The sequence below is a fragment of the Mobula hypostoma genome, chromosome 26, assembly GCF_963921235.1.
Source record: "Mobula hypostoma chromosome 26, sMobHyp1.1, whole genome shotgun sequence".
In the NCBI taxonomy this organism is placed as follows: Eukaryota; Metazoa; Chordata; class Chondrichthyes; order Myliobatiformes; family Myliobatidae; genus Mobula; species Mobula hypostoma.
Genome location: NC_086122.1, coordinates 7,101,670 through 7,245,848, shown reverse-complemented (window position 1 = coordinate 7,245,848; position 144,179 = coordinate 7,101,670). Strand labels below are relative to the sequence as shown.

General features: G+C 48.3%; 1 protein-coding gene across 1 annotated transcript; it reads right to left on the bottom strand.

The window, feature by feature from the left end:
• Window positions 1–29,083: 29,083 nt before the first annotated feature.
• tinagl1 (tubulointerstitial nephritis antigen-like 1) lies at window positions 29,084–88,357 on the bottom strand. Its single transcript, XM_063033894.1, has 12 exons — window positions 88,206–88,357; window positions 87,476–87,830; window positions 81,184–81,247; window positions 64,965–65,054; window positions 61,650–61,764; window positions 58,875–58,998; window positions 51,951–52,101; window positions 48,529–48,712; window positions 47,369–47,414; window positions 42,894–43,017; window positions 38,016–38,061; window positions 29,084–31,022 (listed from the first exon to the last, which is right to left on the bottom strand). Exons 2-12 carry the CDS (start codon window positions 87,777–87,779, stop codon window positions 30,882–30,884), a joined length of 1,389 nt encoding a protein of 462 aa, XP_062889964.1. The 5' UTR covers window positions 87,780–87,830; window positions 88,206–88,357; the 3' UTR covers window positions 29,084–30,881.
• Window positions 88,358–144,179: the final 55,822 nt, after the last annotated feature.

The following is a 144,179-nucleotide window of genomic DNA, read 5'->3' as shown; positions in this document are numbered from 1 at the left end:
AGCTGCATTAGAGACACGTAAGAGACTCATAGACAGGCACATGGATGATAGAAAAATGGAGGGAAGGGTTAGATTGGTCTTAGAGCAGATTAAAAGGTTGGCACAACATAGTGGGCTGAAGGGCCTGTACCATTCTATAATGTTCTATGAAACATCAACCATCCATTTCCCTCCACGGACGCTGATTTCATCCTGCTTCTTGTTCCTTTAAACGTTTGGTGTCACTGCAAGGGGCGGCCGTGTAGACCAGTGATTTCAGGGCGGGGGGCGGGTGTGACAGTGGGACAGGCAGCATGCTGGCGTTTACGGGAGTTTAGCCAGCAGGGGATGGAATAGTGGACTTTAGGAATATATTCCTCAGTGCTGGGGAAAAGCTCCATTCAATGCAGGTTGGTACTTGCATTGTATCCAGGATAATGGGCTACCTGACTGACAGACCACAGTTTGTGCAGCTTCAGCGCTCTGTGTCAGTCATGGCTATAAGCAGGGGACGGTACTGGCTCCCCTGCTGTTTACCCTGTATACCTCGGACTGTAGATACAACATTGAGTCATGTCACCTACAGAGGACCTCTGATGGCTCAGCATTAGTTACACACAGACACAGCTACAGGCAATTAAAGGAAGGGATTCTGTAACTGCTGGAAATTCTGAACGACACACACAAAATTCTGGAGGAGCTAAGAAAGTCGGGCTACATCTCTGGAGAAGAATAAACAGTTGACATCTTGGGTTGATGGCGGAGCTTATGGTGCCTAACGGCGACTCCTTTGCTGGCCTCTTCGGAAACAGCTCTATTTCCATCTTTAATGTCTCTATTTTTCCCTTTCAGGGTTCTTTTGAAGACCCTGACCTGGAGTTATACACTGACTACGGTTCTTTGCGGGAATGGGACCTGCTCTCGGGGTTTCACGACTGGCCATTGTTTGGCACGCCAAGGGTTCGGCCTAAGAGCTCCGCTTGTCTTCGGAGGGCGGAGATCTCGTGGCTCTGGGGACGGTGGGGATAGGAGGTCGGTGTGTCATTGGTGATGGAAGAGCTCTGGCTTTGTGTTCTGAGACCTGGGATCTTTGGACACAGAGCTTGGCAAAAGCGAAGCGACGGTGTAAACCAGCGAGTTGTTTGTTATGTCTCCCGTCTCGCTGTGAAATGGAGACATCTCTTTCTCCCTTGTTAGGGAGAGAGAGAGAGAGAGAGCCGGCGGTGTGTCGAATGCCAGGTGACAATGTAGTCTTTGGAGTACTGCAAGTCTGTGTCTTTGCTGTTGGCCTGCTGACGCTTGAGAGCTCGGTGGTGGGTGCCGATGATATTGTCCTGCCCGTGGGGGTAGGGGGGATCGTGCTTGCTGCCGCTAACGCGCGGGATGGAGGGGAGCTGGGGGGGGGCGGACTCTGGGGTTCTAACATTTAACTGTTGTCCATTCTTTGCGGCACTCCTCTGTTTTCGTGGATGGTTGCGAAGAAAAAGCATTTCAGGATGTATATTGTATACATTTCTCCGACATTAAACGTACCTTTGAAACCCTTCATCAGGACTGGGAAGAAAGGGTGGAAGTGCGCGTGCATATGGATTAGACGTGCTTGGTCAGTGCTCCTCTCCGAGGCCTCGATCAAGTTACTATTACACCGTGTTTTATTTATTCATTGGCCAACAGTGTATGTCTAAACTAAGTGTCTGGAAAAGTTTGACAATGCCGAACGCAAATAAAGCCAAGCCTGCCGACTGCCAAACTACTGAAGTTAGTGCTAACAACGGGTCTGCGAAGAACTTCTCCGCATCTGTGACACCGCCGGATAAAACTTACGCCATGTGCAAGGAATTAGGTCAGGAGATTTCTGAGTCAGTTCTGCGCAGCATTAACGACCGCTTTGATGTTTTTGAGACCAAGTTTCAGACGCTTGTGAACTCACAGGCTGACTTACGAGCCCGTGTGGCGAATCAAGAACTAACCACCAGTGACCTTGAAACACGCGTGCAAGAGCTTGAAGCTAAGTGCCCAGAGCTAATGAGACAAACAGCCAGCTTGAAGCTAAAGTGCATGACTTAGAGGCTCGTTCCCGGAGACACAACATTAAGATTGTCGGGATACAAGAGGGCGAGGAGGATGGTAAACCTACCGAATTTGTTTCCAGACTGATTCCCAAGTTGCTCAGGGAAGAGCATTTCCCGTACCCGGTTAAGGTCGATCGTGCGCATCGCTCTCTCCAGCCGAAGCCAGTTGCCGGCGGTAAACCGCGCACCATCTTGGCCCGTATCCATCACTTTCAAGTGGAGGAGCTGATCCTGCGCCGCAGCAGACTACAACCCACGGAGTACAAGAGAAACAAGGTCTTGATCTTCCCGGACCATACTAAAGAGGTGATGACTCAAGGTTGTGCCTTTCGTGATGTACTGCAAACTCTGCGTGATGGAGGAATCAAGCACGCCCTACGGTATCTGGCCAGGCTCTATATTTATCATCAAGATGGAAGAGCGCTTAAAGTATATGACGACCCGATAGAAGCAGCACAATTCTTGGAAAGGAATAATGCACGAAAAAGGGAGTAGATATAGTGACACTGTTTATTCGGCTTATATTTGTGCCGGTTTCCATGTTGGGATAAGGCGATATTATATGTTCGTTATATGTAGTTTTACAATGCTGTATGCCGCACTGGGATTTAATTGCAGAGAATTCTCTAAATATTTCTGTTATTATAAGGGTTAAATTTGAGCTGGTGTCAAGAATGTTCAGCTTCAGGTGCGGACACTGGATAACTCTCCCCAGCCCTAATAGCATTTGTTTAATGGTGGTATATCGCTTGTGTTATCAATTTTCTCGGAGAGGGGTTTATGATAATTGAATAATGTTAGTTACCTGCCCAGCAGCTCCTTTTGGGTTGGAAATGGGGAACTATGTGTCTGGTCTAGGGTGACACGAAGGGGGGTGGGTTAGGGTGTGTGTTGTTCCTCAGACATGTTTTTATTTGTGTATGTTGTGTTCTTATGAGGCTGCCAGTTATTTTGCATTGTTTACTATGTTTGTGCTCAACTCTAATAATCTATTTTTTATTCTCATATGCAGAGGCCTTGCGGTAGAACACAGCTGGGGGGTAAACATAGAAACATAGAAAATACGTGCAGGAGTAGGCCATTCGGCCCTTCGAGCCTGCACCGCCATTCAGTATGATCATGGCTGATCATCCAACTCAGAACCCTGTACCAGCCTTCCCTCCATACCCCCTGATCCCTTTAGCCACAAGGGCCATATCTAACTCCCTCTTAAATATAGCCAATGAACTGGCCTCAACTGTTTCCTGTAGCAGAAAATTCCACAGATTCACCACTCTCTGTGTGAAGAAGTTTTTCCTAATCTCGGTCCTAAAAGGTTTCCCCTTTATCCTCAAACTGTGACCCCTCGTTCTGGACTTCCCCAACATCGGGAACAATCTTCCTGCATCTAGCCTGTCCAATCCCTTTGGGATTTTATACGTTTCAATCAGACCCCCCCTCAATCTTCTAAATTCCAACGAGTATAAGCCTAGTTCATCCAGTCTTTCATCGTATGAAAGTCCTGCCATCCCAGGAATCAATCTGGTGAACCTTCTTTGTACTCCCTCTATGGCAAGGATGTCTTTCCTCAGATTAGGGGACCAAAACTGCACACAATACTCCAGGTGTGGTCTCACCAAGGCCTTGTACAACTTCAGTAGTTCCTCCCTGCTCCTGTACTCGAATCCTCTTGCTATAAATGCCAGCATACCATCCGCCTTTTTCACCGCCTGCTGTACCTGCATGCCCACTTTCAATGACTGGTGTATAATGACACCCAGGTCTCATTGCACCTCCCCTTTTCCTAATCGGCCACCATTTAGATAATAATCTGTTTTCCTTTTTTTGCCACCAAAGTGGATAACTTCACATTTATCCATATTAAATTGCATCTGCCACGAATTTGCACACTCACCTAACCTATCCAAGTCACCCTGCATCCTCTTAGCATCCTCCTCACAGCTAACACTGCCGCCCAGCTTCGTGTCATCCGCAATCTTGGAGATGCTGCATTTAATTCCCTCATCCAAGTCATTAATATATATTGTAAACAACTGGGGTCCCAGCACTGAGCCTTGCGGTACCCCACTAGTCACTGCCTGCCATTCTGAAAAGGTCCCGTTTATTTCCACTCTTTGCTTCCTGTCTGCCAACCAATTCTCTATCCACATCAATGGCTTACCCCCAATACCGTGTGCTTTAAGTTTGCACACTAATCTCCTGTGTGGGACCTTGTCAAAAGCCTTTTGAAAATCCAAATATACCACATCCGCTGGTTCTCCCCTATCCACTCTACTAGTTACATCCTCAAAGAATTCTATGAGATTCGTCAGACATGATTTTCCTTTCACAAAAAGATATTACAATGGTCTCGTGGAATGTTAAGGGCCTTGGTCATGTTAAGAGGGATAAAGTTTTTAGACATCTCAAATCTCTATCTGCAGATGTGATTTTTCTACAGGAAACCCATATTGAAGTAACTGAGCAACGCAGATTGAGGTCTAGCTGGATGTTGCAGGTTTACCAGTCACCATTTACTTCTCATGCCCGTGGTGTGGCTATCCTCTTTAGGAAAAATATTCCATTTCAACTCACTTCCATGACCACAGATCCTCTCAGCAGGTTTACTATGAACTCTGGCACCAGTAATTCGTTTCCGCTAACCTTCCTTAATATGTATGGTCCAAACACAGGCGAGCCAAATTTTTTTAGGAAAGTTTTTGATTTACTTCCGGATGCCAGCAATTCAAATATAATACTTGGCGGTGACTTGAATTGCTTCCTAGATCCATATTTAGATAGATTGTCCTCCCGCCTGCCCTCAAATATCGTGTCAGTGCAGGTCCTAAATAATTTGATTAAATCTAGGAATTTAGTAGATATTTGGCGAGTTCAACATGCCACCGACAAGGACTATTCTTATTATTCTCATGTTCACAAATCTTATAGTAGAATAGACTATTTTTTGATTGACTCTCATTTAATATCTTGTGTTACCAATACAAAATATCATAATAGATTAATTTCTGACCAAAGCCCCTTGACAATGACCCTAAATCTCTCCCTTTCCAAATGAATCTATTCCTGGCATTTTAACCCCTCCCTACTCGCCGGTAAGAAATTTATAGAATATATCACCACCAGATTAAAAGATTTTATAGAAATTAACGATAACGGCGAGGTGTCAGATTCCACACTCTGGGAGACATTAAAAGTTGTAATTCGTGGGTATATAATTTCATATGAATCCGCTGCTAAGAGGGAGAGAGAAGGGCGATTACTAGAGATTGAGAATACTCTCCCAACCCTCAAAGCAACATACCAGGCTTCGAAATCCTCTGAAGATTATAATAAAATAATGAAGCTTAAATATGAGTACAATTGTATCTTGGGTAGTCAAATAAATAACTTCCTCTTAAAATTAAGACAAAAGCATTTTGAAACGGGGGACAAGCCTGTGGGGCTCCTGGCACGGCAGCTCAGGGGCGCCCAGGCCCTAAGGTCAATTCATTGCATTAGATCGAGGGCGGGTACCCTGTTAACTAACCCCAAGGAGATAAATGACTGTTTTAAAGAATTTTACAGCGAACTCTACACTTCAGTGCACATGCGCCGGTTGTGCATGCAGCCTGTTACAGCCGTTCCGACTAGCTTTCTTACTTTATTCTTCTTACTTTTTTAACTTACGTTATTTGTTGTATTTTTTTTCATGGCAACACGTTGAAGCTGCACCCTCTCTAACATGCTGGTAGGGAGTGTTTTATTTAGGTTTTTAGCGCTGGAAATAGTTACATTCGGACACGTCTCATTAGTGGGGCAGCAGTATGGTCGCATTGTTTATTCCAGGGGCCAGCTGATTGCGCTTATGCCGGCCGGTTTAGCGAGCTGAGTGGTGGACACCCCTGCTGAAATCTGGAGGAAAACACACAGAGGATGCAGAGGGGGATCACAAAGGCGAGGAAAGAGGACCGGGTCGAGACAACAGAGACTTATGGAGAAGAGGAGTTCGGTGGATAATAAAATGGATGAGTTGATGGCGCTAGCCAGAAGTCAGAGAACATTTCGGGAGAGCAGTGTTATGCGTTTTACTGAAACGGGGCTGCATGAGAACATATCCGACCAAAACTTTTTCATGGACGGCTTCCAGACCGTTCGGGCTGACCGGAAGTGCACTGAGAGTGGTAAGCGTAAAGGAGTTGGGGGCTTGCTGTTCTGGTTAACAACGGATGGTGCAATCCTGGTCATATTACGATCGAGGAACGTGTTTGTAGACCGGATATTGAACTTTTTGCTGTTGGACTCCGGCCATGTTCCACCGAGATACAACACTGGGCGTCATGGGAGGTTGTTCCTGCCTGTGGCCATCGAACTTTGCAGCTCCTCCCGTGGAGGGTCAGACACCCTGAGCCAATAGGCTGGTCCTGGACTTATTTCCATCTGGCATAGTTTGCATATTGTTGTTTGATTGTTTGTGGTTTTTGTATTGCTATATTTATGCTTCATTCTTGGTTAGTGCGGCTGTAACGAAACCCAATTTCCCTTGGGATCAATAAAATATATCTATCTATCTATCTAAATGCAACGCCATTCAATCTGATTTGAATGACTTCTTTTGTAATGCTGAAACTTAGTGATGCTGCTAGGGAGGACCTAGATTCTAACTTCACATTGGAAGAAATAACTTCTGCCATTAAGTCATTTCCTTCCGGCAAGGCTGCTGGGCCAGATGGATTTGGCTGTGAATTTTATAAGAAATTCTGTGATATCCTTGCCCCACTTCTCCTCAGAATGAAATCTTGTTCTAAGAGAGATGAAGCCTTGCCAAGAACATTGTACGAGGCTAACCTTTCCTTCATTTTAAAGAAAGGTAAAGAGGAAACAGACCCAGCCAGCTATAGGCCTATTGCACTCCAGAATTTCGATAGAAAGGTAATTACTAAAATGCTGGCTAACTGACTAAATAAGCATTTGTCATCTATCATTCATCCTGATCAGACAGGATTTGTCCCGGGTAGGTTCTCTTTTTCCAATGTCAGATGCCTCCTTAATACTATATATGCTGATCATGGGAAAGCTAATGGGGCAGCAATTTTGTCCCTTGTTGCACAAAAGGCTTTTGGCCAGATTGAGTGGCCTTACATGTTTGAGTCACTGTACAGGTTTGAGTTCGGCGAGTCGTTTGTATCTTGGGTAAAACTGATATACGCTAGCCCAATGTGCTCTATTATAACTAATGGTGACAATTCAACTCTGTTTTCCCAACACTGTTCAGTCCAGCAGGGGTGCCCTCTCTCACCGGCCCTTTTTGCCATTGCAGTAGAACCCCTTGCCCTAAAAATAAGAAGTCACCCAAATATTCTGGGTTTGAAAGTGGGAGGTATTGGAACACTTATTAGTTTATATGCTGACGATGTGATGCTCTACTTACAAAACTCAGAATAGTCAGTCCCTCTTCTTCTAGATTTAATCACCTCTCTTGGCAGACTATCAGGATACTCAATCAATTGGACAAAAAGTGACTGTGCCCCTCTCCAATGACTACATGCGGGGTTTTTTGGAAAGTGTCGCCTTCAAAGTAGTTAAAGATCACTTTACTTATCCTGGCTTGATAATCCCCAAAGATCCTAAATTAATATTTAAATTAAACTTTGCAGAGTTTATTTCAAAACTTAAACAGAACATAGAAAGTTGGAAAACCCTACCTCTGTCCAAGATTGGTTGTATAAATTCAATTAAAATGGTTTCCCTTCCCAGGTTTCTCTATCTTTGTCAAAATCTCCCCATTTTTCTTACATCAGCCTTCCTTAAAGAATTGGACTCCATAATATTGTCTTATATCTGGAATTATAAGAATCACAGGATTTTGAAAATTCATTTACAGAAGCCCAAGTCTGAAGGAGGGCTGGGATTACCTGTATTTAGACACTATTATTGGGCTGTCAACGCTAGGGCTTTAATGTTTTGGCAACAGGGGGCTCAGGATAACCTAGCCCCTGGGGCTCCCTTGTGGCTATGTATGGAGTCCAAATCTGTTGTCAATTCCTCCTTGCCAGCCATGCTGTTCTGTAAGTTAGAGAAGCTTGGGACTTCAAAAAGTTTGAGTTTTGTTTTGAAAAATTCCGTCAGAATTCTAAATCAGATTAGGAGCGTTCTGAATTTACCAGAGACCTCTGTACAATCACCAATCTGTTTCAATCACTCCTTTCTACCTACCATGCTTGGAGGGAGAAGGGTCTAGTGTCTATTGAAGACCTGTACATAGAGGGACAGTTTGCTGAAAGAGAAATTTGAGCTGCCTCATTCGCACTTTTTCATTACTTACGAATTAGACACTACATCCAACCTAAGATTTGTAATTTTGAAATCCTTCCAGGGAAACATGTATTTTTTGATATTTTAAAGAACCTTCTTGACTCCAGGCATCTCGTTTCTAAGTTTGTACGTTTGTTTGATGATTGCACTGTAGCGTCTACTGTGAAGGACAGAGACGCCTGGAGAGAGGAGTTGGGTATTGAATTATCAGAAGCTGCCTGGGATAAGTGCTTGTCTATGATACAGGCTTGCTCTGTTAACAGCAGACACCAACTGATCCAGTTTAAAGTTGTCCATAAGACCATAAGACCATAAGACAAAGGAGCAGAAATAGGCCATTCGGCCCATCGAGTCTGCTCCGCCATTTTACCATGAGCTGATCCATTCTCCTATTTAGTCCCACTCCCCTGCCTTCTCACCATAACCTTTGATGCCCTGGCTACTCAGATACCTATCAATCTCTGCCTTAAATACACCCAATGACTTGGCCTCCACTGCCGCCCGTGGCAACAAATTCCATAGATTCACCACCCTCTGACTGTCCACCATCTCCACTACTCTAAACATAGATTGCACAGGATTTACGCTTCTGTCTTGCCAATGTGTGATAGATGCCAAGGGACGGAGGCCTCGTTATCACACACCTTTTGGTTTTGCCCATTACTGACTGGATTTTGGTCCAAAATGTTCGACTGGTACTCAAAGGCCTGTAAAAGATCCTTCCCCTTGGTAGCTGGTCTTGCTATATTTGGCTGCTCGCAATCTACTATTTGTTTCCCTGCAGCCATACAACAGTCTCTGATGCCGGGGATGATTGTTGCCAAAAGACTTATCTTGAGGGAATGGAAATCACCCTCCCCCCCACTTCCTTTCAGAGATGGATGGCTGATACGATCTCAATCATACAGATGGAGAAACTTAGGTTCTTGAGAACCAATTCAATTAAAACATTTTCAGCTACCTGGGATCCGTTTCTTGCCTACCTGGACGAGGCCGGGGGCGGATGAACAATTTCCTCCCAGCTGATTTCTCACGGCCCTCATTTGAGATATAATGTTCAGTACTTTTGACCACTTTGTACAATAAGCATCCGTCTAATGATATGTCCCCCTTTTTTTTTCTTATTTCATTTTTACACATGTCTGAGCTGGTATGTTCTTGTTGATTTCATTGATTTTTTCCTGAAAATTTTGAAAATAAAGTATTAAAAAGAAAAGAGTGGGGTGGAAGTCAGAATAAGGAGGTGTGGGAGGGGAGGGAGTGTAAACTGATGGGTGGGAGGTGAGACTGGGTGAAGGGGAAGGTGGGTCGCTAGGAGAGAAACTGAGAAGCTGCTTGATAGGCGGAAGAGAAAAGGGTTGAAGAAGGAACCGTAATAGGAGAAGACAGTGGACCACGGAAGAAAGGGAAAGAGGAGGCACACCAGAAGGATGTGATTGGCAGGTAACCAGAATAGGGAATGGGAAAAAGAGTGGAGGGAGAGGGGAGAACTAACTGGAAGTTAGAGAAATCGATGTTCGTGCTACACACAGAGAATATGAGACACTGCTGCTTCAGTCTGAGTATGGCCTCACCACAGCAGTAGAGGAGGCCTTGGACAGACATATCAGAACAGGAATGGGAAGACAAATTAAAATGGATAGCCACTGGGAAATCCAGCCTTTCGCAATGGGCAGAGGAAAGGTGCTTGACAAAATAATCCCCATTGCATTGGTGTTTGTTCAGAATTTACTACAGTTACAATTCCTTTGTTACTTCTCTCCGTTCCGTGCTGGAGCGGGGCTGACCCATTCCGTGCTGGAGCAGGGCCGACCCTGTCTGACCTGTTCCATGCTGGTGTAGGACTGACCCTGTCTGATCTGTTCCATGTTGGAGTGGGTTTGACCCTGTCTGACCTGTTCCATGTTGGTGTAGGACTGACCCTATCTGACCTGTTCCATGTTGGTGTAGGACTGATCCTGTCTGACCTGTTCCATGTTGGAGTAGGACTGACCCTGTCTGACCTGTTCCATGTTGGAGTGGGTCTGACCCTGTCTGACCTGTTCCATGTTGGTGTAGGACTGACCCTGTCTGACCTGTTCCATGTTGGAGTTGGTCTGACGCTGTCTAACCTGTTCCATGTTGGTGCTGGTCTGACGCTGTCTGACCTGTTCCATGTTGGAGTTTCTCTGACCCTGTCTGACCTGTTCCATGTTGGTGTAGGACTGACCCTCTCTGACCTGTTCCATGTTGGAGAACGTCTGACCCTGTCTAACCTGTTCCATGTTGGAGTGGGACTGACCCTGTCTGACCTGTTCCATGTTGGAGTGGGACTGGCCCTGTCTGACCTGTCCCATGTTGGAGTGGGTCTGACCCTGTCTGACCTGTTCCATGTTGGAGTAGGACTGACCCTGTCTGACCTGTTCCATGTTGATGTAGGACTGACCCTGTCTGACCTGTTCCATGTTGGTGTAGGACTGACCCTATCTGACCTGTTCCATGTTGGTGTAGGACAGACCCTATCTGACCTGTTCCATGTTGGAGTGGGTCTGACCCTGTCTGACCTGTTCCATGTTGGAGTGGGTCTGACCCTGTCTGACCTGTTCCATGTTGGAGTGGGTCTGACCCTGTCTGACCTGTTCCATGTTGGAGTGGGTCTGACCCTGTCTGACCTGTTCCATGTTGGAGTGGGTCTGACCCTGTCTGAACTGTTCCATGTTGGAGAACGTCTGACCCTGTCTGACCTGTTCCATGTTGGAGTTGGACTGACCCTGTCTGACCTGTTCCATGTTGGAGTGGGTCTGACCCTGTCTGACCTGTTCCATGTTGGAGAACGTCTGACCCTGTGTGACCTGTTCCATGTTGGAGTTGGACTGACCCTGTCTGACCTGTTCCATGTTGGTGTAGGACTGACCCTGTCTGACCCATCCCATGTTGGAGAACGTCTGACCCTGTGTGACCTGTTCCATGTTGTTGTAGGACTGACCCTGTCTGACCTGTTCCATGTTGTTGTAGGTCTGACCCTGTCTGACCTGTTCCATGTTGGAGTAGGACTGACCCTGTCTGATCTGTTCCATGTTGGTGTAGGACTGACCCTGTCTGACCTGTTCTATGTTGGTGTAGGACTGACCCTGTCTGACCTGTTCCATGCTGGTGTTGGTCTGACCCCGTCTGAACTGTTCCATGTTGGTGTAGGACTGACCCCATCTGACCTGTTCCGTGTTGGTGTACGACTGACCCCATCTGACCTGTTCCATGTTGGTGTAGGACTGACCCTGTCTGGCCTGTTCCATGTTGGTGTAGGACTGACCCTGTCTGACCTGTTCCATGTTGGAGAATGTCTGACCCTGTGTGACCTGTTCCATGTTGGAGTGGGACTGACCCTGTCTGGCCTGTTCCATGTTGGAGTGGGACTGACCCTGTCTGGCCTGTTCCATGTTGGAGTGGGTCTGACCCTGTCTGGCCTGTTCCATGTTGGAGTGGGACTGACCCTGTCTGGCCTGTTCCTTGTTGGTGTAGGACTGACCCTGTCTGACCTGTTCCACGTTGGAGTTGGACTGACCCTGTCTGACCTGTTCCATGTTGGTGTAGCACTGACCCTGTCTGACCTGTTCCATGTTGGAGTAGGACTGACCTTGTCTGACCCGTTCCATGTTGGAGAACATCTGACCCTGTCTGACCTGTTCCATGTTGGAGTAGGACTGACCCTGTCTGACCTGTTCCATGTTGGAGTAGGTCTGACCCTGTCTGACCTGTTCCATGTTGGAGTAGGTCTGACCCTGTCTGACCTGTTCCGTGTTGGAGTGGGTCTGACCCTGTCTGACCTGTCCCATGTTGGAGTGGGTCTGACCCTGTCTGACTTGTTCCATGTTGGTTTAGGTCTGATCCTGTCTGACCTGTTCCATGTTGGAGTGGGTCTGACCCTGTCTGACCTGTTCCATGTTGATGTAGGACTGACCCTGTCTGACCTGTTCCATGTTGGTGTAGGACTGACCCTATCTGACCTGTTCCATGTTGGTGTAGGACAGACCCTATCTGACCTGTTCCATGTTGATGTAGGACTGACCCTGTCTGACCTGTTCCATGTTGGTGTAGGACTGACCCTATCTGACCTGTTCCATGTTGGTGTAGGACAGACCCTATCTGGCCTGTTCCATGTTGGTGTAGGACTGACCCCATCTGACCTGTTCCACGTTGGAGTAGGACTGCCCTGTCTGACCTGTTCCATGTTGGTGTAGGACTGACCCTGTCTGACCTGTTCCATGTTGGAGTAGGACTGACCCTGTCTGACCTGTTCCATGTTGGAGTAGGACTGACCCTGTCTGACCTGTTCCATGTTGGAGTGGGTCTGACCCTGTCTGACCTGTTCCATGTTGGAGTGGGTCTGACCCTGTCTGACCTGTTCCATGTTGGAGTGGGTCTGACCCTGTCTGACCTATTCCATATTGGAGTGGGTCTGACCCTGTCTGAACTGTTCCATGTTGGAGAACGTCTGACCCTGTCTGACCTGTTCCATGTTGGAGTTGGACTGACCCTGTCTGACCTGTTCCATGTTGGAGTGGGTCTGACCCTGTCTGACCTGTTCCATGTTGGAGAACGTCTGACCCTGTGTGACCTGTTCCATGTTGGAGTTGGACTGACCCTGTCTGACCTGTTCCATGTTGGTGTAGGACTGACCCTGTCTGACCCGTCCCATGTTGGAGAACGTCTGACCCTGTGTGACCTGTTCCATGTTGGTGTAGGACTGACCCTGTCTGACCTGTTCCATGTTTTTGTAGGTCTGACCCTGTCTGACCTGCTCCATGTTGGAGTAGGACTGACCCTGTCTGATCTGTTCCATGTTGGTGTAGGACTGACCCTGTCTGACCTGTTCAATTTGGTGTAGGACTGACCCTGTCTGACCTGTTCCATGCTGGTGTTGGTCTGACCCCGTCTGACCTGTTCCATGTTGGTGTAGGACTGACCCCATCTGACCTGTTCCGTGTTGGTGTACGACTGACCCCATCTGACCTGTTCCATGTTGGTGTAGGACTGACCCTGTCTGGCCTGTTCCATGTTGGTGTAGGACTGACCCTGTCTGACCTGTTCCATGTTGGAGAATGTCTGACCCTGTGTGACCTGTTCCATGTTGGAGTGGGACTGACCCTGTCTGGCCTGTTCCATGTTGGAGTGGGACTGACCCTGTCTGGCCTGTTCCATGTTGGAGTGGGACTGACCCTGTCTGGCCTGTTCCATGTTGGAGTGGGTCTGACCCTGTCTGTCCTGTTCCATGTTGGAGTGGGACTGACCCTGTCTGGCCTGTTCCATGTTGGTGTAGGACTGACCCTCTCTGACCTGTTCCATGTTGGTGTAGGACAGACCCTATCTGACCTGTTCCATGTTGATGTAGGACTGACCCTGTCTGACCTGTTCCATGTTGGTGTAGGACTGACCCTATCTGACCTGTTCCATGTTGGTGTAGGACAGACCCTATCTGACCTGTTCCATGTTGGTGTAGGACTGACCCCATCTGACCTGTTCCACGTTGGAGTAGGACTGCCCTGTCTGACCTGTTCCATGTTGGTGTAGGACTGACCCTGTCTGACCTGTTCCATGTTGGAGTAGGACTGACCCTGTCTGACCTTTTCCATGTTGGAGTAGGACTGACCCTGTCTGACCTGTTCCATGTTGGAGTGGGTCTGACCCTGTCTGACCTGTTCCATGTTGGAGTGGGTCTGACCCTGTCTGACCTGTTCCATGTTGGAGTGGGTCTGACCCTGTCTGACCTGTTCCATGTTGGAGTGGGTCTGACCCTGTCTGACCTGTTCCATGTTGGAGTGGGTCTGACCCTGTCTGAACTGTTCCATGTTGGAGAACGTCTGACCCTGTCTGACCTGTTCCATGTTGGAGTTGGACTGACCCTGTCTGACCTGTTCCATGTTGGAGTGGGTCTGACCCTGTCTGACCTGTTCCATGTTGGAGAACGTCTGACCCTGTGTGACCTGTTCCATGTTGGAGTTGGTCTGACCCTGTGTGACCTGTTCCATGTTGGTGTAGGACTGACCCTGTCTGACCTGTTCCATGTTGTTGTAGGTCTGACCCTGTCTGACCTGCTCCATGTTGGAGTAGGACTGACCCTGTCTGATCTGTTCCATGTTGGTGTAGGACTGACCCTGTCTGACCTGTTCAATTTGGTGTAGGACTGACCCTGTCTGACCTGTTCCATGCTGGTGTTGGTCTGACCCCGTCTGACCTGTTCCATGTTGGTGTAGGACTGACCCCATCTGACCTGTTCCGTGTTGGTGTACGACTGACCCCATCTGACCTGTTCCATGTTGGTGTAGGACTGACCCTGTCTGGCCTGTTCCATGTTGGTGTAGGACTGACCCTGTCTGACCTGTTCCATGTTGGAGAATGTCAGACCCTGTGTGACCTGTTCCATGTTGGAGTGGGACTGACCCTGTCTGGCCTGTTCCATGTTGGAGTGGGACTGACCCTGTCTGGCCTGTTCCATGTTGGAGTGGGACTGACCCTGTCTGGCCTGTTCCATGTTGGAGTGGGTCTGACCCTGTCTGGCCTGTTCCATGTTGGAGTGGGACTGACCCTGTCTGGCCTGTTCCTTGTTGGTGTAGGACTGACCCTGTCTGACCTGTTCCATGTTGGAGTTGGACTGACCCTGTCTGACCTGTTCCATGTTGGTGTAGCACTGACCCTGTCTGACCTGTTCCATGTTGGAGTAGGACTGACCTTGTCTGACCCGTTCCATGTTGGAGAACATCTGACCCTGTCTGACCTGTTCCATGTTGTAGTAGGACTGACCCTGTCTGACCTGTTCCATGTTGGAGTGGGTCTGACCCTGTCTGACCTGTTCCATGTTGGTGTAGGACTGACCCTGTCTGACCTGTTCCATGTTGGAGTTGGACTGACCCTGTCTGACCTGTTCCATGTTGGAGTGGGACTGACCCTGTCTGGCCTGTTCCATGTTGGTGTAGGACTGACCCTATCTGACCTGTTCCATGTTGGTGTAGGACAGACCCTATCTGACCTGTTCCATGTTGATGTAGGACTGACCCTGTCTGACCTGTTCCATGTTGGTGTAGGACTGACCCTATCTGACCTGTTCCATGTTGGTGTAGGACAGACCATATCTGACCTGTTCCATGTTGGTGTAGGACTGACCCCATCTGACCTGTTCCACGTTGGAGTAGGACTGCCCTGTCTGACCTGTTCCATGTTGGTGTAGGACTGACCCTGTCTGACCTGTTCCATGTTGGAGTAGGACTGACCCTGTCTGACCTTTTCCATGTTGGAGTAGGACTGACCCTGTCTGACCTGTTCCATGTTGGAGTGGGTCTGACCCTGTCTGACCTGTTCCATGTTGGAGTGGGTCTGACCCTGTCTGACCTGTTCCATGTTGGAGTGGGTCTGACCCTGTCTGACCTGTTCCATGTTGGAGTGGGTCTGACCCTGTCTGAACTGTTCCATGTTGGAGAACGTCTGACCCTGTCTGACCTGTTCCATGTTGGAGTTGGACTGACCCTGTCTGACCTGTTCCATGTTGGAGTGGGTCTGACCCTGTCTGACCTGTTCCATGTTGGAGAACGTCTGACCCTGTGTGACCTGTTCCATGTTGGAGTTGGTCTGACCCTGTGTGACCTGTTCCATGTTGGTGTAGGACTGACCCTGTCTGACCTGTTCCATGTTGTTGTAGGTCTGACCCTGTCTGACCTGTTCCATGTTGGTGTAGCACTGACCCTGTCTGACCTGTTCCATGTTGGAGTAGGACTGACCTTGTCTGACCCGTTCCATGTTGGAGAACATCTGACCCTGTCTGACCTGTTCCATGTTGGAGTAGGACTGACCCTGTCTGACCTGTTCCATGTTGGAGTGGGTCTGACCCTGTCTGACCTGTTCCATGTTGGAGAACGTCTGACCCTGTGTGACCTGTTCCATGTTGGAGTTGGACTGACCCTGTCTGACCTGTTCCATGTTGGAGAACATCTGACCCTGTCTGACCCGTCCCATGTTGGAGAACGTCTGACCCTGTGTGACCTGTTCCATGTTGGTGTAGGACTGACCCTGTCTGACCTGTTCCATGTTGGAGTGGGTCTGACCCTGTCTGACCTGTTCCGTGTTGGAGTGGGTCTGACCCTGTCTGACCTGTCCCATGTTGGAGTGGGTCTGACCCTGTCTGACTTGTTCCATGTTGGTTTAGGTCTGATCCTGTCTGACCTGTTCCATGTTGGAGTGGGTCTGACCCTGTCTGACCTGTTGCATGTTGGAGTGGGTCTGACCCTGTCTGACCTGTTCCATGTTGATGTAGGACTGACCCTGTCTGACCTGTTCCATGTTGGTGTAGGACTGACCCTATCTGACCTGTTCCATGTTGGTGTAGGACAGACCCTATCTGACCTGTTCCATGTTGATGTAGGACTGACCCTGTCTGACCTGTTCCATGTTGGTGTAGGACTGACCCTATCTGACCTGTTCCATGTTGGTGTAGGACAGACCCTATCTGACCTGTTCCATGTTGGTGTAGGACTGACCCCATCTGACCTGTTCCACGTTGGAGTAGGACTGCCCTGTCTGACCTGTTCCATGTTGGTGTAGGACTGACCCTGTCTGACCTGTTCCATGTTGGAGTAGGACTGACCCTGTCTGACCTTTTCCATGTTGGAGTAGGACTGACCCTGTCTGACCTGTTCCATGTTGGAGTGGGTCTGACCCTGTCTGACCTGTTGCATGTTGGAGTGGGTCTGACCCTGTCTGACCTGTTCCATGTTGATGTAGGACTGACCCTGTCTGACCTGTTCCATGTTGGTGTAGGACTGACCCTATCTGACCTGTTCCATGTTGGTGTAGGACAGACCCTATCTGACCTGTTCCATGTTGATGTAGGACTGACCCTGTCTGACCTGTTCCATGTTGGTGTAGGACTGACCCTATCTGACCTGTTCCATGTTGGTGTAGGACAGACCCTATCTGGCCTGTTCCATGTTGGTGTAGGACTGACCCCATCTGACCTGTTCCACGTTGGAGTAGGACTGCCCTGTCTGACCTGTTCCATGTTGGTGTAGGACTGACCCTGTCTGACCTGTTCCATGTTGGAGTAGGACTGACCCTGTCTGACCTTTTCCATGTTGGAGTAGGACTGACCCTGTCTGACCTGTTCCATGTTGGAGTGGGTCTGACCCTGTCTGACCTGTTCCATGTTGGAGTGGGTCTGACCCTGTCTGACCTGTTCCATGTTGGAGTGGGTCTGACCCTGTCTGACCTATTCCATATTGGAGTGGGTCTGACCCTGTCTGAACTGTTCCATGTTGGAGAACGTCTGACCCTGTCTGACCTGTTCCATGTTGGAGTTGGACTGACCCTGTCTGACCTGTTCCATGTTGGAGTGGGTCTGACCCTGTCTGACCTGTTCCATGTTGGAGAACGTCTGACCCTGTGTGACCTGTTCCATGTTGGAGTTGGACTGACCCTGTCTGACCTGTTCCATGTTGGTGTAGGACTGACCCTGTCTGACCCGTCCCATGTTGGAGAACGTCTGACCCTGTGTGACCTGTTCCATGTTGGTGTAGGACTGACCCTGTCTGACCTGTTCCATGTTGTTGTAGGTCTGACCCTGTCTGACCTGCTCCATGTTGGAGTAGGACTGACCCTGTCTGATCTGTTCCATGTTGGTGTAGGACTGACCCTGTCTGACCTGTTCAATTTGGTGTAGGACTGACCCTGTCTGACCTGTTCCATGCTGGTGTTGGTCTGACCCCGTCTGACCTGTTCCATGTTGGTGTAGGACTGACCCCATCTGACCTGTTCCGTGTTGGTGTACGACTGACCCCATCTGACCTGTTCCATGTTGGTGTAGGACTGACCCTGTCTGGCCTGTTCCATGTTGGTGTAGGACTGACCCTGTCTGACCTGTTCCATGTTGGAGAATGTCTGACCCTGTGTGACCTGTTCCATGTTGGAGTGGGACTGACCCTGTCTGGCCTGTTCCATGTTGGAGTGGGACTGACCCTGTCTGGCCTGTTCCATGTTGGAGTGGGACTGACCCTGTCTGGCCTGTTCCATGTTGGAGTGGGTCTGACCCTGTCTGGCCTGTTCCATGTTGGAGTGGGACTGACCCTGTCTGGCCTGTTCCATGTTGGTGTAGGACTGACCCTATCTGACCTGTTCCATGTTGGTGTAGGACAGACCCTATCTGACCTGTTCCATGTTGATGTAGGACTGACCCTGTCTGACCTGTTCCATGTTGGTGTAGGACTGACCCTATCTGACCTGTTCCATGTTGGTGTAGGACAGACCCTATCTGACCTGTTCCATGTTGGTGTAGGACTGACCCCATCTGACCTGTTCCACGTTGGAGTAGGACTGCCCTGTCTGACCTGTTCCATGTTGGTGTAGGACTGACCCTGTCTGACCTGTTCCATGTTGGAGTAGGACTGACCCTGTCTGACCTTTTCCATGTTGGAGTAGGACTGACCCTGTCTGACCTGTTCCATGTTGGAGTGGGTCTGACCCTGTCTGACCTGTTCCATGTTGGAGTGGGTCTGACCCTGTCTGACCTGTTCCATGTTGGAGTGGGTCTGACCCTGTCTGACCTGTTCCATGTTGGAGTGGGTCTGACCCTGTCTGACCTGTTCCATGTTGGAGTGGGTCTGACCCTGTCTGAACTGTTCCATGTTGGAGAACGTCTGACCCTGTCTGACCTGTTCCATGTTGGAGTTGGACTGACCCTGTCTGACCTGTTCCATGTTGGAGTGGGTCTGACCCTGTCTGACCTGTTCCATGTTGGAGAACGTCTGACCCTGTGTGACCTGTTCCATGTTGGAGTTGGTCTGACCCTGTGTGACCTGTTCCATGTTGGTGTAGGACTGACCCTGTCTGACCTGTTCCATGTTGTTGTAGGTCTGACCCTGTCTGACCTGCTCCATGTTGGAGTAGGACTGACCCTGTCTGATCTGTTCCATGTTGGTGTAGGACTGACCCTGTCTGACCTGTTCAATTTGGTGTAGGACTGACCCTGTCTGACCTGTTCCATGCTGGTGTTGGTCTGACCCCGTCTGACCTGTTCCATGTTGGTGTAGGACTGACCCCATCTGACCTGTTCCGTGTTGGTGTACGACTGACCCCATCTGACCTGTTCCATGTTGGTGTAGGACTGACCCTGTCTGGCCTGTTCCATGTTGGTGTAGGACTGACCCTGTCTGACCTGTTCCATGTTGGAGAATGTCAGACCCTGTGTGACCTGTTCCATGTTGGAGTGGGACTGACCCTGTCTGGCCTGTTCCATGTTGGAGTGGGACTGACCCTGTCTGGCCTGTTCCATGTTGGAGTGGGACTGACCCTGTCTGGCCTGTTCCATGTTGGAGTGGGTCTGACCCTGTCTGGCCTGTTCCATGTTGGAGTGGGACTGACCCTGTCTGGCCTGTTCCTTGTTGGTGTAGGACTGACCCTGTCTGACCTGTTCCATGTTGGAGTTGGACTGACCCTGTCTGACCTGTTCCATGTTGGTGTAGCACTGACCCTGTCTGACCTGTTCCATGTTGGAGTAGGACTGACCTTGTCTGACCCGTTCCATGTTGGAGAACATCTGACCCTGTCTGACCTGTTCCATGTTGTAGTAGGACTGACCCTGTCTGACCTGTTCCATGTTGGAGTGGGTCTGACCCTGTCTGACCTGTTCCATGTTGGTGTAGGACTGACCCTGTCTGACCTGTTCCATGTTGGAGTTGGACTGACCCTGTCTGACCTGTTCCATGTTGGAGTGGGACTGACCCTGTCTGGCCTGTTCCATGTTGGTGTAGGACTGACCCTATCTGACCTGTTCCATGTTGATGTAGGACTGACCCTGTCTGACCTGTTCCATGTTGGTGTAGGACTGACCCTATCTGACCTGTTCCATGTTGGTGTAGGACAGACCATATCTGACCTGTTCCATGTTGGTGTAGGACTGACCCCATCTGACCTGTTCCACGTTGGAGTAGGACTGCCCTGTCTGACCTGTTCCATGTTGGTGTAGGACTGACCCTGTCTGACCTGTTCCATGTTGGAGTAGGACTGACCCTGTCTGACCTTTTCCATGTTGGAGTAGGACTGACCCTGTCTGACCTGTTCCATGTTGGAGTGGGTCTGACCCTGTCTGACCTGTTCCATGTTGGAGTGGGTCTGACCCTGTCTGACCTGTTCCATGTTGGAGTGGGTCTGACCCTGTCTGACCTGTTCCATGTTGGAGTGGGTCTGACCCTGTCTGAACTGTTCCATGTTGGAGAACGTCTGACCCTGTCTGACCTGTTCCATGTTGGAGTTGGACTGACCCTGTCTGACCTGTTCCATGTTGGAGTGGGTCTGACCCTGTCTGACCTGTTCCATGTTGGAGAACGTCTGACCCTGTGTGACCTGTTCCATGTTGGAGTTGGTCTGACCCTGTGTGACCTGTTCCATGTTGGTGTAGGACTGACCCTGTCTGACCTGTTCCATGTTGTTGTAGGTCTGACCCTGTCTGACCTGTTCCATGTTGGTGTAGCACTGACCCTGTCTGACCTGTTCCATGTTGGAGTAGGACTGACCTTGTCTGACCCGTTCCATGTTGGAGAACATCTGACCCTGTCTGACCTGTTCCATGTTGGAGTAGGACTGACCCTGTCTGACCTGTTCCATGTTGGAGTGGGTCTGACCCTGTCTGACCTGTTCCATGTTGGAGAACGTCTGACCCTGTGTGACCTGTTCCATGTTGGAGTTGGACTGACCCTGTCTGACCTGTTCCATGTTGGAGAACATCTGACCCTGTCTGACCCGTCCCATGTTGGAGAACGTCTGACCCTGTGTGACCTGTTCCATGTTGGTGTAGGACTGACCCTGTCTGACCTGTTCCATGTTGGAGTGGGTCTGACCCTGTCTGACCTGTTCCGTGTTGGAGTGGGTCTGACCCTGTCTGACCTGTCCCATGTTGGAGTGGGTCTGACCCTGTCTGACTTGTTCCATGTTGGTTTAGGTCTGATCCTGTCTGACCTGTTCCATGTTGGAGTGGGTCTGACCCTGTCTGACCTGTTGCATGTTGGAGTGGGTCTGACCCTGTCTGACCTGTTCCATGTTGATGTAGGACTGACCCTGTCTGACCTGTTCCATGTTGGTGTAGGACTGACCCTATCTGACCTGTTCCATGTTGGTGTAGGACAGACCCTATCTGACCTGTTCCATGTTGATGTAGGACTGACCCTGTCTGACCTGTTCCATGTTGGTGTAGGACTGACCCTATCTGACCTGTTCCATGTTGGTGTAGGACAGACCCTATCTGACCTGTTCCATGTTGGTGTAGGACTGACCCCATCTGACCTGTTCCACGTTGGAGTAGGACTGCCCTGTCTGGCCTGTTCCATGTTGGTGTAGGTCTGACCCTGTCTGACCTGTTCCATGTTGGAGTAGGACTGACCCTGTCTGACCTTTTCCATGTTGGAGTAGGACTGACCCTGTCTGACCTGTTCCATGTTGGAGTGGGTCTGACCCTGTCTGACCTGTTCCATGTTGGAGTGGGTCTGACCCTGTCTGACCTGTTCCATGTTGGAGTGGGTCTGACCCTGTCTGACCTGTTCCATGTTGGAGTGGGTCTGACCCTGTCTGAACTGTTCCATGTTGGAGAACGTCTGACCCTGTCTGACCTGTTCCATGTTGGAGTTGGACTGACCCTGTCTGACCTGTTCCATGTTGGAGTGGGTCTGACCCTGTCTGACCTGTTCCATGTTGGAGAACGTCTGACCCTGTGTGACCTGTTCCATGTTGGAGTTGGACTGACCCTGTCTGACCTGTTCCATGTTGGTGTAGGACTGACCCTGTCTGACCCGTCCCATGTTGGAGAACGTCTGACCCTGTCTGACCTGTTCCATGTTGGAGTTGGACTGACCCTGTCTGACCTGTTCCATGTTGGAGTGGGTCTGACCCTGTCTGACCTGTTCCATGTTGGAGAACGTCTGACCCTGTGTGACCTGTTCCATGTTGGAGTTGGACTGACCCTGTCTGACCTGTTCCATGTTGGTGTAGCACTGACCCTGTCTGACCTGTTCCATGTTGGAGTAGGACTGACCTTGTCTGACCCGTTCCATGTTGGAGAACATCTGACCCTGTCTGACCTGTACTATGTTGGAGTAGGACTGACCCTGTCTGACCTGTTCCATGTTGGAGTGGGTCTGACCCTGTCTGACCTGTTCCATGTTGGTGTAGGACTGACCCTGTCTGACCTGTTCCATGTTGGAGTTGGACTGACCCTGTCTGACCTGTTCCATCTTGGAGTGGGACTGACCCTGTCTGGCCTGTTCCATGTTGGTGTAGGACTGACCCTATCTGACCTGTTCCATGTTGGTGTAGGACAGACCCTATCTGACCTGTTCCATGTTGATGTAGGACTGACCCTGTCTGACCTGTTCCATGTTGGTGTAGGACTGACCCTATCTGACCTGTTCCATGTTGGTGTAGGACAGACCCTATCTGACCTGTTCCATGTTGGTGTAGGACTGACCCCATCTGACCTGTTCCACGTTGGAGTAGGACTGCCCTGTCTGACCTGTTCCATGTTGGTGTAGGACTGACCCTGTCTGACCTGTTCCATGTTGGAGTAGGACTGACCCTGTCTGACCTTTTCCATGTTGGAGTAGGACTGACCCTGTCTGACCTGTTCCATGTTGGAGTGGGTCTGACCCTGTCTGACCTGTTCCATGTTGGAGTGGGTCTGACCCTGTCTGACCTGTTCCATGTTGGAGTGGGTCTGACCCTGTCTGACCTGTTCCATGTTGGAGTGGGTCTGACCCTGTCTGAACTGTTCCATGTTGGAGAACGATGACCCTGTCTGACCTGTTCCATGTTGGAGTTGGACTGACCCTGTCTGACCTGTTCCATGTTGGAGTGGGTCTGACCCTGTCTGACCTGTTCCATGTTGGAGAACGTCTGACCCTGTGTGACCTGTTCCATGTTGGAGTTGGTCTGACCCTGTGTGACCTGTTCCATGTTGGTGTAGGACTGACCCTGTCTGACCTGTTCCATGTTGTTGTAGGTCTGACCCTGTCTGACCTGCTCCATGTTGGAGTAGGACTGACCCTGTCTGATCTGTTCCATGTTGGTGTAGGACTGACCCTGTCTGACCTGTTCAATTTGGTGTAGGACTGACCCTGTCTGACCTGTTCCATGCTGGTGTTGGTCTGACCCCGTCTGACCTGTTCCATGTTGGTGTAGGACTGACCCTGTCTGGCCTGTTCCATGTTGGTGTAGGACTGACCCTGTCTGACCTGTTCCATGTTGGAGAATGTGAGACCCTGTGTGACCTGTTCCATGTTGGAGTGGGACTGACCCTGTCTGGCCTGTTCCATGTTGGAGTGGGACTGACCCTGTCTGGCCTGTTCCATGTTGGAGTGGGACTGACCCTGTCTGGCCTGTTCCATGTTGGAGTGGGACTGACCCTGTCTGGCCTGTTCCATGTTGGAATGGGTCTGACCCTGTCTGGCCTGTTCCATGTTGGAGTGGGACTGACCCTGTCTGGCCTGTTCCTTGTTGGTGTAGGACTGACCCTGTCTGACCTGTTCCATGTTGGAGTTGGACTGACCCTGTCTGACCTGTTCCATGTTGGTGTAGCACTGACCCTGTCTGACCTGTTCCATGTTGGAGTAGGACTGACCTTGTCTGACCCGTTCCATGTTGGAGAACATCTGACCCTGTCTGACCTGTTCCATGTTGGAGTAGGACTGACCCTGTCTGACCTGTTCCATGTTGGAGTGGGTCTGACCCTGTCTGACCTGTTCCATGTTGGAGAACGTCTGAGCCTGTGTGACCTGTTCCATGTTGGAGTTGGACTGACCCTGTCTGACCTGTTCCATGTTGGAGAACATCTGACCCTGTCTGACCCGTCCCATGTTGGAGAACGTCTGACCCTGTGTGACCTGTTCCATGTTGGTGTAGGACTGACCCTGTCTGACCTGTTCCATGTTGGAGTGGGTCTGACCCTGTCTGACCTGTTCCGTGTTGGAGTGGGTCTGACCCTGTCTGACCTGTCCCATGTTGGGGTGGGTCTGACCCTGTCTGACTTGTTCCATGTTGGTTTAGGTCTGATCCTGTCTGACCTGTTCCATGTTGGAGTGGGTCTGACCCTGTCTGACCTGTTGCATGTTGGAGTGGGTTTGACCCTGTCTGACCTGTTCCATGTTGATGTAGTACTGACCCTGTCTGACCTGTTCCATGTTGGTGTAGGACTGACCCTATCTGACCTGTTCCATGTTGGTGTAGGACAGACCCTATCTGACCTGTTCCATGTTGGAGTTGGACTGACCCTGTCTGACCTGTTCCATGTTGGTGTAGGACTGACCCTATCTGACCTGTTCCATGTTGGTGTAGGACAGACCCTATCTGACCTGTTCCATGTTGGTGTAGGACTGACCCCATCTGACCTGTTCCACGTTGGAGTAGGACTGCCCTGTCTGACCTGTTCCATGTTGGTGTAGGACTGACCCTGTCTGACCTGTTCCATGTTGGAGTAGGACTGACCCTGTCTGACCTTTTCCATGTTGGAGTAGGACTGACCCTGTCTGACCTGTTCCATGTTGGAGTGGGTCTGACCCTGTCTGACATGTTCCATGTTGGAGTGGGTCTGACCCTGTCTGAACTGTTCCATGTTGGAGAACGTCTGACCCTGTCTGACCTGTTCCATGTTGGAGTTGGACTGACCCTGTCTGACCTGTTCCATGTTGGAGTGGGTCTGACCCTGTCTGACCTGTTCCATGTTGGAGAACGTCTGACCCTGTGTGACCTGTTCCATGTTGTTGTAGGACTGACCCTGTCTGACCTGTTCCATGCTGGTGTTGGTCTGACCCCGTCTGACCTGTTCCATGTTGGTGTAGGACTGACCCCATCTGACCTGTTCCGTGTTGGTGTACGACTGACCCCATCTGACCTGTTCCATGTTGGTGTAGGACTGACCCTGTCTGGCCTGTTCCATGTTGGTGTAGGACTGACCCTGTCTGACCTGTTCCATGTTGGAGAATGTGAGACCCTGTGTGACATGTTCCATGTTGGAGTGGGACTGACCCTGTCTGGCCTGTTCCATGTTGGAGTGGGACTGACCCTGTCTGGCCTGTTCCATGTTGGAGTGGGACTGACCCTGTCTGGCCTGTTCCATGTTGGAATGGGTCTGACCCTGTCTGGCCTGTTCCATGTTGGAGTGGGACTGACCCTGTCTGGCCTGTTCCTTGTTGGTGTAGGACTGACCCTGTCTGACCTGTTCCATGTTGGAGTTGGACTGACCCTGTCTGACCTGTTCCATGTTGGTGTAGCACTGACCCTGTCTGACCTGTTCCATGTTGGAGTAGGACTGACCTTGTCTGACCCGTTCCATGTTGGAGAACATCTGACCCTGTCTGACCTGTTCCATGTTGGAGTAGGACTGACCCTGTCTGACCTGTTCCATGTTGGAGTGGGTCTGACCCTGTCTGACCTGTTCCATGTTGGAGAACGTCTGAGCCTGTGTGACCTGTTCCATGTTGGAGTTGGACTGACCCTGTCTGACCTGTTCCATGTTGGAGAACATCTGACCCTGTCTGACCCGTCCCATGTTGGAGAACGTCTGACCCTGTGTGACCTGTTCCATGTTGGTGTAGGACTGACCCTGTCTGACCTGTTCCATGTTGGAGTGGGTCTGACCCTGTCTGACCTGTTCCGTGTTGGAGTGGGTCTGACCCTGTCTGACCTGTCCCATGTTGGGGTGGGTCTGACCCTGTCTGACTTGTTCCATGTTGGTTTAGGTCTGATCCTGTCTGACCTGTTCCATGTTGGAGTGGGTCTGACCCTGTCTGACCTGTTGCATGTTGGAGTGGGTTTGACCCTGTCTGACCTGTTCCATGTTGATGTAGGACTGACCCTGTCTGACCTGTTCCATGTTGGTGTAGGACTGACCCTATCTGACCTGTTCCATGTTGGTGTAGGACAGACCCTATCTGACCTGTTCCATGTTGATGTAGGACTGACCCTGTCTGACCTGTTCCATGTTGGTGTAGGACTGACCCTATCTGACCTGTTCCATGTTGGTGTAGGACAGACCCTATCTGACCTGTTCCATGTTGGTGTAGGACTGACCCCATCTGACCTGTTCCACGTTGGAGTAGGACTGCCCTGTCTGACCTGTTCCATGTTGGTGTAGGACTGACCCTGTCTGACCTGTTCCATGTTGGAGTAGGACTGACCCTGTCTGACCTTTTCCATGTTGGAGTAGGACTGACCCTGTCTGACCTGTTCCATGTTGGAGTGGGTCTGACCCTGTCTGACCTGTTCCATGTTGGAGTGGGTCTGACCCTGTCTGAACTGTTCCATGTTGGAGAACGTCTGACCCTGTCTGACCTGTTCCATGTTGGAGTTGGACTGACCCTGTCTGACCTGTTCCATGTTGGAGTGGGTCTGACCCAGTCTGACCTGTTCCATGTTGGAGAACGTCTGACCCTGTGTGACCTGTTCCATGTTGGAGTTGGACTGACCCTGTCTGACCTGTTCCATGTTGGTGTAGGACTGACCCTATCTGACCCGTCCAATGTTGGAGAACGTCTGACCCTGTGTGACCTGTTCCATGTTGGAGTGGGTCTGACCCTGTGTGACCTGTTCCATGTTGGTGTAGGACTGACCCTGTCTGACCTGTTCCATGTTGTTGTAGGTTTGACCCTGTCTGACCTGCTCCATGTTGGAGTAGGACTGACCCTGTCTGATCTGTTCCATGTTGGTGTAGGACTGACCCTGTCTGACCTGTTCAATTTGGTGTAGGACTGACCCTGTCTGACCTGTTCCATGCTGGTGTTGGTCTGACCCCGTCTGACCTGTTCCATGTTGGTGTAGGACTGACCCCATCTGACCTGTTCCGTGTTGGTGTACGACTGACCCCATCTGACCTGTTCCATGTTGGTGTAGGACTGACCCTGTCTGGCCTGTTCCATGTTGGTGTAGGACTGACCCTGTCTGACCTGTTCCATGTTGGAGAATGTCTGACCCTGTGTGACCTGTTCCATGTTGGAGTGGGACTGACCCTGTCTGGCCTGTTCCATGTTGGAGTGGGACTGACCCTGTCTGGCCTGTTCCATGTTGGAGTGGGACTGACCCTGTCTGGCCTGTTCCATGTTGGAGTGGGACTGACCCTGTCTGGCCTGTTCCATGTTGGATTGGGTCTGACCCTGTCTGGCCTGTTCCATGTTGGAGTGGGACTGACCCTGTCTGGCCTGTTCCTTGTTGGTGTAGGACTGACCCTGTCTGACCTGTTCCATGTTGGAGTTGGACTGACCCTGTCTGACCTGTTCCATGTTGGTGTAGCACTGACCCTGTCTGACCTGTTCCATGTTGGAGTAGGACTGACCTTGTCTGACCCGTTCCATGTTGGAGAACATCTGACCCTGTCTGACCTGTTCCATGTTGGAGTAGGACTGACCCTGTCTGACCTGTTCCATGTTGGAGTGGGTCTGACCCTGTCTGACCTGTTCCATGTTGGAGTGGGTCTGACCCTGTCTGACTTGTTCCATGTTGGTTTAGGTCTGATCCTGTCTGACCTGTTCCATGTTGGAGTGGGTCTGACCCCGTATGCCTGTTCCATGTTGGAGTGGGTCTGACCCTGTCTGACCTGTTGCATGTTGGAGTGGGTCTGACCCTGTCTGACCTGTTCCATGTTGGAGTGGGTCTGACCCTGTCTGACCTGTTCCATGTTGGAGTGGGTCTGACCCTGTCTGACCTGTTGCATGTTGGAGTGGGTCTGACCCTGTCTGACCTGTTCCATGTTGGAGTACGTCTGACCCTGTCTGATCTGTTCCACGTTGGAGTAGGTCTGACCCTGTCTGGCCTGTTCCATGTTGGAGTGGGTCTGACCCTGTCTGACCTGTTGCATGTTGGAGTGGGTCTGACCCTGTCTGGCCTGTTCCATGTTGGTGTAGGACTGATCCTGTCCGACCTGTGCTTTGATGAGTATGTATTCAAATGATTGTACAATAAGATTTTCACCTCTATCTTTACTTCTGAAGAACCTTTTTGGCTCCCTCATCTCCAGATCCAGCAGAACCACCTTGGCTAAGTTGTCAGTCTCTCTGGTCAGTGCTCAAAGTGAAGAGAAAGTGAGTGAAACCCTAGTCAGAGAACTACTGACTCCCCAGCGTGATTTTGATTCTTACTTCTCAAAATGCAGAAATCCTTGACAGCTGACCTGTGTTCTTTTTGTTGGGACTTTTTCTGGGCCTTAAAGTTTTTTTCAGTTTCTGATTTTATTCTCTGCAACTTTAATGTAATTTCTGCCTCCATTACATTGGCTCTGCAAATGATTTTCCCTCTCCTTGTGTGATTCTTTTATAGCATCATATATTTGCACAGCACAGAAACAGGTCTTTCAGTGGAACTGGTCCATACTGACCAAGAGGCCTCAACCAAGCCTCTCCCATTTGCCTGGGTTTGGCCAATAACCGTCTAAACCTTTCCAATCCATGTAACCATGCAACTGTTTAAAATGTTGTTATCCGACCTGCCTCCATCACTTTCTCTGGTAGTTTATTCCACACACGGTCTATATAACCCTTTGTTTAAATAAAAATGCCCCTCAAGTTCCCATTAAAACCTAAGCCCTCTTGTTCTTGACTTCTTAACCCTGGGAAAAGACTTTCTCTCACCCTATGTATGCTCCCATGATTTTATTCACCTCAAGATCACCACCGATTCTCTAAATTGCACAAAATAGCCAGGTCAATATCTTCCTATAACTCTCTCTCAAATGCTGGTGACGTCCTTGTAAATCTTTTCTGCACTTTATTGAGTTTAAACATACAAACAAGAGGTCACACAAACATATTGACAATCGGCTACATTTGAACTATATTTTTATTTTGACATTTATAATAGATATTTTCATTCAGCAAAGCACAAAACTTATGGAAAATGCCATAAATACACAAACCTGATTGTCTAGAAACCAAGCAAGAGCGGACGAGATCCACTGGGCGTAGTTTTGGAATAGTCAAAATTAGATGTTACTCCATCCGCCATCATGCTCTGTCCCAAATCACATTGGCCTGTCATGACATCTTGCAGAACAGGAGGGTGCAGTTTGAACCCGTGTGTCTTTGAAAGTGCCATCCAATTAGCCCAAATCCCCTGCAAGAGCTTCCTTTTTGGAGTGTTTATCTAATTTTTTGAAAGCTTTGTTGAATTTTCCCTCAGACAGTGCTTTTTCTTACTATTTGCAAATTTCCCCTCATTGCTCTGCATTGCCATTTACTTTAATCCTGGACCCAGACATCAGAAAACCTTCCTAGTGCCGGACCATTTCATCAACACCTCCCCATACCATCTCTGCACGGAGTACAAACAAAGTTCCTTCTCCTTGGCGGCTTTCCGTAAGTCTCGTCTCCTCTGTTGTCAGTTGCTGACGCCCCTGGCTGTTATCAGCCAGGTTGTGCAGAAGCCCCTGGAATGGTGAAGGGATATCACATCCTGAAGATCATTCCCCTTTTCATTAGATCATTCCCGATTTGTACTCCAAACCTCTGCTCCTGACATTGCTCCACATTCCTTGCCTTCCTGCTTTCCTGCCAAATTTTTTACCCTGACTGGTTTATAAATCACAGCCTGTCCTGAGCCTGCAATTCATTGTGTTTGCAGGCGTTTACGCTGCTGCAGGTTTTAGGCTTTAAAGGAGTGTATAAAAATGGCAATTATTCACAAGCGCAAAGTCCGGATTTGAATCAGAATCACGACCGGCGGCTGTGAGACTCCTGTCTGCGGGAGCGACAGTTCAGAGACACTCTCTGCGGCATGGTAGTGTAGTGGTTAGCGTAACAACGCCAGCAATTCTCCCACTGTCCGTAAGGAGTTTGTACGTTCACCCTGGGATCTGTGTCGTTTCCCTCTGGCTCCTCCGATTTCCTCCCACATTCCAAAGATACGCTTTGTTAATAAGGGTTAGTACGCTGTGGGCATGCTATGTTGGCGCTGGAAGAACGGCGACACTTGCGGGCTGCGCCCTTCCCTCGCACAACCTTGGATTGTGTTAGTCATTGACGCGTGTCTATGTACACGAGACACAGTTAGTCATCTAATCCCTATCACCACCCTCCGGGGCACTTTCTGAACACCACTCCCACAGCACTGCGTCACATCGCCAAACCGAACCATCAGGGAGAGTCTCCCACTGTTCCCAAGTTCAGCCGTTAGCTAGACCAGGGAGGCAGGAGGGTCTGAATATGTGACACTTCCAGTCGCCATGGATACTGGGGCTGTAATGGCTGAAGGCACTCCCACTCAGATACTCTCCCACAGCACTGTCACTCACACCATCTAAGTGCAGCACAACATCTTGTGGCTCATTATTGCTGGAAAGAACAGATTCACATACATGTGTCTCTTTCTGGGTAATGCATGAGCTCTGTCCTGACATGTACTGACGTACATGACCTGCTGATTATGGTCCGTTTGTCACTGTTGTTGGATACCGAAGATTGCAGATTGAGGAAAAGGGGTTAGCTTGGTGAAGGGGTCTTTTCCAAACTGGAGACAGTTCAGCGTCCTTGGGCCACAGACAGGAAGTCTGGGTTCTCACTTGCGATGTACATCCTCCATGGTCACTCGTCCCCAGCTACTGAGGATGAAGGTCTCAATGTCGCACTCGTTCTCACCCCGGGCGATCTTGAAGTATCCGTTCTCCCCCCAGTTCATCCCCCAGGAGTTGGCAGCAATCTGACAGGGGCAAGAAAGAGGACAGGGTGAGGGGTGAAGGAAGGAACCGTTCTCTAACACATACTGTACCCAGCTTAACCCGGCAAGTGCTGCCCCTCCCTCACAAAATCATACAGCCCAGAAACCGGCCCCTTGGCTTAACTGGTCCCTGCTGAGCGAGGTGTCCACCTAAGCTTGTTCCATTTGCCCATGTTTGGCCCATACCCACCTGAACCTTTCTCATCCGCGTACTTGTCCAAGTGTCGATCAGATGTTAATGTACCAGCCTTAGCCGTTTCCTCCGGCAGTTCATTCCACATACTGATCACGTTCTGTGCGCAAAAATTTGCTCTTTGGGTTTGTATTAAATCTCTCCCCTCTCACTGTGAATCTATACCCTTGAGCTCTAGATTTCCCAGCCCAGGGAGAAACGACTGCTCATCCATTCTAAGCCCCTCATGTTTTACACACCTCTGTAGTATCAGGACAATTAATGTCTCATTGCCCTGTGCTGCAGTGAATGAAGTCCAACCTAGAGTCAGAGTCATAGAACACTACAGCACAGAAACAGGTCCTTCAGCCCATCTAGTCTGTGCTGAACCATTAATCCACCTTGTCTCATTGACCTGCACCCAGCCCATAGCCCTCCATATCCCTCCCATCCATCCAAATCCCTCTTAAGTGTTGAAACTGACCCCACTTGTGCTGCAGTTCATTCCACACACACTACCCTGATTGAAGTTCTCTCTCATGTTCCCCTGCAACATTTCACCTTTCACCCTTTACCCATGACCTCACCCAACCACAGAGGAACATGCCTGCTTGCAATTACCCCATCTATGCCTCTCATAACTTTGTATCATCATCACTAGGTGCTGTGTCATATGATGTGGGTGATCATTGTCTATGACCATGATGGTCCTTGGCAAATTTTCCAAAGAAGTGGCTTGGCCTTGCCTTTTTCTGGGCAGTGTCTTTACAAGATGCGTGACCCCGGCCATTATCAATACTCTTCAGAAATTGTCTGCCTGGTGTCAGTGGTCGCATGACCAGGATTTGTGATGTGCACCGGCTGCTCATATGACCTGCTCCCATGGCTTCACGTGACCCTGATTGGGGGTGTGGTGCTAAGCAAGTGCTACACCTTGCCCAAAGTTACCTGCAGACTAGCAGAGGGAAAGCGTGCCTTGTATCCCCTGTGGTACAGACGCATCTCCACCCCACGACACATTTTGTATACCTCTATCAAATTTCTCCTCAAACTTTTATGTTCTAGGTAATAACGTCCTAACCTATTCAAACTTTCTCTGGAACTCAGATCCTCAAGTCGCAGTAACATCCTTTTAAATTTTCTCTGCACTTTTTTGATAGGTGACCAGAATTGCATACAATACTCCAAATTAGGCCTCACCAATGTCTTATATAATTTCATCATATCAACTCCTGTACTCAATACATTCACTTATGAAAGCCAAAGTTGGAAAAGCTTTCTTTACGAGCCTATCTACTGGTGACTCCACTTTCAAGGAATTTTGGATCTGTATTCCCAGATCCTCCTATTCTATCGTGCTCCTCGGTGCCTTACCATTCACCATGTAAGACCTATTCCTCATTGGCCCTCACACTTATCTCCATTAAATTCCATCTGCCATTTTCAGCCTAATTTTCCAGCTGGTCCAGATCCCACTGCAAACATTGACAGCCTTCATCACTGTCCATTATGTCTACAATCTTGGTATCATCCCAAAGTCTGTTGATGCAGTTTACCACATTATCATCCAGAACATTGATAAGGACGACAAATAACAACGGACCCACCACCAGTCCCTGGGGCACTCTACCAGTCACGTGCCTCCAGTCAAAGAGGCAACCAGCTACAACCACTCTGGCTTCTTTTGTCAAAGCCAATGTTTAATCCAATTTACTATCTCATTTTGAATGCCAAGTGAATGAATCTTCTTGACCAACCTCCCATGCAGGGCCTTTTCAATGGCTGTGCTAAAGTCCATGAAGATAACATCGACTGCATTGCCTTCATTAGCTTTCCTGGTAACTTCCTCAAAAAACTCTTTTAAGATTGGTTAGACATGACCTACCATGCACAAAGCCATGTTGACTATCTCTAATCAGTCCATGTCTATCCAAATAGTTATATATGTGATCCCTTAAAATACCTTGCAATAACTTTCCCACTACTGATGTCGGGTTCACTGGTTTATAATTTCCCGGCTTATTTTCGGAGCCTTTTAAAAAATAATCGAACAACATTAGCTATCCCCCAATCCTCCAGCACCACACCCATGGCTAAGGATATTTTAAATATCTCCGTTAGCGCCCCAGCAGTTTCTGCACTTGCCTCCCACAGCGTCCAAGGGAACATATTGTCAGGCCCTGGGAATTTATCCACCCTAATTTGCCTCAAGACAGCAAACGCCTCCTCCTCTGTAGGTTCATGGTCTCTCTGCTACATTACCTCACATCTATAGGCTCTGTGTCCATCTCCCTAATAAATGCAGATACAAAAAATCCATTTCAGATCTGCGCCATCTCTTTTGGCTCCATTCTGATCTTCCAGAGGACCAATTGTGTCCCTTGCATTAGGGTTAGGGATTCTCCTTCAACTTGTCTGCTCGAGCAAACTTGTGCCTTCTTTTAGCCCTCCTAGTTCCATTCTCAAGTGTTCTCTCACATTTCTTGTTCTCCTCAAGTACCTCATTTGTTCCTACCTGCCTCCACCTGTTATGCACCCCCTTCTTCTTAACCAAGGCCTCAATATTTCTTGTAAACCACGATTCTCCAAACCTGTTATCTTTGCCTTTTATTCTGACAGGAACATAAAATCTCTGTAGTCTCAAAATTTCACTTTTGAAGGCCTTCAAGTAAACGTTTGCTAGAAAACTACCTGTCCTATTACACACTAACCAGATCCTTTCTGATACCATAAAAACTGGCCTTTCTCCAATTTAGAATCTCTACGCATGGACCAGTCCTATCCTTTCCCTAATTACCTTGAAACTAATGGCATTATGATCACTAGATGCAAAGTGTTCCCCTACACAAACTTCTGCCACCTGCCCTGTCTCACTCCCTAACAGGAAATCTAGTATTGCGCTCTCTCTAGTTAGGACTTCTATGTACTGATTAAGGAAACTCTTTGACAAACTCTTTCCCATCCAGCCCTTTTATAATATTGAGTGCCAGTCATTATGTGGAAAGTTAAAAATCACCTTCTATCACAAACTTATGCTTCTTGCAACAGTCTGTGATTGCTCTACAAATTTGCTCCTCTAAATCCTGTTGGGAGGTCTTTAACATAATCCCATTAATGTCAAGGTCAAAGTCTGTCACGAGCCTTGTGGCCCATCAGGCCAGTGCTTATGCCGGTTTCTGTGGTGTGAAGCGACTGAGAGTACGAGACTCCCCCCCCCCCACCCCCCGGATAGGACACCAGTCTATGGCGAGGTTAACCCCCAGCATTTGCCGGTACTTGTTCTCAGCTGGGCGGACTGGAGCAGTGTGTGGCGAAGTGCCTTGCTCAAAGACACAACACGCTGCCCTGGCCAAGACTCAAGCCCACGACCTTCAGACACCCTAACCAGTTGGCCACGTGCCACACAATCCCATTAATGTGGTCATACCTTATTCCTCAGTTCTACCCATAAAGGCTTAATAAATGAGCTCTCTAGCCTCTGACTGGGGACTGCTGTGTCATTTCCCTGACAAGTTATACCACCTCTCCCACTCTATCACGTCTAAAACAACAGAACCCTGGAACACTGAGCTGCCAGTCCTGCCCCTCCTGCAACCAGGTCTCGCTACTGGCTACAATGTCAGAATTCCAAATGCTGAACCATGCCCTAAGCTCAGTCTTTTCTACGATACTCCTTGCATTGAAATATACGCAGCTCAGAACATAAGTCCCACCAAACTCGACCTTTTGATTCCCGACTTTGTGTGTAGGATTAACAACATCTTTATCAACAACCTCTCCACTATCTGTTCTGGCCATTCCCCTCCAGCTCTAGTTTAAATTCCACACCCCCACCCCCCCCCGTGCAGCACCAGCAAACCTTCTCTGCTAGAATATTAGTCCCCCTCCAGTTCAGGTGTGAACTATCCCTTCCGTACAGGTGACAGCCTCCCTGAATCTCTTGACCCAACATCTCATAGAACATTACAGCCCATGATGTTGTGCTGACCCCTTAACCTACTCCAAGATCAATCTAACCGTCTTTCCTACCTAACTCTCCATTTTTCTATTATTCATGTGTCTAAGAGTTTCATATATGCCCCTTGAAGAATTTGCCTCTATGCAGCCATACTGTCTGACATTGTCCCTATACTTTCATACAATCACCTTAAAATTCTGTCCCCTCGTATTAGCCATTTTTGTCCTGGAAAAAAGTCTCTGGCTATCCCCTCGATCTGTGCCTCTTATAATCTAGTACACTTCTATCAAGTCACCCCTCATGCCTCTTTGCTCCAGAGAGAAAAGCCCTAGTTTACAACCTATCCTCATAAGGCATTCTCTCTTGTGTAAGCCACATCCTGGAAGATCCCCTCTGCACCCTCCCTGCATCCTAGAACTGAACTCAAAGCTCCAAGTTTGGTCTAAGCAGGGTTTTATAGATCTGCAACATTACCTTGTAACCTTTGAACACAGTCCCCAGACTAACGAAGGCCAACACACTGTATGCCTACTTAACCACCCTATCAACTTGCAGGGCAACTTCCCATCACCACCTGCGGGGTCACCAAGTGAAGGCAAAACCCAGATGAGCTCTCACAACCAGCTAATGCCCGCACTGGCATGGGGCCAGGGGTAAAAGTATTAAATGATGTGGAGAGGTGGCAGCGCTTGGACTTGGACTCCCATTAGGAGATTGCAGGGTGATCCAATTGAGATAGCAAAGATGGTTAAAGAATATTTCTGGGCGGAATAAGGAGACATGATCTTAAAATTAGGGGAGTTTTACCCACACCAAGTGTAGAAGAAATCTCGAGTCCTACAACACCTGTAGGCACCAGAGATTTATTGGTTCTGAGAAGACTACGGTTGGACTGTTGTTGTGCATGGTCAGTAGACACTTGAGATTGCTGGGTTGTCACCATTGACAGCCGATATTGACATAAGCTGGATCACCCCTACATTTGGTGCACTAACTAATCACTGAGCATTGAATCAGCAGAATAAAAGTTGTGGGACTAGTCAAGAGAAAGGGGGTGAGAGTTCAAAGGAGCAGCAAACATCACTGCAAGATTCCTGATGGAACAGTCGACAGTTTCCACACCCCATCTCCCACTGTTGGCCCACAAGGTAGACTCGCCAATGCAGCAGACACAAAGGACATAATTTGTGCACAGGATCTAATAGAACAGGGAGTATATCACAGCACAGTACAGGTCATTCGACCCACAATGTTGTGTCATCTTTGTAGCCTACACTAAGATCAATCTAACCCTTCCCTGTTGCATAACCCTACAGTTTTCCATCGTCCATGTGCCTCTTAAATGCCCCTCATGTATTTGCCTGTTAGGGCATTGCTCCACCTTTTGTGTAAAGACTGACCTCTGACTCTCCTCCATTCACCTTAAAATGATGCCCCCTGAATTAGTTATTTCCACCCTGGGGAAAATAAATCTCTGGCTATCCACTCGATCTATGCCTTTATCATCTTGTACACATCTATCAAGTCACCTCTCATCCTCCTTCGCTCCAGAGAGAAAAGTCATAGCTCGCTCAACCTCTGTCCTCTGGTCCAGGCAGGATCCTGGTATCTACTCTCCTCACAAATGAGCTCCTAAGACTGGGAGGTATGAATTACATATTAAAGATGTGGTGGTTAAAGATGGCAGGATTCCTTCTCTGGAGCGCAGAGGTGAACCAAACAGGTTTTTATAACAATCCTGATAGTTTCACAGTTACTATTTCTGAACAAGCTTTATTTTCTAAGTTCTCTAATTTTTTTTAGTTGATTATTTGAATTTAGTTCTCCGTCTGCCATGGTAAGTTTAGAACATAGGTCAGTGGGCTGGTGGTCAGGTTCCACAGCTGATCCGGGACGCTGACGACAGGAGGCTTGGTAATGGTAAGTCGGACACTTCAACAAGGTAAGGATTAAGATGATGTCCAGCAAGGGTGGTTTACGGTTAGTGTGAAGTCAGTTAGTAGAAGACGGCAAATGGAATTTAACCCAGGGAAGTGTGATGCACTACCCTTGTGCTGTGCAAGAGGCAACAGAATATGCAGGGTGGCGTGGAGAAACAGAGGGTCCACAGGTGGTGAAACGCAGCAGGAGAGATTGATTACAGGTAGGTGGGATGCTTGATCTTGTTAGCCATGGCAAGGGGGCTTTGCTAGTATAATGTACAAGTTGGGCACAACTTGAGTACTGGGTACAGTTTGGGTCACAACGCCAAGGAGACATTATGATTACAGTGAGCCGCATGTGGAGGAGATCTGCAGAGATGCTTCCAGGATTGGAATGGTTTGGTGTTAAGAAAGGACTGGAGCGACTGGGACTGTTATCCTTGGAGCAGAAGTGGTGGAAGGAAGACTTCATCGAGGTGGATAAAATTATCAGGGTCCTCAATGAAACAAAAGGACTTCTTTTCCTGAACGGAGGCCAAGTGTTGTCAAAAGGGCACCGCTTTGTAGAAGAACGAAGGAGTTGAAATCTTTCCTTCTCTGGAGGGTGGCAGGTCTGGAACTCGCAATTGGGAAGGGGGCAGGAATGATCTGCACACTGAAACTGTGACCGGCAGGGTACAGACCCTGTGCGGGGTGTAATTAGGTTAGGGAGCTCTTGCAAGCAGGATTGACATGATGGGCCGGTGCTGTAAAATTTCTATGATTCTGTGCACGCGGTAGTGGATCTTATCGAACTGCCAAGATTGCCTAGTGCATTTATGACTCATTTTCTGTGGTGAGGTACTCCGCCATTCTCCAACAAGCCACTTGCGTGCCATCTGTGTTGGCAGTGTGCTGTGCCATGCCATGTGGTATCAACATACCCAGTACTGATGGATCTGTCCATTGGGTCCATGCTCTTCACCCCATCTACAAAACACCAAGGACAACGAAACCTCTGGTTAGAACATCCTATGAACGTTCAGAAGCTCACTGTTACATAATCATTGCTCAGGATCGGAAGGGAGACGCGTGAGAGGTGAACCGCAGCTACACGTGGGCAGCGCCGCGGCCTAGTGGGTAGAACTGCTGCCTCGAGCTCCATGGATGCAGGTTTGATCCTGACCTCTGGTGATGCTCGTGTGAAGCGTACATGTTCTCCCCGTGATCAAGGAAAGTTTCCTCAGACGCCCCAGCTGGTATGTTAACGGGCCCCAGGTGCCTAGATGGGTGGTAGAATCTGGGCGCAGGGTGCTGAAGGGAAAGTAGAGAATGAAGAGGGGTGAGTGTAGGATTGATAGTCGACAGACTCCGTGGTTATGTACAACTGCTGTATGACTCCATGTTGCTTCCACAGCCCCATCCGTGACGAATGTCAATCTATATCTCATTCCAGGAGGCTGTCATGCATTAGGGGAAGGGTGGCAGGTTACGGATGTCAAACCCCGACCTCCAGGTGGGATCTGTGCTGATGCCTTGGTAATTCGTGTGGAGATGGAAGGACCCCATTTCCCAGTGGGGACGGGGCTGGGCTGCCATACTTTCACACTTGGGGTTCTACAGTCAGGGTTACTGATGGCTGAAGCCTGGAGCTTGGAGGCCTGCAGGCCTGTCCTGGAGACTGGAGGCCTGCAGGCCTGTCCTGGAGACTGGAGGCCTGCAGGCCTGTCCTGGAGTTGGAAGCCTACAGGCCTGTCCTAGAGTTGGAGGCCTACAGGCCTATTTGTATGTGTGTGGGGGGTGGGAAGAAAGGTCCTAATGAAGGGTCTTGTCCCAAAACATTGACTGTTTATTCCTTTCCATCGATGCTGCGTGACCTGCTGAGTTGTTCCAGCACTTTATGCGTGTGACTCTGGATTTCTAGCCTCTTGTGCTGGTGAAAGGGGCTCATTTTCCTGTTGTTGTTTTAATGCTTGTTGTGTTCCGTGTTGTCCTGCCGGGCAGTGTGGGTGTGCTACACTGCCTCTGGAAATCTGTGGAGACACTTGTGAGCCGTCCCCATCACAACCTTGGCTGTTATTGCAAACAACGAATTTCACTGTATGTTTTGATGTACACATGATAAATAAATCTGAATCTGGGAGATCAGGGGAGGGAGGGAACGTCGACTCAGACCATGAGAGGCCAGCATCGGGCATCTTCATGCCTTACAAGGCGCAGATCGGAAGTCTGAGGGGCACCACTCCTCGCACAGGACACAAACACGCTGCCACAGCTGAGGCTCGAACTAGCAACCTTCAGATCACTAGATGAATGTCTTAACCACTTGGCCACGTGCCCAACACAAAGAGATGTTGTATCTGAGAGATACAACATGGAAACCAGGCCCTTCAGCCCACTAAATCAAAGCTGACCATCAACCACGCACTTTCACTGATCCTAGATTAATCTGCCATTTTGTTCTCACCCCACTTCCCGTCAACTCCCCCCAGAATCCACCACAAATCCTGTCAACTCTCCCCATATCTCACCACTTCCTACACTCATATTTACACCAGCCAGCTAACCTGACAATCTTTATGTCTTTCAAAGCTGGGGAGAGAGGTGGGAAAAAGCTAGAACACCTGGAAGAAACCCAGGAGGTCCCAGGTAGAGCATGCAACTTCACACAGGCCAGGGTTAAACCTGGGGCGGATGTGCACTCTGTTGCCCCAAAGGTATTTCGGGAAGATCGGGAATTGGGTGGAAAGGAATCCTACACACAGATCCTTTCTGCAATGGATCCCTGAATGATTGAAGAACACACCAGTGCAGTTGAATAGAGACACACTGGTGTTGGTAAAAGTCAGAGGCAGGCTCCTTTGCCCAGCTCCCAAAAATCACTAAAGCCTCGGAGTTTTTACAAATGAAGAGAGCGGCTGGACTCGTCTTCCTTCGTTCCCCAAGTTCGCACCGGTTCCCAGCGAGAAACAAGTGGAAGAGGGTGATACCCAGCCAAAGTCGCAGTGCAGACTCCATCCAGGACTGCAAACAATATGGGCTCCAGCTGAGCTAAGAGTACATCCTGTCCAGAAAGGACAGGAATCCATCCCAATGCTGATTAGATCAGATGTGAGAGGACAGCCAAACAATGGTTCACCCAAGCAGGATGGAGACTTCCCTTCGTGTGGAGAATGCCCAAATATTTATCAAGTTCCGCACCAGGACGGAAAGGCCTTTCTATTCTTGTCACTTCCCTTTGTGAAACCCTGAGCTCCAGGATAGGACACCCTCATGAAAATAGAACATTCTGGAAAACATCCACTCTGCCCAGGAGCATGTAGTGTGGTAGTCCTGGAGTGTGGTGCGTGGCCAAGTGGTTAAGGCGTCGGTCTAGTGATCTGAAGGTCGCTAGTTCGAGCCTCAGCCGAGGCAGTGTGTTGTGTCCTTGAGCAAGGCACTTAACCACACGTTGCTCTGTGACGACACCGGTGCCAAGCTGTATCGGTCTTAGTGCCCTTCCCTTGGACAACATCGGTGGCGTGGAGAGGGGAGACTTGCAGCATGGGCAACTGCCGGTCTTCCATACGACCTTTCCCAGGCCTCAGTCAACATCGAAAATCGATGGACAGCTGAAGAAGAAGGTAGTCCCTGGAGTAATGGAGACAGAAAGAGGCCCATTTACTGGGGCCCCATCTCAGATTCTGTTTGTGTACAGCCCCGGTCCCGGGAACCCGTTTCCATTCCAGCAACAACTGCCCCCTGCCTGGGCCTGGAACCTCAATGCCAGCTCGCAGGGGGAAGCCGGTGGCCTATCTTCCCTGAATGGGCGGGCAGGGTCCCTGCTGGTAGCCTCGCAGCAGAACGCGGCGTTCGGAGGTTTCTCACTCTGCCTTGCCAATCCCGTGCAAGAGGTTCGGCTGCACCATCTACTGAGACTCAGGAGCTGCCTGCCCCGAGTGATGGCAGACACTGCAGAGGGTCCTCAGGATACAGTTTGAATCATTTTAACACCAGGGCCATTCCTGTGTCCTCTGGCTTTGTCCCCAGTAGAATATAAAGTGTGTTGGTGTGTGGCCAAGTGGTTAAGGCGTTGGACTAGTGATCTGAAGGTCGCGAGTTCGAGCCTCAGCTGAGGTGTGTTGTGTCCTTGAGCAAGGTACTTAACCACATATTGCTCCTGCACGTTTATAGCCCAGCGGTGGCGGTTGGTGCAGTATGGACAGGACATAACTGAGGGACTATTGCCGTGAGAGTGCAAGAGAGCATCTCACACACACACACACACACACACACACATCTCTTTCTTCCTTGCTACTTATCTCCTGCACTATCCCTTTGCCTTCATGTGCCAAATCTTAGTTCCCTGCCCTTTCTCTTGGTGCTAATCAAAAAGGTAGTCGGCATGTGCATCATAACTTCACCACAATTCTCAGTGCGAGCCTTGGCTCCAGAGTTGGGCGGGGCGGTCCGCTCATTTCTAGTGGACGGGACGGGCTCGAGTGCAGCCCGCAGACCACGCTCAGTGGAAGGAGAGGGGAGCCTGGATGCTCAGCCATCGGTTTCTGGAGCTGAGCAGATCTTGCCCCTCCAGAAGCGACGAGCAGGGGTCCTGGCCGGCTTCTGGAATGGAAGCCTGCTCTTCTGCTGCAGTGCTGCTGGTACCAGCCGGAGAAGACAGCTGGCACCTCACACGCCTCAGCCTGAGGCTCACCGCGGTGGGAACTGGATAAGTACTCGGAAAGGTAGAGGCTGCATATCTGTGTGTAAAGAGGCAGGATCACTGAGTGCCTGAACAAAACACGGAGAGACCAAAGACTGGAATTCCAGAGACCAGTGCAGAGTGTTTAACAACGTGTGGCGCCAGGGAGCCTGGGAAAACTGAAGTTAATGGCATGAAGGGGGAACACTCGGATGGTTGGAGTCGTACGTCGCTCAAAGGAAAGTGGAAAGCTGAGTCCTCCCAGCATAACAGATCACTCTTCATGCCCACTGACCGATGCCAAGTGAACGCTATCCCTTGCAAACTTTAAAAACTTTCTTGAGCAGGAACCCTGGGATCAGCCTGTGAGCAAAAGCAGCTGGAGCTTCACAATCAATAACACACCCCGCAACAATCCTCAGGCCTACCCTGTGACGCAAAAACTCACGACGAGTCAAGCAAGGGCCAACCACTCTACCGTTGTACCACTGAACCACACATCCCTTCATCCCTCCTCCCACGGCAAAGTCTGCCTCTGAAAATCACTCACACTCTTAAATTCAATTGGCCCGCCTGGCTGGACTTTTGTACATAAGCACTAAGGCAGCCCTCCTGCGAGAGGCTCATTCCACGTGGGTCACCCCACTACGTCACACCTCATGCCCGGATACCCAGGGATATCTGACCAGAAGTGGCACTAACCTCAGGTTGCACAAAGCACTCGTAAAGATTCTGATCATGTTGTTTTGATCGCTTTCCATTCCCATGGCTCTGAGCTTTAACTTCATTTCAATCAACCATTCCTCAAGATAAGATTAGCTCTTATTTGTCACAAGTACATCGAAACACAGTGAAATGCGTTGTTTGTGTCAAGTCGAATCAGCAAGGATTGTGTTGGGCGGCCTGCAAGAGTTGCCACTCTTCCGGCTCCAATGTAGCATGAACACAACTTATTAATTCCAACCGTACATCTTTGGAATATGGGAGGAAACTGGAGCACCTGGAGGAAACCCACACAGTCACGGGGAGGACGTACAAACTCGTTGCAGACAGCGAGAGGAACGGAACCCCGATCAGGGATTGCTGGAGCTTAAAGCTACTCATTAACTGTTATGTTACCATGCCCGCCCCAGGTTCTTACCCCATAATCTTAACGGAGTGTGTCCCATGTCTACGAAACTTCTCCGGTTTTTCTGCCATCACCGGGGTGTGCCTGTAAACGCCACTTCTGTACACAAAAAAATCCTCATGTACCTCCATCAAGGCTGGGAAAGGAAAGAGACATGTCAGCATTTCTCCACAGTTTACTGTAATCCCACTTTAGCCTGACCATTGTCCTGTCACGACCTCAGTACAAACTCACAGAAACAGCTGAAACACAAAGTCAGGCCAACATCTGCATGTTCCTAGCACCTGTACGTTTGGGAATTTTTATGAGGAATTCCACCATGTTCTCAGTTTTACCCCATTTACAATTGGAAGTTTGGAATGATGCAGCAATTGGACTCTTGTGTGCTGATTCACAAATTCTGCTGTAATTCCCGACTGGGAATTCCGTAATTGCAACAGGCCATTCAAACGTTCCCTCTCCAACACAACATTGTCAACGAAGGAGATTGCCTAATTATCCATTCAATTCCAACATTGCCCCCAACCACGAACACCAGACAGCAGAACATTGTCAACTGGACTGCCATTATCCGACACTGGTCTTGCCGATCACCTGGAGATACAAGAGACTGAAGATAGAGCAACAGGCAATCTGCCGGAGGAACTCAATGGGTCGAGCAGCATTTGTACGAGGAAAGGAATCACTGACGTTTTGAGTCGAAACCCTGAATCAGCTCTCAGGCTGCTGAGTTATTCCAACAGACTGTTCATTGATCATCTCGTACCCCAATCTGTACATGGACATCTCAGTTGTGTGAAGTGACCGTGTGATGAAGCAGTAGTTTGTGCAGCAAATGCACGAGGGCAACACTGCTTCTTAACCTTCGGGTGAAGATTATTGCCACACAGGATTCCTCTCAGTTTGGGCGGACGGATTAATTGAGGGTCAGACTCAACTGATGTATTGAAGAGTGAACACTGCACTCAGAGATTATGTGGAAACTATGTGCACATGTGTTAAAGCTTACCTCAAAGAAATCCTCTCCTAATTCTCATTTGTCCAGCTGGCTCTGACAGAACAACTTGCCTGGAGCCATTCAGTCACTGAATGGGGGGCTTAACCAAGTCACTAGTGGGTAAATGTTTTGATTTCTTGGATCAACTACATCTACCAGATGGTACAGGAGGCGTTAACCTCCAACAGTTGAAACACCCCATCCTCCCACGAGAATAATTCCAGGAATGAAAGGGTTGCCCTATGAGGACTGATTGATGGCTCTGGGCCTGAACTGACTGGATTTCAGATGAATGAGGGAGGTATCTCAGTCAAACCTATCGAATGTTGAAAGGCCTTGATAGAGTATATGTGGACAGGATGTTTCCCATGGTGGGGGAATCTAGGACAGGATGGCACTGCCTCAGAGTAGAGGGACGTCCATTTAGAATGGAGATGAGGAGGAATTTCTTTAGCCAGGGTGGTGGAGGCCAGGTCATTGCGTCTACTTAAGGAAGATTCTTAATTGGGCATGAAGGGTTATGGGGAAAAGACAGGAGACTGGGGCTGAGAGAGAAATAGATTGGCTATGATGCAAGGGGGGGGAGAGGACTCACTGGCCTAATTCTGCTCCTATATCTTGTGGGCCCATGGTCTTGACACTGCCTCACAACAGCAGGGGAAGGTTCCCAAAGTTATGAATTTTGATCCCTGAAGGCCTGCAGCCTTTGGAACTTACGTGCCCCTCCCCAGACCCCTATCTATTGGCAGTGCTCTCCGCTGTGATTCAAGAGTGGGTCGTGGGGAGGGGGGTGGGTCTGGTGTAACCAGCAGAGCTGCTGCTTCACGGCACCAGAGTCCCCAGTTCAATGCCAACCTCCGGTGGAGTTTCTAAGTTCTCCCTGCGGCCACGTGGGTTTCCTTCATCCGTTTTCCAAAGGCAGGTGGGTTGGTAGTGTAACTGGACGCAGTAAGTTTCCCCTGGTGTGTAGGCAAGTGGTGGAATCTGGGGGGGTGGGGAAATGACAGGAATGTGGGGAGGACAGAATGTGGAATTAGTTTAAAATGGTGGATAATGGCCAGCAGGGATCCAGTGGGCTGAAGGGCCTGTTCCCATGGTGTATGAAGAGCAATTGGGAGATCCTCAGTATTGCCATGTGGGGCTACAGGGTCGATCAGTGTTAATTCAAGATGGAGCTGGAGCATGGCAGTGTGCTGTAAGCTGTTCTACACAGATCGATTTGTTACTTTCACAATCGCTCTACTCTTTTAAATGTAAATTCTATGACTCTAAGAATTATTAATAATGTTCTTTCCTCACTCTGCTATTGTTAATACAGTAGTATTATTAATATTATTAGTATTACTAATACAGTAGGGTTCTTTCCTCATTCTGCTATTGGTTTCCCTTGTACCACCTCAACACACTGATGTGGTGAAATGATCTGTATGGATGGCTGGCAAAGTTTTTCACTGGACCTCAGTACTTGTGACCGTACTAAACCAATTTACCAGTTGGTTATTGTGAGCAGTTGTGGGGTGTATCAGTGTTGCTGTTTTGGTGGACGCATCACAGTTATTCAGATCCCCTGCAGTTGACATTCCTTTCCATAGTCAATTTATTAAAGGCCTCAGGAGTGTAAGACATTATACTTCAGTCGGTGAGGACCGGTAACAACGTCTCTTCCTTACCGACCATCTACACACGTGCACCTCAAGGCTGCATACCTGGACCTCCGCTCTACTCCTTACACACGTGGCTGGGTGGCTAAGCCCAGCTCCACTACTTTATCCCAATTTGTTGGCAACACCCCTGTTATTGGGTGAATCACAGGTTGGTGATAGGTCAGCGTACAGGACAGCTAATTGGGTGACATCACGACAACCAACTCATCAATCACTCAATGTCAGTAAAACTAAAGAGGCGATTGTTGGCTTCAGGAAGGGGAAGGAGCAAGAGGATGAGCCAGTCTACACTGGGGGATCAAAGTTGGAGGGAGTCAACAGCTTTAAATCCCAAGACACAAGACATTGAATGACCTGTCCGAGGCCCAGCATGTAGATGTAATCGAAAAGAAGGTATACCACTATCTTTACATTCTTCAGAGAGTTTAGCTTGTCACCGAAACTCTAACAAATTTCCATAGATAAACTGTTGAAAGTACCTTGGCTGGTTGCGTCATGGTCTGGCATGGCAATTCAATTGCACAGGAATGCAAGGAACTCGAGAGAGTAGTGATCTCTGCTCATTGTATCACAGGCACACCCCTCCCACCGTCGGTAGCATTTACAAGGGGCTCTGCCTCGGGCAGGCAACATCCATTGTTAAAGGTCCCCGCCGTTCCGGCCATGGCTTCAGAAACCTGACTTTCTTTACCATCAGATTCAGGAGCAGTCGCTTCCACTCAACCATTCGATTCTTGAACCTCCTGCCTCAACCCTAAACACTGCAAACACGAGGAAATCTGCAGATGCTGGAATTTCAAGCAACACACATAAAAGTTGCTGGTGAACGCAGCAGGCCAGGCAGCATCTCTAGGAAGAGGTACAGTCGATGTTTTGGGACGTTTCGTCAGGATGAACTGAAAGAAGAGCTAGTAAGAGATTTGAAAGTGGGAGGGGGAAGAGGAGATCCGAAATGATAGGAGAAGACAGGAGGGGGAGGGATGGAGCCAAGAGCTGGACAGGTGATTGGCAAAAGGGATATGAGAGGATCATGGGACAGGAGGTCCGGGGAGAAGGAAAAGGGGGAGAGGGGAATCCCAGAGGATGGGCAAGGGGTATAGTGAGAGGGACAGAGGGAGAAGAAGGAGAGAGAGAAAAAGAATGTGTGTATATAAATAAATAACAGGTGGGGTATGAGGGGAAGGTGGGGCATTAGCCGAAGTTAGAGAAGTCAATGTTCATGCCATCAGGTTGGAGGCTACCCAGACAGTATAGAAGGTGTTGTTCCTCCAACCCGAGTCCAACCTAAACACTACAGTTCAGCAACACCATGACCACTTTCCACTACCATCTTTTATTTTGCTCTAATTAAATGCTCTCTTGCAAAAATTGTGCATAATTGATATCTGATTTGCATTTTTCTTGTGAAAATGGCGAGTATTAAAAGTTGGATTAATGCGACTGTGTGCCTGTGATGCTGTTGGAAGTGAGTTTTTCATTGCACCTGTACATAGATGTATTTGTGTGTGTGATAATAAGCTCAACATAAGAAACAGGAATGGTGGGGGATGGACAGGATATGTCATTATCCAGTAGTTAGTAATTGGTCCTTTACTGCAGGTCCTCATCAACCCTCCCCTCCCAGTCCCCATGGTCCCCAACTCAGTACGTGTCCAATTGACAACTGACCCTGCAGGCCCCCCAAATTTAGTGACTATCTGGGCGCCCTGGGGAAGGGAATTCCATCGATTCACAGCCTCCTGAGAGAAGAAATCTCGCATTGAGGCCCTCGGTGCCCCAGCTGCGACTAAGCTGTCGCCGTGGCGATAAAGCAGTTTGTCTCTTACCTTGGACAGGCCCGTTCTCCATCAGTTCCTTCATCACTTCCTTCTCCTGTTGATCAAAGAGGAAGATTCAGTGACAACTAGGCCGAGCAGAACCCCTTTCTAAGTGAACAAAATGGGTGAAATATTTAAGGGGAACTTCTTCACTCAGAGGCTGGTGAGAGAGTAGAATGAGCTGCCTGTGGAAGTAGGTCCAGTTTCAACATTTAAGAGCAGTTTGCCCAAGTACGTGGATGGGAGGCAGATGGAGGGCTATGGTCCAGGTGTGGGTTGATGGGAATGGGCAGAGTAATAGTTTAGCATGGACTAGATGGGCCGAAGAGGCCACTTCTGTACGGCAGTGTTCCCTGAATGTTTGTTGATGCAAGGCTGCTGCAGTCTGACGCACAGACTGGACGAAGTCCCTGACAGACAGCAGATGGGCCTCACAGACAACAGGGCAGAGGAAATACTTCAGTCCTTGGGGCCGCTGTCTGCAAACAGGTGACACGGGAAGGTAAAGTCTTGCCAGCTGAGCTATGCGATGAGAGGTGGTCACCGGACGCCAATCCCATGAGACCACAAGATATAGGAGCAGAATTAGGCCATTTGGCCCATCGAGTCCGCTCCACCGTTCCATTGTTCCCTCTCTGCCCCAATCTCCCGCCTTCATGCCTTGCTCAATCAAGAATCTCTGCTGTAAATATACATAAAGACTTGGCCTCCGCAGCCGCCTGTGGTAAAGTATTCCACAGATTCACCACTCATTCACCAATCCCCTCCCCCACCCCCCCGCAACTTACGTGGGAGGGGTCATTGAACAGGCAGTGTGAATGGTTACCAGCTCATGGACTCCCAGTCAGAGTGGTCTTTGACTGCCTGGGGGGAGAAAGCTACAACTGACCAGATCACAGTACAAGGGGCCGCAGACTGACCAAGTCCCGTTGGGGCAGGTGGGTCTGAGCGGGACGACACGTTGTCCCTCTCCTTGAATTGAAAGGTGAGATGGATGTTACATTGATGAACCTTACGGGAGATTTAATGGGTGAGGGAGCCAGGGGTGTTTCAAACATTTGAGCCAACAGGCCGGTTCCTAATGTGAGTGGTGTGAAATCAGAGCTAATGGGATGAGACCGGCTACCCGGGGCTGCAGACGGGGAGTGGGTTTAGGTGGAGGTACTCACGTTGTTGGAGAGGCGGTAGGGTGGAGTAGTCTGATAGATCTGGTTGGTGTGGCTGTCAGGGTTGGGACAGGGCATTGTGGCCTGCCTCTTGCCCCGCCCGGCAGACCGCGTGGACATCATGCACCGGGAGCCGAGGTGAAGGCTGTCCGAGCTGGAGAAAGGGTAGCAGCTGTCCGACACCACCCTGCGAGGCACAAAGGGGAGACGTGAGCCTGGAGGAACAGAGAACGTCGGCGGTGGGAGCTGTCGGCTCAATCTGGCTACTCCACGGTTCGACAAGGCCACAGCTGAACTGGAGGGGACCCCATGGAAGGAGTGAGTGGGTGGTGGGCAGCTGGAGCTGGGCTAGGTGGGGTCTTTGATTAGTTTAGTTCGAGTTTCAAACCTCTGGGTGTCAGCCAAGAATCGAGACGTTTATGGAAAGGTCGAGGAAACTGATACTACCCTGTGGAACTGTGCAAGTGAGATTCAGAATAGTAGTGAACGCTTCCAATTTACACCATCAATGAGGCTCGAACAACAACAGGCCAATGAAATAGATCAGGCAGTTAACCGAAAACACACATATCAACAGAGGAATGAGGGAGAACGTGTTGATGGAAATGTAGGTGCTGGGACCGGAAAGGATGTCTCTGGTGTTGGGGTTTACTGAGCCTGCTGTGACCTGTGTGCTCAGCTGCTGGCTACGGAGCTGGGGCTGGCTCTGAATTTGAACACTCGTCAGCTGCTGTGCTCTGATAGTGGAGTGGTGAGCTGCGGTGGGGGGGGGGGAAGTGGAGAGACATTTCCTCCCGATTCAGCGGGGACTGCGGCCTTCACCCTACAGCTGAAAATGCAGAGTCAGTGCTGAAGCAGCAGGGCTCTTGTTGAACAACCATCGTCCCCCGCACAACTGGAAAATCACGAGTGAGGGGAGTTCCTTTTCACGTCGGGGAGGGCATCACCGGAAATTTCAGATGATCTCCCAGCCCTTTCCCAGGCCTCAACTGTCTGTTGCAGACATCCCACCCTGCAAAAACTCATTTCAGGGAGGTAGCACCCCCCCCCCCACACCCTGTCGACCTCCAAGGGTGTATGTAATACTTTCTTTAGTGATTTTGTCTAATCTGTAAACCAAGTTGGGTATATGCAGCAAATGTGACATTAAAATATGTACTTATATTATATTATATTATCATGTTTATTCTATTACAACTTTGAGCAAGTCTACAGGGAGTCTGGCCTCATCACGTAGGACGTCAATAGTGTAGCTCCTTGGCAGCCAGCCAGCTAGTTTAAATCAGCAGTCCCTAACCTTTTTCGCTCCGCGGACCGGTTTAATGGGGGGGGGGCGGTGGATGTTAATCACGACTGGAATATAGGTGATAAGTCAACTATAAGTCACTTGTAAGTGGCTAATACACTCAATTTTGTTTCTAAAGGGGTTTATCTAACGAATTTAATATTAAATATACAGCGCATATTTTCCTCGCATGAATATAGTGATAAGTCAATTATAACAGTGGTCCCAAACCTCCGGGCCGTGAAGAATGCAGCAGTACAGACCAGCACGTAAATGCCAGCCCAGATCAGAGGCAACGCAATCGGCAATCACCTCTGATCTGGGCTGACATTTATGTGCCGGGCGGCACCTAATTAATTAGCTTGTTTATTTCGGCTTTTTTCTTAAAGATGTGCTGGGTGCGTTCCGGCCACTGCTGTATTCTTCGCGGCCCACCACTGAATTATAAGTCACTTATAAGTCAAAAGCATCATAACATTTTAAGTAACGTTTGGATATTAAACACACAGTGCATACTTTCCTCGTATGAACATATAAAATCATTGCAACACACCAATATCACTGAATCAGTGGGAGCCCTGGGCTTGTTTTCCTGCAACAACACGGTCCGATTGAGGGGTGATGGGAGACAGCGATACTCAAAGGGGGTTCCTTATGTCCAGTCTGTTCCGCAATTTAGTTTTCGTTGCATTCATTGCAGAAAACACCGCTTCGCAGAGATATGTTGGAAATGGAAGCAACGTTTTCAGTGCTTTCATGGCTATTTCAGGATATTTAGCCTTGACTTTGATCCGGAATGCCAGCAGAGATGTTATGTCAAACATACTTTTCAGCCTGTTGTCATTTGCAAGCACGAGGAGTTAATCATCTTCTCGTGCTGACATGGACAATTCACCAGGGACATTCGCAGATGGGTCACAGACCCATTCCTTTGCATGTTTTGGGTCACTGATGACCTCGCGTGTGTTAAAATTCAACAGTACATGACAGGGAATGAAGAAAGGTTGGGGGCCACTCTTAGCACGAAGAGAGACCAATCAGGATGCTCGCTCTTCCGCACAAAAAAAATCGATTTCCGGGATATTGTATATAATTTCCAGGCGTCAGGGAGTCACTATCGATATGCGGGAGACTCCCGGAACTTCCGGGAGAGGTGGGATGTCTGCTGTTGTGAGGGCATTCTCAATATCCACCAGCGGGTGGGGCTCACCCGTGTTACTTGCTGTGGATTTAGGAGATGGAGGGTGAAGTCAGCGCTGGGGTCATGACTAGGACTGTGCAAATGCAAGCCCCCTTTCTTTCTCAACAGCTCACAGCCGCGGCTCTGCACGAGTAGCTGGTGGATCCGGTGTTTAAAGTGCTTGAGCACATCAATGCTGACAGACTATGTTCAGTGTGATTCTCCCTCTGGTTAATCCCAAATACCCCAAAGAAACGGAGAATGTGTGGATGGTAAAAAGGGTTTCAGACGTTCGTGTGGATGTGAGACCCCGGTGCTGTGTACCTACCACACACACGCACACGGTAATTCTTTGCACTGATCTGCAAAGGTGTCATTTGACATGGAAGGGTTGGTCCAGTCAAGAACACGTCGGCCGTGTTTCAGGTCAGAGCTAGTCCACCACAGGGAGTATTGCTGCTCCATCGCACGGTCCCGATCACCCCACGCCCAGGGTACCTATCCGCGATGCCCCGTGCCCAGGTACCTACCCGCGCCCAGGTACCTATCCGCGACGCCCCGCGCCCAGGTACCTACCCGCGACGCCTCGCGCCCAGGTACCTACCCGCAACGCCTCGCGCCCAGGTATCTACCCGCGATTCCACGCGCCCAGGGTACCTACCCGTGCCGCCCCGCGCCCAGGTACCTACCCGCGACGCCTCGCGCCCAGGTATCTACCCGTGACACCCCATGCCCAGGTACCTACCCGCGATTCCACGCGCCCAGGGTACCTACCCGTGCCCAGGAACCTATCCGCGACGCCCCATGCCCAGGTACCTACCCGTGCTGCCCCGTGCCCAGGTACCTATCTGCGACGCCCCATGCCCAGGTACCTACCCGCGACGCCCCGTGCCCAGGTACCTACCCGCGACGCCCCGTGCCCAGGTACCTACCCGCGATGCCCCGTGCCCAGGTACCTACCCGCGCCGCCTCAGGTACCACCAGGCACCGTCGATGCGGCCGCCGTGACAGCCCTGCTGTTTGTGCCGGTTACAGGAGATCAGATTCTGCGGCGACAGGACCGCTCTCACGTGGCCCATGGACTGGATGGCGATTCGGTCAGAGGCCACGGCTGGGGAGCAAGGAATCGATGTCAGAGAGACCTGAGCAGCCCTTGCTGTGACAACTCGTTCAGAGCCACTCCTCCAGACCCCAGTGCCCACCCTCCTCACCAAAACATGCACACCCCGCTACTGAACAGTACATACACCCCCCTCAGTGAACAGTACACCCCCTCACTGAACCGTACACCCCCCCACTGAACCGTAACCCCCTCACTGAACCGTACACCCTCCACTGAACCCTACACCCCCTCACTGAACCGTACACACTCCACTGAACCGTTCACCCCCTCACTGAACCGTACACCCTCCACTGAACCGTACACACCCTCACTGAACCGTACACCCCCTCACTGAACCGTGCACACCCTCCATCACCGAACCATACACCCCCCCACTGAACCGTAACTCCCTTACTGAAACGTACACCCCCTCATTGAACCGTACACCCCCTCTTTGAACCATACACCCCCACTGAACCCTACACCCCCTCATTGAACCATACATACCCTCACTGAACAGTACACCCCCTCATTGAACCATACATACCCTCACTGAACAGTACACCCCCCACTGAAACATACACCCCCTCACTGAACAGTACACACCCTCACTGAACCGTACACCCCCTCACTGAACAGTACACCCCCCACTGAAACATACACCCCCTCACTGAACAGTACACACCCTCACTGAACCGTACACCCCCTCACTGAACAGTACACCCCCCACTGAAACATACACCCCCTCACTGAACAGTACACACCCTCACTGAACCGTACACCCCCTCACTGAACAGTACACCCCCCACTGAAACATACACCCCCTCACTGAACAGTACACACCCTCACTGAACCGTACACACCCTCACTGAACAGTACACCCCCCACTGAAACATACACCCCCTCACTGAACAGTACACACCCTCACTGAACCGTACACACCCTCACTGAACAGTACACCCCCCATTGAACCCTACACCCCCTCACTGAACCGTACACACTCCACTGAACCGTACACACCCTCACTGAACCGTACACCCTCCACTGAACCGTACACACCCTCACTGAACCGTACACCCCCTCACTGAACCGTGCACACCCTCCATCACCGAACCATACACCCCCCCACTGAACCGTAACTCCCTTACTGAAACGTACACCCCCTCATTGAACCGTACACCCCCTCTTTGAACCATACACCCCCACTGAACCATACACCCCCTCATTGAACCATACACCCCCTCACTGAACCATACACACCCTCCATCACTGAACCGTACCCTCACTGAAACGTACACTCCCATCACTGAACCGTACACACATTCACTGAACAGTACACCCCCTCATTGAACCGTACACCCCCTCACTGAACAGTACACCCCCCACTGAAACGTACACTCCCATCACTGAACCCTACACCCCCTCACTGAACAGTACACACCCTCACTGAACCGTACACCCCCTCATTGAACCGTACACCCCCTCACTGAACAGTACACCCCCCACTGAAACATACACCCCCTCACTGAACAGTACACACCCTCACTGAACCGTACACCCCCTCACTGAACATTACACCCCCCACTGAAACATACACCCCCTCACTGAACAGTACACACCCTCACTGAACCGTACACCCCCTCACTGAACAGTACACCCCCCACTGAAACATACACCCCCTCACTGAACAGTACACACCCTCACTGAACCGTACACACCCTCACTGAACAGTACACCCCCCACTGAAACATACACCCCCTCACTGAACAGTACACACCCTCACTGAACCGTACACACCCTCACTGAACAGTACACCCCCCATTGAACCGTACACACCCTCACTGAACAGTACACCCCCTCACTGAACAGTACACCCCCCACTGAACCATACACCCCCTCACTGAACCGTACACCACCCTCACTGAACCGTACACACCCTCACTGAACTGTACACACCCTCCATCACTGAACTGTACACCCCCCCACTGAACCATACACCCCCTCACTGAAATGTACACCCCCTCACTGAACCATACACCCCCTCACTGAACCGTACACCCCCTCACTGAACTGTACACACCCTCCATCATTGAACCATACACCCTCTCACTGAACCATACACCCCCTCACTGAACCATACACACCCTCACTGAACCATACACCCCCTCACTGAACCATACACCCCCTCACTGAACCGTACACACCCTCACTGAACCATACACCCCCTCCATCACTGAACCATACACCCCCTCACTGAACCATACACACCCTCACTGAACCATACACCCCCTCCATCACTGAACCATACACCCCCTCACTGAACTGTACACCCCCCTCACTGAACCCTACACCCCCTCACTGAACCGTACGCACCCTCACTGAACCATACGCACCCTCCATCACTGAACCATACACCCCCTCACTGAAACGTACACCCCCCCTCACTGAACAGTACACACCCTCACTGAACCGTACACCCCCTCACTGAACCATACGTACCCTCCATCACTGAACCGTACACCCCCTCACTGAACCGTACACACCCTCACTGAACCGTACACCCCCTCCATCACTGAACTATACACCCCCCTCACTGAACCGTATACACCCCCTCACTGAACTGTACACACCCTCACTGAACCGTACACCCCCTCACAGAACTGTACACACCCTCCATCACTGAACCGTACACCCCCCTCACTGAACCGTATACACCCTCACTGAACTGTACACCCCCTCACTGAACCGTACACACCCTCACTGAACCCTACACCCCCTCACCGAACTGTACACACCCTCCATCACTGAACCGTACACCCCCTCACTGAACCGTACACCCCCTCACTGAACCGTACACACCCTCACTGAATCGTACACACCCTCACTAAACCCTACACCCCCTCACCGAACTGTACACACCCTCCATCACTGAACCGTACACCCCCTCACTGAACCATACACCCCCTCCATCACTGAACCGTACACCCCCTCACTGAACCGTACACCCCCTCACTGAACCGTATACACCCTCACTGAACCGTACACCCCCTCACTGAACCGTACACACCCTCACTGAATCGTACACCCCCTCACTGAACCGTACACACCCTCACTGAACCATACACTCCATCACTGAACCCTACACCCCCTCACTGAATCATACACCCCCTCCATCACTGAACCATACACCCCCTCACTGAAACGTACACCCCCTCCATCACTGAACCATACACCCCCTCACTGAAACGTACACCCCCTCCATCACTGAACCGTACACCCCCTCACTGAACTGTACACCCCCTCACTGAACCATACACTCCATCACTGAACCCTACACCCCCTCACTGAACTGTACACCCCCTCACTGAACCGTACACACCCTCACTGAACCATACACTCCATCACTGAACCCTACACCCCCTCACTGAACTGTACACACCCTCCATCACTGAACCGTACACCCCCTCACTGAACTGTACACACCCTCCATCACTGAACCGTACACCCCCTCACTGAACCATACACCCCCTCCATCACTGAACCGTACACCCCCTCACTGAACCATACACCCCTTCCATCACTGAACCGTACACCCCCTCACTGAACCATACACCCCCTCCATCACTGAACCGTACACCCCCTCACTGAACCCTACACCCCCTCACTGAACTGTACACACCCTCCATCACTGAACCGTACACCCCCTCACTGAACCATACACCCCCTCCATCACTGAACCGTACACCCCCTCACTGAAATGTACACACCCTCACTGAACCGTACACACATTCACTGAACAGTACACCCCCTCACTGAACCCTACACCCCCTCACTGAACCATACATACCCTCCATCACTGAACCGTACACCCCCTCACTGAAACGTACACCCCCTCCATCACTGAACCGTACACCCCCTCACTGAACTGTACACCCCCTCACTGAACCGTACACACCCTCACTGAACCATACACTCCATCACTGAACCCTACACCCCCTCACTGAACTGTACACACCCTCCATCACTGAACCGTACACCCCCTCACTGAACCGTACACCCCCTCACTGAACCGTACACCCCCTCACTGAATCGTACACACCCTCACTGAACCCTACACCCCCTCACTGAACCGTACACACCCTCACTGAACCGTACACACCCTCACTGAACCGTACACCCCCACTGAACCGTTCACCCCCTCACTGAACCATACACCCCCTCCATCACGGAACCATACACCCCCTCACTGAAACGTACACCCCCGCACTGAACCGTACACACCCTCACTGAACCGTACACACCTTCACTGAACCGTACACCCCCTCACCGAACCGTACACCCCCTCACTGAACCGTACACACCCTCACTGAACCGTACACCCCCACTGAACCGTTCACCCCCTCACTGAATCATACACCCCCTCCATCACTGAACCATACACCCCCTCACTGAACCGTACACCCGCTCACTGAACCGTACACACCCTCACTGAACCGTACACCCCCACTGAACCGTTCACCCCCTCACTGAAACATACACCCCCTCCATCACTGAACCATACACCCCCTCACTGAATCGTACACCCCCACTGAACCATACACCCCCTCACTGAATCGTACACCCCCTCACTGAACCGTACACACATTCACTGAACCGTTCACCCCCTCACTGAATCATACACCCCCACTGAACCATACACCCCCTCACTGAACCATACACACCCTCCATCACTGAACCGTACACCACCTCACTGAACCGTACACCCCCTCACTGAACCATACACACCCTCCATCACTGAACCGTACACCACCTCACTGAACCGTACACCACCTCACTGAACCGTACACCCCCTCACTGAACCATACACCCCCTCACCGAACCGTACACCCCCTCACTGAACCGTACACACACACCCTCACTGAACTGTACACACACACACACACACTCACTCACTGAACTGTACACACCCTCCATCACTGAACCATACACCCCCTCACTGAAACGTACACCCCCCTCACTGAACAGTACACCCCCTCACTGAACCCTACACCCCTGCACTGAACCGTACACCCCCGCACTGAACCATACACACCCTCCATCACTGAACCGTACACCCCCTCACTGAACCGTACACACCCTCACTGAACCGTACACCCCCTCCATCACTGAACCATACACCCCCTCACTGAAACGTACACCCCCCTCACTGAACAGTACACACCCTCACTGAACCGTACACACATTCACTGAACCGTACACCCCCTCCATCACTGAACCATACACCCCCTCACTGAACTGTACACACCCTCCTTCACTGAACCGTATACACCCTCACTGAACTGTACACCCCCTCACTGAACTGTACACACCCTCACTGAACCGTACACCCCCTCACTGAACCGTAGACACCTTCACTGAACCGTACACCCCCTCACCGAACCGTACACCCCCTCACTGAACCGTACACCCCCACTGAACCGTTCACCCCCACTGAACCGTTCACCCCCTCACTGAATCATACACCCCCACTGAACCATACACCCCCCTCACTGAACCATACACCCCCCTCACTGAACCGTACACACCCTCACTGAACCGTACACCCCCTCACCGAACCATACACCCCCTCACTGAACCGTACACACACACCCTCACTGAACTGTACACACACACACATACACCCACTCACTCACTCACTGACCTGTACACACACACACCCCCTCACTGAACCATATTCACACACCCCCCCTCACTGAACCACGCCACACTCACAGACCGCTCACCATGACAACCCTTGCAGAGAGGTCCTCACTGTGGCAGCCCATGAATACTGTAACATGACCTATAGACCCACTGTCTTCACTCCAACAACCCTCACACATTCATCCCAATCCCCGCACCCCCCGCACCCCGACTGAACACCCCGTACACACCCGGGCCCTCTTCACTGCACACTGACTCCTAGCCTACCACTGTAATACTCCGTGCACGCCCGTTCTCACCCTCTCACTGGAACACAGGCAAAGATAACAAGCTGACTGTAAAACAGGCCTCAGACTCCCTGTTATGCTGAAATACCAATCTCTGTAACATTCCCACCGACCCCAGAGTCATCATGTTCACAGCCTGACACAGACACCTGCTGGTACTGACCTCCCCTGACTCAACGTCACACCTTAGCATGGAAGGTGCTCCAGGACAGTCCCCATGGTGACGTTAACCTGTACCGCTCCCTTTACTGGAACACTGCTCTAGGCCGCAACAGATAATGGAAAGAGTAATGCCCTCTCTCACTGTAGCATTGTGACATACTTCCCACCACTCAATGCAGCACTGAAATATCCAACTCATCTCAATGTAAAACTGACCCACATCACATCCCCAGCTTTACCGGTATAATGGTCAGGCTGTTTGCTATTTGTTGTACTGCTTTCGACACTCTGATCCAGCTGCATTCCACTCCAACTACACTGTGAAACCCTCAATGCTCACTGTGACAGTGAGATATCCTACACCTTCTACTGTGACACAATGACACAGCACACTATACAGAAAGCTACACCAAATCTATTACAGCCAAATGATGTAGCTAACATCTTCCTCTATAATGGTGGTAGAACCCACAATTTCCACTGTAATAGTGATAATCCACGTACGTCTCTGATACATGTACTGTACTATGATAGTGATAGAACCACCACGTATCCCACACTGAATACAGTGACACAGGCCCCATCACTGTTACACACCGACATACACCACGTATCCCAGTGACGGTTTACCTGCTGTGGAAAAGGCCCACGATGCTGCACAGTTGCCTTGATCCATGGGCTGGTGGATCAATCCTGGCCATTTATCGGCGGCATTGAAATGCTTGGGCAGGACGCCATTGCTGTCCATGTCCATCTGAAACGAAAATGGGAGAGCGCCCTGAGTAGGCACTTCGTCATCGATAGATCACCCTGTACCAATTTCCTGCTCCAAATCAATCTGTCGATTCTCGCTTTGAACCATTCCGAAATCTGACGGTGAGGGAAGAAACTGTTCCTAAACTATTGAATGTGTGCCTTTGGGCTCCTGTAGCTCTTCCCTGATGGTAGTAATGAGAAGAGTGTATGTCCCAGGTGGTGAGGGTCATTAGTGACAAGTCAAGTGAAGTTTATAGTCATTTAACTACGTATATGTACGTAACATATATAATGCATATAGAATTTAGACAATGTTTCCCCTACCCAGGGTGTAAATCACAGTAGTATATAACACAGGAGGTCCGGGAAGAAAGGCAAGTGGGGGAGGACCCAGAGGATGGGCAAGGGGTATATTCAGAGGGACAGAGGGAGAAAAAGGAGAGTGAGAGAAAGAATGTGTGTATAAAAGTAAGTAACAGATGGGGTATGAGGGGGAGGTGGGGCATTAGCGGAAGTTAGAGAAGTCGATGTCCATGCCATCAGGTTGGAGGCTACCCAGACGGAATATAAGGTGTTGTTCCCTCCCCTCCTCTCTCTGCATTCCACAGGGATCGCTCCCTACGCAACTCCCTTGTCCATTCGTCCCCCCCATCCCTCCCCACTGATCTCCCTCCTGGCACTTATCCGTGTAAGCGGAACAAGTGCTACACATGCCCTTACACTTCCTCCCTCACCACAATTCAGGGCCCCAGACAGTCCTTCCAGGTGAGGCAACACTTCACCTGTGAGTCGGCTGGGGTGATATACTGCGTCCGGTGCCTTTTATATATTGGCGAGACCCGACGAAGACTGGGAGACTGCTTTGCTGAACACCTACGCTCTGTCCGCCAGAGAAAGCAGGATCTCCCAGTGGCCACACATTTTAATTCCACATCCCATTCCCATTCTGACATGTCTATCCATGGCCTCCTCTACTGTAAAGATGAAGCCACACCAGGTTGGAGGAACAACACCTTATATTCCGTCTCCCTCTGTCCCTCTGAATATACCCCTTGCCCATCCTCTGGGTCCCCCCCGCCCCCTGTCTTTCTTCCCGGACCTCCTGTCCCATGATCCACTCATATCCCCTTTGCCAATCATCTGTCCAGCTCTTGGCTCTATCCCTCCCTCTCCTGTCTTCTCCTATCATTTTGGATCTCCCCCTCCCCCTCCCACTTTCGAATCCCTTACTCACTCTTCCTTCAGTTAGTCCTGACGAAGGGTCTCGGCCTGAAACGTCGACTGCACCTCTTCCTAGAGATGCTGCCTGGCCTGCTGCGTTCACCAGCAACTTTTATGTGTGTTGCACAAAGCCATCAATTCAGATCACTAACACAATGTGAAAAGTAGCGGACCGACACTAACCCTGTGTAACTGGCAGCCAACAAGAAAAGGCCCCTTTTATTCCCATCCTTTTGCCAGTCAGCCAACCATCTGTCCATGCCTGTATCTTTCCTGCACCAGGGGCTCTTATCCTGATTAGCAGCCTCACATGTGGCACCTTGTCAAAGGCCTGAAAACAAATGTGAATAACATCCACTCATTCTCCTTTTCTGTGCTGCCTGCTACTCCCTCAAAGAAAGCCAAAGGATTTGTCAGGCAAGATTTCCTTTCAGGGAAACCATACAGACTTCGGCCTATTCTATCATGTGCCTCCAAGTACCCTGACACTTCATCCTTAGTAATGGCCTCCAAAATCCTCCCAACCACTGAAGCCTCCCTCCTTTCTTAAAGAGCAGAAGGACACTTGCAATTTTCCAGTCCTCCGGAACCATTCCAGAATCTAGTGATCGTTGAAAGATCACTAATAATGCCTTCACATTCTCTTCAGCTATCATCTGATCCAGGTGGCCCACCTACCTTATGACTGTTCAGCTTACCAAGCACTACCTACTGAGAGTACATCTTCCCTCAGGAACTTCCGGATTTCTGGCATACAGCTGGTGTCTTCCACACTGAAGACTGATGCAAAATACCTATTCAGTTTGTTCACCATTTCCTTGTCCCCCATTACTGTTGCTCCAGCATAATTTTAAAGCAGCCCAATGTTCACCCCGCCTCTCCTTCACTCTTCGGAAATAACTCGGAAACTCTATCTATCCGATGTCCCGCTCAGTGGCGCAATGATATCAGTGCCAGACTCCGGAGCGAAGGCTCCCGAGTTCGAATCCAAGTCTGGCTGAGCGTCGAGCTAGCAACTAGGCCTCGTAAAGACAAGGATAGCTTGCTACGGAAACACCGTCATGACAGTGCCACGCTAACCCCACTGCCAAGTTAAGGGCTATTCTTCTTCTTCTTCTATATATCAGAGAAAAGACTTTTTGGTAACCTCTTAGCATTGGCTAGGTTTTCTTCACATTTCATCTTTTCTCAGATTACTTCTTTTTTAGTTGTATTCTGTTGGTTTTCAATTGAACTTCACGTTACTTTTTTTTTGCTATATCACATGCCCCCTCTTTTGCTTTTACGCTGTCTTTGACTTCCCTTGTCGGCCACGGTTGCCTCATCCTACTGTTAGAATACTTTTTCAGGTCAAAACCCTGCCACCACGCCCATCCAAACCGTCCCGCCGGACTTGCTTCCACCCTGTGACCCGGGATGTGTCCGTACATTCAACTTGTTCATATTCAGCACGGTGCTGGAGGGCCGTCTGGTACCCAGCCGGTACTGGATTCCTTCGTCCAGAGTCATTCCCCAGAACTGGCTGTAATTCGAAGCTTTCCATCTGCTCAGAAAGAAATGACAGCGTCAGTGTGGCAAACTCTCCGCCTTTGCGAACCTCAGGTTAAATGGGTAGTGGTGCCAAGGCCTGACACAGCAGCGGCAGTGCCCGAGGGACGTGCTTTGGAGTCAGAGCCACACGGAAGTACACAACACCCAGTGTAAACCTACTGAGGGCATTAGCCACCCATCCAGGCCAGACTCCTATGGAGCGGGCAGCAGAGATGTAGAGAATCTGTGGCTGACCACACATTTTATCCCTTTATTCTCTGGGCTGTGGTCGGCAGCTATTTTATTTTTTAAAGGACAGGACGACCAGCAAGATCAGATTATTTTTGATTTGATCAGTTTTATTTGTCACATGTACATCGAAACAATGTGAGACGCGTAGGTTACATCAGATCAAATCAGCGAGGACAGTGCAGGGCAGGCCACAGGTGTCGTCACGATTTTGGACACCAACATGGCATGTCCACAACTCGCCAGCCACAACCTGTAGGTCTTTGGACTGTGGGAGGAAACCGGGGCACCCGGAGGAAACCCATGCGGTCACAGGGAGAACGTACAAACCGCGTACGGACGGGCGGCAGGAACTGGACTTGGGGTGCTGGTGTTGTAATAGCGTTGCTCTGACCACTGCGCTACTGTTTCCAAAAGCTAATTCACCCCCCTCCCCCACACACAAGTAACATTCTCTAAGTTTGGAGTGCGAGTATTAAAAAAGAGCAGATTCGGGCAAAGCTGGTCTTTCTTCGGCGGCTGAGGAGCGAGGAGTGCGAGTGCCGGTGTCAGAGACGTAAACTCAGCTGCAAATAAAAGGAGGGTGGGCTCAAGTGGAGCGGCCAGTGACAGAGCGCACCAGTGATAGAGTGCACCAGTGACAGAGCGTGAAGGCTTTGGCTGAACAGGCTTCGGTGTGAACAGGCAAAGGCACCAGCTAGGAACAGGCGAGCCTTTTTTAATACAGAGTAGTCAGGGCAGAACGTTCCTCCTGTCAGATGTGGGAATTCAGGAGACCCGATGGTTTCCCTGATGACTACATTTGCAGGAAGAGCACCCAACTTCAGCGTCTCACTGACTGGGTCAAGAAGTTGGATGTACTGAGGATCGTTCAGGAGGCTGAAGATAACATAGATGTGACTTTTGAAGAGGTGGTCACACCCAGAATACAGGCTTCAGAGAGTGGATGGCTGACTACCAGGAGAGGTGAGGGGATGATGAATTCAGTGCAACACTCACAACACGCTGGAGGAAATCAGCAGGTCGGGCAGCATCCGTGGAAACGAACAGTCGACGTTTTGAGCCGGAACCCTTCGTCAGGGCTGTAGAGGGAAGGGGCAGAGGCCCTATAAAGAAGGTGTGTGGAGGGTGGGAAGGAGAAGGCTGGTAGGTTCCAGGTGAAAAACCAGTAAGGGGAAAGATAAAAGGGTGGGGGAGGGGAAGCAGGGAGGGGATAGGCAGGAAAGGTGAAGGAGGAATAGGGGAAAACACAATGGGTAGTAGAAGGAGGCAGAACCATGAGGGAGGTGCTAGGCAGCTGGGGGAGGGGGCACAGTGAAACTGGGATGGGGGAATTTCACTATACAAACATTCTTTCTCTCTCTCTCCTTTTTCTCCCTCTGTCCCTCTGACTATACCCCTTGCCCATCCTCTGGGCTTTCCCCCCCCCTCCTTTTCCTTCTCCCTAGGCCTTCTGTCCCATGATCCTCTTATATCCCTTTTGCGAATTACCTGTCCAGCTCTTGGCTCCATCCCTCCCCCTCCTGTCTTCTCCTATCATTTTGGATCTCCCCCTCCCCCTCCCACTTTCAAATCTCTTACTATCTCTTCCTTCAGTTAGTCCTGACGAAGGGTCTCGGCCCGAAACGTCGACTGTACCTCTTCCTAGAGATGCTGCCTGGCCTGCTGTGTTCACCAGCAACTTTGATGTGTGTTGCTTGAATTTCCAGCATCTGCAGAATTCCTCGTCCTGGCCAGGAGGTTTGCTGTTGCTACTCGGAAGGGATTAAGCTGGAACCAGAGCCCCAGGTGAGTAAGGGAGGGATCGGACCAGAAGGCAGATGTCAGGGAAAGTATTGAAAGGCAAAATCAAAATAATCAAAATTGATGGGTCGGATAGTTTTTCAGTGTGTAGATTTTAATGCTGGAGTATTATGGGCAAGGGTGATGAACTTAGAGTTTGGATCTGTACATGGAGCTATGACGTTGTAGCCATGACTGAAACTTGGTTGAGAGAGGGACAGGAATGAGTGATTAATGTAAGGTTTTCAAAGATTTAGAAAAGATAGAGGAGAAGGTAATGGGGGGAGGGTGGTTTTGCACTACTAATCAGGGACAATATCACAGTGTTAATTGGGAAAACCTTTTCTCAGGCAAGTCTACATCAGACATCTGGAGGGTGCTTAAAGATCAATTGCACAGAGTACAGGAAAAGTATGTTCTTGTTAGAAGGAAGGACAGGAATGGAAAGATAAGAGATCCTTGGATGGCCAGAGAGGTGATGAATTTAGTTAAGAAGAAAAGGAAATGTCGGGATGGAATGAATCAGTTGAGGATAAAGAAGCCAGAAAAGAACCAAAGGAGGAAATTAGGAAAACCGGAGGGTCCATGAAAAGTCCTTGGCAAGCAGGATTAAGGTGAATCCAAAGGCACTCTATACATACATCAAGAGCAAGAGGATAACTAGGGAGAGGCTGGGACCACTGTAGGATAAAGAGGGGAACATTTGCCTGGATGCCAAGGATGTGAGTCAGGTACTTAATGAGCACTTTGCTTTGGTATTTAACAAGGAAAAGGATATGGAGGACCAGGAGATCAGTGCTGAGTGTATAAATACGTTAGGGCATTTAGAGGTCAAGGAGGAGCAAGTATGAGTATTAGGGTGGCTAGGTCCCCAGGGCCTGATGGAATTTACCCAGGTTATTGAAGGAGGCAAGAGAAGAACCTGCTGGGCCCTTGACCAGATAGAATGGGCTTTTAAGAGACGCTTGGATAGGCACATGGATGTGAGGAAGATAGAGGGATATAGACATGGTGTAGGTTGGAGGGATTAAGGTTTGGGTGTTATTGATTTGCTTTTTAGCTGTTTTAACACAACATTGTGGGCTGAATAGCCTGTTTCAGTGCTGTACTGTTCTCTGTTCCATGTTCTAAGTAACAGCTCACGCCTGAGTGACGCGTGCAGTCTGGAAGAATGACACCTACCCATAGTCTCCATGGTTGATGCTGCGGATCAATTCTTCATTGATGAGACAAGCATGCTGCTCACAGTCCCAGTGACCACTGCTGCAGGTGCTGAGGAAACACACGTGAAAGACATCATTACACAACCTGAGCCAGAGCCGGCGAGCGCTGGGCAAAGCTTCCCCCAAAGCCAGCAACGTGGGAGAGCACTGCCGAATGCCAGCCTGCTCCCGTTGCTCCTTTGTGAAAGAACAAGACCAGGACGGGGATGCGTGACGAGGAGTCCGTGCTGGTGGTCATCCCCGAAGCGCCGTTTCTGGCATTTACCAGGAAACAAGGATGGCTCCGCTCTTGTTTTACCGGCCGGGCTGTTACACTTTGTTGGAAAACCCTGTAACATGCACTGTATTCTTACCAGTCTCTGCAATCCCATCACTAAAACATCATCTCCCTTAAATAGAAAAAAAAATGCAGATGTTGAACATCTGAAACAAAAATAAAGTGTTAGAAACTCTCAACAGTTTAAGCAAAGGCCGATTTTAAACATTAGCTCTGGGTGAATGGTCTCCATCCAAAATATCAAGTCCATTTCACTCTGCAGATTCTGCCTGACATGCTGAGTTTCTTCAGCATTCATTTGCTGCAGATTCCAGCATCAGCAGAGTCTCCAGCAATGCAGGGACCTTGGAGCACATGCCCAGGGTTCTCTCAATATCAATAGGGCATCTGCTTTCATAGGCAGAAGAGCTAAATCAGTGAAATTACACTGGAGCTGCACAAGACACTAGTTATGTCAGAGTGAAGTTCCTGCAAAGGGCTTAGGTCCCCACAGAACAGGAAGGAACTGACTGCTTTGGAAAGAATTTACCAGAATATCAACAGATCTGAAGAAACTTTAGCTACAACAAAAAGATTAGATGTCGGCCTTTTGATTTTGGGTTGAGATGAAGTGGGCATTCAATTAGGATTTATAAAGTCATGAGAAGCGTTGACGGTGAGAATTGAAAGAATCTATTTTCCCTCAGTAGTTGATATCTGGAAGGAGATGTATTTATGTGGGCTGGTGGAAGGTTAAGAGAGCTGAAGAGAATGTTTTCACCCAGAGGATGGGGTTGGTTCGGATCTCACTGCTTTTGTTACATTTGGACGGGTTGGGTGGAAGTGTCTGCAGGAGTTCTCACAGTGTGTTGGATCACCTGAAAGTTCTGACGGGAAATAGGCAGCCCAAGCACTGCTGTCTTCAGTCCAAGAGGCCCAGAGCAGGGGGCTACATTGCCGCCTCCAGACTCTGCAGGTTGAAAGTTCAAACCTATTAATGGCTGGAGGCCCGAATTTCGGTAGCTACCTCCGCATAAACAAAATGCTGGAGGAATTCAGCAGACAGGTAAAGTCTATGGAAGGGAGTAAACAGTCAATGTTTCAGGCTGAAATTCTTTATATCTTCTACCCCCCCCCTCACCTGGACTCACCTATCACCTGCCAGTTTTTACGCCTTCCCCTCCCCCTCCCTTTCCAGTCCTGAAGAAAGGACTGCACTCAAAATGTTGACCGTCTATTCCCCTCCATAGATGCTGGCTGATCTGTCAAGTGCCTCCAGCATTTAGTGTGAGTTGCTCTGGATTTCCAACACCTGCTGAATCTTGTGTGCCTCAGTACAAGGCCAAGGGAAGCCCTTAGGTTTGCATCCCAAGAACTCAGGAAGTCCGTTGTGGACCGGACACATCTGCTCTGCACACTGGTTACCTTGTCTGTCCTGGGACTCACTGAAATAGATGAGGCCACATCAGGAACACCGAATACAGTAGACAAGGTTGGAGGAAGTGCACACAAATGTTTGCCTCATTTGGAAGGGCTGTTTAGGTCCCTGGATGCAGGCGAGGGGTGAGTAGTGCATCATCTGCCCATTGTCCTTCATCCCTTCTCAGTCCCGACTAGCCAGTATCTCATCCCTCTCCTCTTTATACTGGCCACCTTGCCTCTATACTCCGTTCCTCCAACTCCAAGTACAGTTGTTAGTTTTGGAGTTATCATGGAGGTCCAGTCAACAGGGCCGTGGGGAGAAGGCCCCTGGGATGGCTTGTTACTTTAAAAAAGTGGTTTTACTACAACATGTTATATCATTTGCTGTTTCTTATCCATCTGTTCAATGGTTAACATTATCGCAGTGTTGAATTTCTATTTTTACTGACCTCTCTTATTCTGTGGAAGAAGTATGAAGGTAATCCTTTTAAGGAAAAGTTAGTTTGGAATTCCAGCCGGTGTTCTGCACTCATAGTTATCGTGTTTTGGCTGAAGTTTTGCTCCTTGTTATGACCAGCAGTCATGCAAGGTTACACTTGTTAATGGGGCATTACTGGCCTCCTCATTCCTCCCCGGCTACTCCCCACAGACTCATTTCACGTAGTCTGTAGAAACATGGCCAGTTAATGAGTACTGAAGCCTTTCAAAATAAATCCCGAAAGTTAATGATTCCTGATTCTCCCTCACTCTCTAATGAGATTCGTGAAAGTACAACCTGTCTTAATTCATTCCAGTTCAAACCCGTTGCCCCTCCCTATTCAGGATGTCGGTATTTTTCCAGATCCATTCATTCACATTCTTAACATCCGACCTCAGAGAGACATCAATAAAGAATAATGACTAAGATAAATAAGCCTAGTCCCTGACCCACTTAAAAATCACAAGTTTTTAATTCAATTACGAAATCATTTGTGGTTCTATCCATAGTCTCTGTGCATAGCAAAGTATTGCGTAAAGTCACCAGCACAGATCAGCAGCCCATTGTCTGTACTGACTATGTAGAATGATCCCTTTCCTCAATTCTATCATCTCGAGCACTGATACAATTTCTTCCCGGAATTATTGACAGCTCGCCTTACGAGCAGTGAGTCCCCGTTTAGTATCACTTTCTGCAGAAGAACAGCTACTCCTCGTATCCTTCTTGTATCTCTTTTGAAGTCGTGTCCCTTTGCCCATATCATCAATAAACGGGTAAAGATGTTCATTTACATCGTTAAAACCTGTCGTAATCTTGTACACCTTGGTCAACTCTCAACTTGGCATCCTTTGCGCAAAGAACAACCTCAGCTTCTTCGCTCTAATTCTGCAGCTGAAGTTCCAACTGTTAACCAGCCATACACCCTCAGCAGGGCCTTCGCACCTTTTCCAAACTGGTGATCAGAGCTCTCTGAAAGGTCCCGCTGGGCCACCATTAAAGGTTTAGCTGCACTTTTCCGCCTTTGTTTCTCATCTACGAAATGATCCCAATGGTGCGCGTCTCAAATAGCCTCTGACAACCAAGTCCAGCTCCCGGCCTTCACGTGTGGCTTAGCTACTAAGCCCAGCAGAACTGTTTCTACTGGCAGGAGAAGGGGCAAAGGTGGGTTACTGGCACCTTAACCAGTCGCTTTGGTCAGATGGGGCTCGCCAGCTTGGTTGGCAGCTCATCTAGGAGAAGGAAAACTCTGACCTCAAACTTCCGCTGCCTTGCACCTACACCCACTCTTGGGGAGGGCTTTGGGAGTGGACCTCGAGGGAAAAGTCTGGAGCTGGAGTTCCTAAGGCAGTCCTACACTGACTGGCAACTCCTGCGATGCTGCTGGAGCCAAACTGTCTTGGTCTCTGCCAATCTTTGGGTTCATCAGATGTGTGGAGAGCGGAGCTCGCTACATGGGCAACAGCTTGCTTGCCATATTGTACTGCCCATACGGGCGTACCTAGACAGTTAGGATGCAATATCCATGGGCAACCCTGACTGACAGAGGTCCATACCATATTCATCAAAACCCAAGACCCTACAGGCTTTGCAAATTAATTTCTCTATACGACCAGTCCCACCTTCCCCCCCTCTACCTCCCAAGAGCACACTTTGGAACATTGCTGTTGCCCAGGTTACCGTTTTCTTTCCCTTTAACCAAACTGATTCCTCATTCCTGTCCTAAACTGCCCGGTGATTATCTTTTGGTTTTGTTGGATTGGCCTTCAATTGTTATGTTCTTGCAGTTTAACTTTCTTTATGTTTGTTTAAGTTTGTTTGTAAATTTTCATCAAGTTTTCAGTAATTTGTAGTACGACCTCTGTACTTTCCTTTTCCAAGCCTGAGAAGTCATGGCAGCATCAATCAAAACTGTCCTTGTTCTCTCACAAGCCGTTCTTATCAGACAAAACTCCCACCTACATTATAAAGATGGGCCACAGAGTTCTTGCCTTGCTGGTACAGGCCGACTGTATCTGATCCATACCATGATGAACAGCTAATAAACTGGCTGTCTCACAGCATTTACACCTCTTTCTTGACTTCTGCAGAGCCTTCTGGACAGCATCTCCAGACCCAACAATTTTACTCTCACCGTTGACCGCAACCTCAACTTTGGCATTACCAGAAAATGTCGAAACTTTTACGCTGCATTCAGTATCGGAGTCAAGTAATATTGAAGAATGTGGTGGTCTGAACTTCGACTTCTGAGAACACTGTGGTGTCCCACCCACCGGCCTGGAAAACTGCCACTTACCATAACAATAGCTTCTGTCCTTTAATTACAAAACCAGCAATGACATCACTGTTCCATAAATTTCAATTTTTTTCCACAAGCCTTTTATGTTACCTGGTCAAACACTTTGTGAAAACTAACACAAAGAACATTGACCGGATTCTATTCATCAACCTTTTTTGGTAATTTGCCAAAAATCTTGATTAGTTCAATACAATCTTCCTTTTAAAATCCAAACTATCATATTAAATTAAATATTCCCAAGAAGTACATTGCTCATTTTCCCTAATTGATTTTTCTAAAACTTTATCCACTACTTATGTTAAACTCGCTGCTCTTCACTCTGTCTTGAACAAGGTTGCAATTTTTCAATCCACATTCCATTCCTCTGACACCAACCCTCCAGGGAGTGCTGGAAGATTACATCAAGCCCTTGTACTGTCTCCACCACTGTTTCCTTTAGCAGTCTGGGGTCCTGTCTATCTGTTTCCTGAAAGAAGTGTCATGGGCAGATAGTATGGTGAAGAAGGCATCGGGAACACTGGCATTCATCAGTCAGGGCACTGAGTACAGGGATTAGGATGTTACCTTGCTATTGTACAAGATGCTGGTGAGGCCACCCCTGGAATATTGTGTACGGTCTTGGTTGCTCTTTTATAGGAAAGATGCCACCAAGCTGGAAAGAGTGCAAAGAAGATTTGCGAGAATGTTGTCAGGACTTGAGGGCCTGAGTTATAGGGAGAGGCAAAGTAGTCTAGGACTTCGTTCTTTGGAGCATAGGAGACCGAGTGGTGATCACACAGAGGTGTACAAGATCATGAAGGGCATGATAGGTTGAATGCACATAGTCTTTTCCCCAAGGAAGAGGCATTGAAAACTAGAGGAGAGAGGGGAAAGGTTTCTAAGGGATGGAGGGGCAACTTCTTCACAGAGAGGATGGTGCATATTGGAACGAACTGCTAGAGGAAGCAATTGAAGCAGATACAATAACGTTCAAAAGACACTTGAGAAGGTAGATGGATAGAAAAACCTGGAGTCCATGGATCCTCTGCTTAATGGTGTTGGTCCATGGCATAGAAAAGGCTGGGAACCCCTGATTCAGAGGGATATGAATCAAATGGGACTAATTTAGATGGGCAAACACGAGGAAATCTGCAGATGCTGGAATTTCAAGCAACACACATAAAAATTTTTGGTGAACGCAGCAGGCCAGGCAGCATCTGTAGGAAGAGGTAACTGATCTATCAGTTCATCCTGACGAAGGGTCTCAGCCCAAAACGTCGACTGTACCTCTTACTATAGATGCTGCCTGGCCTGCTGCGTTCACCAGCAATTTTTATGTGTGTTAATTTAGATGGGCATCTTGATTGCATGGACAAAATGGGTGTGGGCTTCTGGGCCTGTTTCCGCATTGTTTGACTCGATCTTCTTCATCTTATCGTGTCGACGGACAGTCTATACATGGCCCAGCTAGAACTGGACACATTTTTGCGCTTTGTTGTTGAATTTGGCAAGATCTGTAACAGTACAGGGTTCCTCTAGCGATGTGCTTTGCAGGAGATGCTGCATAGTTTGTGGCTCAGTTCCACATTCACGAGTTGTTGTCACAAGTCCACCACGTGCAGCAAGTTTGACTCGATGACTAATCCAGTCTATGTACTGGCAGCACTTGGTTCACCCCCGCCCGTCCTTCTGAACTCCACCACGTACAGACCCGAAGACATCAACAACTTCTCAGATGTTAAGTTTTCCAGTTCTGCAATTATTCTTATGAATCGCGTCAGAACCCCCTTCAGAGCGGTCGGTAAGGGGCCCAAAATTGTTCACAATACTCCAAGTGCAGCCTGACCAATGCCTTATAAATCCTCAGTCGTCTCCCTATTTGAGATCCATATCCAGGTATGGGTCTCTCTTTACTACCCATTTGCTATTTACATGCTGGTAAAAGATTAAGGGAAGTGAGCTGTTCCTGCCTCAATATTTTTATGCTCTTATGTTTTGCAACCAAAATAACTTGCCTGACGGACTTCCATGACTTCCTTGAGGAAGTGACCATTCAAGTGGAGAATGATAAACTTTGCTGAGATGTTGTATTACAAAACTTCAAAGGACTTTTGACATAAAGCAATCAAAGTTCTAAGCCAGTGTAAATCTCTAGACTAGATCAGACGCTAGCAAAGGGCGAAGGTGGAAAAGGTAGTCCTGCTGAAGGGTCTCGGCCCGAAACGTCGACTGTACTTTTTTCCCGTAGATACTGCCTAGCTGTTGAGTTCCACCAGCATTGTGTGTGTGTGTGTGTTGCCAAGAGTGGGCATATTGACAGGAGGTGGGGTTGGGTTAGCTTACGAAGGAGAAGAGATAATGCAAGGAGTGTCGTGCCAGTGCCATTCTGGTAATAGATGGTATTTTACTTGTCAAACTCAGTGCAGAGTATGGTTTGCAAATTCATCACCACCTTCAAAAAGACAAGAAATATGTGCCGTGGAACAGGACCCTCACTGGACAATTTGCAGAGAGAAATGGGCAGGTTGAGTTGTAGTTTACAGCAGAATCAGTGGGAGAGTTTGTATGCTGCACCTGTGACCGCGTGGGTTTCCCGCCATGTCACAAAGAAACTCCGAGTAAATTGATCTAATTGTGTAAGTGAGTGGCAGAGTCAAAGGAGGAATGATGGGGATTGGGAAAACTATGGTGGACTTGGTGCACGTGGTTACTGCCTAGTTCAAAGTCAACGCAGCTGAAAATGGCCAGAGAACAGCAGCCATCTGTGTCCCAATCTCCATCATCGGGAGCAGCTGTTCCACTTTAATCGGCCCTGCCGGGACTCATCCACACTGGTGTCTGAGATTGGATTATTGCAGAGCTTCACCCAGCATCTTCTACCCAAAGTGAGAAGTACGGTGGGACGTTTCCAGGTCCTGTCCCACCTCAGCAACCTGGACCCAGAGCAAAACTGTCCTATGTCGAGATCATCGCAAGCCAACCGCAGAACTGGTCAACGTAAGGGGAAGATGGAAATGAGCACGGCAGATGGACTTCAGCAGTGCAGTACAGACCAGGGGGTTTGGCTAACCTTGACACTTCACCTGTCCAACCAGCAGCGTTCATACAAAACCGACGGGTTATTGAGCTGCACACATCAAAGTTGCTGGTGAACGTAGCAGGCCAGGCAGCATCTCTAGGAAGAGGTACAGTCGACGTTTCAGGCCGAGACCCTTCGTCAGGACTAACTGAAAGAAGAGTTAGTAAGAGATTTGAAAGTGGGAGGGGGAGGGGGAGATCCAAAATGATAGGAGAAGACAGGAGGGGGAGGGATGGAGCCAAGAGCTGGTCAGGTGATAGGGAAAAGGGATATGAGAGGATCATGGGACAGGAGGCCCAGGGAGAAGGAAAAGTGGGAGGGGGAATCCCAGAGGATGGGCAATAATGGATGGGGTATGAGGGGGAGGTGGGGCATTAACGGAAGTTAGAGAAGTCAATTTTCATGCCATTAGGTTATTGAGCTGTACCAGCCAGACCAGAAAAGGACGAGGAAGAGAGATGTTGCAAACACCGTGCAGAGTTACAGCCTTCTCACTGTCACCACTGGGTCTCATTCCAGGTATTAGCCTCTGGAGACAGGGCACATAGGAGAGGTCCATCAAATCAGCCCTCCACTCCTTCTACTGTCCCCAAAATATCACTGGCTGCCCCGCCATCTCCCTCTCCATCACTGCTCTGATAGGTAGGCCACATCTCAGAGCTAAAGGTACAGGACAGAAACAGGGCCTTCAGCCCACCGAGTCCGTGCTGACCGTCAACCATCCATTATACTAATGCTACGATAGCATATTTCATTCCCCCGCCCAACCCGCCAAACTCACCTACACACCAGAGGTACATCACCGCAACTAATAATCCTATCAATCCTCATGGCTGTCAGAGGAACCAGGAGCACCCGGCGGAAATCTGCACAGCCGCGTGAAGAACGTGCAAACTCCATGCGGACAGAGCTGGAGGTCAGAAATGGACCTGGGTCTCTGGTGCTGTGAGGCTGCAGCTCTACCCTCTGTACCACTGTGTTACCTGTCACTGCCCAGCACCACAGCCGTAGGTCACTGTCTGCACACACAGTGCTCATCATCGTCATCTTCAAGGGAACTAGTTACAGCGTTAACCATCACCATTCCAACAGCTAGTTAATGCATTATTTTAACCAGTCAAGGCGTAACTTAAAATTATATAAATAACTGAACTACTCTAGTCACTGGACAAAAGATGTGAACAAATTCTTTCATTCTGTTCCTGGAACATGTGTTTCCCACAAGATTGTCTCCAGGAACAGGTCACTGAAGTTCCATGGCTGAAGTTCATCACCCACCCACACGTGTGTAAACAACCTGCATACAAAATTGCACAGAATTTCCACCTTCCCCTGGGTAATACTTTAGAGTACAGAACATTCCACTTTGTCACACCTCCCGGAATTCCGAGGTTCAGCGTGTACGGGACAGGGATATTCCGAAGGAAGCCCTGATGTGACATTGCCTGCTCCCCATTAACATTGTTCAGGAGTGGGTCACAAGGTGACTGGACTTTGGAAACAGAGCAACATTGGAAAATACTTCACAACTCAATCGGAGTGCAACAACATTCTTTCCACATGAGTCAGCCTTTCTCCAGACGTTTCTCTCACTGTTAACCTTGGGAGATACAAGCCCTGCACCTGGCCTAGTTCTAACAGAGACAGGCACACCAGTGAAAGGGCTATTTAGCAACATGAAGGAGTTTAACAAGGTGATACGTGCACGAGGAGTTTCAACTAGAGAAGCTGGGGGACCATCCTCTTGAGAAGGAAAGCCAAAAGGAGATTTTATAGCTTTGAAATAATAACTGGGAACAGCAGTTGCAAAGGAAGGCAGATGAGCAACTGGTGCAGACAGATTAAGGGCACTTGCCAATGAAACCCCACAGAAAACTCAGAATTCCTTCACATGGAGGTGTTATGATTTGGGAAGTACACCTTAATGAGTTGGCAGCACAGGGTCATTGGCAAGTTGGCCTAGGATACCAGGCAAAGACGGAAGAGAAGAAACTTGCTGGGCTATAGGAAGGGCAGGGAAGTGGGACTGATTGGACTGCCTCCTCAGCGAGATGGCATAGGCTAACCAGGTCTCCTCCGCTTTTACAGAGCACGAACTTCATTGGAGATAGTCCGACAGGCTATCCAACCACAGGCACCAAGCTCTAATCTATTCAGTTTATCAGGACCAGACTGACAACGCACAGCACTCCCGCTCCTCTGCCCTACCTTAAAAACTGTCTGAAATTCACCATGGAACTAATTGCAGTTCCCTCAGGGTTGTGGAGGAGCAGACATTGGGTGTACTCAAGGCAGAAGTTGATATGTTTTTGATTGTTAAGGGTGAATTGGATTGAAAAATATATCAGCCAGGGTTGAATGGTGGAGCAGTCTCAATGGTCTGAATAGCCTAATTCTGCTCCTGTGCAATATGTTATGGTCTCACGATAGCTGCAAATGGTAGCACATTCGCATAGCAGTTTTATAGTTGTAAAACTACGCTTTACAGTACTGACTGTAAGGTCAGTCAGCACAGCACTTCACAATACTGGCTGTGAGACTGGGTTTCGATTCCTGCCGCTGTTTGTAAGGAGTTTGTACATTCTCTCTGTATCTGTGTGGGTTTCCTCCGGGTGCTCCGGTTTCCTCCCACATTCCAAAGATCTTAGCAAACTATGGGCATGCTATGTTAGCGCCAGAAGTGTGGCAACACTTGTGGGCTGTCCTGGACAGTTCCTGCTGATTTGATCTGATGCATTTCACTGTATGTTTCGATGTACTGTACATATGTGTGACAAACAAAGCCAATCTCTCATCTCACCTTAAGTGGTGTTTGTCAGCAGAGGCTACAGCCTATTTCACTTATCACTTTAAAGAAAAAGCAGACTTGGCTTTAGGGAGGGGTCAGGAAGGCTGCACAGAGGTTCCCTCAGAGACATTCCGTTGGTTTCAGGAAGCTGTCAGACACTGGCACAGCTGGCACAAACCGCAGACTGACTCAGATCGGAAAGGTGATTGCTTTGGGACTAGCACTAATAACATTATCAATTGGCTAATGCATCACACTGCACAAGTGTGATTCACATCCTGCAACCTCTGCGATTCCCTGGTGATGTGATGAGCTGGTAGGGCAAGTATCATGCAATGTGAACTATCAACCTTTGCCCTACATTATCACCACCACGCAGGCTGCACACACTCCGGGCTGGGAGACACCACACACTGCCCTGAGCCCCACTCCTGCTTCTAATCCTCCAGACTGAAACAACACAGCCACGGAAATTTGGGATGGGTGGTGATGTCGCTGCTCCTGGCTCATTGTAAAAAATGTATCTCGGGCTCTGCTTCCCTTCAGGGAAGAACTTTACCAGCGTTAGCCGGTGTATTTGACTCCAGAGCCACGAGATTGCACTGTTCACTGCCCTCTGCAACACCCTAGCAACCTACTTCATTCAAGGGCACTTAAGGTTATCATTACGTTGTCACATGTGGAGCGAAACATACAGTGGAATGCGTCTTCAATGACTTAACGAAGGGGCAATAAACACCGACCTTGCTGAAAACAGCTAGATCCCAGGTACAAAGTGAAATTAAAACCACTGGCAACCCCACACTGAAGATGGTTTGGACTGTGCAGCATGAACACGAAACTGCTGGGTGACAATGAACTGAAATCGGCGGCAGGAATCACATGACTGCCACTGTCCAATCAAACTCAGCGAGGGAGAATGAGTGAGTGACAAGGTGAAGTCTTGAGATCACATGGGCAGTCCGCTGCCTGTGTGTCGGGGGGCCTCAGCTTTGAATGCCAGCTCTGACGGCTGATGAGAATGAAGACCAAGCTGAGGTCTAGAACGGGCATCCGGTGGGAAACACGATGGTCAGACTGGGTGAACCCCACTGCACAGAGTCCTCCCACTACTGGGATTGGCCCACACCAGGGTCTCAGAGAGTACCAGAGGCGCTTACAGAAAGAGCTTTGAGGTGCAGCCTCTTGGACTGCTAACCAGCCAGCAGTTGTTTTCACTGTTTGCTGCTGAGGGACAGAGGGCTGGACACACAGCACAGAGAGCTAAAGGACTGGGACTAGAAACTTGCTCACACAATACCAGTCACAAACAGGACTGAGCAACCAGACCCCAGGTGAACTACCCACACACATTTCTGAATGTCATTACCCGCCCCCGCCGGGCAAGTGCTGCTCCTCATCTTTGCTTTTCCTGGTATTTATCTCCCAGGGGTTAAACTCTCTCCAATGACGTCAACACTAATGCGACACCGAAATTTCATCTGTGGTGAGATTTACAAATTCATCAATCTGAGAAACAAATTGTTCTGTTGCTGGAACTCATTGTGAGCAGTTTTGGGCCCCTTGTCTAAGAAAGGACGTGCTGACATGGGAAAGGGTCCAGAAGAGCGTCACGTGAATGATCCTGGGAATGAAAGGGTTAACAGAAGAGGAGAATTGCATGGCTCTGGGCCTGTACTCACTGGAGTTTAGAGAATGAGTGGGGAAAACTCATTGAAACCTATTAAATACTGAAAGGCCGAGATAGAGTGAATGTGGAGAGGATGTTTCCAATGGTGGGGCATCTAGCTCTAGGGGGCACAGCCTTGGAACACAAGGATGTCCGTTTAGAACAGAGATGAGGGGGAATTTCTTTAGCCAGAGGGTGGAGAATCTGTGGAATTTTTGCCACAGACGGCAGTGGAGGCCAAGTCATTGGGTATATTTAAGGTGCATGTTGATAGGTTTTTGATTAGCAACGATGTCAAAGGTTACGGGGAGAAGGCAGAAGAATGGGATTGAGTGAGATGATGAATCAGCCATGATGGAATGGCAAAGCAGGCAAATGGCCTAATTCTGCTCCTCTGTCTAATAGTCTCCAGGTTTTTCCTCCTCTTTTCTCCGAAACATCTTTGCTTTCCCCGGCACATATCCCTATGGACATCAACACTTAAATTTCATCTGCAGAAAGATTTACCACTTCAGCTGTCCAAAAATTTATCCTACTGCAGGGTTTTGACCCTGGAGGTCAACAATTACCCTTTGACCACAAGCGCTGCTTGGCCCAGTGAGGTCCTCGAGCAGTTTGTAATTCTTGCAGACATGTTCTCATTCATTCCCAGAACAACTTAATCCCAACTGTTCTGAAATGAAGCTGTTTAAAGGCCCATCACTCAGACTACCTTCTTCAGCCTCACTGAGCTCTCTCATCTCCTGTGGTTTCAAATTCAACCAAACACATGAGGCTTGACTGCTTTCCCTGCGGAGCTTAGCATCGTTGTTACTCCCAACCATTGCAGGTTGCTGCCGACCTCCGACCTCGGCCACATCTCACTGCTGCAGGAGGGGAAGTCGCTGAAACTCCATGGTCGAGGAAGACCCCACCCTCAGCCCACATGCAGGCAAGCTGGGAGCCCCCAAGGCGCAGGCATTCATAGACTGAGCTGGTGTCCTTCCAGACACATCACTGCAAACTTCCAGAGTGTCTCTGTGGCCCCTTTGCACAGAGGACATGCTTCCCTTGGGCAGGTCTTCAATTCCACTAACCCCTGAACAGAGCTGTTACCATTGCAACATGTTGCAGAATCATTGCAGCCAGACCCTCAGCCCAACTTCTCTATGTTGACTAATCTGCCCATGTGACCTAATCCAATTTGCCTCTGCTTGGCCCATATCGTCCAAACCTTTCCTATCCATGTAGCTATTCAAATACACTTAGCTGACAATTTTTTTTTTAGGGACACCTGCTCATTAATGCAAATATCTAATCAGCCAATCAGATAACAGCAACTCCAAGCATAAAAGCATGCTGGCACGGTCAAGATGTTCAGATATTGTTCAGTCCAAACATCACAGCGCGGAAGTGTTCCAAGTGTCTTTGACTGTGGAATTTTTTGGCATTTTTACGCACAGTAGTCTCTAGAGTTTACAGAGAATGGTATGAAAAAACAAAAAAAAAAATTGTCCAGTGAGTAACAGTTCTGTGTCCAAAAATGTCTTATTAATAAGAATGGCTAGACTGCTTCAAGCTAACAGGAAGGCAACAATAACTCAAATAACCGTGCATTACGACAGTGGTGTACAGATGTGCATCTCTGAATGCACAACGCATTGAACCTTGAAGTGGATGGGTTACAGCAGTAGAAAACCATGAACAAACTGTGCACTCAGTGGCCACGTTATCAGGTACCTAATAAAATGGCCACTCTGTGCATCTTTAAATAATTTTGTTATACCTGCCTCAGCCACTTCCTCTGGCAGCTCATTCCAGATAGCAACTATCCTGTGTGAAGAACTTGTCCCTCACATTTCACCCTATCTATGCCATTCCTGAGGCTCTGGAGGGTTCCCGTACTGTGGAAGATGTCCTGCCCCGTCCCTGTGCCGAAGACGCCACGCCCCAGCGGCCTCAATGACTACAGACCGGTGGCATTGACTTCCCATATCATGAAGACCCTGGAGAGACTTGCTCTGGAGCTGCTCCGGCCTATGGTCAGGCCACACTTAGATCCCCTCCAGTTCACCTACCAGCCCCGACTAGGAGTTGAGGATGCCATCATCTACCTGCTGAACCGTGTCTACGCCCATCTAGACAAGCCAGCGAGCACAGTGAGGGTCATGTTTTTTGACTTCTCCAGTGAGTTCAACACCATCCGCCATGCTCTGCTACGGGAGAAGCTGACAGCGATGCAGGTGGATGCTCCCCTGGTGTCATGGATTCTTGATTACCTGACTGGCAGACCACAGTACGTGTGCTTGCAACACTGAGTGTCCCACAGAGTGATCAGCAGCACTGGGGCTCCACAGGGGACTGTCTTGTCTCCCTTTCTCTTCACCATTTACACCTCGGACTTCAACTACTGCACAGAGTCTTGTCATCTTCAGAAGTTTTCGGATGACTCTGCCATAGTCGGATGCATCAGCAAGGGAGATGAGGCTGAGTACAGGGCTACGGTAGGAAACTTTGTCACATGGTGTGAGCAGAATTATCTGCAGCTTAATGTGAAAAAGACTAAGGAGCTGGTGGTAGACCTGAGGAGAGCTAAGGTACCGGTGACCCCTGTTTCCATCTGGGGGTCAGTGTGGACATGGTGGAGGATTACAAATACCTGGGGATATGAATTGACAATAAACTGGACTGGTCAAAGAACACCGAGGCTATTTACAAGAAGGGTCAGAGCTGTCTCTATTTCCTGAGGAGACTGAGGTCCTTTAACATCTGCCAGACAATGCTGAGGATGTTCTATGAGTCTGTGGTGGCCAGTGCTATCATGTTTGCTGTTGTGTGCTGGGGCAGCAGGCTGAGGGTAGCAGACACCAACAGAATCAACAAACTCATTCGTAAGGCCAGTGATGTTGTGGGGATGGAACTGGACTCTCTGACGGTGGTGTCTGAAAAGAGGATGCTGTCTAAGTTGCATGCCATCTTGGACAATGTCTCCCATCCACTACATAGTGTACTGGGTGGGCACAGGAGTACATTCAGCCAGAGACTCATCCCACCGAGATGCAGCACAGAGCGTCATAGGAAGTCATTCCTGCCTGTGGCCATCAAACTTTACAACTCCTCCCTTGGAGGGTCAGACATCCTGAGCCAATAGGCTGGTCCTGGACTTATTTCATAATTTACTGGCATAATTTACATATTACTATTTAACTATTTATGGTTCTATTACTATTTATTATTTATGGTGTCAACTGTAACGAAAACTAATTTCTCCCGGGATCAATAAAGTATGACTATGACTATTTACCTCAATAAATTTATTTCCCAGTCTACCACCCCCTGGGAGTAAAGCCCTTGCCTGCCCAATCTCTCCCCTCACTCAGGCCCTTGAATCCTTGCAACAGTCTTCTTTGTATCTTTCCAGCTTAATGACATATTTCCTATAATAGACAGCTTATCCAGTTCCTTAACCAGCTACCTGCAATGATTGCATCTGCTTTGTAGGGTCTGGCAGCTGTGAGAACCTGCCACACATCAGAAAGGAACGTAGATCCCATCAGTCTAGCTGCAGCCTTGCATGTGAGATCAGACAACGCCTTTTTGTGAAGCCGACAGCTGAGGGCTTTGTACCTCACAAATCTGGAGAAAAGCACACAGAATGCTGGAAGACCTCAGTAGGAGAGGCAATATCCATGGAAGGACTGGTGAAGGGTCTTGGCTTGCTCTATCGGCTGTTTAATTTCCTGCCTGACCTGCCGAGCCCCTCCAGTGTCTTGTACGCATGGACCCACAATTCGCATTCGAGAAGCGGCTGCATTCCTGTAGCACCAAGAACTGAGCCAGAAACAAAGTGTAGTCAGTTCGTCAGCACAGTGCAGCAGTACCGGGCCGACAGTGTTCGATACCCGCGGCTGGACGGCTGCCTATTTAGAAGTGGTAATTACTCATTACTCACCTCCAAGGATAACCTACCCCTCTCACTGCTCTACCACTTCCCCTGTCTGCTCATTCCACGCACCCACCCTCAGTGTGAAGAAGTTGCCCCCCGGGCCCCCGTCAAACCTTGCTCATATCAGCTTCGAGTTGTTGATTCCCTGGGAATAAAAGACTGTGTGCATGCTTCTAGACCCTAGTGAGGTCCTTGGACCAGACGTCTACAACTGGCAGTGAGTACTTTCACAAAATGAAAGATCACAGGCTAGCCTGAAGCAGAGTTTGCAGCGAACAAGCCTTACCACAGATTGCAGTTCTCTCTGTAGGTCGCTCCAGCGGGATAAAGCAGCCCATTCCTCACACACTCTAGAGGAACAAAGAGAAGATTCAAAGATTCAAAGTTCATTTATTAGTGAAGTACATATTCAGTATACAACTCTGAGATTTGTCTTCCCACAGACAGCCATGAAACAGAAAACCATAGAACCAGTTTAAAGGAAAACATCAAACCAGCAACAAGGATAAGGGGAAAAGAAAATCACATGTAACACCCTGATTCACAATTTTACTGCTAATGCTGCGGGTCTTTCATTTTAGGGGTTCTGTAAGAGCAGTCTGTTCTACTTTCAGCCTGTTTTGGTCACTGGTGAAGATAGGGATGCTTAGGAACGTGTGTCATCCACTTAGGATGGTGGAGCCGGGAGAAGGTTCCAGAGAATGCTGCGGGGAGAGGTTTTGTGAGGGGCACGTAGGTTGGTCTTTGTTTGGCAGAAGATGAGAGAAGACGCTGGAGAGAACTGATTGTAAGATTTGATCGGATGGGAAAGCGATTCGATGGAGCCAAGGCGTGGAGTCTGCTCTGCTGAGGATCGGTGAATTGGAAGATTTGAGCTCCACCCTGTGAACATTTGACTGTTTAATTATAATGGGCCCTTTTTGTTCTTTTTCTTCCCTTACTGACCCTTGGGTTAGCGTTCACAAATATGCTTCTGTGTAACTGTATGCAGTGTGCGATCTGTTATTTCCTGCCAACGGGCTGTAACAGGACATCAAATCACACAGCACTCACACAAACTGGGGCTTGGGTGGGCGAGCGAGACATCCCAGTCCCACGGATTTGGCAGGACTGGAGTCGTGTATTCTACGTTTGTATCTAGCGCTGTGTTTTTTTTATTGACGGTGGGCCGCAGAAACAGTCTGCCCCAATCCAAATCGCACAAAACAGCAATAAAACAAAAAGATGCAAGCAGAAATCAGAAACACATTGTAACATGAGTGCAGTCCACAAACTACTTTGATTAAACCTTGCCCAAGACCCAAGCCTCTGGCACCAATGAGTGAGATGGAGAGAGAGAGAGACTGATCAACACAAGCATCTTCCTCCGGGAGCAGTGATTGAGAGTGCTGAACACCATCAACAATTGCCAGGCATCCCACCTCTCCCGGAAATCAGCGGCTCGCTGATGCCTGCAAATTATATACAATATAACGGAAATCAATTTTTTTTGAGAGCGAGCGAGGGAGAGAGAGCAAGAGAGAGCGAAAGCGACCACGAGAGAGAGAGAGAGAGAGAGAGCGAGCGCCATGGCAGAGTGTTCCAAAAAATATATATAAAACGTACGTCACCCCAGACTACCCTAAAGTGTACCCCTGCCTAATAGGGGTCAAAAATAATGACGGTGTTGCTCGCTGCACTGTTTGCAACAGTGACTTTTCTATTGCCCATGCTGGGTTAAAATGTAAAAGACATGTTGAGGTGAGTTTAACAGGTGTCATTCATACATTAGCATAGCTAGCGTTATATAACCTAGCTGGCTGGCTGCTAAGGAGCTACTCTATTGCCGACATCCCACCTCTCCCGGAAGTCTCCCGCAAGTTGATGGTGCTACCTCCCTGAAGTGAGTTTTTGCAGGGTGGGATGTCTGAACTGCTGATGGCTGAACAATGGAGGGCTACAATAATCCCCAACTCCCTCACACTGACCCCAGCTCCTCAGGTCATTAGAGAGGGCGTGGGCTAGGTGAGGAAAAGACAAGGGGATAGATGCTATTCTGGATGAGGATGGGAACATCTAGTTTGTGTTTAGTTATTGTTTTAGTGCTTTCGTGTAAAATAAAAAGCATGAACCAGGAGATTTGCAGTCGGCTAAGGGCTAGATCTGTAGGATTTAAGACCGGTGATCCAGAACACACAGGGAGTGATGTCAGAACATCCTTCAAAAGGGTAAACCTTCACAAGGCTTCGGATCCTGACTGAGTACCCTGGCAGGGCACTGAAAATCTGTGCCAACAAACTGGCTGGTGTGTTGGAGGACATCTTATACTTTATACTTTATTGTCGCCAAACAATTGATACTAGGACATACAATCCTCACAGCAATATTTGATTCACTCCCTGGATTACAAATATTAAAATATTAAAAATTAATAAATATTAAAAATTTAAATTATAAGTCATAAATAGAAAATAGAAAAATGGAAAGTAAGGTAGCGCAAAAAAAACCGAGAGGCAGGTCCGGATGTTTGAGGGTACGGCCCAGATCCAGGTCAGGATCCGTTCAGCAGTCTTATCACAGTTGGAAAGAAGCTGTTCCCAAATCTGGCCGTATGAGTCTTCAAGCTCCTGAACCTTCTCCCAGAGGGAAGAGGGACGAAAAGTGTGTTGGCTGGGTGGGTCGTGTCCTTGATTATCCTGGCAGCACTGCTCCGACAGCATGCGGTGTAAAGTGTGTCCAAGGATGGAAGATTGGTTTGTGTGATGTGCTGTGCCGTGTTCACGATCTTCTGCAGCTTCTTTCGGTCTTTGACAGGACAACTTCCATACCAGGTTGTGATGCACCCTAGAAGAATGCTTTCTACGGTGCATCTATAAAAATTAATGAGGGTTTTAGGGGACAGGCCAAATTTCTTTAGTTTTCTCAGGAAGTAAAAGCGCTGGTGGGCCTTCTTGGCAGTGGACTCTGCTTGATTGGACCAAGTCAGGTCATTTGTGATATTGATCCTGAGGAACTTAAAGCTTTTGACCTGTTCCACTTGCGCACCACCGATGTAAATTGGGTCGTGCGGTCCGCTACTCCTTCTGAAGTCAAAAACCAATTCCTTCATCTTGCTGACGTTGAGGGATAGGTTCAATCTTCACCCTCTCACTACTGCATCTTCTTCATACCAGTGCCCATGAAGAGCAAGGCGAGACCCATCAACAATTATTGACTGATAGCACTCACATCTACTGTGAGGAAGTGCTCTGAGAGACTGCTCATGGTTAGAACTTACTCCCACCTGAGCAAGGGACTGGGCATGCTGCAATTTGCCTGCCACAACAGGTCTACAGAGGATGCAATCTCACCAGCTCTTCACACAGCTTTGGAGCAGCTGGACATGTCGGATTGCTGTTTATTGATTACAGCTCGGAGTTCAACGCTCATCAGCAAGCTTTTAAACCTCGGCCACTAATAATAATAATAAATGTACTGCTGCCACAAAACAAATTTCACAACATACTCTATGCCAATGACGTTAAACCGATTCTGATTTGCCAATGACACCATTGTCACCATCTGAGCTTCTGCCAACAATGAAGTGTACTGGAGAGAGAGAGATCAACTGGCTGAGTGGCGTCACAACAACATTGCACTCGACGTCAATAAGACCAAGGAATTCATTGTGGACTTCAGGAAGGGGTAGTCAATAAAGCCCCCATCTGCAGGAAGGGGTAGTTGATAAAACCCCAATGAGGGGTCTGTGGCAGGAAAGGTAAGCAGCTTGAAGTTTCTGGGCATCAACATGTTTGAGGATCTATCCTGGATCCACTGGTGCAATCAGAAAGGAGTCACACCAGCAGCTATTCTCCACTGGGAGTCTGAGGAGATAGTCTTTGGAGACAAATCTATCAGATTTCTATAGACGTACAGATGGAGCGCATTCTCACTCATTGCGTTGCTGCCCGGGCATGGAGGCTCCAGTGTCCAGGATCGAAAGAAGCTGCCGAGATTTGTCGACTCTGTCAGCTTCATCATAGTGGGAACCTTCCCCACAACTGAGGACGTCTTCGAGAAGCAGTACCTCAAGGAGGCGACATCCATCATTAAAGACCTTCTCCATCTGGGACCTTCCCTCTTTGCCTTACTACCATTGGGAATGAGGTACACCACCCCGAAGACCCACACTCAATAACTGGAACAACTACTTCCCCTCTGCCAACAAACTTTTGAATGGACGCTACCTCATCATTGGCCTTTTGCGCTAGTTATATTGTAACTTAAGGGAATGCTTCTGTATTACATTGTACTGCCTATGCCGGTGATAGTAAACCTGATTCTGTCGGTGCAGATCGATTCATTACAACGGTGCGTTGAGTTAGCGGAAGGTAGAACTGTAACAGTGCAGGATAAAGTATCACGGTTATAGAGAACGTGCCGTGCAGACAGTAGGTGCAAGGTCACAGGGAGGTGGACTGCGAGGTCAGGAGTTCATTCAATAGTCGTCCAGGATAGAGCTGGTCTTTGAGCCTGGAGGTTCAATCAATAGACGGATCGGCAGAACCGTGGAGGATCCCGATATCTGATCGATAGAACATGGTAAGGGGGGTCTCCGGAACGACATCAGAGACCGGAGCTCGAATTCCATCAGACAGCAAATCGTAGGTTTAGGGCGAACACGTGTCTCCGTCTAAAATCGGATTGCAGCCGGAAACTAGGAGGGATGGTCTCCAATAGTGCAGTGTCCAATGTGACAGACTGTCGAGGTGGTTCGACCCATGGTCACCAGATCAAAGTCACCTACCGCAGAGATCCGTGCCATCAGCCGATCGTTACACCCGGTGATGTTACTGTATGGTGAGGGGGTTCTAATCGACATGCCGAATAAGTGTAGGTCTCATCGATACAGCGATCAATCACAGACTGGGGAGGGTCGACACCGACAGTGGTAGCTTATTAGACAGGGGCCCGAAGTTTACAGTCTGGCTTTGTCTCAGAACAGGACGAGAGCAAATCAACCCCACAGAGCAGGAGTGGCCTGGTCTTGTCACGGATCAATCGCCTTGCTAAGATTCGGTCCCTGCTCGGCGGGGGCGGGAGGACCCCGTGCCCACACACAGCTTGACCGAGGGGCTCCACCAGTGCACTGCTCGGCGTGAGAGTGGGAAAGGGAAAGGGAAGGGCAGCCAAGGACATTGAATGGGGTAGGTGGCGAGGGCCAATGGCCGAGAGAAGGAACCCGTCCAATTCTCTGACCAACGTCACCGGATAGAGGATTCGGGCCAGGACAGGGGCCAGTGTCCCTTGCGATCCTCCGGAAACGACGCCTCTTCGGATACCGAATGGAGCCCGGGCGGTTCCGCCGGAGTCGCTCCGACTATACGCAGTGAAGTCCGCCTTGCCAGGATGTAGTGACAGCACGGGTAGATCCCACACACTGTTGAAGACCCCTGAAAACTTGGGTCACTGGACTCCATCCACTGCAGGCCGTGAACACGGCCCTCTCTGGTCTCTGGAACACGCAGCGCCTTCCGGAGAGTTTTCCCTACCCTACCATGGATCTCCGGAAAACTGCTGTCAATGGGGGTCAGAAATACTGTCCACTGATTTTCCCAGTATAGTGGGAATTGCATGGGGTCTGAAGTATTTTCACTAATTTTCCAGTATAGCGAGGATTCTTCAGAATCCGAACTCTGCCCTGCCGACCCTGGGCACCAAAACCCCAGCGGTTACCCGAACCTTGTTCTCAAGACACAAGGGATGGGGGTGAGGGTGAGGGTTGAAGAGGACCCGGCCACAGTCCACTTCGGTCCCTAACACCGCATGTCCAGAAATTCGCCCTGCCAGTCGGCAGAGCAGCTATCCCCAGAGCGCCAGAGACCCGGCTTCGAGCCTCACCTCCGGCGCGGTGTGTCTGCACGTTCTCCCTGTGACTGTGTGGGTTTCCTCCGGGTGCTCCCGTTTCCTCCACATCCCAAACTCTTGTGGGGTTTGCGGGTTAATCGGTCACCAGCGTTAGATGATTGTTGGAATCCCGGGAGGGGTGGGGGGTGGTGGGGGCGCAATTGATGAGCGTGTGGAGAGAATGTGTTGAAGGGTTTCGAGGAGATAAGGAAGGGGCAATGGGACGGGTGGGGTTGCTCTCCCGGGAGCTGGCCCGAATGGCCGCATTCTGTGTTGTTAGACGATCTGCAGAGCACGGAGTCACCGTTACCGGTCTGTCGGATTACAGCAATATTACGCCCCAACCTCACCTGCACCTACCACACGGGTCAGTCCGTCCCACGTTCCCTCGTGCGGCCAGTCTCCGCGTCCCCATCACCCCCGTTCGTCCGAAGCGAAGCTCCGCAGAATCTGTACAACCCACGCTTCACCCAGTAGCGGGAGACCATTCAGCCCGAACAGTCGATTCTGACTCCCATGCCACCCACCATTGCCTCTGCTACCGCTCCTCCCCACCCCCCAGTTCTCCCCCTCACCCACACGCCAGGGACCGTTAACCCACCGTCCCCGCACGTTGTCAAATCAGCCCTGGTTGTATCAGGAGGTGCACACTTCGGCTCAACCGTGAAGGCGAGGCGCTCGGAGGAGCCCCGCTCTCTCGCATGAGGGCTTACCGTCTCTGCTGTGGAAAGGAGGCCGGATGCCGAGACAGAACGCCCAGAAGTCCGGGCAACAGTCCGACACGGTTCTGTTACAGAACAAGTCGCAGTAGCAGATGGTGTCGATGTAAGGCACGGTGCAGGCGTCGTCCCTGTCGGGGCAGCAGGAGCCCAGGCGCCGGCAGTATATCCCCTGAGGGTCCCGGAGTCCGGCGCGGTGCAACCCCGGGCTCAGCTCCCGGCGGCTGCGGCGGGCAGCCACCTCCAGTCCTGCCCCCAGTAGGCACGGCAGCAGCAGCAGCCAAACGGCTCGGACCATCGCAGGCGGTCGGCTTGCGATCCCGGGCACTGTGCTTCGGGGGCTCGGCTCCTGCAACACAACGAGCGGAGGGGTGTGAGTGGCCAGCGACCCGGAGAGCACCCCCCCCCCAGCTCTTCACCTCCCTACCCAAACTCATACCTCGCTTCTCCTCACTCCCGCCCGAATTCACCCCTCCCCTCTCCTCACCCCTACTCTCACTCTATCTCCCCAAACCCACCCAATCGCAGACCCTGCCAACCTGTGCCCGGAGTGTTTAATCACCTGCCCCGCGGGACCCCTCATCCCGACAGAATAACTGGTCCAACCCCACCCCCGTTCTCCCAGCCCCTGTCGTGTTGGGGGGTGTATAATACCTCTCCTGCCCTGCAGCCTGAACTCTGATCACTTGAATCTTCCCCCTGCCCCTCTCAGTGTTTTACCAACCTTTTGCCGAGTTTCAGCGTTATCTCTGCACGCAGAGTGTTTTCTAGGCAGCACCAAGTTCAAAGTCTAATCCGGATGTCTGCCTGGGATTGTGCTCCGCGCCTCTGGTTCGCTGCGCCGCTGCACACCTTAGAGAGACCCACATCCGCAGCGAGTGTCCGGCCACGGCCGCACGCCTGCTTATTTAGAGGGCGACCCGCCCACGAGGCCATGAGCCAGCGTACCGGAGCCGAGAACTTGGCCACAGCGGCTTAAAAGCGGTGACTTGATAACAGACTCGGCGGAGATGTACGCAGGGAGGGGAATGAGGGGCCGATGGAAGACCGCAACTGAGAGGCAGTATCTCCGAGGCTGAATGAGAGGGAGGGGGAGAGGGAAAGGCTGGGATCCGAAACTCAAGCACCGATCAGCTGGGAGCCACCGTGGGGCAAATGGTGAACGAGACCGAACTGCTCAGGATGGTAAGGCAAACAGAACATTCCTGTATGAAGGTACACCCCAAGAAGGGGCCGCCTTCTCCATTAGTGGATCAATCAAACATTCCATTATCAACCTAGTTCCAGGTTTTCTCATTTAAACATTTCCTCTCTCACACATGTCCTCTGACACCTGACATTTCCACCCAGTGAGCAAGATTATGTGGAACATAGATAGAACAAAGGCCATTCAGCCCACGATGTTGTGCCAATCTTGATGGGGCAGTTGATTTACAGACAGAGGCAACGTGCAGTGATTCTGCAAGCTGATCGTAGGGCAACGTTGCAGTCGACCGGATGAGTTGCAATGTAAAAAGGGGGACAACATCGAAAAGGGTTAATTCAGGATCAAAGCTGTTACCTTTGAACGCACACAGTATAAGGGATAAGGTAGATGAACTTGTAGCACAGTTACAGATTGCCATGTTTGACACTGTAGGTATTACTTAATCATGACTCAGAGAAGCAGGTGGTGTACACCCCAGGGGTCTGAAGAAGGAGGCCGAAGGGATTGTGGAGGCATTAGTAATGATCTTTCTAGGATCACTAACATAGTTCTGGAGGACTGGAAAATTGTAAATGACACTCCACTCTTCAAAAAGGGAGGGAGGCAAAAAAAAAGAGGAAATTCTAAGCCAGTTGGCCTGACCTCAACGTTGGAAAGATGTTGGAGTCAATTGTGGTTTCAGCGTACTTGGAGGCACACGATAAAATAGGTTGAAGTCAGCACGGTTTCCTTAAGGGAAAACCTTGACTGTCAAATCTGTTGGAACTCTTGGAAGAAAGAACAAGCAGGATAGACAAGAGAGAATCGGCCGATGTTGTGTGCTAGGATGTTCAGATGGCCTTTGATAAGATGACACACATGAGGCTGCTTAACAAGTTAAGAGTGGCACGGTATTACAGGAAAGAGACTTGCACAGGTAGAGCATTGGCGGACTGGCTGGAGGCAAAGAGTGGGAATAAACAGTCTTTTCTGGTCGGTGAATGGTAACTAGTGGTGTTCCACAGTTTTGGGACCACTTTCTTCACATTTGATTGGATAATGGAATTGGTGGCTTTGTGGTCAAGTTTGTGGTTGATAGGCGGAGGGGCAGGTAGTGTTGTCGTAGCAGAGAGGCTGCAGAAGGACTTAAACAGATAGGAGAATGGACAAAGAAGTGGCAGATGGAATACAGTGTCGGGAAGTGAATGGTCACGCACTTTGGTAGAAGAATCCTCGTGTAGGATTCCCTGAAGGTTAATTTGCAGGTTGAGTCTTTGATGAAGATAAATACAATATTGGTGTTTATTTCAAGAGGACTAGAATATAAAAGCAAGGATGTAATGTTGAGGCTTTATGAAGTGCTGATGGGCCCTCACTTGGAGTATTGTGAGCAGATATGGACACCTTATCTAAGAGAGGATGTGGTGACACTGGAGAAAGTCCATAGGATGTTCACTAATGTGATTCCAGGATTGAAAGGTTTGTCATATGAGAAGCGTTTGATAGGTCTGAGCCTGTACTCAATGGAATTCAGAAGAATGAGGGGGAATCTTATTGGTTATTTCTTTAGTGGTTTGATTGGGGCAGGACTGCGCAGGCATGTGGTCATCAGCCAGTGAGAACAGTGAGAAGAGTTTAAAAAGAGACACCTTATACAGCAGGCATTGGAAGAGCGGGTGTCAGAATAGAGGGGGACAGAGAAGGAAGGCTTTGGCTCAACGGGGCTTCAGCAATAACGGGTCGAGTCAAGGTAGGTTGCCTGTGTAGAATACAGACAGGAAGAAGTATGTGAGGCTGGTGTTCTGTTCTTCGTGTCAGATGTAGGATGGCCGGGAGACTCCCAGCCTTCCGGATGGCCACATCTGCGTCAGGTGCGTCGAGTTGCAGCTCCTTAGGGACCATGTTAGGGAACTGGAGATGCAGCTCGATGACCTTCACCTGGTCAGGGAAAATGAAGAGGTGATAGAGAGGAGCTGTAGGCAGGTAGTCACACCGGGGGCTGGGGAGACAGATACAGTGACATGCAAAAGCTTGGGCACCCTTGGTCAAAATTTCTGTTACTGTGAATAGCTAAGCGAGTAAAAGATGACCTGATTTCCAAAAGGCATAAAATTAAAGATGACACATTTCTTTAATATTTTAAGCAAGATTACTCTTTTATTTCCATCTTTTACAGTTTCAAAATAACAAAAAAGGAAAAGGGCTTGAAGCAAAATTTTGGGCACCCTGCATGGTCAGTACTTAGTAACACCCCTTTGGCAAGTATCACAGCTCATAAATGCTTTTTGTAGCCAACAAGAGTCTTTCAATTCTTGTTGGATTCAATTCTTCTTGGGGGATTTTCGCCCATTCCTCCTTGCAAAAGGCTCTAGTTCTGTCAGATTCTTGGGCCGTCTTGCATGCACTGCTCTTTTGAGGTCTATCCACAGATTATCGATGATGTTTAGGTCGGGGGACTGTGAGGGCCATGGCAAAACCTTCAGCTTGCGCCTCTTGAGGTAGTCCATTGTGGATTTTGAGGTGCATTTAGGATCATTATCCTGTTGTAGAAGCCTTCCTCTTTTCATCTTCAGTTTTTTTACAGACAGTGTGATGTTTGCTTCCAGAACTTGCTGGTATTTAATTGAATTCAATCTTCCCTCTACCAGTGAAATGTTTCTCGTGCCACTGGCTGCAACACAAGCCAAAAGCATGATCGATCCACCCCTGTGCTTAACAGTTGGAGAGGGGTTCTTTTCATGAAATTTTGCACCCTTTTTTCTCCAAACGTACCTTTGCTCATTGTGGCCAAAAAGTTCTATTTTAACTTCATCAGTCCACAGGACTTGTTTCCAAAATGCATCAGGCTTGTTTAGATGTTCCTTTGCAAACTTCTGACGCTGAATTTTGTGGTGAGGACGCAGGAAAGGTTTTCTTCTGATGACTCTTCCATGAAGGTCATATTTGTGCAGGTGTCGCTGCACAGTAGAACAGTGCACCACCACTCCAGACTCTGCTAAATCTTCCTGAAGATCTTTTGCAGTCAGTTGGGGGTTTTGACTTGCCTTTCTAGCAATTCTATGAGCAGTTCTCTCGGAAAGTTTTCTTGGTCTTCCATACCTCAACTTGATCTCCACTGTTCCTGTTAACTGCCATTTCTTAATTACATTACGAACTGAGGAAACAACCACCTGAAAATGCTTTGCTATCTTCTTATAGCCTTCTCCTGCTTTGTAGGCATCAATTATTTTAATTTTCAGAGTGATAGGCAGCTGCTTAGAGGAGCTCATGTCTGCTGATTGTTGGGACATGGTTTGAGGAGACGGGGTATTTGTAAAGCTTTGAAATTTGCATAACCTGGCCTTTCCTAATGATGATTATAAACAAGCCATAGCCCTAACAAGTTAGTTAAGGTCTGAGACCTTGGTAAAAGTTATCTGAGAGCTCAAATCTCTTGGGGTGCCTAAATTTTTGCATGGTGCTTCTTTCCTTTTTTTCACTCTAAAATTGTACAAAACAAAAATAATACACTAATCTTGCCTAAAATGTTGAGAAGAATGTTTCATCATTAACTTTATGACTTTTATAGATCAGTTCATCTTCTACTCACTTAACTATTCACAGTAACAGAAATTTTGACTAGGGGTGCCCAAACTTTTGCATACCACTGTCAATGGGTAACAGTCAGGAGAGGGACGGGCAGGAGTCAGAGGCTAGAGAATAGCCCTGTGGCTGTTCTCCTTAACATAAGTACTCCTGCTTGAGTACTGTTGGGGGGGGGCGGGGAGGGAACAGCCTACCTGGGGGAAGCAACAGTGGCTGTGCCTCTGGCTCAGAGTCTGGCCCTATGGCTCAGAAGGGTAGGGAAAGGAAGAAGATGGCAACAATGACAGTGGACTCTATAGTTAGGGGGTCAGACAGGTGATTCTGTGGGTGCAAGAAAGAAGCACGGACCAGGGGCACCTGGTTTGCCTCCCAGGTGCCAGGGTCTGGGATGTTTCTGATCACGTTCATAATATCCTGAAGTGGGAAGGAGAACAGCCAGAGGCCGTGGTACATATTGGTACCAACGACATAGGCAGGAAAAGGGAGGAGGTCCTGAAAGCAGACTTCAGGGAGTTAGGAAGGAAGTTGAGACACAGGACCACAAAGGTAGTCATCTCGGGATTACCATCTGTGCCACATCACAGTGAGTATAGGAATAGAGTGAGGTGGAGGATAAATATGTGGCTGAGGGATTGGAGCAGGGGGCAGGGATTCAGATTTCTGGATCACTGGGACCTCTTTTGGGGCAGGAATGACCTGTACAAAAATGACGGATTGCACTTGAATCCCAGGGGGACCAATATCCTGGCAGGGAGGTTTGCTAAGGTTACTGGAGAGAGTTTAAACTAGGATTCCTGGGGGGTGGGATCCAAACTGAAGAGACGGAGGAAGAGACGGTTGGCTCACAAATAAAGAAAGCTTGGAGACAGTGCAAGAGGGAGGATAGGCAGGTGATAGAGAAGGGATGCGCTCAGACTGATGGTTTGAGATGTGTCTATTTTAATGCAAGGAGTATTGTGGGCAAAGCGGATGAGCTTAGAGCGTGGATCAGTACTTGGAGCTATGATATTTTGGCCATTACAGAGACTTGGATGGCTCAGGGGCAGGAATGGTTACTACAAGTGCCAGGCTTTAGATGTTTCGGAAAGGACAGGGAGGGAGGCAAAAGAGGTGGGGGCGTGGCACTGTTGATCAGAGATGGTGTCACGACTGCATTAAAGGAGAAAGACATGGAGAGATTGTCTAAGGAGTCTCTGTGGGTGGAAGTTAGGAACAGGAAGGGGTCAATAACTCTACTGGGTGTTTTTTATAACAAGGACATAGTGACAAGGACATTGAGGAGCAGATAGGGAGACAGATTCTGGAAAGGTGTAATAATAACAGGATTGTTGTGGTGGGAGATTTTAATTTCCCAAATATTGATTGGCATGTCCATAGACTGAGGGCTTTAGATGGGTGGAGTTTGTTAGGTGTGCCAAAGAAGGTTTCTACAAGAGGAAAGGCTGTGCTTGATCTGGTATTGAGAAATGAAGCTGATCAGCTGTCAGATCTCTCAGTGGGAGAGCATTTTGGAGATAGTGATGATAATTCAATCCCCTTTACCATAGCAGTGGAGAGGGATAGGAACAGACAACTTAGGAGAGTGTTCAATTGGAATAAGGGGAAATATGAGGCTATCAGGCAAGAATTTGGAAGCATAAATCGGGAACAGATGTTCTCAGGGGAATGTACAGAAGAAATGTGGCAAATGTTCAGGGGATATTTGCGTGGAGTTCTGCATAGGTACATTCCAATGAGACAGGGAAAGGATGGTAGGGTACAGGAACCATGGTGTACAAAGGCTGTTGTAAATGTAGTCGAGGAGAAAAGAAGAGCTTACGAAAGGTTCAAAAAGCCAGGTAATGATGGAGATCCAGAAGATGATAAGGCTAGCAGGAAGGAGCTTAAGAATGAAATTAAGAGAGCCAGAAGGAGCCATGAGAAGGCCTTGGCGGACAGGATTAAGGAAAACCCCAGACATTCTACAAGTATGTGAAGAGCAAGATGTGAGAGAATAGGACCAATCAAGTGTGACAGTGGAAAAGTGTGTATGGAACTGGAGGAGACAGCAGAGGTACTTAATGAGTACTTTGCTTCAGTATTCACTACGGAAAAGGATCTTGGCGATTGTAGGGATGACTTACAGTGGACTGAAAAGCTTGAGCATGTAAATATTAAGAAAGAGGATATGCTGGAGCTTTTGGAAAGTATCAAGTTGGATAAGTCACCAGGACTAGACGAGATGTACCCCAGGCCGCTGAGGCGAGGGAGACTGCTGAGCCTCTGGCGATGATTTTTGCATCATCGATGGGGATGGGAGAGATTCCGGAGGATTGGAGGGTTGCGGATGTTGTTCCCTTATTCAAGAAAGGGAGTAGAGATAGCCCAGGAAATTATAGACCATTGAGCCTTACTTCAGTGGTTGGTAAGTTGATGGAGAAGATCCTGAGAGGCAGGATTTATGAACATTTGGAGAGTAATATGATTAGGAATAGTCAGCATGGCTTTGTCAAGGGCAGGTTGTACCTGATGAGCCTGATTGAATTTTTTGAGGATGTGACTAAACACATTGATGAAGGTAAAGCAGCAGATGTGGATATGGATTTCAGCAAGGCACTTGATAAGGTACCCCGTGCAAGGCTTATTGAGAAAGTAAAGAGGCATGGGATCCAAGGGGACATTGCTTTGTGGATCCAGAACTGACTTGCCTACAGAAGGCAAAGAGTGGTTGTAGACAGGTCATATTCTGCATAGAGGCCGGTCACCAATGGTGTGCCTCAGGGATCTGTTCTGGGACCCCTACTCTTCTTGATTTTTATAAATGACCTGGATGAGGAAGTGGAGGGATGGGTTAGTAAGTTTGCTGATGACAGAAAAGTTGGGAGTGTTGTGGATAGTGTGGAGGGCTGTCAGAGGTTACAATGAGACATAGATAGGATGCAAAACTGGGCTGAGAAGTGGCAGGTGGAGTTCAACCCAGATAAGTGTGAAGTAGTTCAGTTTTGTAGGTCAAATATGATGACAGTTTATAGCATTAATGGTAAGACTCCTGGCAATGTGGAGGATCAGAAGGATCTTGAGGTCCGAGTCCATAGGACACTCAAGGTTGCTGCGCAGGTTGACTCTGTAAGAAAGCAAACAGTGCATTGGCCTTCATCAATCGTTGGATTGAGTTTAGGAGCCAAGAGGTAATGTTGCAGCTATATAGGACATGTGTTGGGCATATGGCCAAGTGGTTAAGGCATTCATCTAGTTATCTCAAGGTCGCTAGTTTGAGCCTCAGCTGTGGCAGCGTGTTTGTGCAAGGCACTTAATCACACATTACTCTAGTGTCTGTGCGAGGAGCGCCCCACACAGACTTCCAATCTGCGCCTTGTAAGGCAAAAAATGCCTGATGCAGGCCTCTCGTGGTCTGAGTCGACGTTCACTCCCTCCCTATATAGGACCCTGGTCAGACCCCACTTGGAATACTGTGCTCAGTTCTGGTCACCTCACAACAGGAAGGATGTGGAAACCATTGAAAGGGAGCAGAGGGGATTTACAAGGATGTTGCCTAGATTGGGGAGCATGCCTTATGAGAATAGGTTGAGTGAACTCGGCCTTTTTTCCTTGGAGCAACGGAGGATGAGAGGTGACCTGATAGAGGCATTGATCGTGTGGATAGTCAGAGGCTTTTTCCCAGGGCTGAAATGGCTAGCATGAAAGGACATAGTTTTAAGATGCTTGGAAGTGGGTACAGAGGAGGTATCAGGGGTAAGTTTTTTACGCAGAGAGTGGTGAGTACTTGGAATGGGCTGCCGGCGATGGTAGTGGAGGCAGGTATGATAGGGTCTTTTAAGAGACTCCTGGACATGGAGGTACATGGAGCTTAGAAAAATAGAGGGCTATGGATAACCCCAGATAATTTCTAAGGTAAGGACATGTTCGGCACAGCTTTGTGAGCTGAAGGGCCTGTATTGTGTTGTAGGTTTTCTATGTTTCTATGTTTCTAAATGTTGAAATGCCTCGATAATTGGATGTGGGGAGAATGGTTCCAGAATGGTGGGAGTCTAGGACCAGAGGACACAATATCAGAATGAAGGGATGTCCATTTAGAATCTGTAGAATTTATTGCTAGAGGCAGCTGTGGAGTACATTGGGTATATTTAAGACAGGGGTCGATTGATTCTTGATTAGTCTGGAGGAGTTACAGGGAGAAGGCCGGAGATTGGGTCTGAAAGGGAAATGGATCAGCCATGATGAAATGGCGGAGCAGACTCGATGGGCCAAATGGCCTAATTCTGTTCCTATACCTTAAGGTCTAAACCTCTTCTGCACCCTTTTCAGTTTGCTCACCCTTTTTATAATGGGTTGGCAGGAACAGCACACAACTCTCCAAGTGTAGTCTGACTAAAGTTTTATAAACCTAAGTGTGATTTCCCTACCCTTATACTGAACACTCCAAATAATAAAACCAAGCGTATGACATACCTTTAATCACCTGGTGTAGTCATTTTAAGGTTGTGATTTTCTACCCTATTCACTTGGCAGCTTCTACTCTTTCCCGTTCCCTCACCACCTTCTTCTGGCTTTTTCAGCTTTCCTTTCCAACCCTGATGAAGGGTCTCAGACCAAAGCGTCAATAGTTAATTCCCCTCCATAGATGCACCTGACCTGTTGAGTTCCTCCAGCATTTTGTGTGTGTTAACTACCTATTGCTCTTACGATGTTATAAACTTCTATCCGGTCTCTCCTCAGCGTTCAATGCTCCAGAGAAAAGTGATGCTGGAATTTGTCGTCAAGTGCTGGTAAAGCAGAATGTGATATCTATGTTGCCAAAAAAACAAAACCCATTGCTGGAGGACCCAGTGGGCCAGCCAACATCTGTAGAGAGGAACAGACAGCTGTCATTTTGGGTTGAAAAGCATTGTCTGGAATCTGCAGCAATCTTCAGAACTAGAGTCAAAATCAGAATTAATATCACCTGAAATTTGTTGTTTTGGGGAAGTTGTACATTGTAGTACACAGTAATAAAATCAATAAATTACAATAAGAAGTATATGTAAGAATAATTTAAATATCTAGTGCAAAAACAGTAGCGCAAATAATATTGCAAAAACTGACGAAGTGTTCATGGATTCAATTGTCCATTCAGAAATCTGATGGCGGAGGGGGAGAAGCTGTTCCTGAAAAGTTGAACATGTGTCTTTAGCATCATGTAGCTCCTAAACATAAGAAATTCTGCACATGCTGGCATTCCAAAGTGGCATTAGAAAAAGTCCTGGAGGATCTTAGCAGGTCAGGCAGCATCCATGGAAATGGATATCGAGACCCTCCTTCAGGATCAGAAAGGAAGGGGGAAGAAACCAGAATAATAAGGTTGGGGGGGGGGAGGAGAGAAAGGATAGCAAGAAGGTGATAGATGAAGTGAGTCAGGGTGAGTACATGCTCGAAGAATCGGAGGGCAGCAGAGGTCACAGAAGTGGATCAGTGAGAGAGGGCCTCACTGAACTTCTGTTGAAGAGAAGATTTAAATGTCTTCAGGATAGGCATCATTCGAAGAGACCTTGCAGATGTCGTGATCTGGTCCGTGAAGTCTGTATTCCGGCTTACGATCTGGTCTGTGGACTCAGGACTCCGGGTCTTCCAGCTGTCCCTTGATTGAGTTAATCATAGGCACCTGATTCCCATCTTGGGGCTTGGAATATAAGTAGCCTTGGGGTTAAGTGTGGGCTGCTGGTTTGTCCCCCTGGAACAATCTGCTGATGGAAGGCTAGTGAAACCATTTGTGATCTCTAGGCCTGGTTGGAGGACCACTGCTTCATGGAGCCTTGTTGCCACTTGTTGGAGTAGTCTTTGCGTTATGGATTTGGCTGTTTCCTGGGCCAGCTGAGTGGCTGCCAGCCACTCCAAGCTAGATAGAGATCTGGCTGTTTCTGCAGCCAGTGGAGGTTGCTGGCTGAACTGAGACATGGAGCTACTCCGGAGCAGAGATGGAACTGTCTGTTGTTCTTTGGTGTTTGTCTCTTCTTGTCCTTGCCTCTGTGGGGTAGATCAAGCCATTCTGCTGTTGCCCTGCAGGGGGATCTGTCTTGTCTTGTCCTTACCTCTGTGGGGTAAGCCAGGCCATTGTGCCATTGCCCTGCGGGGGCACGTGTCTTGTCTTTGCCACTGTTGGGTAAGCCTGGCCATTCTGCTGTTACCCAACAGATGGACTTGTCCCACCTTGGTGCGGAGAGGTTGAGTCCCGGCATGTCTAAGTACAAGTCCTGGCTCTATGTTTATGTACTATCCTGTCTCATGTTGGTGTTGTGTTAATGATGAGTCCCGGCTTTTCGAAGGACAAGTCCCAGCTCTATGTTAATGTTCAGTTCCCAGACGGTCTCTGAGCTCCAGCCTCCGAGTTATCAGCCTCCGCATTTCAAGACGAAGATCCCGTAGCCAAGCTCCAAGAAACCAAGCCTCGAGGATCCCGCAGCCAAGTTCAAGATCCAAGACCCCGGCCTCAAGCCTCAAGAGCAAAGACCCCAGCCTATCTCCAAGCTCAGGCCTCTGGACCCCAGCCACATCCTGTCTGGAAGCCATGTCATGTCCTTGCCTGGTTCTGGGGTCCGAGCCCGAGGCAAGACCCATGTTCTGGGTCCTTGTCCAATCTCTGGCTCAGGGTCCAAGCCCAAGTCTGCATTCTTGTCCCTGCTCCTTGTCTGTATCCTGTCACATCCCTACTCTAGTCAAGTCCTGTTCCTCGTATTTCAGTGTCTGTGTCTTGCATTTGGGTCCATTCCCAGCACCCTGTTGTGACAGCAGAGGAGCAGCAAATCATAAACAAGAGAAAATCTGCAGGTGCTGGAAATCTAGAGCAACATACCTGTACCTCCTCCTTGATGGTAGCAATGAGAACAGGACATGGCCTGGGTGATGGGGGGCCTTAATGATTGAAGCCGCCTACTAGAGACATCACTTTTTCAAGGTATTCAGGATGATGTGAATGCTAGTGCCGATGATGGAGCTGGCTAAATTTACAAATTTCTGTAGCTTATACTGATCCTGTGCAGTGGACCCTCCATACCAGACATTAATGAAACTGCTTAGAAAGCTTTCCATGGTACATCTGTTAAAAAATTTGAGAGTATCTCAAATAATTGGTGACATACCAATTATTGTTAAACTCCTAATGAAATATAACCACGGTCTTGCCTCCTTTGTAATTGCATCAATATGTTGGGCCCGGGAGAGATGTTGACAGCCGGGAACTTGAAACTGCTCACTGCTGATCCCTCAGTGAGGACTGGAGTGTGTTGCCTTGGCTTTTCCTTTCTGCAGTTCACAAACATTTCCTTGGTCAGACTGATGTTGAGTGCAAGGCTGTTGTTGCAGCACCACTCACCAGCTGATCTATCTTACTCCAGTACGCCCTTCGCCACGGTCTGAAATTGGGCAAACAATATTTACATTGTCATCAAATTTATAGATTGAGTTTGTTAAATAGAACTTCTAGATCTGCTGATGCATCAAATCACAATCTTGTGTCAGATGGTGTGAGACTCACAGCAGGTTATGTCTACATGTAGACACAGTGCTGATGGAGGCTGAACTGTGAGAGGAAGAGTATGGAGAGAGAGTCACAGTGTCGGAGTGTCGGTCTGGAGGCAGCGTCACACTGTCAGAGGGTCGGTCCGGAGGGAGCGTTACACTGTCGGAGGGTCGGTCCGGAGGGAGAGTCAAAGTGTCGGAGGGTCAATCCGGAGGGAGCGTGGGTCACACTATCGGAGGGTCAGTCCGGAGGGAGCGTCACACTGTCGGAGGGTCGGTCCGGAGGGAGCATCACACTGTCGGAGGGTAGCTCTGGAGGGAGCGTGGGTCACACTGTCGGAGGGTCGGTCCGGAGGGAGCGTGGTTCACATTGTCGGAGGGTCGGTGCGGAAGGAGCGTCACAGTGTCGGAGGGTCGGTCCGGAGGGAGCGTCACACTGTCGGAGGGTCGGTCCGGAGCGTGGGTCACAGTGTCGGAGGGTTGGTCCGGAGCGTGGGTCACACTGTCGGAGTGTCGGTCCGGAGGGAGCATGGTTCACACTGTCGGAGGGTCGGTATGGAGGGAGCGTCACAGTGTCGGAGGGTCGGTCCGGGGGGAGCGTCACAGTGTCGGAGGGTCGGTCCGGAGGGAGCGTGGTTCACACTGTCGGAGGGTCGGTCCGGAGGGAGCGTGGTTCACACTGTCAGAGGGTCGGTCCGGAGGGAGCGTCAGTGTCGGAGGGTCGGTCCGGAGGGAGCGTCACACTGTCGGAGGGTCGGTCCGGAGGGAGCGTCACACTGTCGGAGGGTCGGTCCGGAGGGAGCGTGGGTCACACTGTCGGAGGGTCGGTATGGAGGGAGCGTCACAGTGTCGGAGGGATGGTTGGAGGGACGTCACAGTGTCGGAGGGTCGGTCGGGGAGCGTCACACGGAGGGTGTCGGAGGGTCGGTCCGGAGGGAGCGTGTTTCACACTGTCGGAGGGTCGGTCCGGAGGGAGCGTGGGTCACACTGTCGGAGGGTCGGTCCGGAGGGAGCGTGGGTCGGTATGGAGGGACCGTCACAGTGTCGGAGGGATGGTCTGGAGGGACGTCACAGTGTCGGAGGGTCGGTCCGGGGGGAGCGTCACACTGTCGGAGGGTCGGTCCGGAGGGAGCGTGGGTTCACACTGTCGGAGGGTCGGTCCGGAGGGAGCGTGGGTCACACTGTCGGAGGGTCGGTATGGAGGGAGCGTCACAGTGTCGGAGGGATGGTCTGGAGGGACGTCACAGTGTCGGAGGGTCGGTCCGGGGGGAGCGTCACACTGTCGGAGGGTCGGTCCGGAGGGAGCGTGTTTCACACTGTCGGAGGGTCGGTCCGGAGGGAGCGTGGGTCACACTGTCGGAGGGTCGGTCCGGAGGGAGCGTGGGTCACACTATCGGAGGGTCGGTATGGAGGGACCGTCACAGTGTCGGAGGGATGGTCTGGAGGGACGTCACAGTGTCGGAGGGTCGGTCCGGAGGGAGCGTCACACACTGTCGGAGGGTCGGTCCGGAGGGAGCGTGGGTCACACTGTCGGAGGGTCGGTCCGGAGGGAGCGTGGTTCACACTGTCGGAGGGTCGGTCCGGAGGGAGCGTGGGTCACACTGTCGGAGGGTCGGTCCGGAGGGAGCGTGGATTACACTGTTGGAGGGTTGGTCCGGAGGGAGCGTGGATCACACTGTCGGAGGGTCGGTCGGGGGGGTGCCTCACACTGTCGGAGGGTCGGTATGGAGGGAGCGTCACACTGTCGGAGGGTCGGTCCGAGGGGAGCGTGGATCACACTGTCGGAGGGTCGGTCCAAGGGGAGCGTGGATCACACTGTCGGAGGGTCGGTCCGAGGGGAGCGTGGATCACACTGTCGGAGGGTCGGTCCGGAGGGAGCGTGGATCACACTGTCGGAGGGTCGGTCCGAGGGGAGCGTGGATCACACTGTCGGAGGGTCGGTCCGAGGGGAGCGTGGGTCACACTGTCGGAGGGTTGGTCTGGAGGGAGCGTGGATCACACTGTCGGAGGGTTGGTCTGGAGGGAGCGTGGATCACACTGTCGGAGGGTCGGTCCGAGGGGAGCGTGGATCACACTGTCGGAGGGTCGGTCCGAGGGGAGCGTGGGTCACACTGTCCGAGGGTCGGTCCGGAGGGACCGTCACACTATCCGAAGGTCGGTCCGGAGGGAGCGTCACACTATCCGAAGGTCGGTCTGGTGGGAGCGTCACACTGTCGGATGGTCGGTCCGGAGGGAGCGTGGATCACACTGTCGGAGGGTCGGTCCGAGGGGACCGTGGATCACACTGTCGGAGGGTCGGTCCGAGGGGAGCGTGGGTCATACTGTCTGAGGGTCGGTCCGGAGGGAGCGTCACACTGTCGGAGGGTCAGTACGGAGAGAGTGTCACACCGTTGGAGGGTCGGTATGTAGTCTTCTGATGTGTCCACTTGTTTCCAGCTCGGATTGTCTTGATGCTAAGGGTTGCTCTGTTTCTTCAAGGTCTTCTGTTTCATGTGTTTCTCTGTAGGTGGAATAGTTGCTGGTGAGTTATGGATTTTGGCTATTTCTCGTAAGGCTGACGGGGTGTTTCCTTTGGCGTTGGGGTGTTCCTCCTTCAGACTTTGGCTTTCTTCTTTCTTGGATTTTAGTTGTCTCCCATGGACGGGGGATTGTCAAAGGGGAAAGGGGTTAAACAGCGAATGCAGAGCACCCCTGTGGCCATCCCCCTCAACAGGTATACTGCTTTGGATGCTGTTGTGGGGGAATGACCTAGCAGTTGAATGTCACAGCGGGCAGGTCTCTAGCCCTGGGTCAGCCATGTGGCTCAGAACAGAAGGGGGAGAAGAGGCGATCTGCGGTGATATGGGACTTGTTGTTAGGGGGGCAGAATTTCCCAGATGGCCCGTGGCTTCCTGTGTGGCAGGGTCCAGTTCATCTCGGATTGAGTCCCCTGCATTCTTACACGAGGGGGTGAACAGCCAGATGTCGTGGTCCATGAGATTATCAATGACAAAGGTAGGAAGAGTGACAAGGTTCTGCAAAGTAAATTTGGGGAATTAGATGATAAGTTAAAGGGCAGGAGCTCCGGCGTTGTGATCTCAGGATTGCTACCCATGCCATGTGCTAGTGAGGCTAGAACTGGGAAGATTATACAATTTAATACGTGGTTCAGGAGTTGATGTAGGAGGGAGGGTATCAGAATTTTGTATTATTTGGCTTTCTTCCAGGGAAAGTGTGACCCGTGCAGAAGGGGTGGTTTGCACCGAAACTGGAAGGGGATGAATAGCAGGAATATTTGCTGGTGCTGCACTTGGGGGGGGGGGGGTTTAAGCTAGAGTTACAGATGGATGGGAATCGGAATGCCAGAACAGATAGTGGGGAAATTGTGGAGACTGATGTTGTTAAGACCTCAGGCAAAGTTAGGAAACAAAAGGTTAATGTCCTGAGCTGCATATATTTCAATGCAAAAAGTACCATTGGATAGGCAGATGAGTTTAGGGCATGCATCAACATGTGGAATTATGATATCATAGCCATTAGTGAGACTTGGTTGTAGGAGGGACAGGACTGGCAGCTTAGTATTCCGCCATTCTGTTGTTTTACACGTGACAGAGCGGGAGGGATTAATGAAGGAAGGGTTGTGTTACTAGTCAGGGGAAATGTCATGGCAGTACTCAGGACAGACTGGAGAACACGACTGGTGAGGTGCTATGTGTGGAACTGAGAAATAAGAAAGGTATCACCACGTTAATGGGGCCATGTTACAGACCACCCAACAGTCCTGGGGATCTAGAAGAACAAATCTGTAAAGAGATCGTAGACTGTTACAAGTTGTTTTGTAGGTGATTTTTTATCTTTCCACTGGCACTCCCACACTGTAAAAGGACTAGATGCAATAGAGTTTGCCAAATGTGTTCGGGAAAGTTTCCTTAATCAATACATAGAAGTCCCAACAAGAGGGTGTGTGATAGGGAATGAGGCATGGCAAGTGCAGAAGATTGTGTAGGGAAACACTTTGCATCTAGTGATCATAATGCCATTAGTTTCAAAGTAACTATGAAAAAAGATCGGTCTGGTCCTCATTTTGAGATTCTAAATTGGCCAATCTTGATGGTATCAGAAGGGATTTGGCAGTCGTGGATCGGGACAGCCTGTTTTCTGGCAAGAGTGTATTGGTAAGTGAAACACCTTTAAAAGTGAAAATCTGAGAGTACAAAGCTTGAATGTGTCTGCCAGAACAAAAGGTAAAGATAACAGATTTAGTGAACACGAGGAAATCTGCAGATGCTGGAATTTCAAGCAACACACATAAAAGTTGCTGGTGAACACAGCAGGCCAGGCAGCATCTCTAGGAAGAGGTACAGTCGACGTTTTGGGCCGAGACCCTTCGTCAGGACTAACTGAAGAAAGAGCTAGTAAGAGATTTGAAAGTGGGAGGGGGAGGGGGAGATCCAAAATGATAGGAGAAGACAGGAGGGGGAGGGATGGAGCCAAGAGCTGGACAGGTGATTGGCAAAAGCGATATGAGAGAATCATGGGACAGGAGGCCCAGGGAGAAAGAAAGGGGGAGGGGGGAAGCCCAGAAGATGGGCAATAACGGATGGGGTACAAGGGGGAGGTGGGGCATTAATGGAAGTTAGAGAAGTCAATGTTCATGCCATCAGGTTGGAGGCTATCCAGATGGAATATAAGGTGTTGTTCCTCCAACCTGAGTGTGGCTTCATCTTTACAGTAGAGGAGGTCGTGGATAGACTGCACTGGTGCTGCTTCCTGCACGCATGCTGAGGTCATTGACTTCATTAACTTTGCCTCCAACTTTCACCCTGCCCTCAAGTTTACCTGGTCCATTTTCGACACCTCCCTCCCCTTTCTAGATCTTTCTGTCTCTATCTCTGGAGACAGCTTATCTACTGATGTCTACTATAAGCCTACGGACTCTCACAGCTATCTGGACTACTCCTCTTCTCATCCTGTCTCTTGCAAAAATGCCATCCCCTTCTCGCAATTCTTTCATCTCCGCCGCATCTGCTCTCAGGATGAGGCTTTTCATTCCAGGACGAAGGAGATGTCCTCCTTTTTTAAAGAAAGGGGCTTCCCTTCCTCCACCATCAACTCTGCTCTCAAATGCATCTCTCCCATTTCATGCACATCTGCTCTCACCCCATCCTCCCGCCACCCCACTAGGAATAGGGTTCCCCTTGTCCTCACCTACCACCCCACCAGCCTCTGGGTCCAATATACAATTCTCCGTAACTTCCGCCACCTCCAACGGGATCCCACCACTAAGCACATCTTTCCCTCCCCCCTCCCGCTTTCCGCAGAGATCGCTCCTTACGTGACTCTCTTGTCCATTCGTCCCCCCCATCCTTCCCCACCGATCTCCCTCCCAGCACTTATCCTTGTAAGCAGAACAAGTGCTACACATGCCCTTACACTTCCTCCCTCACCACCATTCAGGGCCCCAGACAGTCCTTCCAGGTGAGGAGACACTTCACCTGTGAGTCAGCTGGGGTGATATACTGCGTCCGGTGCTCCCGATGCGGCCTTCTATATATTGGCGAGACCCGACGCAGACTGGGAATCGTTTCGCTGAACACCTACGCTCTGTCCGCCAGAGAAAGCAGGATCTCCCAGTAGCCACACATTTTAATTCCACGTCCCATTCCCATTCTGATATGTCTATCTATGGCCTCCTCTACTGTAAAGATGAAGCCACACTCAGGTTGGAGGAACAACACCTTATATTCTGTCTGGGTAGCCTCCAACCTGATGGCATGAACATCGACTTCTCTAACTTCCGCTAAAGCCCCACCTCCCCCTTGTACCCCATCTGTTACTCATTTTTATGCACACATTCTTTCTCTCACTCTCCTTTTTCTCCCTCTGTCCTTCTGATGGACCAGGTAAACTTGAGGGCAGGGTGAAAGTTGGAGGCAAAGTTAATGAAGTCAATGACCTCAGCATGCGTGCAGGAAGCAGCACCAGTGCAGTCTATCCACGACCTCCTCTACTGTAAAGATGAAGCCACACTCAGGTTGGAGGAACAACACCTTATATTCCATCTGGATAGCCTCCAACCTGATGGCATGAACATTGACTTCTCAAACTTATGTTAATGCTGCACCTCCCCCTCGTACCCCATCTGTTATTGCCCATCCTCTGGGCTTCCCCCTCCCCCTTTCTTTCTCCCTAGGCCTCCTGTCCCATGATCCTCTCATATCCCCTTTGCCAACCACCTGTCCAGTTCTTGGCTCCATCCCTCCCCCTCCTGTCTTCTCCTATCATTTTGGATCTCCCCCTCCCCCTCCCACTTTCAAATCTCTTACTAGCTCTTCTTTCAGTTAGTCCTGACGAAGGGTCTCGGCCCGAAACGTCGACTGTACCTCTTCCTAGAGATGCCGCCTGGCCTGCTGCGTTCACCAGATTTAGTGAACCTTGGGTTTCAAGAGATATTGAGGCCCTGCTTAAGGGAAAAAAGAGGTGCATAGCTGGTATAGGCAGGTGGGAACAAATGAGGTGCTTATGAAGTATAAGAAATGCAAGAGAACACCTAAGAAAGAAATCAGGAGGGCTGAAAGAAGCCATGAGGTTGCTCTAGCAGACAAGGTGAAGGAGAATCCTAAGGGATTCTCCAGATATGTTAAAAACAAAAGGATTGCAAGGGACAAAATCAGTCCGCTAGAAGATCAGAATGGCAATCCATGTGTGGAGCCAAAAGACATGGGGGTAATCTTAAAAGCATATTTTACATCTGTGTTCACTGAAGAGACAGACACTGTCTGTCGAAGTAAGGCAAAATGGCATCAACTTCATAAGCTCTATACTTTATACTTTATTGTCGCCAAACAAAAGGTACTAGAACGTACAATCATCACAGTGATATTCGATTCTGCGCCTCCCACTCCCTGGATTACAGAGGACAAGATGTTTGTTGTACTGAGGCAAACTAGGGTGAATATATCCCCAGGGCCTGACAAGGTGTTCTTTTGGACCCGATGCGAGCCAAGTGCAGAAATTGCCAGGGCCCTAGCAGAGATATTTAAGTCATCCCAGCAACAAGTGGCATACCAGAGGATTGGAGGATAGCCAATGTTCCGCTGTTTAAGAAAGGCTCCAAACATAAACTAGGAAATTGGCAAGCCTGATATCAGTAGTGGAAAAGTTATTGGAAGGAATTCTAAGGGACTGGATATATGGGTATTTGGATAGACATGGACTGATTAAAGATAGGCAGCTTGGCTTCATGTGTGTCTAACCAAGTTTATAAAGTTTTTCCAGGAAGTTACCACAAAAGTTGAGGGTAGACAATGGATGTTATCTACATGGACTTTAGCAAGGTATTTGACAAGATCCCACGCCGGAGGGTGGTCAAGAAGATTCAGTCGCTTGGCAGAGAGTGGTAGTTGATGGTTGCCTGTCTGAGCAGAGGCCTGTGACTGGTGGAGTGCCACAGGGATTGGTGCTGGGTCCATAGTTGTTTGTCATCTATATTAATGATCTGGATGATATGTGGCTAACTGGATCAGCAAATTTGCAGATGACACCAAGATTGGCGGTGTAGTGGACAGCGAGGAAGATTTTCAGCTTGCAGTTGGACCTGGAACAGCTGGGGAAATGGACTGAAAAATGGCTGTTGAAATTTGATGCAGACAAGTGCAGGTGTTGCCATTTTGTAGGACCACAGGGTAGGTTTTACACAGTGAATGGTGGGGCACTGAGGAGTGGTGTGGAACAAATGGTTCTGGGAATACAGGTCTATAATTCATTGAAAGTGGTGTCATGGGTAGATATGGTTGGAAAGAAAGCTTTTGGCACATTGGGCTTCATAAATAAAAGTACTGAGTACAGGAGATGGGATGTTATGTTGAAGTTGTATTAAGACATTGAGGCCTAATTTGGAGTATTCTGTCCAGTTTTATTCCCCTACATGCAGGAAAGATGTAAATAAGGTTGAAAGAGTACAGAGCAAATTTACAAGGATTTTGCTGGGACTGGAAAACCTGAGTTATAGGGAAAGTTTGAGTAGGTTAGCACTTTATTCCTTGGAACATAAGAGGGAAGATTTAATAGAGGTATACAAAATTATGAGGGGTATAGATAGGGCAAATGCAAGCAGGATTTTCCCACTGAGGTTGGGTGGGCCCACAACCAGAGGTCAGGGGTGAAAGGTGAAAAGTTTAAGGGGAACATGGGGGAAACTTCCTCACTCAGAAGGTTGTGAGAGTGTGGAATGATCTGCCAGCACAAGTGGTGCAAGTGAGATCAATTTTAAGGTTGAGAAGTTTGCAGAGGTACATGGATGGCAGGGGCATGGAGGGCTATGGGAGTAGGCAGTTTAAATGGCTCAGCACAGGCTGGAAGGGCCGAACAGCCTGTGCTGTACTTTTCTATGACTGTAAATTGTTGTGGGCTGCCCCCGCACATCCTTGGGTGCATTGGTCGCTGACACAAATGTCATGTTTCACTGTACGTTTCAATGCAAGCGTGACAAATCAGTCTGAACTTGAACTGTGAATCTTCCTTGTACTTGTCAGCTTGCAGAGAATGAAGAGCGGCTGCCCGCGCCTCTGCCCCACGCGTGCGGCTGCCCCTCTGCCCCACGCTTGCGGCTGGCCTAGCTGGCCTGCGACCCTCGGACATAGTTGGCGGAGAACACGGCTGTGGTAGTGTTGTTGAATGTCAAAGGGAAGCGATTGGAGTCCCAACTACTATTTGTTTATTGAGACACAGAGTGGAATAGGACCTTCCAGCCTTTCGAGTCACACTGACCAGCAATCCCCCAGTTTAACCCTAGTCTAATCACGGCACAACTTACAAAGAACAACTAACCTTATAAACCGGTACATTCTTTGGACCGTGGGAGGAAACTGGAGCACCTCGAATGCCCACACGGTCACGGGGAGAATGTATGAACTCCTTACAGACAGAGGGAAATGAATGTGGGTTGCTGGTACCGTAAAGCGTTGTGCTAGCCATGGCACTGCCGTGTTGGTTTTGTCCGGAATGGTCATTCCCTGACGAGCTTTCGGCATGAGTATTACTTGCCAGCTACCAGCCAAGCCTGAGACAAGGCCATCCAGGTCCGGCTGGCTGCTTCATTTGCTAATGAGAGGCAAAGGGAGTTGAGCATCATTCATAACGGAGTGAGAATGTTGGTCCAGCACCCATGAGTTACCTGCAGCTCCTCCAACTCCACTCGCCTGAACCAGCATCCGACAATGACATCTGGCAGCCTTCAGAGTGGCTGTTATCATTAACACCAGTGGGAGTGAACTGAGCCAGTGATCTAATGTATGAAATGAGCTCACATAATGCACGCTCGGCAGCTGCCTAAAAACAAAGCCGTTCGTGGTTACTCAAAGGCCAGAAGTCAATCCACTGGATTACACTGACCCCTTACTACTTTGCACTTGTGCAGACCGCATTACTCAGTCAAGTGATTCATTTATTACAGGACTTGGAGATTACAGAGGCCGGGTGCTGGTGAGTAAATTCAGGGAAACTGAGAAAATGGAAGCAAACGAAGAAATGGTTCCATTGTACGGCTGCTCTTGTAACCGGCCCGGTTACTCAGTGACCGAGGGGTGCAGCTGATGGCCAGGGAGCGGAGCATTCCTACGCTTCGGAGCGAAAGGCCTGGGGGAGGGATGACCCTGTCATTGACCGGCTGACTGAGGTAATTGTTAGAGCCACGGCCTGAATCTATTTCTGTCATATTTCTGAGTGAATGCAATTCAAAGGGACGGGACCATTGCGCTCAATGTGCACTCGCGTGAATGGGTGAAAGAAACAGGGACAGTGAGGTGGTGGGTCAGCAGTGTAAGTCACACAAATGATGTGTCAGATCTCTGTCGCTTCACTCAGAATGGGACAGGGGCTTTTGCTGAACTCAGAATCCGGTTTATTATCACCGGCATGGGACATGAAATTTGTTAACTTAGCAGCAGCAGTTCAATGCAATACATAATATGGGAGAGAGAAAAAATAAAAATAATAATAAATAAATCAATTACAGTATACATATATTGAATTGATTAAAAACATGCAAAAAACAGAAATACTGTATATTTTTAAAAAAAGTGTAGGGTTCAAGGGTTCAATGTCCATCTAGGAATTGGATGGCTGAGGGGAAGAAGCTGTTCCTGAATCGCTGAGTGTGTGCCTTCAGGCTTCTGTACCTCCTACCTGATGGTAACAGTGAGAAAAAGGCGTTTGCACACAATTCACATTTCTGGGGCATTTTTCAATGCTTTACTGGCATTCACTCAATGCAGCTCCTTCCATTCATCGAATGTCAGATCGCAGTCACCGATGCAAGCACTCTGGAAGGCATTGGGGCTCATTATTTGCTAGTGAACGCAGGAGGCCAGGCAGCATCTCTAGGAAGAGGTGCAGTCGACATTTCAGGCCGAGACCGAGGCCTGAAACGTCGACTGCACCTCTTCCTAGAGATGCTGCCTGGCCTGCTGCGTTCACCAGCAACTTTTACATGTGTTGCTTGAATTTCCAGCATCTGCAGAATTCCTGTTGTTAGGGCTCATTATTTACCATTTTGGCACTACAGAAATTGTTCTAACCAGTTACAATGCTCTCCACGGGAACACTGTAGAAATTTGCTAGAGTCTTCGGTCACATACCAGATCTCCTCAAACTCTTAGTGAAATAAATCCCCGTCATGTGTTAGATCTTCAGAGATGTTGACACCCAGGAATTGAAACTGCTCGCCCTTTCTGCTTCTGATCGCGCGATGAGGACTGGTGTGTGATCCCTCGACTTTCCCCTTCCTGACGCCCACAGTCAGTTCTTTGGTCTTACTGACACGGAGTGCAAGGTTGTTGTTGTGACCCCTCTCGTCCAGCTGATCTATCTCACTCCGGCATGCCTCCTCATCCTCGTCTGAGATTCTCCCAACAGTTGTGCCATCAGCCAATTTATAGATGCCGTCCCAGCTGTGCTTAGCCGCACAGTCAGGAGTGTAGAGTGAGTAGAGCAGTGGGCTGAGAACGCATCCTTGAGGTGTGCCTGTGTTGACTGTCGGTGAGGAGGAGATATTATTTCTAATCAACACTGACTGAGGTCCCCTGAAGAGGAAGTCAAGGATCCACTTGCAGAGGGAGCTACAGAGGTCCAGACTTCGAAACTTGTTGATTAGTACCGAGGAAATGGAGTTGAAATTAAAAAAAACACAGCCTGATGTAGGTATTCTGTGGTGGACATTGGGTAAAGGTATTCCGTAGACATCCAAGCTACATGAGAAAGAAAGTGGGGAGTACATTACAGAAAACTACTGTGCATCGACTGTTGAATGGTGATATTTGGGGACTTTAATGACTCAGATATTGATTGAACCAATATTAGGGTAAAGAGAAAGAAGAGGGAGGAGATCCTTGAATACGTTCAGGTGTACTTTCTTCACTACTACCATCTTGGCTCAACTAGACAGGAGGTATTGACAGAACGGGTGCTGGAGTAAGAGGGGCAAGAGTTGTTTGTGGGTGAAGAGCTACAATCGTTATCACTGTGTTAATGGAGAAGGGCAAGGAAAATCTAAGGTAGAACTTCTCAGAGGGCTGGTTTCAGTGAGAACAGGGGGACCAGCAATAGACCAGCAAGACCGTAAGTACATCAGACGTGGTAGCAGAATTAGGCCATTCAGCCCATCAGGTCTGCACCTGTTTAAAAATAGTGTTTTTAAAAAGAGAAAGATTGGCTTTATTTGTCACGTGTACATAGAGTGAAATGCATGGTTTGCATCAATAATCAAGATAGCCCAACCATGTGAGAGGGGCAGCCTGGAAGCGCCAACATAACGTGCTCACAACTCACTGACCCGTATGCCGTTAGAACGTCGGAGGAAACGCACCTGGTCACGGGGCGGACTTCCAAACTCCTTACAGAGACGGTGGCGAGATCGAACCCGGGTCGCTAGCATTACGTTAACCGCTGTGCCGTGCTGGGAGATGTTCCAGGTACTGGCTAGGCACACTCCTGCACAAAGTGAGGGCGAGGGATCCTAAAAGCAGGATGCAGCAAATGCGATGAAACCAGGAAAGTGCTATGTGATTCATATAAGGTGAATTCTTGAAGGGAGGATCAGGCAAAGTAGGTACACAAAAGATGCAAGGGGAGATAATAAGAACAAGATAAGGTGGTGGGTGTGCAGGGAGGAAAAGGGTGAGGTGGGACCCGAACGGACAAAGAAGGTGCTATATGCGTAATCCTGATTCATTGGTTACTGAAAAAGCATAACGCCCCACGGGATATAGCAGTCCCTTGACAGGTGTTACGTGTGCGCGCAGAGCAAGAATGACAAAAATGTTTCAAAGTAAAGGTTGAGATACATTTATTATTTAGAAAGTGTATGGATTATATTCATTAACACAGTAGAGCTACTAGGACTTGATGTTTCAATCCCTATGGTAAGTTGGCACTCTGGATGTTGGCAGTGGGTTTGGAGTGGTGACAAGGAGGGAGGGTAGGTACGTCATCGGGGTCATCAGGTGGGCATCCTCCTTCTTTGACGTTTCGTTGATAAGCCCAGGACGTCTCCAGAGGGCTCAACGGTGCTACCTGGCGTCCCAGATACACCTCCCTCAGTTCCATACCCTCCTGTCTTCATCTTGCAGCCCAGTTGTTGTCTTTCCTTTTCATCCAAATCCAATTGCTGCTTTCTTCTGCTGCATTTGACAAGGACTTGATTGCTTGTTGGAGGGAGTGACCTCTCACCCCCATCTTCAATAGACTGGTCGTAGATGTAGCAACGAATCCCCTGCATCGCACTTCTGCAGGGAAAATCTTGGTCTTCCAGCCATTCTGGGCAGCTTCAGTTGCCAGTTCAGAGTACTTGGTCTTTTTCCTCTCATAAGCTTCTTCAACACCATCTTCCCATGGTACTGTCAATTCCACAACATATGCCAACTTGGCTGTTGTGGACCACAGGACCACATCTGGCCGGAGCGTTGTAGCCGCAATGTCTGGGGGAAACACAAGCTTTTTTTCCAAGTCCATGTCCATAGTTAATTACAGGGTATTTCACAATTATATGAACATAGATTTCAAAATTATATTAGCATAATTTGAACAATCTATCAACATAAATTCAAAATTATATTAACATTATATAAAAGAAAAATCCAGCTGCATGGCAACAAAGGCCCTGTGTATCCACATACCCACGCAGTTTAGAGGGAACAGTGAAGTTATGTTAGCCACAGTACACACTGGGCAACTTATAGTGCAGGAGCAATGGGCTGGGCCCATTGAGATGGAAGCATATACTCAAAAGCCCTTGAAAAGAGAAAGTGCCTCCCAAGCACAGGAGGCCCAGTTGATTCACTGTGTGAGCAAACACATGCGTACGCACTAACCACGTACTCATGGTGAATCCAAAATTGTTCAACAGGCAGCCCATCTGTATCTGGAAATGAAAGGCACAGCCTCAGAATAGAGGGACGTCCCTTTAGAACAGAGAGGAGGAGGAATTTCTTTAGCCAGAGGGTAGTGAATCTGTGGAATTCATTACCACAAGAGGCTGCGGAGGCCAAGTCATTGGGTATGCCCAAAATGGAGTTTGATACGTTCTTGATAAGAGCTTGTGGGGAGAAGGCAGGAGAATTGGGTTGAGGGGGATAATAAATCAGCTGTGATAGGATGGCAGAGCAGACTCGATGGGCCAAATGGCCTTCATCTGCTCCTATATTTCATGCTCTTACTGTTTATTTTTCACTGAGAGGGGAGCTATGCAGCCATGCATGAGGCATCCTCCGAGTTTATGTGGTGTTGCCAGCGGAGACAAAGGATCAGGCACCTTTCCTAGCTACGGGGCTTCAGGGTGGGTGCAGGAAGAACAGGGTAGATCAGGAGCCCCCCTCCCCATCACTATTTCCCCTCTTCCCTCCCCATTCCACCTATCACCCTTCCTCACCCAGATCCACCATCCATCTGCCAGCTCTTGCCCCACCCCTTCCCCTTTAGCTCATTATACCAGCGAGCTCCCCTCTACTCTTTCAGTCCAGACGTGGGGTCTGAGCCAGAAACAGTGACCGTACATCAACAGCTGCTGTCTGACCCTTTGAATTCTTCCAGTAGTTTGGTTTCCTAAACTTGTTTCAATTGAACTCACAGTAACCAGTCAAGTAGCATATGCAGTTAAATCAGCGATCTAGTTGATAAGAGTTATTGGCCCATGTTATATTAATTGCTTTTATGATACAATCTATTCATAGTTAAGTATTGACATTTACAGAATTAGGTTATGGTCACATTTGCAAAGCAGATGTGAGACCAGTCATATATGAAATATTACCTGATTCATCCAGTTGTCTGTATTCGGACTGGATATCAGAGGCGTTAACTATAGATCACAGCAAAGATTTTAGCTAGATAAGAGAACCATAGTTCATGTTAACAAAGTATATGTAGAACTCTGTAGATAATTAGTCAATTGTATAATTTCATGTTTGTAAATAGTTAACTGAGTGTATAATTTTATGTGTATAAATAGAGGCTGGTTTGTTCTTGATCATATGGAGGACAGTCTATGACACCTGGCCCATTATTACATCATTCTAATGCTGCCTTCCAGAGGCCGGTACAGTTTTCCTGTGAACGTTCCAGCACTGTTTAAGTGTGAAGAGGTTTCTCCGACTCTCTCACCCTCTCAGGCAGTAAGTTCCCAACCTCTGCTAACCCCAGGGTGGAGATGATTTTTCCTCATCTCCCCTCTTAATTAATTAGCTTTATTTGCCGCAAGTGCCAAACATTGAAACAGGCAGTGAAATATGTCGTTGTCGCCAAATCAAGTCGGTGAGGATTGTGCTGGCCAGCCCGCAAGTGTTACCATGCTTCTGGTGACAACGTGGCATAACCATAACTTACTAATTCTAACCGTGTGTTTCTGGAACGTGGAAGGACACCAGACCTTCTGGAGGAAACCCACCTGGGGGGAACGTGCAAACCTTCTCAAGGGGAGAACATACAAACTCCTTATAGACAGTGGCAGGAATTCAACCTTGATCTTAACCAGCTGATATGCTACAGTGCCTCTAATCCATGTCCCTGTAAGGGAAATAGGTCATTCCTAGTTATTCCTCTCAGGCCCCTCAGAATTTAATCCATGTCATTAAATGCCTCTCAAACAAAAAAAATACCAAAACAACCTGAGCTAGGTGCAATGTTCCAGCCTTAGCTGGACCCAAGCCATGACCTCATTAGATCCAACATCATCTCCTTCCTCATATTACTCATGTAACCAGAGAAGAATGCATCTGAAGAAGGGCCTCTGACCTGAAAAGTTAGCTATTTTCCTTTAAACAGATTTTTAAAAAAAAAACGGCAGATGCTGGAAATCTGAACTAAAGCTAGACAGTGCTGGGAACATCCAGCAGGTCAGGTAGCACCTGGGGGAAGAGAACCAGTGTTGGTTTTAGGTCTGCAGCTCTGGGGCTCTTCATCAGAACCAGTTCTGAGTGCTCTCAGCGTTTGCCGTATTTCAAAGGTTCAAAGGTTGAAATGTTCGTTTTTATTATCAAAGTATGCATGCAACTCTGAGATCTGTCTTCTCCAGATAGCCACAAAACAAAGAAATATCATGGCAGTAGATGAAAGAAAAGACATCAACCCACTATCCACTTGATTCATGCCTCTCATCGTCTCTACTGATTCCTGGGATTCTGCGTCCCACCATCTCTGACAGCGTAGAAGGAGCATTCAGTGTGGTATTGAGAACCTCAAGTGCGTGCATGGAGCAGTCCTCCCTACAACTTTGTTATCTTGCCACTCCATCAGATCCCTCCTGCTCTCATTGTTGGAGAGTCTGTAGATCCTTCATTAGTCTCCTCAGAAACCACAAAGCCAGGACAGTAGTAAGTCACCCCCAACTAATTGGGAAGAAGGAGATGACGAATATGAAGGAATGAATGCTGACTTAATAACGATCAGTCCGCTGATTCAGAGGAACCTGCTGTTTGTTGCCACATGGGAGGGACTGTGGTTTGGTTAGTGCTGTGACTGAATACACAGAGCTTGACAGAAACAGATGCGACCAAATGATCCAAATCATGTATTGTTCATCTCCATTAGTGTTGAAAGAGCAGACTGAATGATTGCAACTAAACAGCCACTTATCCCACACACTTGTCTCACGCATTTCAAACAATGAACAATCAGAGCTTTCGGGCAATTCTGTCATGTTCCTGACACTGGCTTCTAGCAGTTTCACTACTGTATAATAAATCCGGGGCTGCAGGTCTGAACCAGCCTCCAGGTGTGAAGATTCAGGTGACTGCAGTGCGTATCAGGAATTTGACTCTGAAGATTAGCTCCATTAAACACTCAGCCAGCAGTGCTGTTTGTGGTTATGTACTTTGCTCTTTTGCTAATTCATTCAGTTTTTAAATAGTTCACGGGCGAAAGCTCACCACTGTTGGTGGCGAATTGGTTCCTCAGTACCTGTCCTGTCAGTCTCTCTCAGAATGTAGATTCAGAGAGTTGCACCCTGAATTCTGATCAGTAAAGACCCTGCTCTCACATCGAAGGTCGTCCCTCCTATTTTTGCAGTCAGTTTAGTGAATCCATGCAGGTCTGTTTCTGAGGTTGGTTCATCCTTCTCCGAGTCCAAAGGCCAAAATATTAACTTCTTTTTAATATGGAGATATGACATGGTAACCGGCCTTTCCAACCCAATCTGTCAGCGACTCTCAATTACACCCACGTGGCCAATTAACTTACTAACCCGTTCATCTTTGGAATGTGGGAGAAAATTGCAGCACCCAAGGGAGACACACATAGCCAAGAGGAGAACACACAGACTCCTTACATATTGACTGCATATGTTTCATGAGCTGGCCCAATGTTTGCTGCCTGGGTTTGTAATCCCTACATTTGAATTTACAGTAGCCTCTGATTGTTTTAATGTGGCACACAACCAGTCAGTGGCTTTTCCCTCAGCTTGACGATCCAAAGTCAAAGTCAATTTATTAATCAAAGTATCTCACCATATACTACCTCGTGATTCATTTTCTTGCAGGTATTTACAGGAAATTAAAGATATACAATAACATTTATGAAAAACTCTACCTGAATAAAGATGGTCAAACAATCAGTATGCAAAAGAAGGCAAATTGTGGAAATAAAAAAGAATACTGAGAATGTAAGACCATGAGACATGGGGAAGAATTTGGCCATTCAGCCCATCGAGTCTGCTCTGCCATTCCATCATGGCTGATTTATTACTCCTCTCAACCCCAGGCTCCTGCCTTCTCCCCACGACCATTGACACTCTGATTAATCAAGAACCTACCAACATCCTTAATATATATAAAGACAGCCTGCACAGCCATCTGATTCACCACAGATTCACCACGCTCTGGCTAAAGAAATTTTTCTTCATCTCTGTACTAAACGGATGTCCTTTCTATTCTGAAGCTGTGCCCTCTGGTCCTAGACTCATCCACAATAGGAAACATCTTCTCCACATCTCCTCTATCTGGGGCTTTCAATATTTGATATGTTTCATTGAGATCTCCCCTCATTCTTTTAAACTCCAGTGAGTACAGGCACATAGCCATCAAACACTCCTCGTACATTAACCCTTTCATTCTTGTGACCCTCCTCTGGAACCTCTTCAATGCCAGCACATCTTTTCTTAGTTAAGGGGCCCAAATCTGCGCACGATACTCCGAGTGTGGTCTAACCAACGCCTTATAAAGCCTCAGCATCACATCTCTGCTTTTGTATTCTAGTTCTTTTGAAATCAATGCTAGCATAACATTTGCCTTCCTCACCACCAACTAGACCTGTGAGCTAATCTTTAGCAAATTCTGCACACGGAATCCCAAGTCCCTTTGCACTTTTGATGTTTGAATTTTCTTCCCATTTAGAAAATAGTCCGTACCTTTATTCGTTCTATCAAAGTGTATGACCACGCACTTTCCCACACTATATTCCATCTGCCACTTCGTTGTCCATTCTCCCAATCTGTCTGTCCTTCTGCAGACACTGTACTTCCTCAACATTACCTACCCGTCCACCTACCTTCATATCGTGCGTAAGCCTGGCCACGAGGCTATCAATCCCATCATCCAAATCATTGACATTCGATGTGAAAACAACACCGGCCCCTGCAGCCAACCAGAAAGGGCCTCCTTTATTCCCATACTTTACTTCCTACCAGTCAGTCAAACTTCTATCCTTGTTGGTGTCTTTCCTGTAATACCATGGGCTCTTATCTTGTTAAGCAGCCTCATGAGCAGAACCTTGTCAAAGGCTTTCTGAAAACCCAAGTAAACAGCATCCACTGACTTTCCTTTGTCTATCCTGCCCGTTATTTCCTCAAGGAATTCCAACGGATTTGTCAGGCAGTACTTGCCTTAAGGAAACCATACTCCCTTTGGCCTCTTTAATCATGTGCCTCATACCCTGTCCTTAATAATGGACTCCACCAACTTTCCAACCACTGAAGTCAGGCTAACTGGTCTATAATTGCCTTTCTTCTGCCTCTCCCCCTTCTTAGAGTGGAGTGACATTTGCAATTTTCCAGTCATCCAGGCCCATTCCAGAACCTAGCAATTATTGAAAGGCTATTACTAATGCCTCCACAATCTCCTTAGCTACCTCTTTCAGAACCCTGGTGTGTGGTCCATCTGGTCCAGGTGACTCATTCACCTTCAGGCCTTCCAGCTTCCTAAGGTCCTTCTCCTCAGTAATGACAATGTCATGAGTAGAGTCCTTGCAAGTGAACCTGTAAGTTGTGTAAACAGTTCAGAGTTGAAGTGAGTGAAATTACCCATGCTCATTCAAGAGCCAGATGGCTGTGTAGTCATAACTGTTCATGAGTCTGGTGGTGTGGGACCTGAGGCTCCTGTACCTTCTGCCTGATGGTAGCAGTGAGAAGAGAGCATGGGTTGGAAGGTGGGGGTCCTCAGTGATGGATACTGATTTCTTGTGGCAGCACTCCTTGTGAATGTGCTCAGTTTTGGATGGGGCTTTGCCTGTAATGGGTTTGGCTGTATTTATCATTTTCTATGGATTTTTTCCATTTCTAGTCTGCTGCTGCCAAACAGAGCCCTCCAAACTCAGAACAGTTCAAAACAATTCTTTCTTCAGCTCATCGACTGGAAGGATCCAGCTGAACATAACAATCCCGATGGAAATGTAAAACACAGATTATATAGCGGGGAAATCTCTTACTACATCCATCCATCAAACACTCCCAGGACAGCTATGAGGCTAGAAATAAAGTAGCTCTCCTTCACACTAATGAAGTTCTGAGAAAAGGAGTTGGACTTAAAGTGTTAATCATTTCGTAAAACATAAAGCTGTTTCACTTCCCAATGGTGCAGCCTGACTTGCTAGTATTTAATGTTTCTATTTTCTGCAGTTTAAAAAAAAACGCCCTTTACAATGTCCTGTCAGAATAAAAGCATAAAATGTTTTCTAAATGGGAAGGAAATTCAAAAATCAGAAGTGCAAAGCAGGATAACTTGCAAGTTGAGATGGCAAATGCAAAGTTAGCATTCATTTCAAGAGGACTAGACTATAAGGCTGAGGCTTTATAAGGCATCAGTCAGACCGCACCTGGAGTTTTGTGAGCAGTTTTGGGCCTCTTATCTAAGAAAAGAAGTGCTGCCATTGGAGAGGGTCCTGAGGAGGCCCATGAGAATGATTTTGGGAATGAAAGAGTTAATGGATGAAGTGTTTGATGGTTCTGGGCCTGTACTCACTGGAGTTTAGAAGGAGTTAGGGTGGGGTAGCGGGGGGATCTCATCAAAACCTCTGGAATATTGAAAGGCCCAGGCAGAGTGGATGTGGAGAGGATGTTTCCTGTAGTGGGTGAGTGGGTACAGCCTCAAAATAGAGAGATGTCCATTTAGAATGGAGATGAAAGGGAATTTCTTTAGCCAGAGGGTGGTGAATCTGTGGAATTTATTGCCGTGGACGGCTGTAGAGGCCAAGTTATTGAGTATACTTAAAACTGAGTTTGATAGGTTCTCAGTTAGTCAGGGTGTCAAAGGTTACAAGGAGAAGACAGAAGAATGATGGTTGAGAAGGATAATAAATCAGCCACGATGGAATGGTGGAGAGACTCGATGGGCCGAGTAGCCTCATTTTGCTCCTTTGCCTTAGGGACTTAAGGTCTTAAAACTCACAAAGTAAGTTAGCTTGTTTAAAGTAGGGCAAACCCCTCCCCACCTTTTCACTGTATTTCAGGAGTAGATACAGTATCTATTAGGCCTTCCAATCACTTGCTGGGGAGGAGAGAGCATGATTAAGTGCAGATTAAAGTTTCTTCTATATTGTTGAATCAAGCACTCCCAGAGTAGAAATGGGGCAAAACATAAGTACGAGACAATCCTATCAAACATTCCTAGAGAAGTTACATGGAATTATGCAAGTTACTGTATGATCAAACATTCTTAGAAACATTACAGCACAGATTAGATGCAATAAAATGTCTTCTCTATCCAGTGACTTCAGAGGGAATAAGCACAGTGTGGTTTAAATATAGATTAAATTTTTCTCTGCACTTCCATCAATGGCTGATACAGTGTGGGTTAAATGCAGTGAAAAGCTCACTTTTGCTATCTTTGGCATACTTGTAGTATTTATGAGTGTGCGTGTAACTTCACTGACTGTGTTTAGTTGTAACTTTACCAACTATGTGCAGTTGAAACTTGACTGTGTGTAGTTGTAACTGTATCAACTGTATGTAGTAACTTTACCAACTGTGTGCCTTTGTAACTTGACTGTGTGTAGTTGTAACTTTACCAACTATGTGTAGTTGTAACTGTATCAAATGTGTGTAGTAACTTTACCAACTGTGTGCAGTTGTAACTTGACTAACTGAATGTGGTTGTAACTTTACCAACTCAGTGTGGTCGCAACTTCACGAACTGAATGTGGTTGTAAATTTACCAACTTTACCAACTGTGTGTGGTTGAAACTTCAGTGTGGTAAAACTTTTGATACACTGTTGTGTCGGCCAGAGCTGTCGGTAGAGTGTTGACTGCCTTTAATAAAGGATGTTTTGTTGGGAGCTTTGTGCTTGTTACTTGCCCCAATGCGGGCTCAAGGACACTAAAAGCTCAAATTAAAACCCTGTGCAAGCATTCCCTACACTAATGGGTTTGTAAGAACGTGAACTTGGTTTCCTGAGCCGACTGCAATTACTCCTCAACCCCTGTGTCAGGTGACAGCAGTTACCCTCACACCCCCCATGTCAGATGAAGAGCTATTGACCTGAAACAAAATCTCTGTTTCTCTCCTCACAGATGCTAAGCGCCCCTGAATTCCTTGTTTTCAACCCAGACAATCACATCATTCCTTCACATTAACTCACTTGCAATAACTTAGTATCGGCCAGTGCTGCTTTGCAGTGGTACGGGGTATCAAGTAGTCTGATTCATTTGGAGTGCATTCTTGATTCCAGATAACTCAGCAGAGCGGACATTTATTTTTCAAAATAAGCCAATTACATCCAGATGTTGAAAGTGGTGATTATAATCACTCCATCTCCAAGCTCCTGGTGATGGGAGGTGGATTTCAGCTTTGCCAGGAGATGAGGACAACGTTGCCCTGTACCTGAACCACTTTCTTTAACCCATCCGTTCAGTGAGTCTGTGTGGTTGTGTCCAGCACCAGCGTCTGCCTCATATTGCTGCAGCAACCTCCTGCATTTACCTAGGTCAGGGGTGGCCAACCTTTTACATTCCATGTGTCAGTTTTTCCACGCACGAGTTCAGATGCAATTGTTTTTATATTAACATTTTTACAAGAATTGTGGGGTTACAAGAGTTGTATGGCGCATCTGAACTCGTGAGTGAAAAAGTTGACGCATGGAATGTGAAAGGTTGGCCACCCCTGGTCTAGATGAACACTTCTGGCACGGCCTTGCTCCTGCGCTCTCGTTCCACCCCTCCCCGTTCCCTTTCTCTGTTCTTGGGTTTGTATATCAACAGTTAACGTGGGCACGGGCAGGCAAGTTATAGCCTGAGACGGGTTTTAGTATCAAAGCCCTGGGACTGGAGGCTGAGCTAGTAGAACTGAGAGGACAGTTAGACCCCTAAGTTAGTAGAAATGACAGCCCCTTCTACTGACTCCATCCAGGCCTCATAAGGACCCAAGGAGCAGTGGTAGAAGGAGGCCATTTGGTCCATTGTACCTGCTACACCATCACATATTGAACTTCTGATTCTTCACCTTAGACACTATGCCCATAATTCCTCAGTTCTCTTATAATCTAAAATGTTACTGATACTTCTCACTGGTTGAAACCCATACCTTATGGTAGAGAAATTCTGAAGATTTATTGCTCTCTAGGTCAAGAATTTTCCTCTCAACCCTGTCCTGAAGAGCTTCTCCCTGGCTCCAGACTCATCGAGAGGAAACATTGACTTTGCAGATAACCTGTCTATACAACATGAATATGTTTCAGTGAAGTCTCTTTAACATGAACCTTACATTTATTTATAGATCATTAAACACACGCAAAGAACAAAGGAGCAATGAACTGAGCCAAACTTAGAACCGGCGCCTGTCATGAGGCAACTCAGTCATTGCTGTCTGCTTCCTGCTTACAGAGACATTTACAGATCCGATCGGCCATTCTCCCAGGGATCCCGTAGGTACTGACCAGCCTGCCTTGTCAGAATCCCACAGAAGGAAATCGGTTCCGATGCAGAGTTTCAACCTGAAACATCGATGACTCCTTTCTTTCCACAGATGCTGCTTAATCTGCTAAGTTTTTCTAGCGTGATGGTTGTTGAAGGGCTGTCGGACTCTTTTGCCTTGTGGCTGTGAATATTTCACCTTTTCAAACTGTGAGAGCTCAGGCTTCTGCCCAATGAACTTGAAGACACAATAGTGTCTTGCAAGTTTTATTAGACAGATGGTAACAAAGTAGAGGTTCTCCCCGGGTAATGAATGCCCAGTTTATGGGAACCCCTACAAATGAATAAACTCCCATAAAATGCTTATTACAAATGCGAAAATCTGACATTGTACGTACATATATTGGTTCCTACAAACAGCGGAACTAGTGTTCCTCCCCCATTGAACTTTTAGTAATTATTTATTCTTATCAGTCTTTTGATTCCATTCCAGTACTTTGGAACTCATTGACCGCAGGTTAATTCCCTGCCTTGGATGTAATAGAATGAGGAATATGTCGGCTTTGTGATTACATAAGTGTGCAAGAACACTGAAACCTGTAATGTCTTATTGACGCCCGGTTCTGAGCTGCTAAATCTGTCTGATCCACTGCCTCAGGAGGTTGGCCGTGAGACAACCTTACACTCAAGGTCAGTCGGGCCAAGCAGTCAATTCTGGACTTCAGGAAGGGGAAGTTGAGGGAACACACACCAGTCCTCATCAAGGGGTCAACAGTGGAAAGGGTGAGCAGTTTCAAGCTCCTGGGGGTCAACATCTCTGAAGATCTATCCTGGGGCCAACATATTGATGCGATTACAAAGAAGGCACGCCAATGGCAATACTTCATTAGGAGCTTGTGGAGATTTGGCATGAAAAAGACTAGCAAATTTCTACAGATTTACTGCGGAGGGCATTCTTACTGGTTGCATCACTGACTGGTATGGGGGGGCCACTGCAGAGAATTGGAACAAGCTGAAGAGGGTTGTAAACTCAGCCAGCTCCATCACAGGCACTAGCATCCCTACCATACAGGACATCTTCAAAAGGTGGTATCCATCATTAAGGACCCCCACCACTCAAGGCTCTGCCTCAGAAGGCAGTGGAGGCCAATTCTCTGGATGCTTTCAAGGAAGAGTTAGATAGAGCTCTTAATGATAGTGCAGTCAAGGGATATGGGGATAAGGCAGGAAATGGGTGCTGATTGTGGATGATCAGCCATGATCACAGCGAATGGCGGTGCTGGCTTGAAGGGCCGAATGGCCTACTCTTGCACCTATTGTCTATTGTCTCTTCTCATTGCTACCATCAGATAGGAGGTACAGAAGCCATGAAGACACACACTCAGCATTTCAGGAACGGCTTCTTCCCCGCTGGTATCGGGTGTTGGAAGGGTCCGTGAACCTATGAACACAACCTTACTGAGCACTCTAGTGCACTGTTGTCCCATTCCAGAGGACTCTCTTTACCCTTGTCCAGTGCTCCTACCAGACAGTGTTCAACATGAAGGAACACTGATTCAGCAGCACGGGCATTGTACAGGGGAGCGTTTACCTCTCCTTGCTCTTAGATCTTGAGCTTTCAACCAAATCAATTTTAAGTACTGTACACAAAGTAACTCCCGGCTTCACACCTCATCCCCCCTCTCAACCCACGTCAACTGTTTATTCCCCTCCATGGATGCTGCCTGACCTGCTGAGTTCCTCCAGCATTTTGCATGTGTTGCTTTGAATTTCCAGCACCTGCAGAACCTCTTGTGTTTACAGCTTAATGAGTCAATTGTGAATCTCTGCTGAGTAACCAGTGTAGGAGCCATGCATCTGTTCTCTGCCTGCTTTGTATTCTATGTTTGAGAGGTTCAACATTGATGGTATGTAAAGTGAACCTGATTAGTGACAGCCCTGATGTGAAGAAATCTGTTCAATATCTGACGCGTTGACTTCCGTTGTAACATATGATTCGATATTCTGTGGTTGAAAAGAATGTAGTAAAAGTGGCTGTAACTTCGCATGGTAATCATGATGGATTTTAAAAGTGGCTGCAACTTTGTACAGTAATCATGATGGATTTTAATTCTGAGCCAAGCTATTTTTTGGCAGATGAGATCCAAACTTATCAAAGTCTGTCTGTAATTGGAACCTGATGTGTCTTTGATGATCTCAAATTAAAATAATGCGAGCACTGTGTTGAACAATCAGCAGTGTTTTCAAATCATTTTCTTCGATTCGGTATGGTGAGTCGAGTTGAAGGCTATCACACAACCACTTCAGTCACAAAGGGCTATGGAACCACAAAGAAACACATTAGTTCTGGTTCAGTGTTTCTGAGCAAAGGACCACAACCACAAAGAGACAAATTAGTTCTGCATTGCAATTTCTCCTTGTTGACAGATTTCTGATCTTCATCCTTCCTCTTCTCCTTCTTTTCTTCTTCTTCTTCCTGAGCACCTCACCCCGACTGGGGCATAGGCCACCGACAGCAGCTCGTTAAGAGTCCTCTGTCCCGGGCCGAAGGTTCTCCTGCGGCTTCCGCTTTCACCATACAAATTTGTACATCTTCCAGGTGAAGATCCTTCCTCTCCCAGGGATGAGGTCTTCGGAGCTTCTGTTGGCAGTTCAGTACCTCTAGGATGGGGCTGGGGTTGCGGTTGTTAGCCCTGTGCCCAACTCTCCTCCCTTCACAGGCAGGTTTGGGACCATCCATGGTGGAGTTCTCCCACTTCTACTTCCTGTTAAAAGCTCCTGCTGAAACAAAAACAGAAAATACTCAGCATGTCAGGCAGCGCCTGCGGAAAGGGTTACTTATGCTGTGTTATTGTCGGTCCCAGGTTGGCCGACAGCTTTTTACCCTCATTGCAGTAGATGCTGCTGTAACTTCAGATCATGGTGACAACTACCTCCAAATGACAGGGTATCACCAATGGATTGGCTGCAGATTGGGGGACCGCTTCGTCAAGTTCCTTCATTTTGTCCGCTACAAAAGATGGGATATCCCATTTTGAGTTCCCATTCCCATTCCGACATTTCCGTCCATGGTCTCCTCTCTTGCCACAGTGAGGTCACACTCAGGTTGGAGGAGCAACACCTCATATTATGTCTGGGTAACTTCCAACCTGGTAGCGTGAACATCAATTTCTCTAACTTTTGGTAATTTCTCCTGCCCCTTTCGCCTTCTCCCTGTTTCCATTCCCCATTCTGGATACCCTGTCATCTCCTCATCAGCCCATCAACTCCCCCTGTTGCCCCTCCTCCTTCCCTTTTTTCCATGGCCCATTGTCCTCTCCGATCAGATTCTCACCTCCACTTGCTGTTGTTGATGTTCACACCAAGGAACCTGAAGAATTTAAACCTCTCAACCCCAACGCCGGACCAAGAACACTTCCCCCTCTTCCTGAAGTCAATGGCCAGCTCTATTGTTTTGCTGACATTGAGGGGGAAGGTTGTTGTCATGACACCATGTCACTAGGGTGTCTCCCTCCTTCCCGTACTCCGACATTGTTATTTAAGATGCAGCCCGTGCCGTCATCTGCAAGCTTGTAGATGGAGTTAAGGCAGACTGAACAATTCTGTTGTATTGTTCTTATTTATTTAGTACAGTGTATACTGTTTACTCTGTGAACTTCATGGAAACAAGGAGTTTCTTTGCACCCTGAATCTGAATAAGTGCTCGCTATTCTGATCCGGAGGTGAACATCAACTGAAATGGTGGGGACAACTGAGAGAAGGAGTTGTTGAGGTGATATGTTAAGGAACGTGGGAAAGGTGACGTTCATTACTAAGGACTCCCATCACCCAGGGCATGACGCCTTCTCACTGTTGCCATCAGGAAGGAAGTACAGAAGCCTGAAGTCACACGCTCAGCGATTCAGCAAGTTTTTTCCCCTCTGTCATCCGATTCCTAAATGGACATTGAACCCATGAACATGACCTCATTTTTTAAAAATTACATATTGTTTCTGTTTTTGCACCATTTTTCATCTATTTAATATACATGTATGTACTTACTGTAAATGATTTACTTATTTATTTATCTTTTTTCTTTCTATAATATCATGTATTGTGCTGCTGCTGCTAAATTAACAAGTTTCATGACACATAATAAACCTGATTCTAAAAAGAAAAATGCAGAAGCTGAAAGTTTACAAGAATCAAAAAGGCAAAGCTGAAAATGTTCAGCAGGTCAGGCAGCGTCAGTGGAGAGAGAAACAGAGCTCTGGTCAAGAACCCTGCTCTGTGGAGAAGTGAGACAAAAAGTGTGTAAGTTGCAGAGTGGGGGCGGGGGCAGGGTGAAGAGATCAAGAGTTTTGTCTGTGGTTGGAGATGGTTGCAAGGCAATGAAGACTGTAAAAACTGGAGACAGAAGGGGATAAAAAGCAGAGATATACAAAACAGAAAAGCAAAAGAGAACAAGAAAAATGAAAGATTATTTGAAATGATCACGTTTAATTTTACAATCTAAGCTGAAGGCGTGGAAGATCAGCGGGGAGGTGGCGGCAGATCATGAAATGCTTTTGCTGATTGTACTCAGCAGCAGAAATTGAGCCAGTTGAAATCTAACATGAAACTAACTCCTTGGAACTGAGCACTGCTGATTGAAACAGATCCAGAGCCTGCTCACACCTCAGTTCGCCATTCAGTCTAATCCCACTCCCTCAGATTGACCTGTATTTAAGCAGTGGGCTCAGCACAGCACATCTTCAGTTCTGCAGCTGAATTTTAGTCTCAGCTCAGTGTCAACCTCTTTCCTTGGTGCCGTGATTTTGCAACCGAATCACACAACAGTTAAAGATCACTGGTCTCGGCAGCAGATGGGATGGAGCAGAATTCCCATGCATTCCAGCCATTCCATGGCGGACGGTCTGTTCAGGGATGAGGGCAGGCCAGGTTTGTTCAGTCTAATCACTTCCCTGCCCAGTCTAGTCGTGCTCTATAAATATTATTTTGGTGTCTATTTTGGTTACCATGGGAGTGAGATAAAATCATTAGTCAGAAGGTTTGCAAGGCTGCAGAATCATGGGGAAAGCTGGAATAACTGGGGGCAGGAGTCACATGAGTGTCTTCCTACCGGCTGGCTGAATAACTTTATATCCCCAATACCACTTCACCTCCAACATGTGCACTCAACCACTCCACTGACAGCGTTCTGGTACATTATACTGCAGATAGTTCTGCACACAGCTCCATTGTCCACATAGAGTGTTCTGGTACATTATACTGTAGATAGATCTGCACACAGCTCTATTGTCCAGTACGCCATCCCCCCAGAGCTGCATTGTGGGTGAGGCCTGGAGCAGATCCTTCGGTCAAACTGGACATCAGAAAAAGGGTCAAATCACTGTTGTTTCAATAGTACATTACGGAGCAGGGGTGGTTCAAGTCTGTCAGTGGAAGTGATGATACGGAGCTCTGACCCTCTGCTCATGGAGGCAGAGTCATAGAACATAGAAACAGGCCCTTCAGCCCATCATGCCTATGCTGACCATCCTATCCGTTTGCTAGCTCTTCGCCTGCTGTCATCTACACCTCGGTGAGTCAACTGTCCCCCCTCGGCCTGTCGGCAATGTTGTGACGTGACCATCTTAGTCTCCATTGTGCTCTGCGTGTGTGCGTGCGTTTGTGTTGTGTGCATGCCTGTATGTGTACGCATGATGCATGTGTGTACATGTGGGTTTGTGCATGCATGTACGTGTGTACATGTGGGTTTGTGCATGCATGCGTGTGAGTGTATCTGTGTGTGAGGGATGGGATTATGCTTCAGGGTTGCTGCTGGGCAATTGTGCGTAGGCAGTTGGCAGCTCTTCTACTGGGATACACGCAGTTATGAATTTACACTTATTACACATTCAAACCACACTCACCCTTTTGCACATATTACTGTCCAATTCTGAAACTTTGGAGGGCTGTAAGGGACAGTAACTGGACAACAGACCACAATCTAACATCCCTGGAATGGGAAGTGTTCAATGCAAGCGACTGAGGAAATGGAACGGAAGCATACACATGGGGTATTCCTGAGCTGATTAAGGAAACAGGCAAACAGGCTCTGTTCATTGCTCTCTTATTGACGTGTTGCTGCATACTTGAATGCTTGAGGGTGGGGGGTGTGGGAGCAGAGTGTGCCGATGCTTTTTTGCTGGTGGGGAAGGGGGTGGTGGGGTCGTCGCTTTGTCGTTGATGTGTGGGGGCTTTAAGGTTCTAACATTTAACTGTCGCTCGTTCATTGGGGCACCCCTCTGCTGTTGCGGATGTTTGCAAAGAAAAAGAACTTCAGGATGTATATTGAATACACTTCTCTGACATTAAACATACCTATTGGAACCTCTACATGAGGATTAAGGTATGGCATTGGATACTGAAAATTTCCTGCCCTCTTGGTAAAGTATTTATAGACATTTTAAAATAGAGGCTGGAAAATCAGATAAACAACTATGTTCCAGGATGATTATCTGGCATCACACAATGCATTCTAAGGGAGGTCAGGGAAGTGTAATTAAGAGAAGTTATTTCACAGTTTCCTCTTGGGAATGCTGTGCCCTAGTCCATGAACTTATTTATTTTAAGAGAATCAGGTTGGGTATCAAGCCCACCCATAGCATATCAGGAGCAGGGACAGGATATGGGGAAACTAGCGTACGGCCTGTGCTAGGCAAAATGTGTGGCCCCCGCACTGGATGCCCCATGCTGTAAATGTGGTTACTTGTCAGGTAAATCACATGCGGAAAAGCATGGTGAATTTGCAGTGAAGAAAGGGACATAGATTAGGTACGGTTTCCTGAAAACAGCACAGAGTGAGAGGATAATCTGACTCAGAAAGCTGAGACAACATTCCAGATCGTCAAGGTACACACACACACACACACACACACACAGAAAAATACACCCCTAACCTCATTGTTTCAATATACAGGTAGATTGGAAAAAGCAGGTTGGTGCTGGATCCCAAGAAGGGGAATTTCTGGAACAACTACAAGAAGGCTTCTTAGAGCAGCTTGTAGTCGAGCCCACTAGGAGAACAACTATTCTGGATTGGGTGCTGTGTAATGGATTGGAGTTGATGTGAGAAGGAAGTCTGATAATCGGAGTGGGAGTGCGGCGGAAGCCATTTTGATTTTTTTCTTCTTATCATCGGTGTTCAGAGAGGTGGGACTGCGCAGGCGTGTGACATCAGGCAGTGAAATGTGGAAGATATAAGAGGTACACAGCCTTATACAGCGGGCAGTGGAGTGAGCCTGGAGCAGAGTGAAGGCATAAGGGCTTTGGCTCAACGGGCTTAGGCGGAAATGGTTTAGTTTTCAATTTTTCCTGTTATTTGAGGAAAGGGGGAAGTATGAGTGTGAGGGCAGCTTGCTGTTCTCAGTGCCGGATGTGGGAGGTCCTGGAGCCTCCCAGCCTCCCGGACGTCCACATCTGCACCAGGTGCACTGAGCTGCAGCTCCTAAGGGACCGTGTTAGGGAACTGGAGCTGCAGCTCGATGACCTTTGTCTGGTCAGGGAGAGTGAGGAGTTTATAGAGAGGAGTTACAGGCAGGTGGTCACACTGGGGCCACGGGAGGCAGATAAGTGGGTCACGGTTAGGAGGGGGGAAGGGGAAGAGTCAGGTACTAGAGAGTACCCCAGTGGCTGTGCCCCTTGACAATAGGTATTCCTGTTTGAGTACTGTTGGGGGGGGACAGCTTACCTGGGGGAAGCAACAGTGGCCATGCCTCTGGCACAGAGTCCGGCCCTGTAGCTCAGAAGGGTAGGGAAAGGAAGAGGAGGGCAGCTGTAATGGGGGACTCGATAGTCAGGGGGTCAGATAGGCGATTCTGTGGATGCAGTCAGGAGACCCGGATGGTAGTTTGCCTCCCTGGTGCCAGGGTCCGGCATGTTTCTGATTGCGTCCAAGATGTCCTGAAGTGGGAGGGTGAGGAGCCAGAGGTTGTGGTACATATAGGTACCAATGACACAAATAGGAAAAGGGGAGAGGTCCTGAAAGGAGAATATAGGGAGTTAGGAAGGGAGTTGAGAAGAAGGACCGCAAAGGTAGTAATCTCGGGATTACTGCCTGTGCCACGCGACAGTGAGAGTAGGAATGCAATGAGGTGGAGGATAAATGCGTGGCTAAGGGATTGGAGCAGGGGGCAGGGATTCAAGTTTCTGGATCACTGGGACCTCTTTTGGGCAGGTGTGACCTGTACAAAAAGGACAGGTTGCAGTTGAATCCTAAGGGGACCAATATCCTGGCAGGGAGATTTGCGAAGGCTACTGGGGAGACTTTAAACTAGAATGGTTGGGGGGGGGGTGGGAATCAAATTGAAGAGACTAGGAGAGAGGAGTTTAGTTCACAAATAGAGAAAGCTAGTGGACAATGTGTAAAGGAGGATAGGCAGGTGACAGAGGAGGGGAGCGCTCAGACCGAAGATGTAGGGGAGAAGGAAGAAAAAGATAATAAAGTTGTTTGCACCATTAGGGATAAACAGAGAGTAAGAGGTGGGAAGTTTCTTAAATGCATCTATTTTAATGCTAGTAGCATTGTAAGAAAGGTGGATAAGCTTAGAGCATGGATTGATACCTGGAAATATGATGTTGTAGCTATTAGTGAAACATGGTTGCAGGAGGGGTGTGATTGGCAACTAAATATTCCTGGATTTTGTTGCTTCAGGTGTGATAGAATAGGAGGGGCAAGAGGTGGAGGTGTTGCATTGCTTGTCAGAGAAAATATAACAGTGGTGTTCTGGCAGGATAGATTAGAGGGCTTGTCTAGGGAGGCTATTTGGGTGAAATTGAGAAATGGGAAAGGTGTAGTAACACTTATAGGGGTGTATTATAGACCACATAATGGGGAGTGAGAATTGGAGGAGCAAATTTGTAAGGAGATAGCAGATATTTGTAGTAAGCACAAGGTTGTGATTGTGGGAGATTTTAATTTTCCACACATAGACTGGGAAGCCCATTCTGTAAAAGGGCTGGATGGTTTGGAGTTTGTAAAATGTGTGCAGGATAGTTTTTTGCAGCAATACATAGAGGTACCAAATAGAGAAGGGGCAGTGTTGGATCTCCTGTTAGGGAATGAGATAGGTCAGGTGACGGAGGTATGTGTTGGGGAGCACTTCGGGTCCAGTGATCACAATGCCATTAGTTTCAATATAATTATGGAGAAGGATAGGACTGGACCCAGGGTTGAGATTTTTAATTGGAGCAAGGTTAACTTTGAGGAGATGCGAAAGGAGTTAGAAGGGGTGGATTGGGACAATTTGTTTTATGGGAAGGATGTAATAGAGAAATGGAGGTCATTTAATGGTGAAATTTTGAGGGTGCAGAATCTTTATGTTCCTGTTAGGTTGAAAGGAAAGGTTAGAGGTTTGAGAGAGCCATGGTTTTCAAGGGATATTGGAAACTTGGTTCGGAAAAAGAGAGAGATCTACAATAAATATAGGAAGCATGGAGTAAATGAGGTGCTCGAGGAATATAAAGAATGTAAAAAGAGTCTTAAGAAAGAGGTTAGAAAAGCTAAAAGAAGATATGAGGTTGCTTTGGCCAGTAAAGTGAAAATAAATCCAAAGGGTTTCTACAGTTATATTAATAGCAAAAGGATAGTGAGGGATAAAATTGGTGCCTTAGAGAATTAGAGTGGACAGGTATGTGCGGAGCCAAAAGAGATGGGGGAGATTTTGTACAATTTCTTTTCTTTGGTATTCACTAAGGAGAAGGATATTGAATTGTGTAAGGTAAGGGAAACAAGTAGGGTAGTACGGAAACTATGATGATTAAAGAAGAGGAAGTACTGGTGCTTTTAAGGAATATAAAAGTGGATAAGTCTCTGGGTCCTGACAGGATATTCCCCAGGACATTGAGGGAAGTTAGTGTAGAGATAGCAGGGGCTCTGACAGAAATGTTTCAAATGTCATTAGAAATGGGATGGTGCCGGAGGATTGGCGTATTGCTCATGTGGTTCCATTGTTTAAAAACTGTTCCAAGAGTAAACCTAGCGATTATCAGCCTGTAAGTTTGATGATAGTGGTGGGTAAATTAATGAAAAGTGTTCTTAGAGATAGTATATATAATTATCTGGATAGACAGGGTCAGATTAGGAACAGTCAACATGGATTTGTGGGTGGAAGGTCATGTTTGACAAATCTTATTGAATTTTTTGAAGAGGTTTCTAGGAAAATTGACGAGGGTAAAGCGGTGGATGTTGTCTATATGGACTTCAGTAAGGCCTTTGACAAGGTCCCACACAGAAGGTTAGTTAGGAAGATTCAATTGTTAGGTATTAATATTGAAGTAGTAAAATGGATTCAGCAGTGGCTGGATGAGAGACGCCAGAGAATAGTGGTGGATAACTGTTTGTCAGGTTGGTGGCCAGTGACTAGTGGTGTGTCTCAGGGATCTGTACTGGGTCCAATGTTGTTTGTCATATACATCAATGATTTGGACGATGGGGTGGTAAATTGGATTAGTAAGTATGCAGATGATACTAAGATAGGTGGCATTGTGGATAATGAAGTAGGTTTTCAAAACTTGCAGAGAAATTTGGGCCAGTTAGAAGAGTGGGCTGAAAGATGGCAGATAGAGTTTAATGTTGATAAGTGTGAGGTTCTACATTTTGGTAGGACTAATCAAAATAGGACATACATGGTAAATGGTAGGGCATTGAGGAATGCAGTAGAACAGAGGGATCTAGGAATAATGGTGCATAGTTTCCTGAAGGTAGAATCTCATGTGGATAGGGTGGTGAAGAAAACTTTTGGTATGCTGACCTTTATAAATCAGAGCGTTGTGTATAGGAGTTGGGATGTAATGTTAAAATTGAACAGTTCTGGTCACTGAATTATAGGAAAGATGTCAACAAAATAGAGAGAGTACAGAGAAGATTTACTAGAATGTTACCTGGGTTTCAGCACCTAAGTTACAGAGAAAGGTTGAACAAGTTGGGTCTTTATTCTTTGGAGCGTAGAAGGTTGAGGGGGAACTTGATAGAGGTGTTTAAAATTATGAGGGGGGTAGATAGAGTTGATGTGGATAGGCTTTTTCCATTGAGACTGGGGGAGATTCAAACAAGAGGACATGAGTTGAGAGTTAAGGGGCAAAAGTTTAGGGGTACCACAAGGGGGAACTTCTTTACTCAGAGACTGGTAGTTGTGTGGAACGAGCTTCCAGTAGAAGTGGTAGAGGCAGGTTCGATTTTGTCATTAAAAAAAAAATTGGATAGGTATATGGACTGGAAAGGAATGGAGGGTTATAGGCTGAGTGCAGGTAGATGGGACTAGGTGAGAGTAAACGTTCGGCACAGACTAGAAGGGCCGAGATGGCCTGTTTCTGTGCTGTAATTGTTATACGGTTATATGAGAGCTTCAGGTAAAGAAACCCTTAGGGGCCAGTGATCATAACATGATTGAATTCACCATGCAATTTGAGAAGGAGAAGCTAAAGTCAGACGTATCAGTATTACAGTGGAGTAAAGGGAATTACAGTGGCATGAGAGAGGAACTGGCCAAAATTGATTGGCAGTAGCATCAATGGCCGGAAATTCTGGGAGCAATATGGCAGGCACACGATATATACATCCCAAAGAAGAAGATGTATTCTAAAGGCAGTTTGACACAACTGTGGCTGACAAGAGAATCCAAAGACAGGACATGAAGTAGAGCAAAAATTAGTGGGAAATTAGAGGATTGGGAGGATTTTAAAATCTAACAGAAGGCAACTAAAAAAGTCATAAAGAAGGAAAAGATGGAATATGAAGGGAAGCTAGCCAATAATATTAAAAAGGATACCCAAAGTTTCTTCAGATACATAAAGTGTAAAAGAGAGGCAGGAGTAGATAAAATGATGCTGGAGAGGTAGTAATGGCGGATGAACTGATGAAGTATTTTGCACCAGTCTTCACTGTGGAAGACTCCAGCAGTATGCAGGGAGTTTGAGAGGGTCAGGGGGCAGAAGTGTGTGAAGTTGCCATTAATCTTGGGAAACTGAAAAGTCTGAAGGTGGATAAGTCACCTGGACTAGATGGTCTACGCCTCAGGGCTCTAAAAGAGGTGGCTATGATAAGGAGGTTATGATGGCATTAGTAATGATCTTTCAAGAATCAATCAATTCTGGCATGGTTCTGGAGGACTGTAAAATTGGAAATGTCACTCCAAGAAAGCAGAGAGGCAGTAAAAAGGAAATTGTAGGCCAGTTAGTCTGACCTCAGTGGTTGGGAAAATATTGGAGTTGATTGTTTCAGGATGTGGTTTAAGGATACTTGGAAGCTTGTGGTAAAATAGGCTGTTGCCAGCATGGTTACCGAAGCGCCTTCAATAACTCCAAAAGACTGAGGTTGGGTAAAATACTGAAAGGCTTTTATTCCCTGTACAATACCACCCCCATGCTGAGTGTCTGCCCCCTGACTGAGGGGGAGGGGCAAGGCGGAATCACCTTTATACAGGAACCTGTGGGAGGAGCCACAGGGGCAGTCAGAAGAGGAGCGTCTCCAGACAGGTCACCCAGTTACAACATATATATGGTTTACCACAGTTACCTTAAGAGAATATCTTGCCTGACAAACCTGTTGGAAATTTTTGGAGAAAAAATACAAACAGGATAGACCGGTGGATTTTCAGAAGGCCTCTGCCAGACATGAGGCTGCTCAACAAGTTAAGAGCGCATAGAATTATAGAAAAGATGCTAGCATGAATAGAGCATTGGCTGAACAGCAGGAGGCAAAGAGTGGGAATAAAGGAAGCTTTTCTGGTTGGCTATTGGTGATAGTGGTGTTGGGACCAATTCTGTTTACATTCAGGGATTTGGATAATGGAATTGGTGGCTTTGTGGCCAAGTTTGCAGACAATATGAAGATAGGTGGAGGGAACTGGTAGTGTTGCGGCAGCAGAGAGGCTGCAGAAGGGCTTCGACAGATTAGCAGAATGGGCAGACAAGTGGCAGATGGAATACAGTATCAGGAAATGTACAGTCATGCACCTAGGTAGAAGAAATAATAGCGTAGAATATTTTCTAAATGGAGAGAAAACTCAAAAATCTCAGGTGCAAAGGGACTTGGATGTGCTGACAGTGGAGAGGGTTCAAAGGAGGTTCACAAAAATGATTCTGGATTTGAAAGCCTTGTCATATAAGGTTCATATGACGGCTCTGGGAATCTACTCACTGGAATGAGGGATGACCTCATTGAAACCTATCGAATGTTGAAAGGCATTGATAAAGTGGATGTGGAGAGGATGTTCCCTACGGTGTGGAAGTCTAAGGCCAGAGGACAGCCTCAGAACAGGGGGATGTCCTTTTAGAATGGAGGTGGGGAGAAATTTCTTTAGCCAGAGGGTGGTGAATCTGTGGAATTCATTGCCACAGGCGGCTGTGGAGGTCGAGTCATTGGCTGCATGAAGGGATATGAGGAGAGGCAGGAGATAGGGGCTGAGAGGGGAATGGATCGGCCATGATGAAATGGCAGAGCAGACTCTATAGGCCAAATGGCCTAATTCTGCTCCTATATCTTATGGTCTTTGGTGAAACTTGTTCAAACAATCAATACACCCAAGGATGTGCTGGGAGAGCCCACAAGTGTTGCCACACATTCTGTTGTCAACATAGCATTCCCATAATGTTCAGCAGAACAAACAACAAACTGTAGCCCCATTTCTCATTTCTCCCCTCCACCCATGCCTTCCTCTCTGTGCTGTGCTCTCTGATCTTCTCCAGGTCCTCAATGAAATCATCTTCAGGAGTATCTTTTCTCCTTCCAGGTTCACAAAAATGTCAGAGACATCATGCTCCTCTCAGACTTGTGGACACATCAGAGAATCACAAAATGTTTCAGCTTTGAAGGAGGTTTTAAACTCTTTGAGTCCACATGTCACTTGGAGGACAGTAAGCCCCAGACTATCAACATCAATTGCATCAACCCACCCTTTATGTGACAACCACTAGCAGCATCTACGGGGTGAAGCTATTTCTTTGTCCTTGGATGTCCCTGGGCAATGTAATGACTTGGGAGGGAGAGGACATGTTAACCTTTCCATTCTTGCCGCTGTGATGGTCAACTAGCCGTCCTTTCATCTGGCAGGAAGGCCCACAGGTTAAATTGTCAAAGTCTAGAACTGGCCCAAGGAAGGGAGGAGACAATAGCAGCGCGACGCAGCGCGTGTGGCCGCTCCGAATTGATATCGTATTTGTGAAGTAGGATGCGGTGTACAATCCTGATTTGATGGAGACGGACGTGAGAAGAACGGAGGAACATCTGGAGAAACTTCTGAAATGCCTGCTTCACTGCCGCTGCTACTGTGCGATTGAGAATTTCCAGAGGGGAAGGCCCCAAATCCTTGGCTTTGCCTATTGTCTGTTGCCGGGGCCGGGGTTGAAGCGTTCGGTAGAGATGGTTTGGTGCTTGGTGTCGGAGGGCTGGTCGGAGGCTCGAAGTTTTTGGACAGACTCGGAGTCGGACTGTGGTCGGGTGCTTCCAGGATGTTGCATTGGCAAGTTTGCGGCGCTGGAAGCTCATGGCAGGAAGAGCTTTCTTCCTTCTACCATCTGCGTGAGATGATGGGACTTTCGAGAGATTTTTTTTTACCATGCCCATGGTCTGTTCTTTATCAAATTACTGTATTACTTGTACTGTTGTAACTATATGTAATAATTATGTGGTTTTTGTCAGTTTTTTTAGTCTTGGTTTGTCTTGTGTTTCTGTGATATCATTCTGGAGGAACAAATTGTATCATTTCTTAATGCATGCATTACTAAATGACAATAAAAGAGGACTACGTGTCCTCATAATCCAAAAAAAATACACCCCTGGCATCAGCAGAGGAGGGTGACTTTAGTAACTGGCTCTCTGAGGTTAGTAGTCCTGTGCGGCATCCAATGCTGGGCGACACATGGATGTTACCACAGTCACTGGGTCTGGAAGGGGTGCTCGGTGGAGTTGAACTAACAGCTGGTTCTGGGCTCAGAACACACCAGAGGGCTGGGGCAGCCCAGGGATGAACAAAGCCTGCATAGTCCTTGTTTGTAAGTTATGTCCTGTCTGTGACAGTGGGCTAGGAATACCACTACAAGAGTGAAATAAATTACCCCGAACCTTCGCTCTGAGCTATTCCTACCAGCAAAGGGGATCAAAGTTCAGTCCTGTAAAAGAATCCCTGAACACCATCTACCTAAGATGAGCACCATGACTTACAGACTCACTTTAAGGACTCCACAACTCCTGTTCTTCGTTTTATTTTTTTATTTGCACTATTTGTCTTCTTTTGTTCCTCGGTTGTTTGTTGGTTTGTGTATGTTTTTTTCATAGGTTCTGTTGTGTTTCTTTGCTTTCCTGTAAGTACCTGCAAGAAAATGGATCTCATATATGGTAACATTGATAACGCACTTGACTTTGACTTTGACGCATGCTGCCCTGCCGTGCTGGTGTAGCACTCACTGCTGTGCAGTGGGGCATCTCCTCCTGATAGACACCTGAACAGTCAACACTGCAAACACCCGGCTTTGAAACGTGAGCCTAGTACACACACACACACACAGGAGAACTATCCATTCAACCCTTCGATGGCCTTTCACTGGGCAATGCTCCAGTCATGTTTTGCGCAGGAAAATGCCACTTTGAAAGGTCTCTGACAATATTGGGTCAAATTGATGGTTTAGGACTTTGAGATGAATCCTTGGCTTATGGCACTCACAAACTCTCCTGCGCCTTCTATTTCAGGATCTGTCACCTGCGATAATATCTCCTTTCTCTCTCTGCTCTGCTCGCTGATCTTCCCCAGGACCTCGATGAAATTGTTTGCCCTCAGGAATATCGTTTCTCGAAAAGGCAAGTGATTCTGCAGATGCTGGAAATCTAGGGCAGCACACAGAAAATGCAGGAGGAGCTCAGCTGGTCAGACAGCGTCTATGGAGATGAATAAACAGTCAAGGTTTCAGGCCAGAACTGGAAAGCAAGAAGAAAAACCCAGAAGAAGGCGAGTGGAGGGGAAGGACTACAAGCTGGCAGGTGCTGGGTGAATCCAGGTGAGGGCGAAGGTGGGTGGGGGAAGGTGGATGAAGTAAGAAGCTAGGTGGTGATAGGCGGAAGAGGTAAATGGCTGAAGAAGAAGAAATTTGATAGGATACAACAGTGGATCATGGGAGAAAGAAAAGGAGTGGGGCACCTGAGAAAGGTAATGGACAGCTGAGGAGAAGAGAAGGGGTGAGAGGAGCCAGAATGAAGAATGGAAAAAGAGGAAAGGGGAGAAATTACTGGATGTTAGAGAAATCAAGTTGGAGGCCACAGACAGAATATGAGGTGTTGCTCCTCCAACCTGAGAGTGGCTTCATCATGAGCTATGGATCAACATGTCAGAATAGGAGTGGGAAGTCAAATGGAAATGGGTTTCCACTAGAAAATCCCACCTTTTTGTAGCTGACAGAGCGAAGCTGCTCAGTGAAGCAATCCTCCAATCGCTTTTGAGTTTCCCCGATGTAGAGGAGGCCCCACTGGGAGCACCGGATCCAATGGGAGACCCCAGAAGACTGGCAGGTGAAGTGTTGCCTCACCTGGAAGGACTTCTTGGTGCTCTGAATCGTGGTGAGGGAGGAGTTGTAGTAACAGGTGTAGCACTTGCCCTGCTTGCAGGTGTGATGGTATTGGATTCACTATCTGAAAAGCCCTAAACTCAAAAGGATATTTTAAACTAAAAGGAGATTATATTGTAATAACCTACACTTCAAAGACTGGGTTTCTTCCCCGTCTAGCTTCTGTGGCGAGGTCTGGCTGCCAACGCACACTATTTGAGCAGTAGGATCTCCCTCCCTATGAAGGAGGAGATACTTCCAGCTAATAAAGTAGTTTAAACATAGTTTATTTTATATTTAGTGGTTTATGCTTAAATTTTGACAAACAGTTTTTAACACACATTTAACACTCAGCGGAAACTTTGTAAAAAAATTTCCAAATTACAAAAGATATCTAAACTCAAAGTCTTTCCAAACAGATACTATTCCTACAAACTAAAAGAACCTGCTAATGAGTTGTAGGTGAAAGATTTGTCCGTCGCAGAAACTAAAGGTTGAGAAATGAATTCTATTTCTTTTTTTTGTCACCCCGTATTTCGGTCATTCTCCTTGTCATTCCCAACAATCCACAATGCTGTTTTGCTACTAGTTGACATTTTCGGCATGTGATGTTTAATAGAGACTTTTGCTGGGACAAGGTAATTCATACAGATGGTCTAAAAGCTTATGGGGCGAGAGATCCCAGACACCCAGATTTAATGCTGTGAGGGTTGACTCTCTGAGTACACAAACATCCTAACTAGTAATTGATCAACAATACCTGTGACCATGTTTGATGTGATAAGTATCAAAATCAGTCTTGTCTGTAGGCATTCTTGAACTCTGTCACAATGGTACAAATAACTTAGCTGGTCTGATGCAGGCCACTTAACATACAATTGTCTTGTGTGTTGATTAAACATGGGCTTACAAGACCTTATTTTTCACTTGTTTATAATATTTATTTATTGGTTAGAAGTTTAACTTTGTGAGGAACAACTCTGACCCTTTGGAAAGATCAGGTTGCTGTGCAGAAAGTTGAGATTATCAATAAGACGCCTGTGTCCTTGAAAGTGAATATGCATCACACAGGGGTAAATGCCAGGATGGAGATCAGTGGGGAGGGACAAGTGGTCAAGGGGGACATCTGGAGATTGATTCCTGTAGAAAGCACAGGGTGGGGGTGGGGAGGGAAAGATGTGTTTAGGGGTAGGATCCTGTTGAAGTTGGCAGAAGTTCTGGAGAATGATGTGCTGGATGCAAAGGCTTGTGAAGTGATAGGTAAAGACAGGGAAACCCTATCCCTGTTATGGAAAAGGGAAGATGGATGAAGGCAGATATCCAGGAAATAGAGGAGATGTGGGTGGGGGCAGCGTCAATGGTAGTGGACTATTATTTGAAGAAGGATGAGAACAGATGAGATCGAGGTAGAAGATCTGAAAAAAGAAATAGCATTTTTTTTATAGTATCTTTTCTCATTCTAGTTTCAACAAGAATGGTAGAGATATCTTGCATCTCTCAGGCTTGTGGGCGTATCAGAGAATCCCAGAATGTTTTCAGCATGGAAGAAGGCTGTTGACTCCTACGAAATACCCTTCATTAATGTCGTCAACACTGAACTAATGACAGTTGCTGGTACAGTGATGTATTTATAAGTGGGACCCATAGTTCTTAAAGGTATACACACACACACAACACACCCACACACACACAGACTCACACACACACAACACACACACACACACACACACAGACAGACAGACACACACACACACACACACACACAAACACACCCACACACACACAGACTCACACACACACAACACACCCACACACACACAGACAGACAGACAGACACACACACACACACACACACACAAACACACCCACACACACACAGACTCACACACACACAACACACCCACACACACACAGACTCTCTCTCTCACACACACACACACACACAACACACCCACACACACACAGACTCACACACACACAACACACACACGCACACACACACACACACACACACACACACACACACATTCATGTCAACTGAGGAACAGATGGAGATGAACACCCATTCAGTTTCGGGGTAGCATTTTACACCCAGACTCATGGATTCACTCTGCAATATTGTGACTTTTGCTGCCAATTCCGACCCAGTGCACACATTCACATAGTTGCCCTCAGACTTTTTCCTTTCTTTTCTGGATCTCCCTGTCTCCATCTTAGGAGATAGACTACTAGCATCCATTACAAGCTTTTGACTGCCATGGCTACATCGACAATTCCTTGTCCCATCCCACCTTCTGTAAGGACTCGGTTCTGTTCTAATGCTCCTCCACCTCCACTGTATCTGCTGCAGCCATGAGACCTTCTGCACCAAACGATAGATGTGGGAGGACTTCAGAGCGTGGATCTGGACCAATAGCTGTGGCAGTACTTAGCTCTGTCTGAGGCATGCTGCAAAGGTGGATTCCCATCTGTACGTGACTTTGTTTAATGTGGGGAGGCTGATGGATGGGTAGTCTGACAGATCGGGGTCAGAGTCCAGTGACGTGGAGTGCAAGGTGACTGGGGACCCTTCGCTGTTACAGCCTTCCCCCACCTTCACTGCCGTTGTGATGTGCCATCATCTTCTGTGAGCTCACCACTGATTTCTTGGTTGGCTTGCTCTTTATCTGGTCCCTCCCCCTTGACCTTATCACCATGAATGACCCAACCAGGAGTTAAGCACCAGGCAGCTAAACTAGACAGCATCACTCTTGGGATCTCAGGATCTCACAAGTTCCAAGGTGTAAATGCTCGGAGAAGAAGCGTTACTCCTGCTGGTCTACATGATGTACCCAGTGTTGGATCTTCACTGTTGGCATTCTCATTGGATCACGAGACTGGTACTTCAGAACTGGGGTTATGGCAGTGCGCATGGGTACACATTGAGGTGGATGGCAATATGGTGCTACTGATGGTCCCAGGACATCCCAAATGCCCACATTGGAGCAGATGGATCTGCTCTGAGCCTTACCCGTCCAGCACAGGGGTAGCTCCACACAAGAGAGACAATGTGAAGGCAGAAATTAAACAGTGGGGTGTTGTACTTGTGGGATGAGGACTTTCTCTTCATGCTGGTTCTTTCTCAAACTCTCAAACATGACTTGTTCTGCAGCTTTGGCCTGGTGTCAGTGCTGCAATAATCCTCTTGGTGAAAGACTGGAGCATTGTCAAGATATTCAACGTCGAGGTCTTCATCATAATTTCACAGATTTTATGTTCCTTTGTTTACAATCTCTCTCTCACTCTCTCTCTTTCTCTCTCTCTCTCACTCTCTCTCTCTCACTCTCTCACTCTCAATCTCTCTATCACTCACTCTCTCACTCTCTCTCTTTCTCTCTCTCTCACTCTCTCTCTTTCTCTCTCAATCTCTCTCACTCTCTCTCTTCCACTCTCTCTCTAGCTCTATCTCTCGCTGTCTCTCTCTATCTCTCTCTCTCTTTCACTCTTTCTCTCCCTCTCTCTCTTTATCTCTCTCTCTCTCTCTATCTCTCTGTACCTCTCTCTTTCTGTTCTCATCAATGTATCAACTAGACGATCTCATCAATGACTCTTCTACAAGGCAACTCTAGTCTAAAAGGATCCCTGTCTTGTCTAATCCTGACCCACCGTCTCTGCAATTGAAAACTACCCTGTTTCCTCTCCTTGCCATTTTGATGGAGGGTCACTTCATCCTGAAACATTAACTCTGTTCTTCTTCCCACAGGTACTGCCTGGGCTGTCCAGTAGTTCCAGTGGTTTCCGTTTTTGTTTCAGATTTCCAACATCTGCATCTTGAAGCACGCTGAATTCAGGTCAACAGATCATAGTTAAAACACAGGCCTAACTGAACTGTAGTTTTACGTAGCGTGTTAATCAGTTTTAATTAACACTCAAGCATCTTAATGAGAGCAATCAGAATAAAGAACCGGAAAGGTGATTCTTTGTCAAAGTGCCTGTAGCAATACATTCAGAGAGCTGTGTAAATAATCCCATTCTCTGCCCTTTCCCATGGTTTAGTAAATATTCTGAAAAGCCTCAAGCTTCAAAGTTCACTAAGTTAGTGAAGGGGGGAAAGAAGTTGTTTTTTAAAAGGAGTTGGTTTACCACAGCAGCAGGGTGTCAAAGCCCTGAACTGAAATTAACTCCTGGCATCTCCAGACAGAACTACCCTAAACATGGCTCTATCCAGCCACAAAGATGAGGCTTTAGCAGGAACCCGGAGCCTCACGGTATCTGCTGAGCATCCCTGAGTAACCACTTTAAATTCAGTGATGAACTTCACCAGTTTAAGACGCAAATCCAAATCACCACCACCTATCTCCTCCCCAGTGCTCCCCAGTTTTAGAAATATAGAACATAGAAACATAAAAAACCTACAGCACAATACAGGCCCTTTGGCCCACAATGCTGTGCTGAACACGTACTTACTTTAGAAATTGCCTAGGGTTACCCATAGCCCTCTATTTTTCTAAGCTCCATGTACCTATCCAGGAGTCTCTTAAAAGACCCTATCATATCCACCTCCACCACTGTCACCGGCAGCCCATTCCACACACTCACCACTCTCTGCATAAAAAACTTACCCCTGACATCTCCTCTGTACCTGCTTCCAAGCACCTTAAAACTTGTCCCTCTCGTGTTAGCCATTTCAGCCCTGGGAAGATGCCTCTGGCTATCCACACGATCAATGCCTCTTATCATCTTATACACCTCTATCAGGTCACCTCTCATCCTCCGTCGCTCCAAAGGGAAAAGGCCGACTTCACTCAACCTATTCTCATAAGGCACACTCCCCAATCCAGGCAACACCCTTGTAAATCTCCTCTGCATGCTTTTTATAGTTTCCACGTCCTTCCTGTAGTGAGGTGACTAGAATTGAGCACAATACTCCAGTGGGGTATGACCAGGGTTCTATATAGCTGCAACATTACCTCTCAGCTCTTCAACTCAATCCCACGATTGATGAAGGCCAATGAACCATATGCTTTCTTAACCACACAGTCAACCTGCGTAGCAGCTTTGAGTGTCCTATGGACTTGGACCCCAAGATCCCTCTGATTCTCCACACTGCCAAGAGTCTTACCATTAATACTATATTCTGCCATCAGATTCGACCTGCCAAAATGAACCACCTCACACTTATCTGGGTTGAACTCTCCAAATGTTCATAAATCCTGATTCTCAGGATATTCTCCATCAACTTACCAATCACTGTAGTAAGACTCACTGGTTTGTAATTTCCTCAGCTATCTCTACTCCCTTTCTTGAATAAGGG

Excerpts from the sequence above, each read along its gene's own strand:
- tinagl1 (XM_063033894.1), bottom strand. The coding sequence starts at position 87,779 with ATGGTCCGAGCCGTTTGGCTGCTGCTGCTGCCGTGCCTACTGGGGGCA. Across the intron at positions 81,248-87,475 it reads TCCTTTCCACAGCAGAGACG|AGTGTGTGAGGAATGGGCTG; the intron begins GTAAGCCCTCAT and ends TTGTTCCTCTAG. Across the intron at positions 38,062-42,893 it reads CACTCCGTTAAGATTATGGG|ATGGGGTGAAGAGCATGGAC; the intron begins GTAAGAACCTGG and ends GGTGTTTTGTAG.